A 125,852-nucleotide genomic window follows, 5' to 3' on the forward strand; every position below is an offset into this window, starting at 1 on the left:
AAATAGGTATCATGTTGATAGTGCCCCGTAATAAAAATAGAAATTTTGACATTTGAAAATAATTTTTTTCTCAAATAAAGACAATCGTTAATTAAAATAAAATAGATATTTTACAGATAATGCCCCGTGAAAAAAATAAAAATTTTGACAATTGAAAATAAAAATTTTGTGTCTCAAATAAATAAAATTGTTAATTAAAATAAAAAAGAAATTCGCTGATAGTGGTCCGTTAGTAAAGTAGAAATTTTGACATTTGAAAATAATTTTTTTAATATTTATGAATATTTTTTAATAATCATAAAATAATTATATTTTCGGTTGAGTAAATTTTGACGTGTTCCTCTTCATTTTATTAAAAAAAATTCAACTTATTAATTTATTTATGCTAAAAAAAATAAAAAGGGAATAAAATTGAGGGAGAAAAAATTAAAATGAAAGTGAAAATATTAGAGAGAGAGAGAGAGAGAGAGAGAAAAATGCAAAAGTGAAACATGTGAAGTGAAGAGAGACAAAGAAAAATCCCATGGTCAATACACGCGGCGGTTGGACATTTGTTTGAAAGGCCTTCTGATAAGTATTTGCATGGAAGCTCTTGATTACATGAAAGGCTAGAAGGTAAAGAACACATTCATTTTATCCTGGTTCGTTTGCAACTCAAACTACTCCAGTCCACCCACCAAGGTGATTTCGCCTCTCTCAATCGAGAACTTAATCCACTATAATAAAAATGATCACACATGCACGACCAACTGTCGTTACTAACAATACAATGCACAATCAACTGTCATGGCTAACAATACAATGCACAACCAACTGTTGTGACTAACAATAGATAATAAACTGTTCAGGGATCGCCATGAGATATAACGTTTATTTACCTAGAAACCTCCAAGAGTCTAGCAGGAACTCTTATCCCTCTCAAGTATCCATATCAGAAGGATACTTAAGGACATCAATTCTAACATGAATTAAGTTTCTGGAGAATTATAGGAGTGCTTCTCATCAAGCAGATTTTCTCTTCCTCACTTTAGTTTTTCTTCACATAGGCACATAGTAGTGTATTTTTACACTCTTGTTAAATCATCACGTATTAGCATCTCATGTGTATTCTTCCTACTTGTTATATTGCTATCCTCACACCTTATCAAGTTCAAAGTTTGCTCCTTAAATAAGCTTGGTATAATACCGTTGGAGCATATCTGTTAAAACATATTTGTTAAATAGCATTTAATGCTTTGCCTCGATTGAATCATGAAATGCATATTTCCAAGGCAAATCTTATCTTTAGTGATAATTATTGTTGGTGGCGTGTTTTCTTCATTTTCATTCTTCCAAAATGTAGCCAAGATAGATATCATCATTTGTCTTTACTTCAAGCACTGTGATTGTATGCATGTGACTTGGTTGGAACATTTACTATGTTTTTAGATGTTTCTTGTATGTTGATTTTGTTTTTAGTCAGATGTTATTTCTGATTTTTCGTCTTTAACGCTTCTGATCGTTGGTTGATGTTTCTGTTCTTCTTGTTTCTTGTTGCTTTACTGATGGCCTTTGAGGATTCATGCAGCTGATGTTTCTAATTTATTACTTTGAGCTTGTCTGAACCTTTTCTGATCTTTTGCATTCTCCAGCCTTCAGAATTTCTGCTTATGATCAATCACGTCAGAACTTCTGACTCAACAACTTCTGAATATTAATAACTTCCAACATAAGATTTCTGATGTAATTATCATGCTTGTTTTTCTAGACGAATGTCAACATTGTTCTGAGCACGTGGTTTCGTATCCTAAATAGAATGACTCTGATGCATGTCGAATAAGACTTATAAGATAACCTCTGCACATTCAACGAAACCATTAGTAATAAGATTGTTGCTAACAAAATATGTGTTTGTTATCATCAAAACCAGATTCTGAACATAGATCTCAATCTTGTTCTAACAAATATAACTTTCCTACATTCCTGGAAACGAGCCTCCATCAATAATGGAATGTTAATAAGGCGTTGCAAGTATTTATGTTTAGCCTCCTTCGAGGGGGTACCTCCCCCAAAATAACTCAGGTAGCTGATGAAGCTTATCAACTATTTCTTTTGATACATATCTTTTGTAACAAGGTCCTCATCTTTATACACAAACACCTTGTTCTTCATGAGAAAGTGTTTCTCAATCTAGTATTTGTGAAACAACTGAGTGCATCTTCCATGCATTCTGTCCCTAATAACGCAAACCATAATGTGAGCCTCATATAGATAAGGGTGACAAAAAAGAACGGATCTTCGAAAGAAGGTAGCTCAAGAAGAGCTCAAAAGCCACTAACAGTCAACACCAAGGAAATTAATCTTTTACTTCGTGTCTGAGTTGCAGTACCATGTTGACATCGAAAGTAGTGAAGGACAAAGGAAGACCCAGAACTGAAAAAGGTGCATTAATAGAAGAGGATGGCGGAATCGCTATACTCGCTACATATTCTTTCATTCTCGTTCAGGGTTAAGACACCTCAATGAGAAGATGGAACTTCAAGAAAGGCTCCATCCAGGTTGTCTTCCATAGCAAAAACAGAAACGATAGAGGAGTAAATAGATTCCATCTGCGGAGATTGATTATTCTTCTGGGATTTGTGAACACTCTTCAGTGATTTCTTACCCATAATGCACTAACTTTTAGAGATGCAGGAAAACATAATATTAAAAAAGAGGATAACCGCTGAATTGGGAAAATTACTTAAGAAAAGATACACCGACTCTTCAAGAATTGCTCTCTAGCATGCAAAAGAGAGTGAAATATACCTAAGGTGTCAAATCACTCACACACAATACTCGAGCGTTTTAGTTCCCAAAGATCATAATGATGACACCTCCAAAAAGACATTTTAAGAATGGAGCAATAAAGACGCGAATCCCCAAAAAACTGAAATGTTTTCTTTTGCTCTTCCAAACATAAATGTAAAAGCAATCGGCAGTAGAGGCTAAAGCAGCAAAACCTTACCTTACTATGCATAGACACGGGCTTGAGGGGGCATTTGTTCTCGGTTTAAACTAAGGGCGGGATGTGAACCCAACGTTGGTGAGTCAACCATAACTCATAAGGAATAATATTGATGGTCATTATGGTTGTTACAACAGAAAAGAGGGCAAGGATGTTAATGTTCGTCATGCCATTACACTCAGACAAATCAACAACAATGTTAATGGTCATTATACTTAGACAAAGGGACGACAATGTTGATTGACATAAATGAAGTAACGATCATAATAGTTAATGAAAAAGGGAAGACTTAGAAATAAAGACCATGAAGAATGAAGGAAATAGGAGGATGATTTAACAAACCACTTATTATTGAGGCTTCACTTATTCTACACCACTAATGTTACATATGATTCAAATTACTTTTTGCGAGTTCAAACCTAAATCTTAATCTTCACTGACAGTAAAACAGTTCACTCATAAAATTTCTGGCTCCGCCACTGACAGTAAAACAGTTCACTGATAAAACTAACGAAGCACGTTTGCTCAATATGACTCAACTCCAACTATGAATGACACATCCTATTTGATGTTCTTCTTATTGCAAGACCATTTGCATAAAAGATCTAGACATTCATCCGATATAATTCACCACATCTCGACTTAGAGTTGAATAGGTTAAATTATAAGCCACCTCCGACTTTGTTTGATCCCATGTTCGCATATTTGCGTTTATGATGAGTATGATGGCTGAATTGATGACTTTGATTATACCAATGGCTTTTGTAGCATTCTCCTGACCTTGTGTGTTACCATCGTTCATCAACTTCAAAAGTGGACCCACTCCTCCTTCTTCAATGATCATCTTTCCCAAACTGTCGCTTTGATTTGCTAGTGAAGCAAGCGAAGCAGCCGCATCCGAGCGATCCTCCAGCGAGCCGGTACAGAGTCTGGCAATCTGTTTCCAAATGAAACAGAGCATGGGGTCATAAGCGACTAAGGGAGGAATGCCGAAATCATTGTCAACTTGATATTCATCGAGGGCGGAGATACATATTAACCATGAAATATCGTCGATAGAGTTTTGAAGTTGGGAGGACGTTTTACGAAAATCAGCGGCTGAGATTACGTTGAAGAAGAAGCACTTCTTTGTGTCGCACTTAATTACCAACAAAAGGGCTTTGTTGAGTACCTGTTCTGTTTGCTGGAACATCAGCCACAAGGGGCGCTCGTACAGCTCGGAGCTCATCATCATTGCTTGCTGGAGAAAATCAGATAGTTTCTCAGATTTGGATTTGATGTCCCAACATTCAAGTTTGAAAGATATTGAATCGTCAGCTGCTTTGATTACTTGGTCTGTCAGGTGGATGGACTTTGCAAGTATTTGCTTCACTAATTTGTCACCCATTGATTGATAATAATGGGATAGTTTTTTTTTTTTTTCTGAGGATAATGGGATAGTTAATTTAGGAAGAAAGGAAGGATATAGTAAATTGATTGCTGCCCTATGCATACAAAGCCCTAACCAACTTAAAGCGGCTCATATATGTACGACCAATTAAACTTTTCTTCTTAAACGTGTCGCTTACAACAAAAAAATATTAAAATATTTAAATAAGCGTGATAACCTTCTTTTGCTATGTTGTTAAAGTGACGTATAGGTCTCATGGTTTTTTTACTTCTAGTTAACAGAGTAGTAGTTGACAGAGGTTCTTCCACGTCAAAATTGTGTTGTGTTGTTTGATGTATTTTTTGTTGATTATCTCTAAATTGTATGTGATATTTAGAAAAATTGGTGTTGTTGATTATATTCTACTTATTGTGATTTCCTCCCGATAAGTAGAAGATGAAATTGAAACACTTTGTTGAAAATTTGAACCGACACTATTGAGAAGAAATATTTGTATGATTACGAACATAAATTCATATTTTTAAGAACAGCATTGAAATTTATTTAAAATTTAATTTCGTTTTTATTTGTGATAATAGGAGTAGTTGGTTTAATGGAGAAAAGAGATTATTATTAATAAAAAAATATAATTAATTATGTGTAATTCTTCATATACGTATTTTTTTTAATATTAAATCTTTCTTTCAATTGCCTTGGGAAAGGGAGAGAGAAAAAGAAATTTTAGATTTTTTAAAAGGTTTTTAGTGATTTATTTTGTTTAATCGATATTTTTGGGTTAATTGTTAAAAGAGAGAGAAATAATAAAGATAAGTGAACGCACACGGTAATAAATAGAATATTAAATATTTAATTCCTTGTGAATAAAGAAAGAGGGTTGGTTACGGAATTTAAGAAATTGATGATGGAAGGAAAGGAGTTTTGATTTCCCTGTGAAGGAATTATCTGATATATATTCCAGTTTAGAATCAAGTTCTGGGTCCCTTGCAAGTATCGTGAGAATTTAAAAAAACTTAATGTCGTTGATCTATAGTAGTATTTTAAACAATTTTATCACTTTGGGAGTTTTTTATTTTTACATCTTAAATTGAATGTTTTTCTTATTATATAATTTTTTATTTTAAGATTTTCGATCAGATTTTTATAAATTTTAAGGTGTGTTTGTTTGAAGATTTAAAAAAAATCAAATCTTAAATAACTATGATAAATAATTTGGCATCCATATTTTTTAGTGTAAATTATTTATAAATTTTAATTTATTTTAAAATAAATAAAAATAAGAAAATGATATGACATTAAATTAAAAGGTATTGGAGTGTTCATCTTTAAAAAATATTTACGATAATATATTTATGAGAATATAATATTTTTATATTTAATTTAAGTTTTAAAATAATAATATAAATTTTTTTATTTCCCATGATTCTTCTATTATTATTATTTCAATGCTAAGAATGGGAACATTATTATAAGAATGTTATTATAAATAATTAACTTAATTTTTAATTATCATTATTATATATTATTATCAGAATTTTTTTAATAACTAACTGTTAAAAAAAATACACATGTTTCGGTGAAAATTATTCAAATAACTATATGTTTCAAAAAATATTATAAGAGAGACCCCAAATGAGATGGAGACACCTCTTAAATTTTTAAGGAGGCGCCAAATGAGATGACTCCTATATATTTAAGAGGTGTCGCCATCTCATTTGGCGCCTCTTTAGAAATTTAAGTGTCGCTATCTCATTTGGTGCCTCCTTTAAAACATTTTCTAAAACATGATTATTTGTGTAATTTTCACCGAAACGTGGTTATTTATGTATTTTTTTAATAGTTGGTTATTAAAAAAAAAATCCTATTATCAAGTATACTACATTTTATATAAATTTAAAATTATTATTATTAGTTATATTTTTTAAAAAATTTATTATGTTTTTATTTTAAATTATTTAATGAACTATTAAATAATTTAAAATTTACAAAATTTTGTAGAGTTAAACTTCTATCATGAAATTCTCCTAGAGAAAAAAATAAAGAAAATATTTATTTAGTACTACAATTTCAAGATACCATGGAGTGTAGATATTCATTTAGAACTGAAATTTGACGGAGAGCTTTCGTATATTGTAGAGTTGTCATATATTGTAGGTTTGTAAAAATTGTAAATATAATATAATAAGAAAGATTTTACTAGAAGCTCTTATAAATTTTAGGTTTGAAAAAAATGGACTAATATTAAAAGTAATGTTATTACTTATTTGGATTGTAAAAATGATTTTATTCAAATCTCTAGTTTTAAAATCAACTCATCTGAAGTCAACTTAATTTTGTTAACTCATCTGAATTCATGGGTAGATGTAAACGTATCTATGAGATAGTAGTTGTAGATTGTTCATTTTAATGTTTATTTTTTAAAAAAAATTCTTGCTGCTATTTTATATAATTGAATTTAGAGAATCGACGATACGATTTATTATAATAACGAATCAATGCTTAAAAGTTGGTGTATATTATTAGCATATATTTTTAACTATGTCAATTGTAACCAAATGAAAAATGAATTCAAACTTTACCATTGATGGTTTAGTAGACCCGATATGTGAATTCAGACAGGAAATATGTCACAGTAGGAATTTCTTATTAGTAATAAAATAAGAATCCTAACAAAAACTAATAAAAATTCTAAAATTATATTAAGATAGTAAAAATTAACTAAAAAGATAAACTTCATTTCATTTAAAAAATCCACAAACTTTGCAATATTACTTCTTGTATCCATCATTCACAATTTTACAAATATTGTGACAAGAAACTAATATGGAAAAGGATCTTAATCTTCGCTGATTGATACAAAGAAAAAACATGTAACTACAAACTTATTATTAACATACTTACAACTAACAAATTTTCATAATACATTGACAAACTAATAGAAAGATACATAGTGGTTAAACTAGATCTAATTTTCAACTATAACACATCTCGCTTGATGTTCTTATTGCAAAACCATGTGGATACTAGATCTAAACAGTCATCAAATATAATTCACCGCATCTTGACTAAGAGTTGAATAGGTTAAATTATAAGACACCTCCGGCTTTGTTTGTTCCCATGTTCGCATGTTTGCGTTTGTGATGAGTATGATGGCTGAATTGATGACTTTGATTATACCAATGGCTTTTGCAGCATTCTCTTGGCCTTCTCTGTTCCCATCCTTCATCAACTTCAAAAGGGGACCTACTCCTCCTTCTTCAATTATCATTTTTCCGAAACGGTCGCTTTGATTTGCTAGTGAAGCAAGCGAAGCAGCCGCATCCGAACGATCCTCCAGCGAGCCGGTACAGAGTCTGGCAATCTGTTTCCAAATGAAACAGAGCATGGGGTCATAAGCGACTAAGGGAGGAATGCCGAAATCATTGTCAACTTGATATTCATCGAGGGCGGAGATACATATTAACCATGAAATATCGTCGATAGAGTTTTGAAGTTGGGAGGACGTTTTACGAAAATCAGCGGCTGAGATTATGTTGAAGAAGAAGCACTTCTTTGTGCCGCTTTTAATTACCAACAAAAGGGCTTTGTTGAGTACCTGTTCTGTTTGCTCAAAAATCCGCCACAAGGGGCGCTCGTACAGCTCGGAGCTCATCATCATTGCTTGCTGGAGAAAATCAGATAGTTTCTCAGAGTTGGATTTGAGGTCCCAGCATTCTAGTTTGTAACCTATTGATTCGTCAGCTGCTTTGATTACTTGGTCTGTCAGGTGGATCGACTTTGCAAGTATTTGCTTCACTAATTTGTCACCCATTGATTGATAATAATGGGATAGTTTTTTTTTTGCTGAGGATAATGGGATAGTTAATTTAGGAAGAAAGGAAGGATATAGTAAATTGATTGCTGCCCTTTGCATACAAAGCCCTAACCAACTTAAAGCGGCTCATATATGTACGACCAATTAAACTTTTCTTCTTAAACGTGTCGCTTATTTTAATACAGAAAAGTATTTAAAAATTTAAATAAGTGGGTATAAGTATAATCGTCGTTTGTTATGCTATCCTTCCTTTTATTTTATATTTTTTCATTGCATCAACAAAAAACTCGTAATTGTAATTAACAATTATGCAAACTTTATTTTGACGTGCTTATCAAAAGGTTTTCCGTTTGCCAAACAACTTTAATGCTGCTACACCTGACGCATGATAGAGTTAGTAGTTAATTGTTGTCAGTTTGTTTAATAAAGTCCTAGTATTTAGGAGGACCTATTATTTAGGAGTTTAGTTAGGTTTTTGATTCTTTCCACTGCATAATAGGGCTGTTAGATGCAGTTGCTATTTACTCTCAGTCACGTTGTATTGGATACTTATATAGCCTCAGTTTGCTATCATTCAATAATATCTCTTTTCAATTGCTATAACAGTTTCTGAGTTTAACAATTGGCATCAGAGCTCTGTAAAGGGCCTGGCTGTGTGAAAGAGTGTGAGTGAAACAGAAAGAGAGAGAGAGAGCAGAATGTCAACATCAGAGAGATTTCTGCAACCCTCCATCCCAAAATTCGACGGCCATTACGATTTTTGGGCGATGACGATGGAGAACTTTCTGAGAAGTAAGGAGATGTGGAGTCTGGTGGATGAAGGAATACCGGCACCGGCAATTGGGACGTCATCAGCAAATGAGGCACAGAGGAAGATGGTGGAGGAAGCCAAACTCAAAGATTTGAAGGTCAAAAACTATCTATTCCAGGCAATAGATAGACAAATTCTAGAGACAATTCTCGACAAAGGGACGTCGAAGGCAATCTGGAATTCAATGAAGCAGAAGTATCAAGGATCCACTAAGGTGAAAAGGGCTCAACTTCAGGCACTGAGAAGAGAGTTTGAACTTCTCGGCATGAAAGAAGGAGAAAAGGTAGACAGTTACCTGGGTCGAACCTTGTGTATAGTAAACAAAATGAAGTCGAATGGCGAGACAATAGAGCAGAGTACAGTGGTCAGTAAGGTACTTAGATCTTTGACTCCCAAATTCAATTATGTTGTTTGTTCAATAGAGGAGTCAAATGATTTAAGTACGCTAAGCATCGATGAATTGCACGGGAGTCTGTTGGTTCAAGAACAGAGGATGCAGGGCTACCATGAGGAGGAACATTTGTTGAAAGTGGCTTATGAAGACAGAGCAGGCAGGGGAAGAGGTCGAGGTGCATTCAGAGGAGGACGTGGTCGAGGTAGAGGAAGACAACCTTTAAGCAAAGCAACCATTGAGTGTTTCAAATGTCATAAGTTGGGACACTTTCAATATGAATGTCCCGATTGGGAAAAGAAAGCAAATTATGCTGAGTTAGAAGAAGAGGAAGAGCTTTTGTTGATGTCATATGTAGAGCATCATGAAACAAAGAGGGACAAGGTGTGGTTCCTCGACTCAGGATGCAGTAATCACATGACCGGGAATAAAGAATGGTTCTTTGATCTGGAAGAAGAGTTTAGTCGAACAGTAAAACTCGGAAATGACACAACAATGGCCGTGGTTGCAAAAGGAAGCATAAGAGTGGAAGTGAATGGCATAACCCAGGTGATTTCTGATGTTTACTATATTCCTGAGCTTAAAAACAATTTATTAAGCTTGGGACAACTTCAAGAGAAGGGATTATCAATCTTGATTCAAAATGGGACTTGCAAAGTGTTTCATCCTAAGAGAGGTTTGATTATGCAAAGTGATATGAGTGGGAACAGAATGTTCTTTGTGTTAGCCTCCATGGAAACAAAGAGCTCTATGTGCTTAAAGATTGAAGGAGTTGCTGAAAAAGAAGCTCACATGTGGCACTGCCGGTTCGGGCACTTGAATCACAAGGGACTGAGAATGTTGTCTATCAACAAGATGGTAATTGGTTTACCTTTGCTGAAAAATTCAGAGAAGATATGCACCACGTGTTTGTCTGGCAAGCAACATAGAGAACCCATACCCAAGAAAAGCTTATGGAGGGCATCGAAACCGCTTCAGCTAATCCATTCAGACATATGTGGTCCTATCACGCCAACTTCCAGCAGCAACAAGAGGTACATTTTAAGTTTTATCGATGACTTTACTCGTAAAACTTGGGTCTATTTCTTGCATGAAAAATCAGAAGCTTTTGTCACATTCAAAAACTTCAAGGCTGGTGTTGAAAAGGAGATAGGGGCATACATAAAATGTTTAAGGACAGACAGGGGTGGTGAGTTCAATTCAAATGAGTTCAAAGAATTTTGTCAATCACAAGGCATCAGTAGGCAATTGACAGCAGCCTATACCCCCCAGCAGAACGGTGTTGCCGAGAGGAAGAACAGGACAATTATGAATGCTGTCCGATCCATGCTAAGTGAGAAACAAGTTCCCAAAACTTTCTGGCCGGATGCTGTGCGGTGGTGTGTACATATTCAAAATCGATGTCCAACAGCAGCAGTTCAAAATACAACACCGGAGGAGGCATGGAGTGGTAAGAAACCAGCGGTGGAGTATTTTCGAATCTTCGGTTGTGTAGCACATGTCCATGTGCCGGATCAAAAAAGGAACAAGCTGGATGATAAGAGTAAGAAATGTATTTTTTTAGGAGTCAGTGAAGAATCGAAAGCTTGGAGATTATGTGATCCAGTTTCGAAGAAAATTATCATCAGTAGAGATGTAATTTTTGAAGAAGAAGAAAGCTGGGATTGGGGCAGAACACACAAGGAGATCAAGGGGGATATATTAGAATATGGTGATGGTATCATTGAAGATGAAAGTGATGATCATATTGAAGAAGAAAGTGGTGAAATAAGAAATTCAAACAGCAACTCAAATGAGGAAAGTCCAAGGGCACCTGAAGTGCTTGACGCAACTGGAGAATTAGTTGAAGGGAGGGGATCACGAGCAAGAAGAGTACCAGGTTGGATGGCAGCTTATGAAACAGGGGAAGGACTTTCAGAGGAAGAGAATCTCAATGTAATGTTGGCAGTCACTGACCCTGTTACATTTGGAGAAGCAAATAAAAGCAAGAAGTGGAGGGAAGCAATGTCAGCAGAAATTGAGGCCATAGAAAAGAATCATACCTGGGAGCTTACAATATTGCCTAAAGGAGTAAAGCCTATCGGAGTTAAGTGGGTGTTCAAGACTAAGCGTAATGAAGTTGGAGAAATAGAGAAATTCAAAGCAAGATTGGTTGCAAAAGGGTATGCACAACGCCATGGAATAGATTACACTGAAGTATTTGCTCCGGTGGCGAGGCTTGACACCATTCGTGTGATACTTTCCATGGCTGCTCAGTTCAGTTGGGAGGTCTTTCAACTCGATGTAAAGAGTGCTTTTCTTAATGGTGAACTCAAGGAAGAAGTGTTTGTGCAGCAGCCAGAGGGATTCATTAAAAAGGGAGAAGAAGAGAAAGTCTACAAGTTGAAGAGAGCACTTTACGGACTAAAACAGGCACCGCGAGCGTGGTATAGCAGAATTGAAGTCTACTTTGTGCATGAAGGGTTTGAAAGATGTCCCAATGAGCACACCTTGTTCACCAAGACAAAAGGAGGTAAAATTTTGATAGTTAGCCTTTACGTTGATGATTTGATTTTTACCGGGAATGATAGAAGTATGTGTGACGAGTTTAAAGCTTCAATGATGTCAGAATTTGATATGTCTGATTTGGGAAAAATGAAATATTTTTTGGGGATAGAAGTCAAACAGTGTTCGAATGGAATATTCATATGTCAGAGAAGGTATGCATGGGAAGTATTAGCAAGGTTTGGCATGGAAAATAGCAATGCAGTCAAGAACCCAATAGTGCCGGGTACAAAGGTGTACAAAGATGAGGATGGAGTTGTTGATGAAACTCTATACAAGCAGTTGGTTGGAAGTCTCATGTATTTGACTGCAACTAGGCCTGACTTAATGTATGGTGTTAGCTTAATAAGCAGGTTCATGACAAGTCCTACTATGTCACATTGGCTCGCGGCAAAGAGAATTCTGCGGTATTTAAAAGGTACAGCAGATCATGGAATTTTCTACAAAAAGGGGGATAACAGCTTGAAACTTTTGGCATTTACGGATAGTGATTATGCTGGTGACTTGGATGATCGAAAAAGTACATCTGGATTCGTATTTATGTTGGGAACTGGAGCTGTTTCGTGGTCATCAAAGAAACAACCGGTGGTTGCTCTGTCTACTACGGAGGCAGAATATATAGCTGCCACGATGTGCGGCTGTCAGTGTGTTTGGCTCAGGAGGATATTGGAAAAACTTGGAATTGAAGAGAAGACTAGTACGGTGATCATGTGTGATAACAGCTCTACCATACAGTTATCGAAGAATCCGGTGTTTCATGGCAAGAGTAAGCACATTGATGTAAGATTTCACTTCCTTAGAGACTTGGTGAATGATGGAGTCATTAAACTGAGCTACTGCAACACTCAAGAACAAATTGCCGACATTATGACAAAGCCACTAAAATTAGAGCAGTTTGAAAAGCTTCGCGGCATGCTTGGAGTAACTGAAGTTATAATGTCGGAAGCTTAGATGCATTAGTTTAAGGGAGGGAATGATAGAGTTAGTAGTTAATTGTTGTCAGTTTGTTTAATAAAGTCCTAGTATTTAGGAGGACCTATTATTTAGGAGTTTAGTTAGGTTTTTGATTCTTTCCACTGCATAATAGGGCTGTTAGATGCAGTTGCTATTTACTCTCAGTCACGTTGTATTGGATACTTATATAGCCTCAGTTTGCTATCATTCAATAATATCTCTTTTCAATTGCTATAACAGTTTCTGAGTTTAACAACGCATACAGAAACAAAGGAAAAATATTATTTTATTTTAATTCTTTTCTGATGACTGAGACAAATCGTGACTAAACCATCAGATTTGTTATAGAATCAATTATATATTCTGTCCCAAAAAATATTGCTGATTATTTATAATTTATCCATCATTGACAAAGAAATTAAAGTGGCATATAGCGGTAAGCAATAAATTTACATCAAGCAGGCAGCCTGTTATACAATTTTTGAAACATATTTTTACAATTTTTTAATATATTAATTCAAGCACATGACCGTTTCGATTTACCGTGATTTACCGGCTTGGCCGCTAAAAAACTTGCCGTTCGTACCAGTTTTCATAAGTTTATTTGTATTTCTAATTTAGTGAATGTGATAGAACCGGTTTTTTTTTTTAAATGAAGCTTATATTGAAAGAAACAAGATTGTTACAAAAACGATAGGGGAACATAAACCGAAACTCTATCAAGATGAAAGGAACCTAAAGAATGGCAAGCCAAGCCGATTCTTTACAAAATCTGCACGAATATTTGCAGGGATGGAAGGATAGTAAGTAGGATCAGTTAAGCTAAGACCTAAGTTAACAAAAGCATCAGCACAACTGTTGTCTTCCCTATATATATATATATATATATATATATATATATATATATATATATATATATATATATATATATATATATATATATATATGAGATACTATAAAATTCTAAGAGGAAACTAAATTTTTATACAATTAACCCAACAGTTCCGAATATGTGATAGAACCTATTACTCTAGCGGTTTCCAATTAAACTGACTGGTTCAGTTCGAATTTTAAAACACCACCACTAATATCACAGACGCAGGAACCAACACACGATTATAGACTATATTTAAGTTGTCATGCTATCCTTTCTTTTAAATATTTTTTTCACTGATCAACCTCAAAATTGTAATTAACAATTACGTATCTTTATTCTGCTTGGCTCATCAAAAGGGTTGGCACGAGTTGGTTTTAGATTGTCTCAATATTATAAGTCTCAACTCCTCAATGTCCATCATGGAATTTAACTTTCTTTATTTAAAAAATAATAACCTTTCTCTTTCGTTCTCACATTTTCTCCCCCATCATTTTCTGTTCTATTATCTTTCTACCCAATGAAACTTTTATTTTTTTATTCTTTCGCATTTTAATTTTATTTCTCATCCCTTTCAACAGTAAAGTGATAGAAAAAAATAATGTTGCTAATAACATTATTTCAAACATTTTTAAAATTATGTTTTTAATCATAAAAATAGAGTTTTTAATAATAATAATAATAATAATAATAATAATAATAATAATAATAATAATAAACTACTTATATTTCATATTTTTTATTTAGAATTTAATGGGAATACACCGACGGTGTAAAGTAGTTTTACATCGTCAGTGAATTGTAACCGTCAGATTTTAAGTTATGTTTGACTTTTATTTTAATTATATATAAAATAATGATTATGAATGATTGTGATGGAATGACAGTGTAACACTTTTAACACTGACAGTGCATAACAATTAATCCCTTTAATTTAATCACTTTACGATTTCGTATTTGAGGAACTGTCGACAATCATATCTTCTGACTTAATCACTTCGCTCTTGCAAATTTTGTGTTAGAGGGACTGAGAACCGTCATATCTTTTGACTTAATTACTTCGCCCTTGGAGACCTTGTTCTTGAGAGTTAGTGGACCATCATATCGCTTGACTTAATCACTTGCCCTTGCAAATCTCATGTTTAGGGGATCGTGGACCGTTATGTTTGTGGGACTAATATGGCTATAATGATCCAAACCCATTAGTTGACCTCAATCCATTAGTTTTAGGAGAAGCCAAATTCTTAGAGTACTTAAATTATCATATGTGAGGTGAAACCATCTTCGAGTCATATGTGTTAACTCGCCACGACATGTTATGTGGACGAGGTCATCGTATGATGAAGTTGACTTAACTTTGAATCAAGAAGTTGATTCAGCCTTAAGTCATACAACAAATTTGGATAGGAATTTCGTGTTGGAGTAAGTTTAGTTTTACTTCTCAATCCTTAATGTTTGATGAAAACGAAATATAAAGAACAATTTTGTACCCTAAGCATTTCTTTGAGTATGCAGAATCTGAGGCAAAATCTGAATTATATGGATTCTGATATATGTTCATTCTAAAGAATTTGTTCTGAAGAAATACAAGCTCTGAGGAAATTGAACTCTAAAGAATTGTCAACATCTGGAAAAAAAAGACTTTGATCAAAGAAAACTCCGGACTCTAGATAAAGATAGATTCTGAACGTCGTTCAAAGAAACTCTAAAACATTATCATATTCTGAGAAAGAGTTACAAATGAATAAGTGTTTATTTTATAGCCAAGACTCTGAACAAAGCACATTTGAAGTATGATCTTGACAAAAATTTGAAGATTAGCGGAATCTGAAGTTCTGAAGCAAACAGACTCTGACTCTACTCAAGCTTCAACAAACTTTCAATCGAAGCCTCTGACTAGAAGATAATGATAAGATGAAGAAAAGGTTCTGAAACTCTGATGAAACTTCAAATCCCTTTTTATAAGAAGCTAGTGATTAGAAGAATGAGTGAAAGAAATATTCTCGAATAATACAACATTAAAAGTGGCAAAACCAAACGTTCCAAAAGGAAAAACACGCTGATATCCTTTCCACTATCTTGAATTGTAGGAAAAGATTATACTATTGTATTATTGTTGTCGCCACTCACTTCATCCTCACCACCACTACATGCAATAAGCAAAAATCATAACAACTATATTTTGAGGATTTCCAACTTCACTCTCCAACGGACCTTTTCACCATCTATATAAAGAGGTTTTGGAAGTTTGGATAGATAATTTTTTGTAAGTGTGAAAAAAAAACTGAAGAAATAATAGAGAAAAAGGAAGAACCATCTTTGAGAGAAATATTTTCATATCTACACTTTGAACTTTTCATTGTATAATTTTTTTAAAGTGTAAAGTTTGTATTTTATAGTTTGTGTATTAGCTTATCGAAGCAACTTTATAAACACATTCTTGATTTTGTAAACTCTGATTTAGTTCCTTTAGAAACTAGGGTATAGTTAGGATTCTCAAGAAGACATTGACTATGAGTCTTTCTGGTTGTAATCAAAGTTTTGATCAGTGGATTAAGTCCTTATTAAGAAGACAAAATCACCTTGGCAGATGGACTAAAGGTAGCTTAGTTAACAACGAACCAGAATAAAATCCTTGTGTCTTTTATCATTGTTGCATATTTATTATTTGTGTTCCATGAGTGAGCAAAAAGTTTCAATCTTAAAACCCAATTCAAACCTCATTTTCTTGTGTTTTTTTCGCACTCTCATCTTGTACTAAATCCTAGACAAAAAAGAGGAGGACAGTGAAATAAATGAAAATAATAATTGTTTCAGACCAAACGAAGGCCCATAAAATTATCCCAAAGTATTGATCTAAACTGTCCTATAAATACTCGTTTTAGCGGCAAGACACGTATGATTTCTTCATTCAAATATTTCACTCCATTTTCCCTTATTCATGAACTAACTTAGGCGTTGGAGTAATAACATTACAATTTCTCCCTCACCATCGCATCAAAGTAATGTACATCAACATCTTTATGATCTGCACCTTCAATTCTAGTTCTGAGACAGAATAACGCCGTTTGTGGGATTCAACATCTGATTCTTATGAAATTCCATAAACGGGTCTTTCCATTCCAAATCTCCACTAGTTAGATAGTCACGATCAAATGGATATGATGTTGAAGGTTCATGAATCAATCCATACTCTAGTTCTTCTCATCGATATCTTCTAAAAAGATCCATCCATTCAAGCCGAATTTCTTCCGCCAGCCTCAAGTAGATACACATCGCCATGTGAAGAGCAAGGAGATAGAAGACCAATCCTAGGGTTTTAGGATAAAGAGAAGGTATGAGGAAGCTCTAAGGAAGACCTTCCTCTATTTGGAGTTCTGGTTGACCATTCCCTATTTGGAGTTCTGGTTGACGACAAAAGCTTATGTAATCTGATCTACCTTGAGATCCTGGTTAGGCTTGGTTTGAGACTACAAGATTTGAAATCCTACAAAGAGAAAAGCATGCTTTCTTTTAACGATTCTTTTACTCGTCCTTGCGCAAAACTCTATATGACAGTTACCTTAAGGGAAGGGAATGGAAGAAGGACGATGAACATCCGTTTTTTTATGATCCCATTCAAAATTATGTATAACAGCGTCTTAGGATGAGTGTTCCTAGCGGCGCTAGATATTGTACTGTCTCCAGTACATTGGAAGTTGATGTATCATGACAAGGATTCAAGAAGTGGTTATGAAGAAACTTACCGCCACCTCCATTTTCCAAGGAGAAGAGTATGGAGAAAATAATTAGACGACAAGCATAACTGACCTCGACATGCGCACCGAAGAGCATCCACTGAACTATAAATTGAAGCCGGTGAAGGGGACCAAAGCTAAAAGCATGTTGAACCGGTGAAGTATTAGTTTTTTGTTAATAAAGATTCAGAATCAGTTGTGTGGTGTTTCACGAGAAGAATGATGTTGAGCATAATGTCCCAAACATCCTGTCTAAACATGTCTTAGACTGTTGCCTTAGAGCGCAAGATGAATTGAATTATATATTTTCCTTTTAAAATTTGTTTCTTTTTCGGTTCTATCAAAGATATAAGTGTATTAGCATGTATTTAGATTTGGAAAATATATTTTTTTAGCAAGATTGCTTTTGGAGTTCTAATTTATTCAAGATATATATCAATTAAGGATCTCACTCTTTATAATAAAGATTTGATTGATATATTATGTGAGTTTTTGGGATATATGATCTGAATCAAAATTTATCAAGATTGAAGTTGTTATATTCAAGAGATTTGAATTTCCTCAAGGTGATCAATCAAGATTTTCCATCATCATTATTGAAGATTGATCTTATGTGCTTTTTAAAGATTTCATCTGAATTCATGACAACAACCCTACAAGGATTTAGAGTTGGACTTTTGTTATATATATTAGGAGGAAATCTCCTTTGTGAATACTTATGACTTTAGAGAAAATATCTACTCATTAGGAGAGGTTTATTTAAGTTTTATATTTGTTGTGAAACTTTATTTACTAGTGTCATTGAGGAATATAATTTGTTTTGAGTTGTAACTTTGTTTCATCATTCTCACACTTTTGTAATTTTCCAAACACTAGAGAGATTTTTTTAAGTGAAAGTGAGAGGTGTCTCAGATTTAGGAGGAGCCTGATCGAATCTTCAGATAAGACCAAATGTACTTATGACTATTAAGAATAGAGTTCTTTTTATATGAAGTTCGGAATAGAAATTCACTGTTAGTATTAGGAAAAGAGGCATTGAAATAGGACGATTCAACTGAGACCGATTTACACTTCTGACTATTAAGAGGGAATTTCCTTTCATTGGGTTAACGTCCTCTAGACATAGGTGATTTTGCACCGAACTGGGTTACCAATTCCAATGTTATTTATATTTTGCTTTTATTATATCTGCCATGTAATTATCTTGTCAAACACATTATGCCAAACATTGTGTCTGACATCTTTTTATCTGGTGAACAAAATTTCAATTCTTGTAGACGCTTTGTTCAACTTGAGATGAGGCTTGAGTTATATTTCCATTTAGATTCCATCATCAGAGAATCAAGTTTTTCAAACCATATTGATTTGGTTACTTCTTTAATTGCTATATACTTGACTTTAATTATCGTCATTAAGAACTAGTTTTCATCATCAAAAGCATGTTCATCTTCAATGGAGATTTCTTGATTAATAACCTGCAAACAAGGTTCCACTGGCGTTGGCACTCAAAAGTCTTATTAATTCTTCCCTTACGGTTGCAAGTAGGTTGGCTATTATCCTTATAGATCTCATCGGATTATCGTCCAGCTAGACAATCTCTAAGTCTCTGTCTAGAACCTGCCTCAGGATTTTCGCCTTGGTCCCGGTTAGGATTCCTAATTCATCTCCCAAGGGTTGTTCTTTCTCGCGAGCATCGAGGTCAACTACGTTCGTCGCCCAATTTTCCTCCCCGACACTCTTTCTGGGGACGATGGTTGTAACTACATACTTCTTAAGCAACACTTCTTGCCAGAGTCATCATGGTATTTCAAATTCAGGTGTACGGAAGAAGTTACGACATCTATGGCTTCTAGAAACAGACGGTTGAGGATGTCATTATAGACACTTTCACATGGAACCAAGAAGAAGCAGAAATTCACTGTCTTTCTCCTACTCCCCTCTCCCAAAGTGACAGGTATGAACATATATATGTAGGAACGAGTAGAAGTAGGATTTGGTCTTCTCATGGCATAAGATCTTGTTTCCTCAAATCGAGCTTAGTGAAAATTTTGAAGTAGATTAAACTACAAGAACTTTCATCGTCCAATAAGATCCCTGAGACAAAATGATTAACAATGGTGGTAGTGATGACCCGTGGAAGAACAACATTTGAAATTCCATCAACTTTCTCATGATCTCGAAACCCTATGATTGGTTTATCGCTTTCTTGCTCCTTGCTTGAGGGTGTATGTTTGTCAAATCCTAGTGGAAGAGATCCAGCTTGTATGAACAAGTATTCACATATCATATCTATGGAGAAAGTTGAAGAAGAACTTGATCTAGAAAATTTCGAGATTGTGTCCATATGAAAGTGACTGTCGAATTCATTGAGATCTAAATTAGGAAAATATGATTAAGCCAATGGAAATTTGGTCGAATTAGAGGACTGACTAGATCATATATCTAATTGTCGAAATTCGTAGGAATCAACATTCGATTCTCACAGAGTCACAGACAACACCATTGTTCCATACTAGTACTACTGGAATCAAAATTATTGGTGCAGGTCTTCGAAGTGATGACACATATTGCTTCAGTACAATTGCACAGGGTGAACATGCAAGACCGGTACTCCAACATATAAGACAGTCTTTAAAATTGAAAATAAAGTTAATTATTGATTATATCATATCTATTTTTTTGCGAGTGATAATTGATATTTTTAAAAGGAGGGGAATTAGATCTCCCTAACTTTGAGCTTAGACCGACACAAAACAATTATATTTCGTAAGGGTTTAGAACCTTAAAAGTTAAAACATGCCAAAACAAGTAATTGGTAATACGAATATTTTTTGTGAATGGTAGTAGATGAAGAATATTAATTTGATGTTTTAGATGAGCAGAATATAAAATTGATACGTAGCTATTGAAAGAAATTCCAAATGTTAAATAAAAGAAAAGAAAGAATGAAAATATTTATATTATCAAAAATGATGTTTTATTTTTTATAAAAAAATAGTACCACTGTAATGTGCGTTGGGAACTTACTGTATGATCCGTTGAATTTGAGATTAGTTTCGTCTACCAAATAACGAGCATAGTCTCAGTCGCCGAAGATGAGTGGGATAGGATTTAACTATAGTTATCCTTAAGCACGGTTAATTACTTAACACTAGTTAAATAGATGTTGTTGCTGAGTGGGATAGGATTTAACTATGGTTGTCCTTAACAATGGTTGATTATTTAACACTAGTTAAATAGAGGTTATTACTGCAACGTGCAACCTATATAAAATGACATCCTAAACAAGTCACAACATTGCAAATTTCCATCTCGTTCTTCCTAAGCTAGAATTAAAATATCCATCATCAATCAATGAACGACAAATTAGTGAAACAAATAATTGCAAAGTCGATCCAACTTGCAGACCAAGTAACCAAAGCAGCAGAAAAAGCAATATCTTTCAAACTAGAATGTTGGCACCTCAAATCCAAAACAGAGAAACTATCCGATTTTCTCCGGCAAGCAATGACAATGAGCTCCGAGCTGTACGAGCGTCCCTTGTGGCGGGTGTTCAAGCAAACCGAACAGGTACTCAACAAAGCGCTTTTGTTGGTAATTAAGTGTGGCACAAAAAAGTGCTTCTTCTTCAGCATAATCTCCGCCGCTGTTTTTCGCAAAACATCCTCCTGCCTTCAAAACTCCGTCGACGACATTTCATGGTTAATATGTATCTCCGCCCTTGATGAATATCAAGTTGGCGATGATTTCGGCATTCCTCCCATAGCTGCTAATGACCCCATACTCTGTTTTATTTGGGAACAAATCGCCAGACTCTGTACCGGCTCGCTGGAAGATCGTTCGGATGCTGCTGTTTCCCTTGCTTCACTAGCAAATCAAAGCGACCGTTTCGGAAAGATGATCATTGAAGAAGGAGGAGTGGGTCCCCTTTTGAAGTTGATGAAGGATGGGAACAGAGAAGGCCAAGAGAATGCTGCAAAAGCCATTGGTATAATCAAAGTAATCAATTCAGCCATCATACTCATCACAAACGCAAATATGAGAACATGGGAACGTACAAGGCCTGAGGTGTCTTATAACTTAACCTATTCAACTCTAAGTCGAGATGTGCTAAATATATATGATGTCTAGATCTATTATCCATATGGTCTTGCAATAAGAACATTAAGCGGGATGTGTTATAGTTGAGTTGAGTTTTATTGAACATTAACAGTTATGTCTCTTTCTAATAGTTTGTCAATGAATTATGTTAATTTGTTTGTTGTAAGTTTGTTAATAACAAGTTTATAGTTACATACTTTTTCTTTGTGTCCATTAGAGAAAACTAAAATTCATTTTCCATAGTAGTTTCAAGTCACAACATTTGTAAAATTGTGAATGATGGATAAAAGAAGTAATATTGTAAAGCTTGTGTTTTTATTTTTATTTTTTTATTTTAGAAATACTCTAACATATTGGACTAGGCCAGCCAAACCCGTATGACACTAATCACTAAGTTTTGAGGAGTAAAGTGGATCAAAATATGATTGCGTATCTAAAAGCACATTTGATCAATTCTAACAAATGCTTGAGGAATGCCATATCATAAGAATCACCAATATTGTTTGATATTCTATACTGGTATTTTTGGTAATCAATCATGAGTTTAGAAAGCAAGTGAGATTAACTCGAAAAATCTCCAAAGCAATTTGTTCAAATTATTCGTGTGAACACGCATGAATGTGAATTAAATACGGTTGTAGTTTGCACGATGACAACGTAGAAATAAACTCTAAACGAAGTTAAGATGTAATAAATGACAAGGTAAAATATAATAAATGACATTAAACAAAAGTGAAAGCAAAAAACAAAAGAAAGAAAATGTTGCATTTAAGGAAACAAGAAAATAATAAAAAATTGGACGCAAACACATAGTCCATGTTTCTCACCCACAATTTCGCTCTTTGACTCAGGTACTCCAGTGGTATGGATAGTATGTATGAAATTTTGGGACCCATGTTACAATGTATGAGTATGCTATTTATTCTTTTTACAAAATAGTGCTATTTATTCTTTTTACAAAATAACTGTCAAGGACGGTTCCACCCATAATGGAACTAGTGCATTTTACTCCACGTTTGATCTTCTGGTTCCCATTAGTGTGCCTACGTGTTACCTAAGATTCCTTTTGTTTACAACTCATGTTGAATTAGTGACGGATCCAAGATCCCGCTTAGGGGTGCAAAATATTTAATATTAATAAATTATATAATCACATATATAAAAGTACTTACTAAAAAAATAAAAAAAAATAGTGTACTCAAATTATAATGTGTTCAAAACAATTACATGCATGTTCTATAATTGTCCTTTACGGGATTTCATATTTTGAAATCGTTGAATAATCGACTCATTATCAATGTCCTTCAACATATCGCTTTCAATATAAGTCACCAGACAATCATTCATTCATTTGTCCTCCATTCGATTACGTAATCTAGTTTTCACAATCTTCGTAGCATAAAAGGATTGTTCCACGGTTGGCGTGGCAAATGGGAAAATCATTGCCAACTTTAAAAGTTGATAAACCAACGGATAAACAACATGCCTTCTAGTTTCAACCAACTTTTTTTCAAAGATCACTAATTCCTTTCAAAAATGCAAATTCAATACTGCAACGCATATCAATGATATAAGTCTCAAGTTGATTATCAAGGAACACCAAACTAGTTTGACAAAATTCTCGTGGATAAAACTTTGCAAATTCAACCAATTTTGTCTTGTCAAAAGAAGAGAACAAATTTGTTGGATTCAAACAAGCCATGCAAATGAGCAACTGACTATTTGTCTCATTAAAACGATTGTTAAGTTCTTGAAGTTGCATGTTCACGACAATATAAAATAATTCAATGCGATAATGTTTCTCAATTGTGATAGACTCAACATTACTTCTACTCCTTGATCTTCCTGAAAAGTTTATATCATCCATGTTTGGAATATGAGTGTCATTCATATTGCAAAATAAATTTACCTCATCCACTAAAGATTTCCACCTGTCATCTCTTAAAGCTTGTAACCACTGCTCTTTGATGTCAACCAATTTCATAGCATTGACGATATCTTGATATTTTCTTTGCAGTGCATGTGACAATTTATTTGAAATACCCAAGATATTTTTCATTAAATGCAATGTTAGGGCAAAATCAAAAGTATAAAACCACTTGCTTCAGCCTTTTTGTTCTCTTAGCAATGTTTAACCTTTTTTTCTTCAAAATGTCAAGAACATCCATTACAGACTCATACATCAGTATCAAATTGGTAAGAGTAGAAAAATGAGAACTCCATCGAGTATCGGCGGCTCGCTTGAGATTTGTTTCTTGATTCAAACCTTGCCCACTAGCAATTTCTCCCTTTCCCAATGCTTCTCTAATATTCTCTATTTGTCTTTCACGAAGCATATCTTGTCGTTTGCAAGACCCACCTACAACATTTATTAAACTAGACACTAAGATAAAAACACCATAAACTTGAAGATAATCTTTGGTAGTAGCAACTAATGTAAGTTGCAATTAATGAGCAAAACAATGTACATAAAATGCAGATGGATTTTCACTGATCAAACTTTTTAGACTATTGAATTCTCCTTGCATGTTACTAGCGCCATCATAACCTCGTCCACGAATTCTTGAAGTAGTAAGACCATGTTTGGAAAATAACTCTTCAACGACCACTTTCATAGCTATTGTTGTTGTACTTTTAACATGAACAATGCTAAAAAAACTCTCAATAATAATTCCATTTTTGTTGACGTAACGCAAAGCAACAACCATTTTTTCCTTATTAAATATGTCACGAGATTCATCAACAAGAATGACAAATAATTCATCTCCACTAAGATCAATCAAGATAGCTTTGGTGGTTTCTAAAGAGACTACCTTAACAATATCCTTTTAAATTGATTGAGAAATCATTTTTTAATTTTCAGGAGCATTTTTTAATACAACTTGTCTTACTTTTTTTCCTCTTAGCATACCATCTAAGCATTTCTAGGAAGTTACCTTGATTCTCTGACTCTATTGATTCATTATGACCACGAAAAGCCAATCTCTTCTTTAATAAACAACGAATACAACTATTGGAAGCTGTCTACCGCCTTCTATATAGGTCACGAACACTTTTAGATTGTTTACATATCGCAAATTCAATATGTTGATTTTGATTCATCAAATCTTGACACTTCTTCCAAGCGATATTATGAACACTACTTGGACCTCCAACATGTGATGGAAGTATACCTTTCTTATTCCAATTAGTGAATCCATCTGTTACAAATGTATCGCCACCAGATTATTTTCCAAAATCGGGTCTAAAAAGATAACAACATAAACCAAATGTGACATCCTTTTCTATACTATACTCTAACCAATTTCCAAATTCATGAAATCAAATGTGTAGGCTGACACGGTCTTTTTTGTATATATGTTTTGCAATTATCTCTTGATCATTTGGATGATATGCTGACATTTTAAGTCGCTTTCTTTCTAGGATCTAATTGTAAATCTTCCAAATTAAATTAAACATATTGTTGAGAACTATATTCTTGCTCATTTGATGACAACTTCCTCTTAAAAAACTTCTCCATATTCTCCTATAACAAAAAATATAAAATATAAAAATAATTAAGAATAATAAAAACATAAGCTTAATAACTAAAAATAAGATATTAAACTTTTAGATATTGTCGTGGTTAAAAAAATATAACTATAATAATTATAGAAAAAAGGATATACACTGACAGTATACTGTCAATCAATCACGACCATGTTAAGTGTCAAGTCACACTGTTATTTTTATAAAAATTATGTGACATGACTGATTGATGAATTCCAATTGGATGACAGTGTAAAATTATTTTACACTATCAATGCACTACCCTTAACCTTTAATAATTATTATAAAGACTTTAGTATATTTTAACTTAAGCTACTTATCTATTTATGAATAAATAACAACAATAAACTTTTAGACACTGTTTTAGTTAAAAAAAAGAGAAAAGGGGTGATGCACTGACAGTGTAAAATGTTTTTACACTGTCAATCAATCACCACCATGTATCCAATTAAACCACTCTTTTATTTAAAAAATAATTTAATGACATGGCTAATTGATAGCTTTCTATTGGATGACAGTGTAAAATTATTTTACACTGTCAGTGCACTACCTTTTAACTCTAAAAAAAATAACTATAATAATTTATAAAGACTGAGTATATTTTAAATTAAGCGAGTAAACTAACAATAATCTCTTGTAATATTTTCTATGCAAGTTTCTCATATAAATGCATCAATAAATTCAATAGAACAAAAGAGTCAAACTGATATATTAAAACAAGTATTATTTTTTAGAGAAAACAAGTACAAAATCAAAAAATGCACTCATCACTTAACAAAAAACAGGTCTCTTGATTCAAACATCTCAAGATTGTTGTCTAACATTACGGTTCTCAATTCATCGCTACTTTTTCACAACAACAACATAATTATCAAATCCAGAACACACATATTTACAGTGTCGCCAACCTTTGTAGCAACAACATCCTCCTCTATTTTTTTCCAAACACAAAATTCACAAACCATGAATCTCTTCCATCACATCATGAATCATACACTCAGTGTTTTAAAAATCAGACCGGACATCAAACCGGTGAGGGTACTGAGTCACTGGTCTATTGGTCGAACCACTGGGTCACTGGTCGAACCGCATGACTAAACCGGGTTAAACCGAATAACTCGGTTGAATAGACCGGTCGTTATAACAAAATTATATAAGTATAAAATCTGTCGAAACGGATGATTCAGTCTCTACAAAATATAACTAGCACTTAAATTTTTTGAAAATATCATATTATAAAAAAATTCACAAGTTCATAATTTAAATTCAAATTTTACACATAGGTAACACACACAATAAAATAATACATAATTATAAAATATAATTGCAAACAAAAGTTTAATCGCAACATAATCTAATTGAATAATTTAAAATAAAATAATTCTATTATCTACTAAATTTAATTTCAATAAAAGAAAAATTGTTTCAATGTTGGGGTCTCCTTCTTCAATATCAAAATCATCGATAACAAAATCAACCGCATCTGCAACAATTTTTTATTATTTTATTTTTTTTATTTTATTTTTTATTTTAATTTTCAATTAAAATAGTCAAAACGATGTTGTTTTAATTTTTTAAAATTAAAAAAATTAAAAATGCATTTAAACCGCCGGTTCACAAAAACCGTCGATTTTCCCGATTTTAGCGGTTTAAACCGGGTTTGACCGGTTCACACCGGTTCAATGATATTTCCGATTCAGTTATTGAACCAGAACGGTTACCTGGCCGGTTTCCGGTCCGACCGGCCGGTTCGATCCGGTTTTTAAAACACTGTATACACTGAATTCAACAAAGTTTACCCTCAATTTTCCAAGACTGAGAAAATTGACATTTTGAGAGTCAAATAATATTATCATCTCTCTTAAAACAATTAGAGAAATCTTTCATAAACCCACCTTTAACATAATTCTTTAATTGAAATCTAATTTCTAGTTTCTAAATTAAAAATTCTAACCTAGCAACAAAAATATCAAATCCTAATTTCCAATTTCAAAAAACCCTAAATTAATATTCCATCCATCCCATATTATTTGTCGTAATTTACTATTTCACACATATTAAGAAACAGTAATAAATGAAAGAGATAATAATAACTTTACCAAATTATTCTGATTAACTATTAACCAATCGTTAGTTGGTCCAGTGGTGATTGGCGCTGGACTTGGTAGGGAGAACCACGGTTCGATCCCCCGCAGCTGCGATCGGGAGGGGGCTTGACCCACTTGATGCCAGAGCTGATCCCCCGAACCGGACTATACCGGTGGTGATAAACCAAAAAAAAAAAAAAAAAAAAAATTAGCATTAATGTTAAGTGAGAAAACAATAAATTAAAAATATTTATTAAAGGGTATAATTGGAAGATTAAATATAACATTGCATTGGTAATTTAAAGTGACAAATAATGTAAAGATTCAGAGTAGTTTACATAGGAAATTAAGTCTACATATTACGTAATACGCTTAATTAAGTCTAATTTGTAATATCTGGATCCTTGCGATCGGTGCGTATGAACTGTTTTTGGATAATGAGAAATTATTGCTCGGACTCCAAAAAAAAGTGACAACTTTTTTGAGACAAATTTTTTTCTTAAATGTGACACTTGTTTTGGGACGGAGGGAGTATAACTTTAAAATCAAGATATTTCTACCTTGATGAATTCAATGTTGAAGATAAAGGCTTTTAAATCAACTTTGATTCAACAACAAATTGCAAAGTAATGCGCAAAATCACTCCCGAAATTGACACAAAACCGTAAGTGAGAGCGCGAGCAACAATCGTGCACTGTTACCGAAGGAGAATAACATTGGAGAATGAAATGAAAAAGACTAAGATTGACTCTGGTGTGGTAGTTCCACCGTCGGTTGTGGTTGTATCGGGAAGAACAAGGAAGCGTGAAAGAAAAAAAAGAAGAGAGAATATATGGTTAGTGAGAAAAGTAGAGAGAGTGAAAAATTAAATTAAGAGGATACTTTTAAGTTTTTAGAGAGTTGGGTCCAAAGGTGTAAAATAAAAAATTCAGGGTGGTCAAATTATAAAACTATAGTGATATTGGTGCAAATTTTTAAATTTCAGAGTGTGCATATGCACACCCTCATTCCACACTGGATCCGCCCCTGTGTTGAGTTATAACCGCTTCAAACTTCCCCACGAACTTCTAATAGTAAGTGCTCAATGTGCTGCCGGTGTTGCTTATAAAGACCTTTGAACTCGTAAAAATACCAAGTTTTTAACCTTTCGTGGTTCGGTCGACTGGTATATTTGTTGCATAAAGGGTTGTTGGAATATCTTATTTCCTTATTTATATTATTTTTGTTTATTCTCTTTTATTTTCCTTTATTCTCCACTAAGGATAGAATTAATATCTTTATTATATTACCAGTATATATACTAGCCTAGAGCTGAGGAATAAAATATAACAACTTTTTACCATTCCTTTCAATATGGTATAAAGAGCTCTGGGTTAGGGTTCACTGTAAAGCTTCCACAACTATGGCGAATCACAACATGAGTTTGTCTACTCTAGGTTTCACTTACACTAAATCCAATGATGGCGGCTGTCATACCCCAAAATTTGCCCATCATATTTCGAGATATTCTGATCCACCTGACTTTCAAATGCTGAGGAATAAGCACACTTACTTGTCTCCTAAGCAACAAGCTTTCCATTAGGGTTTTGCTTCTCTCAAGACCAAATCAAGTTCTGACACCTCAAGTGGACCTCATGGCCTCTCATATGCCTCAAAGAATCCTCACATCAAGTTTCAAGCTCTGACTCACAAGATTGCTCAGTCAAAAACTCAAAAAGTCAATAGTCGACTAGTTTGACCTAGAAGTCAACTGTGGTCAAAGTACAGTAAAAAATCCTGATTTTTGGTCAACATCCTTATTTTGAAGTATCATTCATAATTGGATCAAGGGTTGATAAGCTCAGAAATCAACAAAACTCAAAGTTTCTAAATTAGGTTTTTAGACCTAAAAGTCAACTAAACTTTGACCAGCCATAACTTTCACATGGAACATCATAAATTTTTCATCCAAAGCTCATTTTTAAGGAAATTGAATTCTCTACAACTTTGTCTCTCTAAGGACAAGGCCAGAAATGCTTCATTTAAGAGATATGGTCCAAAATATTATAGGTCCTTTGGAAAGTCAACAAAAAGTCATTTTCTCTCAAAGAATGGTACATGAACATGGTAAACTCAATTGAGATAAAACCAAAAGGAGGTTCAATAAGACATCTTGAGATTTCTAAAATGGTAAAGAACACCTTCATAGGGTTAAAATTGAGAAAGATACGCATGGTTGAAATTGAGAAATTTTCAAGAATTGCATGAAAACCTAATTAGCCAATTTTGAACTTTTAATCTAATGGGTCTAGGTTTTGGACTTCAAACATGTATGGGCTAAATAAAGACATTTAAATCATTTATTTTATTTTTATGACATTTGTTTATATTTATTTGAATTTTATTCATCTAAATATTAAAATAGGAAATAAATTGATTTAAGTCATAAAGTGCATTTTTTTGAATCATGGCAAGCAATCCAAATATCATATATTGGGTGGAAATTCGTGGGAAGAGATTGAACCGAAAGAAGTAAGATTTTATACAAATTCAATCAAATGCTTTTCAATCTTTCTCTCACTAATCACAAGATTTCTTTTCCAAGTTTTCAACCCTAATTCTACCTCTATATATCCTCTCAACCCTCAGCCTTGGCAGCCATGAAAAAATCCTTGCTCACAAACCCTAACCATATTCACAAAATATCAAAGAAAAAGAAGTTTTCGTTTTGCTCATCCCAGCCCTATTCAAATCAAAACAAGCCTTCTATTCATCTCCTGAGATATATTAGGGTAAGTATGGATCATCATCCATGGCCAGAACACATTTAATCAAGTCACGCATGAGCTTGCTTTTACATCTTTTTATGTCGATCTTATTCTATTTGTTTATCGTGTTTTGATTGAAACTAACCTTTCTAATGAGTCCCTGGAGGTTATTGGAACAACTTAGATGTATTACATGAAAGCTTGGAGCCGTAAATCATTACACACCATTGTTAGGGCACAAGCCTTCTCTTCTTCGTGTTTTAATTTGCAGGGCGTTTCAGGCTGAATGGATGGTGGATTCGTGCTCAGCAGGTTCTTTTAAGTCGATATGGGCACTTGCTTGGTCTGGTTAACGTCGTCATGGTGAGTTTTAAAGTTTGCAGAAAATCGAAGGAAATTCCGCAGGAAAAGCCATGGAAAAATCCGCAGCTAATTTTGCAGGTAAAGGGGAAAAAGATGATGAACAGTAGAGGTACCCCACACCAGACACGCGTGCATTTTCTTGTGGCTGGTCAAATCCCACTCTTCCCTCTCCACTCGTGTCAACTCCTGAATGGCCAGTCAACGAATCTCAAATTCTCTCTCTCTGTTTGATTGGTCTGCGTAGCACATATGGGACCCAGTCTGACCAGCTTTTGACTTGTTCCAATTGCCTGTTTGTTAAATACTCATTTATTCTTGTGTATTTCAATAACAAATGTTCAGTGCAGCACAGAGGGCAAGTATTGATGACTAAGGGCCACGAGGACGAGGGATCGTTCCCCATCCCAGACATATTATTTTTCATCATTTGTTTGATTGTACTTGCTTTCAGATCTTACGCAGTGCACCCAGAGACACTCACGGTACACCCTCAACAACAACCAATGGATCGGCGCTGGGATTAGATCAAGAGGAGCATAGCGTGTGTGCAACATGGACCTCCCAGAATCGCACCACACTCAATTATACGCCCCAGGTTTTCTTTTTTTTTTTTATTTATTATTATGTTTGTTTCTCTTTCATTTTTTCTTTAATTAATTTTTTAGTTTTTTATTATTTTTATAATTAGGATAGTTTAAATAGTTTAAATAGGATTTCAAGATTAGTAATTTAAAGTTAGTTTTTAGATTTAATAACTTGATTAGTCAATTTTAGGTAAAATAATTTCCATTAATTAGGACTACTTCAGGTTAAACAATTCAGGTTAATTATAATATTAATATTCATTAGTTAGTTAATTAAAATAATTAGGATTTAATTTTTAGGTTAAATAATTTTATTATAGTTGGATTCTTTTAGATTTAATCTTTAACTTCAAAAAATCATAGGAAGTGATTGTCGCATGTGCCTTTATTTTAATTCTGCCTTATTATTTATAAGTTTGGATTTTACTTTATTATTCGCATTATTATTGCTTGCTATTATTTATAAATTATGTATCTGCCCCAAAGCCTTGTAAAAAAGCCTTTATTTTCTGTTACCCTCAGGGTTTTATTGTAATAGCTGAGGTTTTCTTTTCCGCCTTTATTTTTCTACCCACAGGTGTTTATTGTAACAGCGCATGACTTTTAATTTCTGCCTTTAATTTTGTTTATATTAACTGCGTGGTTAGTAATCTAGGGAGTGACAAGTCTGCTAATAAATTTAGTTTGCCTAAATTATAAGATAAATATCTGAATTTAACCACATGATTGTGCCACACACACACCTTTAATGGTAACCCTTCTTATGTTGCGTGTGCCTTTTAATTACGATTCTAAAATAGTCAAGTCCCTCGATTCCGAGGATACCTAAGCACAACAAATGTTACTCTCAGCTCATCATCAAATGATATTGTCCCTCGAAGTTTCCTTGTAAATGATGATTGTCCCAATTGCTAAGGTATCCTCACCTGTTGCCTAAATGACTATTTTATCCTTCCCTAAAGACTACCTACCCTCTATATGGTAGGGACTGTTTTATGGCGAACAATAATCCTCGATGACCCTTCAAATCCAATGAAAAGACTACCTACCCTCTTTATGGTATGGATAGCCCTTTCAAACTGAAAAGCTAAAAGAACAATTTTTCTAACTTAGGGTAGGTGCTCCTGATTGCTTGCTCTATTCAAAATTCAAAATCTTTTCCCACTTCTTTTCAAAGAATCTTTTCAAAAAGGCTACGCTTATTTACAAGCTAAAGTTCTTATTCAAATTCTTTTACTATTCACACACTACAATTCAAATATTTTGAAAACAAAAAGTGAGCTAAGCAATTAAGATCCCATAGATAACCATGGATACAAAGGGTGCTTACATCTTCCCTTTGTATAACTTACCCCCCAAACTCAAAGTCTTTTAAAAAGTTTTTTTTCTGTTCTTTTAGCCTTTCCAATTGGATAAAATAAAAGTCGGTGGCGACTCTTGCTATCCGCACATTTCAAAAAGTCAGTTCTCCCACCGTATTACAGCAGCGACCGAGGAGACGGTGGTGACCGCGGTGATGGCGGTGGCCACGGTAACGGTGATCGCGGTAAGGGCGGTGGCCGCGGTGACGTCGGTGGTCGAGGAGATGGCGGCAGTAGAGGAAATGGCAATGGTGGCGAAAACGGCGACGAAAGGTCGGGTGTCACAAACAATGACAGTTATTTCAATATAGGCGGCAATGACCAAGAGGGTTCCTCATACTCCCTCAAGGTGAATATTCCTAAGATGAATGGGAATAACTATAATGAATGGGCCCAAACTGTTCGCTTGGTATTGGATATCAAAGGGAAGCTTAGTTTTTTAACAGAAGCAGTAGCCAAACTGGCAGAAGGAGACCCTCTTTATAAACAATGAAAATCTGAAAACTCCTTCATTATTACGTGGTTGGTAAGCTCTATGGAAACTAGAATAGGTAAGTCTTATATGTTTTTGCCTTCTGCAAAAGATGTATGGGAAGCTGTTAAGGAAACATACTCTGATATTCAAAACTCCTTACAAATTTTTGGTTTAAAATCAAAGTTATGGCATGCGAAACAAGGGGACAAGAATGTTACTGCTTATTACAATGAGTTGTTGACCTTGTGGCAAGAGTTGGATCTATGTTATGATGACAATTGGAGGTGTACAGAAGATAGTGTTCTGTTTCTCAAAAGACAAGAAAATGACCGTGTCTTCATGTTTCTCGCTGGGCTCAATAAAGACCTTAATGGGGTAAGAGGTAGAGTTTTAGGAAAAATACCATTGCCAAATCTTCGTGAAGCTTTTGCATAAATAACAAGGGAGGAGGCAATGACAAGGTATTATGATGGGCAAGACACCACAAAGCTCTGAATCTGAAGGCTCAGCTTTGACTACTAGGAACCTTGACGAGGGAAAAAGGTTAGACAAAGTTCCTTGGTGTTACCACTGCAAGCGTGAAACCTGTTGGAAGCTCAAAGGGAAACCTCCTAACCGGAAGAAGAAAGGTGGTGGTGCATTTCAGGCTAGTAGTTCTGATCAAGGGCAGCAAATCTCTTCATCTTAGCTTTCATTCACTACGGAACAACTGGATAGATTGTACAAACTATAACACCCTTCTAAACCCCGCGGAAATTAATAAAATAATTCAGAGTAAAACATGAAAACATGGGTGCCACAATTCCAATTAAAACAAATTTATCATAACTTCATTGTCATGCTTTCACTAAGGAACAATTCATCATAATACATAAACGTCTCATGTTAACACAGCGGAAGATTTATCATACGGATAAGCATAACATCATCTATGCAATATCCCACAGAATTAATACAATAACAACACGGTTCGATTCCTGCGGTACATCATGAATATGTACTTAATCCCTAGGTACATGGTTCGATTCCTGCGGGAGGCAAAAACAATATTTCCTGGGCAGCCGATAAGCGGACCTAGGGGGATTATTGATTAAGCCGGTAACATGCTCGATTGGCCTACACGGTTGATGCGTGCAGCCTTTTTAATGTAACACCCTGGATTTCCGCTTACCCCATAGGGCTTCCGTCCTACCAAGCATGTCACCAGCTTAATCGATAATCCCCCCTAGGTCCGCTTACCGGCTACCTAGGAAATATTGTTTTTGCCTCCCGCAGGAATCGAACCACGTACCTAGGGGTTAAGTACGTATTCATAGCAATTCCTGCTACCACTTGAGCTACTAGCTCAAGTGGTAGCAGGAATTGCTATGAATATGTACTTAACCCCTAGGTACATGGTTCGATTCCTGCGGGAGGCAAAAACAATATTTCCTGGGCAGCCGATAAGTGGACCTAGGGGGATTATTGATTAAGCCGGTAACATGCTCGGTTGGGCGACACAGTTGATGCGTGCAGCGGATATCGGGGGTTACATTCCCCCAGTGTTACAATATCAGAGCATGACACCTGACGCTACACTAATACACTGGTTTATGAGCTTATCCTCACCAAGTCGAAAGCAACTATCCTCAATCTGAAAATGTCAACAGTAAGGGTGAGTCTCATCACAGTTAACAAATGTTATTGCATCTTAAATAACAACACATCATAGTTATATCATTCACCCAATTTCATCATATTCAGATTATCAGGAACGTCCATCATTTACACAAATGCCAACATAACACATCTTTCAAACAGACAATCATACTCAACATTAATTCAACAAAACACGCAACCAACACATCATCAATATTTATAACACTGGAATACTTCCAATCATGTTATAAAAGTATGCATATGTATGAACTGACACTATGCATGTGGTACCAACCTCATCAAATGGGAATAACCCATGACCAATCCAACATCATCAAGATACGGCCCTGCCAGCACAGATTCCACACAATGGGAATCATGCCCTTCACTGATCCAACACACCCTTATGGATACAGTATCATCAATGAACATGAATGAATGCAAACATACATGAACATACTTATACCATCGTCAAGTCTAATGAGTAACATCGTCAAATACTCATTTTATCATCATCATCATCAACATCATCATCATCAAAGTATGTTTATATACATTAGCATCATTCAAATATAATCAATCAATCATCATCATCATCATTAAAGAACATACATGTGTCCACATCAATCATCATCATCAATAAGAAGAACACACATGTATCCACATCATTCCACAACAATCAATCATCATCATATAATTCTCAACAAATCATCACATCATAATGTTTTTCAAAATAACATCTTATATTGTCACATTTCATCATATATGTCAACAATACATCATCCAATTAAACAAATCGTCACATGATTAATATTTCAACATAGCATGTATTTAACACATCTCATCACATATATGTACAATACATCATTCACCAAGAAATAAAAATCATATTTAAAAATATTTGGATTCACACCTCATTCCATCATTTAAACACGTAGACCATCTCGTAAGATTCATCGTGCTCGAAACGACACTAAAAACAGACCTACGGTTCGAAAGTTACACATCATTTAACTTTTCCAAGAAAACAACCATCGCTACAGCACGCGGCGCAACCAAGGTTCGCGGCGCAACCTGAACCACACAAACGAGTTCACGGCGCAACATATGCACGCGGCGCGAAACGAGAAAATAAGTACGCCTTCGCGGCGCCAACACTGGGACACGGCGCGAACTGGCGATTTCACAGACTTTCGGGTCTGCGTCAGATCCTGCGATCTCGCCCAATTAGAGTCCAAAACTAACTCCAAACATCATATACAGGCAGTTAATCATCAATTGCATCATTATTCATCATCACACATCAAAACAACACATAAATCAATCAATAATCCATGAAATTTTCATCAATTGATAACCTCCCCAAACCTAACATATAATCCAATTGACTCAACAACATCCCTAATCAATATTATTATCTAAGAACACGATAATAGATGATAACCAGAGAGTCCCCCCTTACCTTAGCCAAAGATTCTTGATTGGTTCTTTTCCTCTTTGTTCCTCTTCACGTACCAGCTTTCCAATCTCTCATCTCCTCTGCTCTGTTTTTCACGTTCCTTTTTCCTTTCTCCCAATTTTCCTTATTATTTATGAAAAATAACATTTTAATTAGTAAAGGGCTTTACTAACATAGCACCCCCCTCTTTACTAACACCACACTTGGCCCAATAGCCCATCTCATAATTCTTTCCAAATAATTCCACAAAATATCGAATAATTCCAAATAATAATTTAATTTCCGATTAAATTAAAATTAGAAAATATGGGGTGTTACAACTCCCCCACTAAAAGAGTTTTCATCCTCGAAAACATACCTCAAGTAACCAGCTCGTATAAGAGTCCTTCACCTGACTCTCCAGCTCTCAATTATCATTACCATCAGTCAATCCTCAAAAATCCATCTGACATAACCAACAGGAAACATGTTTCATACATTCAAATCCCAGTTCTTACGTCGCATTTGACCATCCAAAAGGATACCACTCTCTATATCTCCAAAAGGTTAATAACAATAGAACATTGAGGTACAACCTATATAATACGCTTAACAACTGAGTAATACAATTACACAATCCATAGTGTGATCACACTGATTAACACTGTAGGGATGCATACCATCTATCGAACTTATCATCCTCAGACACACTTTTCCATATGAGTGATAAGGTAATACTTACACTTTTCACCAACCGCTTCCTTCAAGAAACTCAATACTCATATTCCTATACCATTGAATTCCAATTATCTGACTCCTCTTAAGTCACACCAGCAATTATCCAACACGTTACATTCCGCTTTTTCCGCACTACTCTGATTACTCATCACAATCATCTATACCAAATAGATTTCTGAGTTTCACCCGATTCCGACTCTCTTTACTCATTCGTCCAAGAATCATTCCTCATCATTCATGGTACTAATCTTCCACTTAGCAATCCTTACTCGCATCCAACGAAAACCAATTCCTGATTTACTTCCTCTATTTAAACATCCTAACCATCAGAACAAGTACACACAAGTAATTATAGTCACACTCATTAGCATCAATATACCATTGCTTACAAAATAGCCCAACCGAGTCCCACTCTCCTTTAAGAATTAAGTCCACTTCGTCCTTCATAGAGTGTAATTACTCATTATATCTGGAATCTACAATATCACCTTAATAACAACACAAAATTATTACAGCATCATATAGTATCAATTCTTCGTTTTAATTTTGCCGAATACATACTCGTTAACTACGTACAACCGTAATAACATATTCATCATCTCGACAATTATTCAAAAGAGTTATAATTCTTCGACACGACCTCCTTACATCCACTGGATTCTAAATCCAACATATAGATCAACACATATTCTCTATGTAAGCTCCTGACATATTAATTCCTCACTTCCCACGAGTAGTACTCATAACACTACTCCACATCACACTTTCGCTGTGCGACTCTGATTACCCGTCTTAAGTCATTTGTCCATCATGTTGCACTCTTTCATATTCACCTCTTCATAAATTCACACAACATAGTGAGTGATTATTCCCACGGCTTCGCATTCATCACATCTTATACCATTAAGGTAACAAAACAAGCTTATCTCATCTATATGATTCCATCTACTACCAACAAGAGATTTAGGGTGATCAAGTCCTAAATTTGTCAATAGATAGTTGAAAATCATATTTAAGCATAAACCGTCGTTACTACATAATAGTGTCCATTTCCGAGTTTGCACCCAAACTCATTAACATCTTCATAGTTCAATAATCCACTACGGTGTCCTTCTTCTAGAATATTCTTCCGAAGCTCAAAACATCAGAAACACAAATCCAATCACTCAACCTCATTATATTATTCCCGTCGATTCGGAATTTACCGCCTTTACCTTGGTAATTCAAAGTCAACCTATCGATCAACTCAACATCATCTTTCTGACCTTCTCTAATCTCGTCAAGAATACCACTAGTCAGCCTTAGCATACCCAAACTAACACTATTAGGATCACCTTCACATACCAACTCAAGTCTCTAAATTGTCCAATTAAATCCAACTCCTTCACCATTAGCACCAACATATTTAAAGACTTCCTACGCAACACAATAGCTCAACATTTTTCTTACCAGGATGGTAATTCAAACCAAAATCTTAATCCTAAAAAAATATACTCTAACCATCTCTGCTGCCTCATATTAAGCCCCTTTCTGACCAAAGAGGTACTTCAACTCTTATGATCACTAAACACTTCGAATCCTGAACCATACAACTAACCTGCAAGACCAAGACCACATTCATAACTCGTGGTTTTAATCCAAATTCCATGACATCCTTCATGTCCAAATATCATTCCACTCGGAATCTCAACGAAGTCTTCCTCACATCAATAGGTGTCAGAAATCCTCTAAAATTCTTCTTTTATACTTATCGTTACTTTGCCATCACAAATACGATTCCAAGAGTTCTAAAGTTTATCCCATCTTTACTACTAATTCACTTCTCACTAAAATCCATCGGCCCTCAAACCATCTTTATTACCGAACATCTCATTAACAACATGTTCCACTCAATTTTGTTTCAAACAATCACGGTAGTAGGCATTCCTATTCAACAAGTTCACGCTTCCTTAACCGACTTCACAACATCTCCTTATAGGATCAATCTACTGTATTTATAACTCTCCCATAAGGTAGAAAATAATATCTCCTCTTCGTAGGTTCAAACGACACGTCAATCTGACACTCGAAACCCAAGATATGAATTTTCCATTGTTATCCGAAATGCAACATCGACATCATGCAGCGACGCTCTATACGGTATTCCAAAAACTCTTCAAATGGTACATCCAATTCTTAAAATTACTTCTCAACAAACCTTCTAATTATTCCTTCAATCCGTTCAACACTGACACTGACATCCCGTGCAGTACCAATAAACAAGTCTAGTTATAAGAACAAGAGTAACCGTAACTCCACCTCTTTCCGACATCATTCTGTCGCAATTAAATACGTTACAGCTGCTGCAACTATTTTTATAACAAAGTTCATCTCGTTAGCTTTCCGACGCTTCAAACGGAACTCAATTCGGATGTCCGGAACTCCAGTTATGAATTTTCGAAGTTCTGCAGCTATTCAGCAATTTTCCTGCGATTTGCTTACGAAAATCTCACTCGAAAACTCATTCTCTTCAACTCGATCACATTCCAAACAGCCCCTCATCGTATCTCTTCACTTCCAAACATTCTTATAACTTAAGCGACACATTCCGCCGCCGAAGTCCGCTTTCTGAAACATCACGACAGCAATCCTCCTTGCAAACTCGTAACTGAACCTCTTCCGAGACGCAAGGCTACTCAACTGACAACTTCGCAGCACACCAGCAGAGCTGACACATCGCAACTTTCTAATTTTCCTCTCCTACAATTAATCACGAAATACTTCTAATCATCTTCTTTCAAGATGTTCCAACTCAATTACCAGTCAAATCTTAATTCCAAGTCACCTTCAATTCGGGAAACAATAAACTCCAACAACGCTTGCACTTTTGCCAACAATAGCCTACTGAATCAATCATCTTATAACTAAAACATAACCGAGAAGCAAAGCTTCTCCCCCACTTGTTTCAATCTAACACCTGCAACAAAACAAACAAGTATCGACAGTGATTCACTCACATGTCGTGTACCAAGGGATAAAACACCGACAGTATACAACTGTCGCACAACTCAACTGACTCGACAATTGGCCGGACGGACCGACCTGCTTTAATACCACTATTGTAACACCCTTCTAAACCCCGCGGAAATTAATAAAATAATTCAGAGTAAAACATGAAAACAAGGGTGCCACAATTCCAATTAAAACAAATTTATCATAACTTCATTGTCATGCTTTCACTAAGGAACAATTCATCATAATACATAAACGTCTCATGTTAACACAGCGGAAAATTTATCATACGGATAAGCATAACATCATCTATGCAATATCCCACAGAATTAATACAATAACAACATAATAGAGTATCATCATAAACTCTAAACTAGCGTTCTCCCAGTGTTACAATATCAGAGCATGACACCTGACACTACACTAATACACTGACTTATGAGCTAATCCTCACCAAGTCGAAAGCAGCTATCCTCAATCTGAAAATGTCAACAGTAAGGGTGAGTCTAATCACAGTTAACAAATGTTATTGCATCTTAAATAACAACACATCATAGTTATATCATTCACCCAATTTCATCATATTCAGATTATCAGGAACGTCCATCATTTACACAAATGCCAACAGAACACATCTTTCAAACAGACAATCATACTCAACATTAATTCAACAAAACACGCAACCAACACATCATCAATATTTATAACACTGGAATACTTCCAATCATGTTATAAAAGTATGCATATGTATGAACTGACACTATGCATGTGGTACCAACCTCATCAAATGGGAATAACCCATGACCGATCCAACATCATCAAGATACGGCCCTGCCAGCACAGATTCTACACAATGGGAATCATGCCCTTCACTGATCCAACACACCCTTATGGATACAGTATCATCAATGAACATGAATGAACGCAAACATACATGAACATACTTATACCATCGTCAAGTCTAATGAGTAACATCGTCAAATACTCATTTCATCATCATCATCAACATCATCATCATCATCAAAGTATGTTTATATACATTAGCATCATTCAAATACAATCAATCATCATCATCATCATTAAAGAACATATATGTGTCCACATCAATCATCATCATCAATAAGAAGAACACACATGTATCCACATCATTCCACAACAATCAATCATCATCATATAATTCTCAACAAATCATCACGTCATAATGTTTTTCAAAACAACATCTTATATTGTCGCATTTCATCATATATGTCAACAATACATCATCCAATTAAACAAATCGTCACATGATTAATATTTCAACATAGCATGTATTTAACACATCTCATCACATATATGTACAATACATCATTCACCAAGAAATAAAAATCATATTTAAAAATATTTAGATTCACACCTCATTCCATCATTTAAACACGTAGACCATCTCGTAAGATTCATCGTGCTCGAAACGACACTAAAAACAGACCTACGGTTCAAAAGTTACACATCATTTAACTTTTCCAAGAAAACAACCATCGCTACAGCACGCGGGGCAACCAAGGTTCGCGGCGCAACCTGAACCACACAAACGAGTTCACGACGCAACATATGCACGCGGCGCGAAACGAGAAAATAAGTACGCCTTCGCGGCGCCAACACTGGGACACGGCGCGAACTGGCGATTTCACAGACTTTCGGGTCTGCGTCAGATCCTGCGATCTCGCCCAATTAGAGTCCAAAACTAACTCCAAACCTCATATACAGGCATTTAATCATCAATTGCATCATTATTCATCATCACACATCAAAACAACACATAAATCAATCAATAATCCATGAAATTTTCATCAATTCAAAACCTCCCCAAACCTAACATATAATCCAATTGACTCAACAAAATCCCTAATCAATATTATTATCTAAGAACACGATAATAGATGATAACCAGAGAGTCCCCCCTTACCTTAGCCAAAGATTCTTGATTGGTTCTTTTCCTCTTTGTTCCTCTTCACGTACCAGCTTTCCAATCTCTCATCTCCTCTGCTCTGCTTTTCACGTTCCTTTTTCCTTTCTCCCAATTTTCCTTATTATTTATGAAAAATAACATTTTAATTAGTAAAGGGCTTTACTAACATAACACCCCCTCTTTACTAACACCACACTTGGCCCAACAGCCCATCTCATAATTCTTTCCAAATAATTCCACAAAATACCGAATAATTCCAAATAATAATTTAATTTCCGATTAAGTTAAAATTAGAAAATATGGGGTGTTACACAAACTCCTCGAGTCTCCAACTCCTTCTTGCTCTATTGCAACAAAAGGTAATTATGCATTTATTAGTGTCAGTCCCAATCATACTTGGATAGTAGATTCAGGTGCCTCTGATCACATGACAGGTGAATCTATTTTTTTCTCTTCATGACAGGTAATCAAAAAATAAAAATTGTTGATGACTCTTTTTCAGCCATTGCAGGTAAAGGGTCAGTTGTGTTGTCTCCGATGTTAACCCTGAAAAATGTCCTTCATGTTCCAAATTTATCATGTAATTTAATGTCCGTTAGTAAATTAGCCCAAGATATAAATTGTCAAACTAATTTTTTCCGATCTCACTGTGTCTTTCAGTATTTGAACTCGGGGAAGATGATTGGCAGTGCTAAGGAGAGTGGAGGACTCTACTACCTTGACATTGGATCTGCATCACAACTACCTTCAAAAACAATAAGTTCCTGTTTTGAGTCTTTTCTATTTTGAATAATTAAGGTGACAACATTATAACATGGCATTTAAGATTAGGTCATCCTAGTTTTCGTTACTTAAAACACTTGTTTCCTAAGTTATTTCATAATAAAGAACATTTATTCGTTTAAATGTGAAGCATGTGAGTTTGCAAAACATCATCGTTCCTAATTTTCAATACAACCTTATAAACCATCAAAACCTTTTTCTAATATTCACAGTGATGTTTGGGACCCTAACCATACAAATACGCTCTCTCTCAAAAAATTGTTTATCACATTTATAGATGATCATACAAGAGTATGTTGGGTGTACTTGTTAAAGGGGAAATCAGATGTCTGTCAGGCTGTAAATAATTTTTTTACAATGGTGCAGAATCAATTTCAAACAAACATCCAAGTCTTTAGAAGTGATAATGGCAAAGACTATTTTAACACTATCCCGGATGATTTTTTTCTAAAAAATAGGATTGTACATCAAAGTTCAAGTCCTAATACTCCTCAACAAAATGAGGTTGCCGAAAAGAAAAATAGACATTTATTGGAGGTTGCTACAGCTCTTGTTTTCTCAAATAAAGTACCAAAATATTTGTGGGGCGAAGCCGTTTTAACAGCTGCATATTTAATTAACAGAATGCCTTCCAAAATTCTCAATTATCAAACTTCAATTAATACTTTCAAAGAATGTTTTCCTAGTACTCGTGTTTTAACTGATCTGACATTAAACATCTTTGGTTGCACAACTTTTGTTCATGAACATAAAAATGTTGGAAAACTTGAACCACGTGTTATAAAGTGTGTTTTTGTTGGATACTTCCCAACCCAAAAAAGATAGAAATGTTTTAATCCAAAAACCAAAAAAATGTTTGTCACTATGGACATTACATTCTTTGAAAATAAACCTTTTTTTTATGACACTCAACAAGGGGGGATATAAAGGAATACTTGATTCAAATTTAGAACATGAATTTTTTAAATAATCTATCTTTGTTTGTATCACAAAGTTCTGAGACTTATACTTCTGCACCAACAGAAAATGACCATGATTCTTTATCTAATCCGACTCCTGTTAAGAGTAAGGATCCTTGTGAATCCGAACCTACATTTTCTCATGTAGAAAACAATGAAATTCCTGAAAATGATGATAGTGATGATCTAATTGAAATGCCACAGAATAATGAGTCACTTCAGAAAAACATATTTGGATTAGAAAACAAGATTTGGAAAGGCAAGGTTTTTGTGAAAAAGCACCACAAAGGAATGGATGAGTCCACATCTCCACACTGTTAGGAATCTGAACTAGGGAATGATCAACCTCCTAAGAATAGGAAAGGTAAGTCCATCTATCTTTCTGAAAATTGTATTTTATATCATGATATAGATGATCCTGTTGCCATTAGAAAACCTGTTAGATCTTGTACTAAACACCCCATGTCCAATTTTATATCATATTCAAATTTGTCTTCATCTCTGTCTTCCTTCACCTCAACATTGTCTAGTGTAGAAATTCCCAAAAATGTACAAGTTGCTCTAGAAATTCCAAAGTGGAGGGAAGCTGTACTTGAGGAGATGAAAGCTCTAGAAAAGAACAAAACTTGGAGTGTTACGACACTACCAGATGGCAAGAAGACAATTGGATGCAAATGGGTGTTTATTGTGAAGTATAATTCAAATGGGTCAATTGAGAGGTACAAGGCTCGTTTGGTGGCTAAAGGCTTTACTCAGACCTATGGTATATAGTATAGACTACTCAGAGACATTTGCTCCTGTTGCAAAACTGAACACTGTAAGAATTCTTTTATCTCTTGCTGCTAACCTGGATTGGCCCCTACATTAGTTAGATGTTAAAACATTATTACTCATGTAAGCCCACCAGCAATGTACGAAAACAATTACTCAAGGCATAATCTAGTCTTATCAATGCAATTCTGAACACATCATATTTCTCAAAGGTTTTACACTTTAAGCAAGATACAAGTTGAGTAGCTCCTAAGTATATAAGAATGAAGTCTTCATTCTTTCTCTTCTTCTTATGTATAAATTTTATCTGTTAATTATTTTTAGAAATATTTTGCTCACTTGAGAATATAAATTATTAATTAAAACCGTTGGATTAAAAGAAAATATAGGGTTAAGATTTGGAGCAAAATATTTAAACCTACTCTTAAAAACAATATAATTCATCTCATACATAATCGAGTTGACTCATAAACCTAACGAGTCGAACTATGTATGGTTCAAGTTCAACTCATTTAGTTAACGAACTTAATTTTTATCTCATATTCACCTCATTTGGTTCATGAACTAATTCGATTTAATTATCGAACTGAGTTCTGAACTATTTTTTGAGTTAATTCGATTTATTGTCAATCCTATTTATATTTAAAATATATAATAGTAACAATCATTTACGATATGTATTGTGTTACTCGTTAATTTAAAAATAACACGTATACATAACAAAATTTTCTTTAACATAATAGGAAATTTAATATTTAAAGTGTTTTCTTTTTAATTTGACATTGTTTTTAAGTATATTTTTTTTAAAACAATGAGAAGAATGTTTAGATGAATTAATCTTATTATTAATTAAAAATAAAATTTACGTGATTATAATTGATTATAATAATATAATAATTTAACATTCTAAAAAATCTAAATTATATTAATTAATTTTTTTTTTACTATATTAAAAATATAATTTTAAATTTTGTCTTAGACCGACCATTATCCTTTAAGCTGCTTACTAGTAACTAACCCGTGCGTGTGCACGGGTTCTGGTATGTGACGCGCATTTGTTTCAGATATACATTTTTTAATAGAAAAATGTCTGATACCCGTTAAAAAATAATAATTGAATGTATAGAAATATGTCTGGTACCCGTGAAAAAATAATAATTGAATGTATAGAAAAGTGTCTGGTACCCGTGAAAAATTAATAATTGAATGTATAGAAAAATGTCTGGTACCCGTAAAAAAAAATAATTAAATGTATAGAAAAATGTTGGTACCCGTAAAAACATTTAGATCGATAAAAAATTTTAATATAAAATATGTGAATAATAGAAGATAAAAAATTGTGTAATTGATCATATAACTGTAATGTCTATCGTATTTGACGTGCATTTGTTTTTATCTTAAATTAAAAATAATTTTAAAATAAAAATATTAGTAACATAAATAATTAAAATACAACACATGTTTATCGTATTTGAATTCATACATTATTTTAAATATATTTTATTTTATTTTTTTAATTGTACAAAAAATACAATAACACATGAGTTCCTATGAATGCTGGTCTGAATACTCCTGCGTTCCAACGGGTAAGGGTGTGTTACGACAGATGTTCATAAAATATAATAAAAATGGATAGAAACCCGTGCGTTCGCACGTGTTCTGGTACGGGACGCGCATTTGTTTCAGATATATATTTTTTAATAAAAAAATGTCTGGTTATCCGTGAAAAAATAATAATTGAAAGTATAATTAATAAATAAAAAATTTGATCAGTAACTTCATGTCCCGTTTCTAATCAATATTTTGATCAATAACTTCATGTCCCGTTTCAGATGTAAATTATTATTTTTTAATATTAGATGTACATTTTTTTAATATAAAATTAATAATAATTATTTGGTAAATAAATAATCAATATTAAGTACCTTCATGTTCCGTTAAAAAAATATTTTGATCAGTAACTTCATGTCTCGTTAATAATTAATATTTTGATCAATAACTTCATGTTCCGTTTCAGATGTACATTTTTATTTTATTTTTTTTTGAATATTAGATGTATAGTTTTTTAATATAATTTTTTTTAATTAAAATTAATAATCATTATTTGAAAAATAAATAATCAAAATTTTTGTTAGCCAATAAGGTCCCACACATTGTTTATAAAAATATTAATATGAGTAATAACTTTTTCCCAATTATAAGAATATTTATATTACCAATAAACTTTATTTCGTTTATAAAAATATTTGTTCCATATATCTATAGATTTTTTTTGATACAACAAAGAATCTCTTTTTATAACATATTATAATTTATAATTAAAATATTTATCTTTTAATTTATATTCACCTGTTGTACAAATGAGAACTTACATTAAGATCATTTAAATTGTCTGCAACTGAAGCAAGACTACCAGTGGTGAATAGAAAACACTTTTTAAGAACATATTTTCTTTTCTTTTTTGCTCAGACAAAATGAATTAATAAACATTAATTTAGGCACAATTTCATGAAAATTTACCATATAGAAAGATTAAGACAAAGGTTAAAAATGACATTGTTTAAATTCAACCATGATGCATCATAGTTTTTTAAAATCAATTATATACATGTCTCATATCACTGCTTCATTCTTCAAAACTGTATACTAACATTAACTTGGCATGACACACTGCAGACTCGACTGGGTGGCTGCAATCAAACATAATAGAGTAGTTTTCCATTTCAAAATAATACAGTTTATTTATGAAAATACTCACAAAGCTAAGTGGCTTCATTCCCTTTTTATTGAGTCACTTCAAATCATGCTACATCTTAAACAAAGCCACAGAGCCACAGTCTTTGCTCATAGCTCATCTTTCAACCTTTCATCTTTTCCATGTTCATCATAGGATGCATATGCCTTAATAATTGACTCATATATTTTGATTCCTTTCAAGTATTCATCTTTGTGGAGATACTGCATAGAGAAGAAGCAACACACGAGTCAAAGTTAAACTCTAAACTAAGGTGCATGACATTAGAATACAACTTCAAAAACGTAAGTGTATATAAGACATTTTCCTTTAATATAAGATGCTTTTCGAAATTACACATCCACTAATGATTTCTTTATAAAAATGTCATATTTAATTTACCATTGAAAACCATAAATTCTTTTTTGCGAACGTAACCGTATAGTGCCGAGTTATACCGATCCCGAATTTTAAGAGATAACAATCGACAAATATGGTGATGAGCTTTTACTGCAACATAACACAAACTAATGCTTCGAGACACAAGTATAAAAAGAAAACACTCATGGTTAACAAAAGCAGGAAGGTGCCGTTAAAGAAAATGCTACAACAAAATAATATGACAAACACCTGAGCTGTAGCAGGAGGAAATTTCATCAGTGACCAAATTGAAAAGTGCAGTTTTGAGTTCTTCGATAGTAATTTCAATAGATTCTTTTTCAACATCTCCTTTGGATTCTTCCAAAAGATCAGCAATGCCACGCATCTGTTTATTCTTTAGGAATAGCTTCACCTGAGGGTATCTTTCAAAGATGTCATCCATTACCGCCTGAAATTCTTTGAGCGTAATTGTTCCTGAGTTATGTATGAAGATGGAATAGTAGCAGTAGCCATAGAAATAGAATTTTGTATCTTTTGGAAAAATGATCTTAAAAAAATAGAAATATGATGTTAGTCTGGTGCTGCATTTAGAGGAATTTGAAATTTACTTTCTTTTTTCTTTAATCCCATCACCAAGTGTGTTTTCAAGTTTGCAGGAACTTCAGTTTCCTTCAAAGAAAGATACATCCAATCATTCATGAATCAACATGACAAAGAACATTGGATCATAAAAAACAAAAAATACCAGTTTCAGATAAACATCAACAAAGGCAACCCAACGTGACCCAGTCTACACACCCAAGTGACCCAACGATGTGAAACTTATTATGATAGCTTTCATCTCACAGCTGCTCTAGCACTCATTGAAGTGTGATAATTTGTGCTTCTCTGCTTCTTGTAAGATGTATATACATCATCATACTAACTCACTTCATTTGGATCAGCCGTGGCCCCAAGTCCCAATCTTCCCGAGCCACTTGATCCCGACTTTCTGTCGACACTCCCATCAGCATAGGTCCCTGTCTATGGATTAATTTGCTGCAAGTTTAGGGGTGGAGGTATGCAAGCACCTCCCTTAAACTATATTGACTTGTTGGAAACAGTAAGCAAAAATAAATAGATTAGTTCGAAACATAATGACTTCAGAATCAAATATTGTATGCCCTCCTTGCTAAACCTCAATGGCATACTTCTAATGACTTAAATTGCTTTCTTTGTTGCCCTTAGATCAAAATAAGAAATCATTACATTCACGATGCTTTCAAGCCACATAAATAGTTTTGAGATTTCTTTATTTCTGCAAGTTTTTGGGAAACATGAACAAACCTTTATGATAGCAAGTTTTTAAATGACTAAAACTCTAAAACATTAAACATAATTGAAAATTTCTCATAACCCATTGTTGAAAATTATAACTTATACCGTTGTAATTTTAGTTGATAAAACACTTCAACCATTTCGAATCCATCCACAGCCACTCTCGTCGTCAGAAACGTTTAGCCGCCACCATAGATATATCATCGCAAAACTGCACACGTCGTAAAAAAACATATCCATCAGAAACATATGATAGTAGTAATAACTAACCATATTTAACATATGGTCACCATTCAAACCTACACCACCATCTCCTTCATCAACCTGTAACCACACCAACAACAAATCAACAAACAGCAATCACCTTCAACACAAAAAATACAATAATATAACAAACCAACAAAGACAATACCTTCAATATCATTTGAGAGGAAATAATAATAATTTCAGATCTATAATAATAATAATTTTAGATAAATAATAATTAGTTCAGATCTTGCACTTTCTACATAAGTTGAAAATGTCATAGATAAACCTTTCTGATTTCGGCCACCACCACACTCGTCGTCGGAAACCCGTTTCTACCACCACCACCACACTAATCGCCGGTAACCTGTTGTTGCCACCATAGATCTGAATGTTAAAAGCAACTGGTGAAAACATTATTCATATTTTTGTTACAAAGATGAAAAGAACAACATACCTCCATTTGGCCAATAGTAGCATCAAAACCCTAACCACAAAATCATGATATCAACCACAATCACAAAAACCCTAACCACAAAATCATCATATAAACCACAAAATCATCATATAAACCACAAAAACACTAACCACAATATCTAAACAGTATCTTTAAACAGAAATCCAAAAAAACATGATAACCGTGTCGGTTTCGTTTTGGGAAATGAAGAAGATGATGAAGAAAAGGGGAAATGAAGAGGAAGAAAGCAGAAAATATATTAGAGGGAGACGGAGGGAGGAAGGTGGAAGACGAACATGTGTTAGAGGGAGGAGGAGGGAGGAAGGTGGAAGAAGAAGAAATCAGAGAAAGAGAGATTTTTCAGATTTTAGGTAGCAAAATGATTTGACATGTTGAGTATAGTAGTAAGCATAGTTGTGTTTTCAATGACAATAGCTTTTGTTTTTTTCCAAGAAGCTCACACGGATACGTTTTGAAGAGAGTAACATTATTAAGCAGCAAAGAAATGAAAAGAAGCTATCCACGTGGAGGCATAAAAAAGCAAAGGGGCATTCTGGTCCTTTCCAGAACATCTAACTTTCTTATATTGTAGATTATTTGTTACGTAGTTATTTTTTATTGTTTGCTTTTGAGTTGTAACTTTGAATTTTTTATGAAATTATATATTTTTTATTTGACCTTTTAAAAAAAATCTCATTTATTAAATATTAATATAAAGTACCAAATATATATAATACAAATAGTTTTATAAATATTTAACTAAAAAAGTTTTTTTTTTCTATTGAAAAAAATCCAAAAAAGAAAACTGAGAAAACAAGATATACATTAACGTTCAATAATAAGTTTTCATTACTTATGTTTATTTTTAAATTACAGTTACATTACATGTATCATATTCATATCAAATTATCAATATGATAAATTTCCAATAAATTGCAGAAAACGACGGCGTATCTACTCACATGGATATCACCCATAGTTTTTCCGTCGATTTATTACACTTGTCAAAAATAAACAATATTGTTAATTACGCTTCTGGATTCAACTTTTTAGGTTTTCATTAAATTGGATTTATCATTGTTCTCAAATAAATTCGCTGTTTTGATTATTAAATTTCATTTCATCATGGCTTCGAGTTTTGATCGATGGGAAAAAGATCCTTTCTTTAACGCCGCTGAAGAAGTTCAAGAATCTGCTGATAGGTATTATTATTATTATTATGATTCTTCCAATTATGTTTTGTTTTTCCAAATTCAAACCCTTTTAATCATTTTGAATTAAATATTTGATTTTTTATGATTGTTTATTTGAAGGGTAGAATCTACGTATAGGATATGGATTCATGCAATGAAGGATGCATCCAGTCCTTGGAACTCTGATGAACTTCGAAGAGATCTTCATACTGCCATGGGCACTGCTAAGTGGCAGGTAATTCATCAATTCATTATTATGATACCTATTTGTAAATTTGATAATTGTCACAACCCTCTCTGGTTATGTCTCGCGTGCGCTGTCGTGACAACAGAGAGGGTTGTGACAATAATAACGAGTGTGTTGTTGAAGTTGAATTTGGGTGTGTAATGCAGTTAGATGAATTTCAACGGGCGGTGAAGTCGAGTTATAGGAAAAGTTCGAGTGATGATGCGAGAAATAGGCACCAAGATTTTGTTGTTGCGATTGAAGGCAAGATTTCGAAAGTGGAGAATTTGTTACGTCTGCATGAACCTGTTCCTTTAGGTAGCAAAGCGTCTCTGCCTTGGGTGTCGAATCTGTCGATGGATGAAGGAGAGCGAAATGAGCTTGCATCGTTTCTTTCAGGGATGCCGATGTCGCCTTCTGGTGGTAAACCGCCGGTTAGATTTACTGGGAGAGACAGTGTGAAACCACAATCAGGTGATACGGATTCGTTTAGAGCAGCGGTTGAGGTGGAGGAGAAACCATGTGGACATCGCAGGTTTGCTAGCGCCGATGCTGATATTAGTTCGTGGAAAATTGCTGTTTTGGATGATGTGCAAGTGCAACAATCGACTTCCTCTTATGATTCTTCTGGTCCTACTCCCATGCATAAGGTAGCCAGTGTCTCTGGGTTTTTTGGATCCGTGGAATCAATTTCTAAGTTTAAGTGGCCGAAGAATGGTTATAGAAAGCTGAAAGCAATGGATAGTAATCAAGAAACTGATAATGCACTACTACCGTCAACTCAATACAATGGGGTGTGTTCCTAATCTTCATTTTTTACTCAGTTAACAGATATTTGCTCGAGTTATTTTTAATGCATTTGCCAAATTGATTAATACTTATTTTTTCACTCAAAAAAGGACATCAATGATTGCAATGAAAAAAGTAGCATTTGCCTTCATAGTTGTGATGGATGTTATAGTAAGCCAATCCACGGGTGGTATGGAGCTTTCCAAAGACAGCTTCAAAGATCTCAATACCAAATGCAGTACAACCGGCCTGTTCAAATAGCTGTCTGGATAGTTATCATCCTTTGCTTAATTGGTAAGCTCTGATCTTTCATCATTTTGTATGTTCAATTAACTGTTTGGATTGTCCTATGGTATTTGTACAGTTGAATGCTTTGGTCTATTTTGGTACTCTTCTAATGTTTTTGGCCATACGCATCGTTTATCAACAAAAGGTGTAGAAGCTATTTCATTCTAAATACTTTGTTCAACTGTTGCTGATATGGATGCTTGTGTTCAGTTATCTTATCCTTTTCTCCTCTCTTTCTTGCAGTAGTATGTATATGTTGTCTAACAGTTTTGATTTTTGTGCAGTTTTAATTGCATTTTGTGCAATGTAGAAAGGAGGATGTAGAGACATCATATATCAATTATTGTTTGACGCAAAATGGGGACATACAAACAGTAAAAAAATATCAGTAGAAGTTTGTATAATCTATATTGTCCCTCAAGCAAGCGAGAGGTTTTTTTTATGATTCTCGCTAGCATTCTGAGATGTCAATATAACGCATAAATGCTTGGAGATAATTATATAGAGCCTTCTTTGACCCACAAAGTGTTTATTCTATGTGAGAATTGTATAATGTAACAAAGCTTTGTGATTTGTAGATACAAATTGAAGATGAATGTACTATGTTCATTCATGTGTGCGTTCACAAGAAAAGACTATGTAAATTATTTTGACAGTAAGAACATACCAAGGGTATGAAATATGAACAATGCAAATAATTTCTCATAACAACACAAATGGTCATTACACGTTGATTATAAAAACAGTTGGATATTTTAAAATATGATTAAATTCCTGTTGAGAATGTTGTTGCAGCGACCTGAATTTTGATTGAGTGGGACTTGAAATTAAATATTGAAAAAACCGTAATGTTAAGATTGTTCATTATATTTAGTAAATTGAATATTAGGATTATGAAATTGAGAGTTGATGAAAATACTAGAAAAAGTGTGGGAATTACATTTTAAGTAAATTGAATATTAGGATTATGAAATTTTGAGATTTGATGAAAATACTAGAAAAGTGTGCGAAATTGTTTGATGTGGTTTTTAATGCAGTCAGATGTGTGATCTTAAATCACATCACAATTGTAGTTCGATGCGGTTGCAGAAGCTATTGTATTGGTAATATTGCATCTTCAATTATAACTTAACGATGGAATCTACAAAACATCAACCACATGTCTCCTCAATATTTTATTAACTAAATATTACAATTATAGTTTGACTTAGCATATTTTAACAAAACTGATTTGTAAAATTAGTGAGATTACTCTATAAACTTTGTTCCTGCTCTATTTGTAACTAGAACTTTAATTTTTTCCAATATATGCTTCATGCTCAATACTACTGGGCTTGATATGTTGATATAAATGGTTGATGACTCGTGATTCAATTGCTAAACTCTATATCATATTACTTTTATGAATAAAAAAAGATTGATCAATGTTAAATGAAAATGAGGAATGAATTCATCATATTGAATTATGTTAAAAATATGATATTACATTATTGAAGAGATCAAATATGGTTATATGAGATGCTATATAGAAAGAGTTTGTAAGACATGAACAAATTAACCAACTTATAATAAATTTTAATTAATTGACCGATCTTGCTCAGACTAAAATATTTTGATAGGGGGTTTCGTTCCGATAAAATGATGATCATCCAATATAGTTCTTTTTTAAAGATTCCCTTTGGGCCGAATTGAAAAGAAATTGCATGCAAACACTTAACACTCTTCACTTAATCTTGTCAATTTATTGAATGTTTTTCTAAGTAGGGGTGATCAAAACCAAACCAACCCAATAGAAAACCGCAAACCAAACCAAACCAAACCGAAACCGCAAAAAACCGCATTTGGTTCGGATTAGTTTGGGGCATCTTTTAACAAAACCGCACGGTTTGGTTCGGTTTGCGGTTTGTATTTTGTAAACCGAACCAAACCGAATCAAACCGCATTATGTTACAACCTAAATTTTACTTAAGTCACATCCAACCAAAAATTAAACCTATTATACCTTAGCCTTATGATTACTAACAATTTTCTCATCCTTACACATATAATTTTAGTCCCGATCTTCTCAAATCTCTAATAACATTATCGCACCTTCTTTGCCACATACATCTTCCTTCTTCTTCTATAATCTCTACTCTCTTATATTCTTTCTTTTTCACCTTCTATTTTTATGTAAATGTTCCATATTTCAGTTTCGTTTTTATCGCACATTTTCTTCTCTAATCTCTCAACACTTTTTTTTTCTTTTTCACCTTCACTAATCTCTTGTCTCTTATATTATTTTATTTCATTATAATATTTTTTATATTGTTTTATGTTATTATTTTATATTTAATATTCCACTTTTTTCTAATTTAATTTTTACATATTAAATGGAAAATTGTTGTCAAAATATGACGAATTTTGTTGTTATTTGATAGTGTATGAATGTCTAAATACAAAATTATGTTGTCATCTATATGTGTATTATGGCTCAATAAAATATTTGTAAAAAACCAAACCAACCGAACCGAACCAAACCGCATTAGTTTGGTTTGGTTTGGTTCGGATTTTTTTAAAAGCCAACCGAACCAAACCAAACCGCACGATTTTTTCTCTTGCGGTTCGGATGATTTTTTTCGTCAAAACCACCCAAACCGCACCGCGAACACCCCTATTTCTAAGGCATAATTTAGTATGTTTTCAAGATCTTATGTCTTTGCTTCCTTATATCACTTTTCTTTGTTGCCCTTGATCTTATTGCTCATTTGTTGGTATTGGGTCGTTCTTACTACAACCCAACATCTATAGGCAGATATCTTCATGGTCTCAGCCTAGGTAAGAACACTAATCATCTAAGATGCCATTGATGATGGAACCAACATGTTGAAGAATGATGCTCATTACTAAATCATTGCATGATATTACAAATAGAATCTAATAGTTTCATGATATAAGTAAAGACGAATGAAGGAAATTGAATTTAGATCAAAAATGTTTTCTATGTATTCGAAAATGAACGTATCTAAAATCATATTCAAATATGTATTTCTAAATTTTAGAGATGTAGGGCCTGTTTGAAAGGCTTTTTAAAAACTCTATTTTAGTTTTTGAAAATTTAAAAACTAAAAACTTGTTTGAATATAATATTTTACAAACGTGTTTTTAAAAACTCTTCACAATTTTTCAGTTTTTAAAAGCAAAAAACTAAAATGGCTAAATTGTGTTTTGATTTTTACTTTTTAGTTTTTAAAAACTAAAAACAAAAACTATTTCAAACAGACCCGTAATCTCCGAATGGGTATCTCCGAAAAGTGTTGTAGATAATATTTGCAAAGCTTCTCATTGCATCTTACTGCTGCAACATCATACTAGTCACCAAAACAAACAAAAATGGTCACTGAAAGCATCTATTCTATGAGCCTATTGTTCTCATTTGCCATTTGCAATCATCATCAATTATTTATGTTACATAAGTAAATAATCAATTAAAATAATGTTTCAATAGATTAACTAACACGGTGAATTATTTTAACTTACCTATTAGCATAAGTTCTGTGAGACTATTTGTTTAAGAGAACTTATGAAAACAATGTCCATAAGATATTTTCATCTTATTTTCACAAGTTATTCAAGATAATCAAATTTTATTTATGTATTTTAATTCAAAGTACATATCATAACATAATAATAATAATAAAAATATTCATTTTTTTAAAATAGGTCGGCCTAATAGGCTTAAAAGATTTTTTTTAGGCATGAGGCCCAGCCTTTTTAACTAAATAGGCTTCTAAAAAGACCTTTTCTATTTAAAAAAATGTATGGCCTGTCCTGTATAGACTAGCCTGTAGGACGCTGTTATTGGCCTGACCTATTTTCATCCCTACCTGCGTCTCACACTGTTATAATTTTTCAAAAATTCAATTATTATTCTATCATATTTGACCTTTTTCTAATTTTGATAATAAATTGAAAAAAATTTATGTTAAGAGTCCCACATCGGACAATGTATGGCCTGAACATGTGCTTATAAGTAGTGGAAATCCTCACCCTACTAACCGTTTCTGTAGGGTTGAGTTAGGTCAATCACATTTCTTAACATGGTATCAAGAGCCTGGTTTAAGATCCGGTGGGCCACCTATTATGGTTTTCGCTATCGGGTCACCCACCATTTATTTCCACGCTCCGGTTATCTAGTCCTAGGCGTGAGGGGGTGTGTTAAGAGTCCCACATCGGACAATATATGGCCTGAACGTGTACTTATAAGTGAGGACAATCCTCACCCTACTAGGGGGTGTGTTAAGAGTCCCACATCGGACAATATATAGCCTGAACGTGTGCTTATAAGTGAGGGCTGTAACACCCATATATAAATACATACATCAAAGCATATAGGTATACATGAATCCAAGTATTTGGTACTGAAAATACTTATAAGTTCCTAGTCAACACATTATTCATATTAATGTCCTAACACAAAAGTTCTACCAAATGGCATAATACATACAAGATGTCCAAAAGAAAATACTAAGAACTAGATCAAACAATGATCACAAAAGAAATCCACAATGGAAGCTTCGCATATCCAAAAAGAAACATAAGGAATAAGGAATCAAATCGCTTTCTCCTTACCCTCCGCGGGACCTGTAGTACCTGAAATCAATATATAATGGGGTGAGATACAAAATCTCAGTGAGTTCCCTATCTTATGGATCCTCTCGGCTTTACAAGGTTCTAGCCTATCAATCTCAAGTCACAACAAGGAACTAGACCTTGAGTTCACACACTAACATTATATGGAATCATACATAGAGTTCAACAACTCAAACAAAAATACTACTAATCGGAAAACCGTGACCAAGGTATCCCTCTATTCCCGTCCCCTTCTACGTCTAGGAGGTGGCACGAGTCATGGATCCTTTGGGAAATCTTGACATACGAAATGGATTCGGACTCATGAGCCTTCCCTCATGAATCGTCACTTCACATGGCCCGTACACCATCACAAGTCCCTACCCTGTTAGGTTCCATTCGTACACAAAAGCGGGAATCAAACCTGCCAAGATTATTAGTGCATCTCTGCACAGTGCCTCTCTACACATAGAATGCCTGTTAGCATTCAAAAGAAAAAGAAATAAAGAAAAACAATGGTTCCGATTAGTACATCATACAATGGTGATTGCTCACGCAAATCACTAGGCCTGTTAACCCTTCTCTAGGCCTGTTAGCCTTTTCTCATAAAATTCTGAATACACGTATGTTCCATATAATGTCTCATCCTAGGTTTTCTTTGTTAAGTTACACATACCTAACAAATCCTAGTTTTCCTCACTTATTTTTTTATTCACATAACAATGAAGTTATCCAAACCTCTTTGATATAAACATATATAACAAAGGTATACCAATCCACCTGCAATAGAACTCAACCAAACAATTATCATCATTTTCTGTAAAAATGGCAATTTATCACAATTATAGAGTACATATTTCTCATACCAAAAGCATACCGTTCACATGGTTCCGAACGATAAATAACCCAAGAAATCAAGCAACTACCGACTCTCGATTAAATAATTCTCCTTTTGATCCCAAAACCTACACTACTAGAAAGTACACGCTTCTAGCTTCCTACCACTTCGAACGGTGATTAAAACAGAGTTTTGGCTCAAAAGTTATGATCGAAACGGTTTATCTCATTAAACTAAAGAATTGGCTAAGAAAGCTTCAGGTCGCGCCGCGCAACAGCTAGGTCGCGCCGCGAACCCTCTGGCAGTAGCAAACCTCACCTAAATCTCATGGTATTCGCGCCGCGAACCCTTGTACGCGCCGCGTACTGATGGCAGAACCAGAACCCGAAAATTCTTCTGCATGGTTCGCGCCGCTACCTATAGTTCGCGCCGTGAAGCGCGCAAAAACAGAATTTCCAGCTCTATTTTCTTGCTTCCTCCCATGGTTCAATCCAACCATTCCCACATCCAAACCTGTTCCAGACCACGCTAAAGCCTAGAAACAACATACACATGGTACACTTATGATTTACTACACTCAATCATGAACATTCAAGATTTAATTCAAAACCTAGGTTTTCTATAGAAAACCCCAAATGCAAAACTTATGATTTTCATCCATAAATCAAAAGCTATAAGTTTCTAACTAGAACTCACCTCGATTACGAGTCGTTGATGTCGAAGATGAGTCGATTCGGCGGAGAAATGATGATGATCCAAGCTTTTCCTCTTCACAAGTTTCTCTTCCTCTACTCCTCCTTCTCTCTACTTTATCTCTCTATCTTTCTTGTGTTGTTTTTCAAAATGAGAAGAAAATAGAAGGAAGGAATATAAGCAACATATCCTTAAGTTAGCACTTATAACTTAAGTGTCTAAAAATATCTCCAATGTACCAATTAACAAAACCTCAGTGTCAGCTGATAATATTAGAGCATTTCATTAAATACGGGGTATTACAAGGACAATCCTCACCCTACTAACTGGTTATGTAGGGTTGAGTTAGGTCCAACCACATTTCTTAACAATATATTCCATAAACGGGAATTCCCAAAAAAACTGATAATTATGCCATATATTTGGTAGAATTTTTTTCATATTTACTGATAGAAAATGCTGCATTTGTATCTGAAATTTTAGGTAATTTCTAAAATGCGATAACTTTTTATCGATTTTCATATATATCGAATTTATAGAAAATTTGGTATAACGGATCTTTTCAACACCGTTATAAATATAATAGGCATAATTTGAATTTTGGACAAAGGTATTTTTATTTTAATAAGAATATAAGTGACACGCCCATTTTATAAACAAAAAAAAGGAAAATAGCAAGTGTTGGGATTTGAAGTATGTCACTCCAGGTACTTTTCACTACGGTTGTTAGGTTTGACCGTGGTGAAATGTCTTTTAACGAATAAAAAGCGCCTAAAAATGAGTTATTATTACGATTGACTAAATGGTCGTAGTAAGATGATGTTATGAAGTTTTTATTTGGTAGTAGTGAACATAATACTCTTATTTATGCAAGATTGCATCGTGTCATGAAAATATAAACATCACATTGCAAAAGAGTTTGAAAGAGATAAGTGAGTAGGTGTCGAGAAGGTTGCATGCAGATGCTTTATTAGGATAACTTATGGTCTCCCTTGTGTATGTGAACTCACATCTCTTGAATGTATTTTTTTGTGTGCGTTTATATCTTAGAATTAGAACTGAAATAACTAATAAGGAAATTTTTGCTTAGAATTATATCTTAAATGGTTTTGGGAGTTTTTTGTCCCAATTCCATCTATTCTATTTGCCCGGTGAGTTGGCTTAGTGCGGATGCAAAATTTTTGCTTATATGTATTTCATTTTCAGCCATTTTTAGGTTATGGTTTTGGGAGTTTTTTGTCCCAATTCCATCTATTCTATTCTCAGGTTAGATTATGCTTAGGAAATCAACAGTGGATGATGCATCTTGATGATTGGGAGTGGGATGTCCACTTTTGTTGGAGAAATCAACATTTATGTTTGTTTCTCTTCTTTCTTATCTTTGTATTTTTTATTTGTTGAGGATTGTATGTAGTTTATTTGTCTTGTATGTATATGTACTGATCATGGCCTTGAATAAAATCTTTGTATGAAATCTCTTTTATAAATCTTTATCGGTGTTTATCCTTGTTTTTGCTTTATTGCTGGGATTTGAGTTGTTATAGACGTATACTTCTCTGATCTTGGTCTTGGATGAATATTTGTTAGGTTCTAAACTTTAAACATAAATTTAGGCTTAATATTCACTGTGGGTGTCGACTCTTAATGATCTGTGTTGTTTAGTTGTGCGAGACATCCACAAGGAAACAATATGGTTGATCTCAACTCTGAGTTAGACATAACCTCTGTTGTGAGTGATACGTGATGATATTGATGAGTAATTTATGTTGAGTACAACTTATCAATAGGTTTAAGCATTTGACAAGTAGATGAAATTCAATCCCATGAGTTCTCTTCTTTCTTAAGAATGTATTTATTTTCCTGTTTATAATTTTCTTTTAATTCATTTTGGCCTCCTCTTATTGTGGTCCATTTTCTCCTCTACCCTAAAATTGTATCTATTACAGTCAAATCTTGTAATCACATGTGTGCTAGTTTTAATGGTTTTCTCTTTCATCACTTTCATGCAGCTTTCACTTAACAATTTCCCCGATTGTAACACTAAACTTCATGTTTCGCCTCTGATTGTGAATTGTGATCATTTGGTTTAGGTGGTCCACTCGCGGGATGAATTACAACAAATGTCCTAGATATTGCATCACTTAATAATGAAATCTCTAGGATCACCTAACATCAAACAATGTATTGTCACTAAACTAATAATTTCACAATATTTTGTTTTTAATATTAACCATTTTCTAACCTAATCTATTTTTCCTCTATAATTTATTTAGAGGTCATATATGGGTCTGGAACTTCATCATGAAAGGAACAAAGAAGATGCGGTCGTTTAGACTACAACAACATCGATCATTAGATTTACCACTATGGAGATCCACCATAGTGACCGTGTGAAACTGCAGTTCGGCATGCATCAAGAAATCTAGATCCTACGAGGTGCCTCAAACTTGGCATCAATGTAAAGTCTCAGAACAATGAAACTTTGACGATTGGAAAGACTTCACTAAATCTAAGTATCATCAATGGAGGAATCATCATCAACGAGTCTTAACTGATGCTATCATGTCAACCAAACTAAACCAACTCATAATTATATGAATTGGTATAGATCAGTTACAAATGGGTTTTTTCTCCGAATATATATATATATATATATATATATATATATATATATATATATATATATATATATATATATATATATATATATATATATATATATATATATATATATATGACCCACGCCAAACCACTTACACACAACAAGCTTTAACATCTAACCCAAGGCCGGCCCAACCAATTCGGAGGCCCGGTTCTAATTTTATAAATGGGCATAAATTTAAAAAATATATATTATTTTAATAATTAAAAATAATGCACAGAAAATATAATTATATATTAACTAAATCACTAAAAAGTTTAAAATATTATTTAAATTATAAATATCATTTTATACAACTTATCATTTTCACATTTATACTTTCTATTCTTAGAAGCATACGATAAAAATCTGAAATATCTCACTATGTTTATTGGGTTAGCTGATGATTAATTTCATAGTATTTATCACCAAACAATCTATTAATAATAGTCCTGGGGTGAAATTGTGTTCCTACATATTAGCAAGAAAAATAAATTACATTAAATAAAGAAAATTAAGAATTAATAATCAAAATAACATCGAGAATCTATAATATAAGAAAGAAAACTGTGCTGGATTATACAATTTAACCCTTGCTTTATTTGGTGACAAATCTCACTTATGGGGGCAAATTAGGTCCAAAGTAACCATTTGTCAGACAATTAGATGGTATTAGTTACATAATTGGTACCTTTTGTGCCATTCATTGGCTGTCTCCATTATTTTATATTATTCAACCCATAAACCGGTTGCATATGGACGAGAAAAAGTAGAAAAGTTTCCTCTGCAAAACAGCAATAGCAGTCATGGTCTTCCCAATGAATACACTGTTTGCAGGTATCATTCTTTCTTTCCTTCTCTTTCTTTCTCGTCCTTTCCTTCACTTTCTCTCTTCTTCCTCCTTCTCCCTCTTCTTCTTCCTTCTTCCTTCTTCCTACAGATGCAATTTGTATTCTTTCCTGACACGGTTTGTTCTGTTGAGTGCTGAGGACGATGATGAACACGATGATGGTGATGTTGATGTTGTTGGGTTCGTGATGAACGATGTTGAACGATTTTAGATGAATGAGTTGAGTTGGTTGAAGATCTATGAAGATGATGACGAAAGCTACGAATCTGAATCTCGGGTGAGGTATTTCTGGTTTTTCTTCTTGATCTCTCTTCCTCTCTCACGATTCTGAAGGGTTTTGATTTTAAGGGAAATGATTAACAAATTGTTTAGGTTTTTTTATGAATATTGGGATTTATCTGTGTTTGAGGTTTTGATGTTTGATGAACAATGTTCTTCTGATAATTTCTGAAGGGTTTGTAAAATTGGGAAAATGATGAACTAGGGTTTTGGTTATTTTTGCCCTGCAGCTGTTTTCTTGATGATTTTTGACCTTATCCATTGTCAATTCTCATTAACATGACTTTTTTTCCAGATCCGACCCTTCCACGGGATTAGGGTTTCAGGAGATCTTGGTCGCAAGTTCTTTTCCAATATGGTATGTTTCAAGTTCCAACCAATGTTTTGTTGTTCTATAATCTTCATTGTTAGATTGTTGTGTCATGAATCTTGGTACAAAGACTATTTACTTTGGCTGAACCGACTTTTGGTTTTTGTTTAGTTTTGTTTTCTGCAAGAACTTTTTGTGGTGGTTATGCAGATTGGTTAGCAGAATTTTGTGGGAAGTGGCGGTTTGAGTCGGTGATGCAGCCTGTTTCTTCGGGAACCAGTTTGTTATTCGTTTCGGTTGAGCTTTATGCAGGCTGCAGTTCTCATAAGACCATTACTTGAACATTATAGTAAAATAAATTCTTACTTCTTGCAGAGATTTAAGCTTCAATATGTTTTCTGGTTCAATCCCAAATTCAATCCAGGGATTGAAAAGGCTAAATTACATGTAAGTGAACATTCATTTACCGGCCGACCATAAGATTAACCAAAATAATACATCTATATGTTGATATCTAAAGAATTAGCTGTTTTTCCTTTGTTGATTTAACTTTGCTGTTTGGATGTAGGTTTATGACAAATAATTCTTTGAGTGGACCGATTCAAGACTGGATACTTAACTTCAAATTCAATAATTTTTCAATCTGTGAAATAACTTCACTCATTTTTCTTTTTTGAATACCTTTCTTTATATTCATTTGAAGCATCAAACATGTCTCTTTGATTATAGCGGAAAAGTGGATGATTCCATAGGCAATTTCTATTCTCTTAGTGTAGTCATTTCTTTTCATCTTCCCATCACCTCCCTGTTTGATTAATTCACTACTATATTGCAGAAGAAGAATAAGATGAAAGTGGATTGTAAGGTGAAGTGGATAGCTGTAGCAGTGAAAATCCGTTTTGACTGTAGCGACCTCAACGAAACAGAAGGCTGCAGTTCCGGAACAGTTTCAACTGAACGATGCACTTGATCTACACACTTTGCTGATTTTGATGGTGAGTTTTTGTAATTTCTGGATTTGAGATCCATTTCGTGAAGTTCACTCCTTTTAAATTGTTTAATACTTCGTCTTAGCATGCTGATAACACTGTTTTATATTCTTCTTGAAAGTTATTTGATCTCTCTGAAAGTCCTTGAACCTTCTTACTGAACCTATATTATTAGATCTTGTGAGATTAATAAACATTGAATTCATGCAGAAAGAGATAGAGAATAAGATAGATGATCACCATCTAGAACAATAACTGAAGCATCTTGGGTTTGTGAGAATTGCTGCTATTCATGCTTTTGTTTGCATGTCCAGTCTTTATGATTATGCAAAACAGAATTCGGGATCTTTGAGATCTGCTGTTGGAACCGTCGAAGGTACTGTTACTATGTTTTGCCATCTTTTTTTATTTTGTTTAAATTGTATTGTTTGGATCTAGATTTTTTTCGTGTTTGTTTAAGGAGAAGGAAGCACATGCATTGTTAAATGCTAAGGCCAAAATCTGCTCATTAATGATGTATGTGATGTAGTTTTGGAACAGAGTCTCAATGGTACCCTATTTAAACAATGACAAATTGACAATGCTGTTGTACAAGTGCATTCACATGACCTCAACATATCAAACAGTGTTCCTCTTAGTTTTCTCCTCAATCTTTATCTTTTCATTAATTTACTCTCCCATTCCCTTCCTTTAGGTTGTCCAACTGCATCTGCCGCTGCTCCATCAAAGCGGTAATACTAACTGGCTCTGGAAATCGGCGGAGGAAAAAAGACAGAAGCTTGCCGGTATCGCTAACAAGAAGCGATTGATATGCATGTTCTATTCATTTTAAAAATTATACTAAGCTTGACATTGTTGCTTCTGAATATTATTATTGTAGATTTGGGAGTGCCATGAGTTTTTCTCTATTGGTTGATAACTATTTACTTTTCATGCAGAAACAATATGACAACAAGATTGTTGATGAATTTTTAGAGTGACAACAAGATTTTTACTTTCCAGCAAGAGTTGCTTTATTCTTTTATCACTACTACTCAATTGTGGCTTACGGTTGCTGTTGGAGTGTTTGAAGCACGTCGCATATCAGAGGCAATTTGAACTCGGGTATTGTTATTTAAACGCAGTTCTTTACAAATGCAATTTGTTTGTATTTGGTGTAGAGCAGTATGAGCAGGCTATCAAGTATGAGAAAGGTTCATTTGTTACTTCTGATGGAGCGTTGGCAACACTTTCTGGTGTTAACAGGTCTTTCTCCTAGCGACAAAGGCGTCTTTATGGATGACGTTACTAAAAGTGAACTTTGGTGGGGGAAATTACGTACTATATATCCCAGGTTGGGTTTGAAACTATGACCTATGATTAACTGAAAGAGATCTCTTGTCATCTCATTCAATTGTTATTGTGTAGTAATCATATGATTTTTGTGGTTTTGATTTTAATTCAAGTGCAGGTTCCAGTTGCACAAACTCACGATCCCAAGGGTAAGCCTGATTGCTATGGTGTCTTCTGCCTTACCTATGATTTCAAGGCTATGAGTATTCTTCTTCACTACCTTTATCTATTTATTACATGTATATATGGTGTTTGTCAATAAGTGCATGCTGATGCATAATTTCCTTTATGTAATGTGTATAGGCAAAGTTTATCCACAGTTTAATTGTAAAAATCTTTTGGATCCTGTGTGGTAGCCCATATTTGGTGAAGCACACACGATCTATTGTCTTTAATGGCCATGCAATTTATCTCCACAGAGTTGATTTCTTATCTCAGCTTGCATTCGGTAATGGCAAATTTTTGAAGAACTACAAGTAAGCGTTCAATCTTAATTTTCGTTTCTATCGTTGTGGGGGTATGCCATGACAGATCCTTGCCATCAATCTTCTATTCTGATACTGTCAGGATTACAAACCTATCCTATAATAAATGTATTTAAGTCGTCATGATTTCCTCATCACAAAACTCACATTGTAGAATCTATTTGGATCAACATCTGTGTATGCCTACATTGAAGGCATTTTCAGTTCTGTTGTTGGAACTACAACATCTGTGTATGCTTACATTTTAGGTACAATATTCGACTTTATTTCTTGCATGGAGAAATACCTTGAACTTTTATGCTTCTTATCTAATAAATTTTTTTTGGCATCTCACTTTCACGCAAATTCGGTGCCTTTTTTGCATCGATCCCCTACCGATAATTGGTGCTATATACTGTGTTTTATTTGGCATTGTTGGTAAGTGTAGGCCAAACACATATAATTTTTAGTTTTAATATTTATGTCGAGAGAGAGTACTTGCATATATGAAAATATAATCCAATGATTTTATCTTTATAGGTTACTAACAGGATCAATCATGGCTCATGAAATGATGCATAACCTGGTTTTATGTTTGGTCTGTAGGTATCCTATATGCAGAATCCCAATGGTCAAACATTAAGATAGTAGGATTGGTTATGTAACTTTGATGGGGTGACTGATAATTGTAACTTGCTGGGCTGGTCTTGATTTTATTGTATTGAGTTGGTTCTGCATTAGTTTGGGTACAGATTTATATATATATATATATATATATATATATATATATATATATATATATATATATATATATATATATATATATATATATATATATATATATATATATATATATATATACAAGCTCCATTGTTTAGCAAAAAAAACAAAACTTCAATTTCAATCTTATTTGCTCACTCTTTTACTACTCTTTATCACAAACAATGCAGACACATGTGCACACTATTGTATCTAATGTTGGAGTTGAAGGTGTTGTTGTTGCTGGAAAACTTTAGGAACAGAATAATTCTAATCTTGGTTATGATGCCAACAAAGGTCAGTGTTCCCCATTTTCTTTTTCGTTGTTGTCGTGTTTAAATAGTTTCTTTTGTTTGTGTTATTATTATTGATTATGTTGTCAACTATTTTTCTTGCAGCTTTGTAATTAGGTGAATATGTAGATATGGTTAAGTCTAAAATTATTGATCCATTGAAGGTGGTTAGGACCTTCTTGGTTGACATAACCAGGTAGGATATTTACAAATTAGCAGTGGATACTAAAGTATTTGGTATGTTATATAACCACTTTGCTTACCATCATTTTTCTGCAGTGTATCGTCTTTGATGATAACAACCGAAGTTATTGTTTCTGAACTCCCAAAAGAAGATAAAGACAGTCCTACAATGCCTGACAACATGGGTGGTATGGATTATTAGCTGCTATGAAGACTTGAATTAAAGTGGTGTTTCGCCACTATTATAGCCTCTCTTTTTATATTTGACATAAGGCATTCATGTAATCATAATGAGAGATGAAAGTTGTAGGTGGGAAGATTTGTGATTGTTATTGTATATGATATGATTGAGATATTCAGAATAATTTGCATTCCAAAATAGTTAGGAATTATTCCCTTCATAAGTTGTCAAATGAAACCAAGGTCTCAATTAAATTCTTTCCCAAAAAGGTTGTTTTATTAATACTTTTAAATTGTTGATTTTTTCCGACTAAGTATTAAAGTTGTTGATTTTTAGTTTATATCTTTTAATATTTATTTATTTAATATTTTTTAAATATTTATTTTTATTTATGTTCTATTAAGAGTCATAAATATTCTTTAATATTTTTATGTTATATTAAGAGTCATAAATATTAATTTTTTTAAATCTCCTCCACATTTTTTAGACGTAACACCAACTTTCCACAGCCACATAATTTCTTTGCAACGAAAATCAAAATTTAAAATAGTCTCTAAAAATAGTCTCTAATATTAATAATAATTAATACAAATATTTCTAACCAAAAGAAAAGATTTTTATTGAGTTTTCTTGATAACTGCATTTTTATAATACGTTTTAATATTCTCTATTACAAATTATAATTAATACCAATAATATTCTCTATTGAAAAAATAATATTTGTGTACGGGGTAAAATATATTTAATCCATGTATTTTTATAAATGGTGTTATTTTTATAAATAGAAAAAAAAATCTATTATTTATCTAAATATTTTTATATTCAAAAATTTAGTATTGATCCAGATATTTTTGTAAATGATACCTAAGCATAAATAATATTTGTATACGGGAAAAAATCTATTATTGATCTAAATATTTTTATATACGAAAGATGGTATTTATGATCCAAATATTTACGATCCAAAAATGGTATACAAGAAATAGTCTATTATTGAAAAATTTATTTCAATTAAAATAAATTTAAAAATATACTTGAAAATGTGTGTTATTGAATAAAATAAAATACAAAAATGTGTGTCACTTATCATTAACTTTAATTTAATGATTTAAAATATAATTATATTATATTAATATATGTCATTAATAAAGTTTATACAATTAAAATAATATTTGCACAATTAAATATTAGAAAAATTATTTGTTATTGATGTCATTTCACAATTAAATATTTTATATACAAAAAATGGTAGTTACGATCCAAAAAATTTGATTCAAAATTTGATTTTGATTTAAAATAAATATATTATGTAAACAAATTCACGTACCAAACCAGTACCCGTGCGTACGCACGGGTATCCCGCTAGTTAGTAATTAAAAATAAAAATTAAGAATAAGCTAAAAAACATAACTAATATGATAATATATTATATAATATCCACGTATTCAATCACTTTCTTTTTTCTTTTAGTAAAAAATAACTTATCCATCTAAATTTTTATATAGATTCATGATGTTTCTTATCCATAAAATATATTATTGAACTTTTCCAACTAAAACAATTAAATAATCACAAAAATATTAATCATGATGCTTGCTTATCCTTATCCATGAAACAGTATGAACTACAGACCTTTTTCCTACCTTTAAAATTATATACTAAACTACAGACAACTTTATCTAACTATTCAACGTTTTCCAACTATTACTACTCTCTTTTTTTACCTTCAAATGAATCACAGCAAAAAGTAAGGATACAACTTTTCATATGGGAAGACCGAAGAGTTCAATGTCGATCGCAAGCCCGCAAGCGGCAGCAAGCCCTCTAATACTTATGAAAACAGTGATTGGAGAAATAAAGAAAAGAGCAAACAGTGATTGAAAGAACCAAAGAAAAGAAAAACAACACACTTACGCTATTTTTGTTTTGTCATATCTCCGCCGACATTGTCGTAACGTAAACTGGTGGTAGACGGTGGTGCGGTGTTTCGTTATGGCGGTGTAATGTTACTTAGTAACAAAATAGTGCTGAGAGAAATAGGAATAGGGCATGTTTTGTTTTCCGCTTTTGCTTGTTTAACGATACTGCGAAGAGAAAAGAATTAAAGAGGAAGAAGAAAAACTTTGATGTTTCATATTTTAATTTTTTTGTTCACTAATAATGATAAGTTTGGGGCCCTCAGGATTTTGAGGCCCAGTGCTAAAGCACTGGCTGCACCTGCTGTGGGCCGGGCCTGATCTAACCCCTAACAAAATTATCAAACCACTTATACACAACACCCTACCCAACAAAATTATCAACCCATAAACACCTAAATTCACAACCAATACATGCACACTCAACCATAAAACCAAGAGCGAACCACATACCATCACCAAAAACATAATTATTATTAAAACACCCAACAAACATATGTCGTCAACACATCCTCGTGCCATAGCTAAAACACCCAAGAAATATATGACACAAACACTTCCTACCATAGCCAAAACACTCTAACTTCACAACACCAAAACATCCAACAAATATATGGCTATCAAACACCACAACAACCATTTCTTCCTTTCCTGAACGATGCATTCACACCAATGTCTCCATTCAATTGACCAAGCCGCTCACCAATAACCCCATCAACCCAACAACTTAACCTAACTACAATGGCATGGGAACGAGCTCAATTATGGCAGCGCGTCAAGGTAGACACAAGACTACATAGAATTATAAGAACATCTTAGAGAATTTGGTGATGGTGATGGTGATGTTTCAAGGACATTGTGTCAAACACCTCAAGTGAATCAACAAATACATGTGCGAGAAAAGGCACCTAAGGAGTGTGGAATCGGTGGCATGTGTGATCAAGCGAGTCGTTATTGTTACTGTAAAAAAATATTATCGTATGTAATCCGATTTAAATTAAATATTCTTAGTTTTTATTCAAATTTTTTTAATTAATTAATTTTTTTAATTAAAAAACTTGAAGCACATTGAAGCCAAATGAATTGGCGCCTCCTCCTATGTGTCAATTGGATTGGCTTGGCCTACAGGAGGTGCTAATTCAATTGGCTTGGCCTCTAATTTGACCAATGCAAGCGCCAATTTAATTGGCTTGTGCACCGTGTTGCAATTTTTTTTGTTTGAAACATGTGTAGTTTGAAAATTAATGGAATAACATGGTTATTTGAAAAAAAAATTGAAAAACACGATTATTTTTTTTTTTTAAAATTGTTGATATATATTAAAATTATATAAATATAACTATTTTTTATTTAATAAATATTCAAACTACTTTATAATTAATAGAAAAATTTGCTTTGTTATTAAAAAAGAGCAATAAGTTTTTAAAAGATCAAAAGAATTGAAAAACTCTTAGTTTTAATAATAATAAAAAGAACAATTCTATTTAGACCCATAGGATTTGAACACAAAACCCTCAATTATTATTCTAAGCATTTAGTTATGTTAAAATATATATATATATATATATATATATATATATATATATATATATATATATATATATAAATATATGCATTTAGTTTGACAATTCAATACTATCAATTTCATTATGCTCAATAAATATTAAGAATTTGTTTATTTGAAGATTTAAAAATTTACTATTAAAAATATTTTATTTTAAAGTCTAAAGTAATGGCCTAACTCGTCTTATCTTTGAGCCAGTCCTGAATGGAGGTAGTAGACTAGTAGCGATTGGGACATAGTTTCCTTGTTTAGGAGGAGATGTTGATTTTACATTGTTGATCTTTGCCATTTCAACGAGTGTTAAAGGATCCTTTGAATTCCAAGAACATAGAGTGGAGTAAATCGGTACATGTCAAGGTATTATTATAAAAAATTCCTCAATATCTATTTTTTGAGTTTAATTTTTCAGTACGCATGTGATTTGAGGTTTTGGGACCTCAAATGTACCTACCATCTAATAACTCTCCATTTCATTCAATTCAATTTTGTGGTCTTCAATCTCTTAATACAAAGCTCATGTTAGACATTACTACTAAATGTAATACATAGCAGTTATTTAATGATACCACAACCAATATTATTTTTTTAATGAATATTCTCTATAACATAACAAAAATTAAACTTAAAAACTATTATTTAATTTTTTATTTTATTTTAAAGTACAGGCATCGCCATCTGTTTACTAGACAACAGTGTCTCCTGAGGTGATAACCCTGTAACCAAAATAGACACAAGCAAAAATGACAGGAACAAAGAACTGCAAAAATGTAGCAGTTTTTGAACTAGTATCATCTTTGACTACAAAAGCACTCATTTCTTCCCTCTTAAATTCCTTTTCCACAACAACAGCGTTATCATCATAAACCTTTTCAACCTTGGCACCTTCAAGGACACCGACTTGGTGTTTCAGGACTAATTTTTGAGCTGCTTTACTATGTCCAATAGCATCAAACTCCTTTGTTGCATCTTTCCCTGCAACCTCTAGAATTACCTCTTCTCCTCCCGGATGTTCCTCCAAAAACTTCGTCACGTCCAACACCTATAAAATCGAATTTCAAATATTTTTTACGACACTTTTAAAATGTTAGTATCTGATATATCTACACAACTATTAACTGAGCTGACTTAACAGAAGTATAAAGAGTTAGGATGAAATTAGTGACATGGTTAAATATGTTACTACTTACTCTGCCGTTGATGACAAGCCAACAGTTTTTGTTGGATTTGTGTTGAGAGATTTGTGAGAGGGTGAAAACTCTTTGATTCGCCATGAATATAAATGAGGAGAAATAATAATAATGTTATTGTAGTTTGAAAATTGAAAGAATGTGATTGGTAATGTATTGGACTTTATAGCATGGTGGTAGATATGATAATTGATGCATTATCACGTTGTTGTCGGTTTTTTTGTAGGTTATCAACTACCATTCTACCACGTGGGATAGGAAGATCAAACCGTCGTTTATAGGATTTTCAAAGGGGACTTTTAGTATGCACAAGTTATGTTATGTGGTACTTTTCTCTCCTCATAAAAACATTAGTCTTTTCATGCCTAAATCTATTTTAGTAAGGTTTATCCTACCTTCCAACCACTTCTTTTTTTTTTTTCATTTACTTTTTTAGCAAGTTGAATGCAATTCAATTCAACCTACTTTTTTTAATACACTTCTAGAACCATTTTTGTGTCTTTGAAAATTATTCTTTGAATTCAAAGCAATTTGAATACTCTTCTAGAATCACTTTTACATTTTCTTGTTAAAATTGAAAACAAACCTACACCAAAATAAAGGTGATTTTAACATGTGCATTAAAGACCTACACCTACTAAACACTTGTAAATATTTTAATACTCTTTAGAGTCTAAATAATAAATATTTATAAAAAATTTAAATATTTTAATCTTTAATATATTGTAAAAAAAAATTATTCATTTAAGTCTTTAAAGAATATCCATCATTATTAATCGTTACAAAAATATTCAACACTTTAATAATTTGAGATAGGGTGAGTCCATGAAAAATTAGTGTTCACCATAAAAATAGTATGGTATTTCTTCTAATGAAAAATATAATTTTAAGATGTAACGTTTCATTTTATTTTATAGATTTATATGGAATTTTTTCTAGTGATAGCCATACTAATATAATATTACTATTAATATAAAAAAATTATTTCATCAACATATATTCAAATAAACAGATAAATTAATGAAACTACTAAACTATTCGTTAATTGATCCAACCAGAGTATTAAATTTTGGTGGAAGGTTTGATCTGAAATCCTCCCTTTATTTGAGTAAAAAGGAGGAATGACATTTGAAAACACTTTGACATCCAAGTCAATGAATCAACAAAGTAAGAAAGAATGTTTTTTAGGTTTTAGAAAATGTGTATCCGAACTATTATATTATTCTCTAACTATGACATTCTTCTCTTTTATAAGTAGTATTCTAGAGTTTCTAAAATCCAGAATCTTCATTTCTATGGTATATCATTCATCACACTATTCATTATGTCATCTAACGGTGTCTATTCATTCACACTATTTTGTCGAATGTATTTTTAGGGCAGGACTTGGTATGTTTTAAGACCTTAGAGCATAAATATCGGTGGTCAAGAGCATTTGGATGTTTGACGTTTTTAAACGTTCTCTAATTTGCAACTTTCCCAAACAATCACACATTCCTACAAATTAAAGTGGTTAATATTTTATTATTAAAATCATTTTATCAATGAAAGAAAAACACAAGAGTGATAGTATTTGAAAGAAAAACTATAACGGTAATTAATGTGATTTCAAGATACTTTAATATTAATTAATGTGATTTTATTCTAGAATAAGAATTGCAACGATAATAAAATTTAATGGTAATATTTTTTATTAGTATAAAAACAGATGATTTATTTTATCACACTTTTCATTCACATCTAATTTAAATTTGATCAATTTATTTTATTCCATTTTAAATTTTTGTCTACACGTATCATTTGAAAATGAACTTCAATCAACATAACACATGGTCCAATTTTATGCAAAATGATGGAAGTCCTCCTTGTATCCCAAATTAACAAAACAACCTATATTTTGGAAAGCCACCACTTATTCCAAATCTCCACCATAATCTAAATTTTCAGAACTCTCTTTTTATCCCAAATCCACAAAATAATCCACCCTTTAAAAACATATCAATATCAATAATTTTCATCTCAATCAACTAACCCCAAAATGCTTAATGGGGTTCAAATAGGTAGTAATGGTGTGCAATCAATGATAAGAACACGAAACACCATAATTTTTTACTCAAGGTAGCTTAGAAAATGCTAACCTTGGTGAAGAAGTTGCATCTCCACCGATTGTGAATACGCCTAAACAAAGATTCTAACCTAGATGAAATTTTCATTTAATCATGACTCAATGTTTCAAAGGATTCAATTGTTAGGGTTGATAAAAATGTGATAGTTTCTAGAAGAGAATTGGTGAAACTTTTAACAAGCATCGTGACATAAATTACAAAGAGAGGAAACAAACGGCACTAAAAGGTAAATGGCACAAAATTAATCCATATGTTCACAAATTTGTTGGATGCTACAAACAAAGCATTATCTACACAAAAAAGTGAGATTTCTGAGAACTGAGAACAGTAACATACAAGCTGCATATAGAATATATGGCAACGTTTTAGGAAAATAACAAGAATTAAAAATTGTTTTAAATTTATCATTTTCTTATATTTTGTGTTAGTGATGTATTAGTGGGACCCATTTTAGATTTTGTTTATGTGTTAGTTCTTATATTTTGTTAGTGATATATTAGTGAGACCCATTTTAGATTTTTTTAGGTTAGATGGATATTTGAGAATTGTAGATGAGTTGTCTAAATAATTAAAAAATGTTAAATAATATAAAAAATTAAGCGGATCTCGCTTAAAGAACCATTTGAATCTCATTTAAAGAACCCAAATGAGTATGATAGATGTGGGTGCTCTTATGACCTTAAAACCTATGCCCATATAGAAACATTAATCAATCACAGCTCATTTTATTTATTTCATAATATAAAAAATATTACACAAATTAATGATACAAATTAAATCCAATTCTAGATATAATATGGCTAGAGCTGTCAAAATGGGCTCGGCCCATCGGGCCGGTCCATAAGCCCTACAATTTAGCACGGGCCGGACCGCAAAATACCTTAAAAAAACACAACCCTATCTTTTTGGGCCAGCCCACCGGGCCTATGTTTTTTATGGGCTGGGCCGGGTCGGGCCAAGCGGGCTTCGAGCTGGCCCATTAGAAAAAGATTTTGGTAAATTTTGGGGAAAAAAGATTGATATGAGATATGATTTCATAAATGTGTTTTCAAGTCATAAAGAAAAGTTAAAGAGGATCAAGATATATTTTCAAGATGATGTGATCAAAGAAATGATTGTGAGATGGAGAGAAAATTTGATAACTATTGGTGATAATATTAAGTTACTTTATACTTTTACATGAATAATTTTGTGGTATTCATATATATATATATTTATGGATAAATATTTTAAACATCACTTATATACGTTTATGATGACTCTCTACTTAAATTGTACTGCATTTATCCATTACATCCTTTTTATAAAATTAAAATTATAATATTGAAGTACAAACCGGGTTGGCCCATCGGGCCGCACAGGCCTTTGAAATATAGGCCGGGCTCATTTTATGTGGCCCATTAAACAATTGGGCTGGACTGGGCCGGGCCAGTCCAGTAAAACATGTTGGCCCACCGGGCCGAAGCGGGCTGGGCCGGGCCGGCCCATTTGACAGCTCTAAATATGGCCAATGGTAACATTAATTGAATGAATAATATTCTGCAAATAATAGCAATAGAAACCGTTAAGCTAATTAAGAAGTTGTTCAAGTATTAAAGCAAATCTGGATAATTTTTAGCAAGTATAGTTATTGTATTTAAGCCCACAAAATAGCAGTGACATAAACTAGATTTGACAATAACTTCCTAAGATATACGTACTTCGCATAGCACATATCATAAATTGCTACCAACTGATACAATTATCCAATAAATCATAGATAATGGAACTGCAAAGTTATGGACACAATTTGTATATCTTCACAGGCCTCATGACATGTTATTAGAAATGTTATTTGTGTCCATAGGGTTAAGCAACAACCCTGAAGCTCACATGCCTGGCCAGTAACAGGTAGCAATTTACATTTACATTGAAGGTCCAACATCAAAGATGCTATCTTGAACTTCTTATTTCTGGACTGGGTTTTGATAACTCCGTGCTACCACTTTTCTCCTTACGATCAAATTCGATTCCTTGAAATGTTACCCTTGACAACCTATACCTGCTACCATAAGCAGTACCAAAACCCCAACCAAGTCCTACTCCAACGCCACAGCCTCCACCTTCAAAATAAAATTGAATACAATAAACTTTATGGGTTAGGGTTAAATGCAAAATACTTAATTTATGTAAAAGGTTACAATAAACTTTGAACTTAACAAATTATAATCATTTTGTGATTAGGGTGGGGGAGGCTATGGAATTGGGTCAACCCTATCTCATAAATTAATTGATTCTGTCCAATGGATATATCAATATCAGAAGAAGGATAGGGGGCTATGAGACATATCCCATAAATTATTAATCATCTGTACAATGGATATATCAATATCAATTTATCTGTGAGCTCATTAATCCTAAAGTCTATAAATATGCTCTTTTGTGGTCCACCTTTGATGTGGAGGGCTACGAAGTAACCCTCATAATGATATAATGGTTTTGGAGGAAAATCGCTACTGATATCATACAGCAGTAAAAATCAAGTAAATAAAAAAAGAAGTAAGATTAATGAGTATCATACCTGCACCAAGACCCAAGAAGTTCAATGGCATACCTGTACCAGATGAAGATAAAAGATCAGACAAGTTATCTCTTAAGCTATAAGAAATTTGAAGAGAGGGGGCAGGAACAGAATAGGTCTTGAGCATTTGCAGAGATAAAATTAATAAAAATTATAAACAGAAGTACTCCTCAAGTTGGAAAAGAATACAGTAGCTAAAACTGAATCATGTCACTCAGCGTTTCATTTAGATGATTCAACTTTGTAACCTTTGTTACAGAAAATAAAGCAAAAGAATGGAGAATTTGACCATGAATTTGCTGCATTTGTAAATTCAGCAAGCCAAAGAATAATAGAGATATGGTATATTGCATTCTTTTCTTGGATTTTGATGCTCAGAAAGGAAATAACACAAGGAATTACAACAACACGTAGTAAATCTTTTCAATTTTCTCCTTCATTAAATGTGTCACTTTATTGGTTAGAACTTGACTTTGTAACTACAATGGAGTGGGCCTAAGAGGCTGAACCCAAATATGGTTTGAATCTAGCACTAAAGAAGTCATCTTTAAAAGGAGCAAATAGATACAATTGCATAGTCTAACATGGAGAAGAACCAATGTGACCATTGCATTCTTTTCTTAGATTTTGATATGCAAAAAGAAAATAACACAGGGAAGAAGAACAACATGTAGTAAATCTTCTCACAACTGCTGTAAAAAGAAAAAAGCTCTAAACATAAATCAATTCAAATGAAAGAAGTGAAAGAAGACTGCTACGCAATCACTTCACTCAAAATAAGAATTAATAGCATATATCTTTATTGATCTATCTCTTGACTCCTAAGTAATGACTTTCATACATCAGATTCAAAATTCGAAAGCCGTGAAAAAAAAAACAATTTTTTTAGTCATAATACTATTAATGATAATTTACACAAAATCAATTAGAGCATTAGATTAGATAATTTGAACCAAATAAACCAACCAAGTTTTCTGTCACCTCTATTCTATAGATTATGTAAGACAATTTTGATCGTAACTCGGTTTCTTGTGAGAAGCCAGATAAATGGAAGGCACCTAAAAAGTTGGAGTAGGGTACCTACCAAATACTATCATGCATTCCAATTCTCAGCTCTCATAAATTAACTCCAAAATAAGCTAAAATATAAAAATAAAAAAATCAATACATAAGTTCCAAATAATCTATCAATATGGCAAACATACAAACCTATATGCAAAGCTCTTTTTATTCACATGACAAATTTGTATGAGTGCAACAGTTCTAGATATGCTTTAGAGCCCACAAGCTTTTGTTTTCACTATATTATGAAGATCCACGGGAGCTATTTTCTACATTGGCTATTTGATGCAAGGGTTGGAAAGTCTACATGGCTGGAAAAAACCTCTGAATATGAGGCCTCCAAAGATGCTTGTATTGACTATAAAAAGATTTCTTCTTTTGATATTGTGAAACACACATTGATGCATCCTTGGTCGGTCATAAGGAAGCTAGTCATTATGTTGACGGATCACATACATGCAAGAGGAACGACTATGGGATTGGAAAGGAAGCCAAATGGGGATTCAACGCTGGGAATTATAGAAGATGCGGCATTAGATATAGATTGGAAGCATCAAATAGGCTTGTTATTTACTTTGATCGAGTTGTGATCAATGTAGTCAAGCACAAGATCTTAAGTAGGATCGGTCGGCTTGTGAAAGATTGCAAAACTCTGTTCATTACCATGGCACATAAGATCCTATCGAAGGGAAAAATGGTAATTTCATATATATTTATACACACACATATACAAAAACATGAAAATTATAATTCAGGCCCAAAAAAAAGGCCCAGTTTTTACGATCTTGCTTCAAAAAGCTCGATCTTGACCACACCGGCGGAAAAAAACAATCTTTCTCTCTAATCGTAACACTCTCAGGCATCCTTGGCGCGTAAGATCATCCAACACTCAATCTTGACTACACTGGTTGTGATGGATGAGGGTTTAGTTCCTCTACAGGTCGAAAAAAGTAACAGGATGCCACACAAATTTAGATAGGTTGAAATTGTGTGGAGTGGTCAATTGTTTGAAGCTAGCTTGTAAAACTAGACACGGTGGGATCCTGGAGGAAGGAACCTGGTTTTCAGTGACTATTGCAATAGGAGAGTTTTTGGAAGAAATAATACAACTCGCTAGTTTTTAGTTCAATGCAACAGAGAAGTTGTGTAAAAAGTCACATTGGAGGAAGAAGTCAATGTTAGGAGTCAAGCTCCTAAACTCAGACTTGAGCACTAGTCTCTTTTCAAGAGGGTGGCAATGTTAGGACCCATTATGAGAAGGTGGACCCAAATAGGCAATTAACTAATCAATTGCCCAGTCCCATTATGTGGGGAGTGCTCAATACGGTTATAAGGGATTGTCAGGAGAAAGAGAGGGTATGTTTGATCATTTTGATCAATGAGAACCTTAGGTTTGGTAGATGAAGAATTATATCTTCTGTGAGGAGCTTTGCTTAATGATTACAGTGGATTTCCATAATATTCCTTGTTTTTTCCATTACTACCGCAATTTCTATATTTCGTGTAATTCTGGTTCCTAACAAAATGGGCAGGTAATTATGCGATCCCTAATTTTATGAAAATCCTTCAATTTAGCCCCTTAACCATATGAAAATTATCAATTTAATCCGTAAATCATACAAAAATCCAATATGAAATTGGGGACTAAGAGCAGTTGAAAACGGTTGCAAAATGTGAAAACGAATAGATAAAAAGAATTTAGAAATGAAATTGAAGCATATAGAAGAAGAGTGGAGAAACAGACCTCCGAAACCCCATCCTACACCGAAACCGCAACCAACACCGAAACCTGCAAAGAGAAATATATGAGTGTGAGTGATTTAGGGTTTGGAGAGGGTGATGGTGATAACAAAATTGACATACCAAATCCGACGCCGGCTCCGTTGAAGTTTGTGATTACCATTTCTTTCTGTCTATGCAGAGGAAATGAACGTACAGCTATGATAGTGTCAGTGTTGATGATCTAATTTAATCTAACAGAGTAGATAGTGTTTTTCAGTGTTGTGCGCGAGTTACCAAAGTCACTGAGGTAAGTTACTGGATCATTTTTCGTGCAGAGAGAATTTTAGCTACACTGATATCTGACACACCAATATTTTTGAAATACCGAAAATATCTCTTTTATTTTTTTAATTATTTTTTTAAGATGGAAAAAATTGAGTAGGTCATTTAAAAATTCGATATATAAAATTAATGGTCGTGGAAAAGTCCAAAATACCCTTATTTGATTTTTTGTCACTAGATTAAAATTGCTGTTTTTTGGTCTTTGTATCATAAAGTTCTCAATTTTATTATAAAAATAATACAACTCTTATATTTTATCAAATCTCTTTCTATTCTCTATTTTTTTCTCTTTCATCACTTTCTCACTTCTTTCTTCTAAAAAAATCTATCAATCTATAATATAAAAAAATTAATAGTTGTGGAAAATTCTAAAATACCCTTATTTTTATAAATGATAACTAAACAAAAATGAAGTCTGTATACGGGAAAAAATCTATTATTGACCTAAATATTTTTATATACGGGAAATTATATTTATGATCAAATATTTTTGATCAAAAAATGGTATACGGGAAAAAATATATTATTGATCTAAATATTTTAATATACGAAAATTTAATATTGATCCAAATATTTTTGTAAATGATACCTAAACAAAATTAATATTTGTATACGGAAAAAAATCTATTATTTATGAAAAATGGTATTTGATCGTACCTGATCAGAAGAATCGTCGTAGGCTGCTCGGACTGGATCTTCTAGGAAGGAGGAGGGGGGGTGTACCTGCAAGGTACTCCAATGCCAAAGTAAGTTGACGAGCAAAGGAGCGCAAGTACTAGCTAAGAGTGAGTAAGAATTGAATACCTGACCCTCTAGTCAAAGAGGGTATTTATAGCCCCCAGCGCTGGGCCATGATCTCGCTATTGGGTTGGATTCCCAAGCCCAACTAGGAGACTGCCAGGTTTCCTAAGCGGAAATATCGGAGGTGCGTGCATGCCCTCTGTCCTGGTTAACCGCTCCGAAGTTCAAGGGAGACGCGGTCTTTTAGGAGCCACGTGGGATCCGTGCTGTTCGGAGGGTTGGATATGAAGGAACCCTGCGCGGAGCAGGGTCCTCGGCAGTGAGCGACGCTCGGGACTAACGCCGTATCCGAGCGTCTACTTGTACGGGGAACGTGTGATCTTGCTGGGTGCCCTGTGACCTAACCGAGGATGACATCTTGCCGAGCGTGCCTCAAACGGGCATCTCGGGCATGAGACTAGGCCATGGATGGTTATTGGACTCTTGGGGTTTCGCTGGGCCGAAACCATGTTGGGCCCAACCTTTGGGCCAGTCCAGAACAGGAGCCCCCCAAGTCGGAGCTTTCTGGTCAAGAAGCTGTGACTTTGATGGTGTTCGGATTTCGCGACCTAGGTGGTGCTCGGTTGCTCAATGTTCCCCGAGGGTCGTTCCCTAGCTTGAGGCGTCGCGCGTGGGATACACGCGCTGACGTGGCATAGGCAATGATGGCCTAGGGTATAGGAGACGGCGCTTGTCAGAAGGTGCGACGTTTCGCCTTCCGAGCTCCTTTCCTATAAAAGGGGGTGAAAACGTTCATTTGGGAATTTCCCTCTGTCTGTTTATTTGCTCGGCTTTAGGTGGACGATCAAGGGAACAATTTCTCGGTTGCCTAGCATTCTTGTTCGTCGCTCCGACCGTCACTCCGCCGAAGGGATCTTCCCAGTTGCTGTCACCATGTCTGCAAGTAAGTTCACGTTTCCCTCCTAGCTTATTATCTTCTTGTAGTGTTCGATGGGATTACTCTTGCGGTTCCCGTCACTGATAGCTATCCGTGTCGGTTGGGCCAGGCGCGCGGTCGGCGCTTCCCTCGGGTTATCTAGGCGATGCCCGGGGGACGCGACGGCCGGCGGGTTAGCTATCGTCTGTGTTGGATCATTGCGTTCGTCTGAAATTTATACATCGTGCTTTTTACTGCTGTCGAGAGTCCTCGGCTGACGAACGTATTTCCTCAATGGGGGTTTAGCCGGGGGCTCTGCTGCTCCTGCTCTACCCTTTCGCTTGCCTTGCGGTGGAAGGGTGGATTTGATGGACTATCGAATTCACTTCTCCCTTCTGCGTGCAGGTGAATCAGATTCGAGTGCTACCTCGAGATCCGGCTCGGACACCGACTCGACGACCAGTGACTCCGACAGCTCGACGGCAACTAGTTCCGACGTCGAAATTATTGAGGGAGATGGCACTCCCTCGGCCGAAGGTGCTCATACGGGATCCCCTGGTTCGGATGCCGAGGGAGGGGTTCCCCCTATGCCGTTATTCAGTTATGAACATATCGTTGCGCCTGATTGGATAGCCGAGGAGGCTCTATCTGTTGTTTCCCGGTACACCGCGTCTCTGGATGGGGCGTTTACAGAAATTGAGGTTCTGGGGGAAGGAGATCCGCCCAATTATCAAATAGGTTGCCCGTCTCCGGACGAACGCATATGCTCTCGGTTTGCCGGGGACGGATTTGCGATGTACGATTACGTGTTTAGGGAGCTCGGCTTCCGGTTACCTTTCTCTGATTTTCAGGTTTCAGTTATGGCGTTTCTATCTCTGGCGCCGTCCCAAATTCATCCGAATGCTTTTGCTTTTATGCGGGCATTCGAGATTGTTTGTGATTATTTGGGTATAGGCGCAACGTCTGCGTTGTTCGGAAGATGTTTTCGTGTTCAACGGCAGGCGTCAAACGGGCGGTACAGCTGGGTTTCGTTCAGGAACGCCGAGCGTAAACTCTTCGGAATGTATACTGATTCCGTGAAGGGTTTTAAGGATCGATACTTCGTTGTCCGCCCCCTAAGTCCAACGGCCTACTCTTCGGTGTCGGATATGGTGGCCGAGCGGGATGCCGAGGGGGAGATAGTGAGGGATGAATATGGGCAGGAAGTAAGGGAGTTCTGCACGACGTTTTCGTTTTTCTGGTGGAAGGGTCATTTTGCGTCTCCTCCGAAATACTACGCTTGGGAGGACGATGATTTGGATGATCAAGACCGGGAGTCATACTCGGTCCTCTGCAAATACGTAGATAGCTTTACCCTGTCTCGTTGGGTGACGAGGAATGGAGATCCCATACTGCACGAGGACGGGGTGCCGATCACGGAGCAGCGGCCTATTAATACCAAGGCTTTGCTAGCTTGTCGGACTCCCGAGGAGACCTGGACGTTGTTAGGTTGTGTCCATTCCCCTTGCTTTGTGATCTCTGTCCGGTATTTTGCTAACTCGTTTATTTTTTCTTTGCAGAGGCTATGCCGGAGAAGGAGGATAATATCCTGAAACAGGCATTGGATGCGAGGAAGAATCAGAAGAAGAAGAAGAACCAGGGTACCGGAGCTGGAGAGAACTCAGGCTCGGCAGGCTCTCCTCACAAGATTCATGTCGACGAGAGGTTATCCAAGAGATCTCGTCCTTCCGAGGGGGGACGTCCAGATCAGTCGAACCTAGGTCCCGGGCGCGCCTTCGTGTTGCCTTCTTGCTACAAGGATGGAGGCTATTTCGAGAAGTTCCCCTTGGCTACCTCACCGGATGAAGCTCGTCGGATCAGTGATATGGACCCCCCGTCCCTTCAGAAACAGTTGGCGTGCGACAGTGCCGCCGTGGTGAGGGTCTTGGAGATGGCCCAAGTGTTGGCCAGTGGAGGTTCGGGCTCGACCGAGGCCCTGAAGGAGGCCGAGGCGGCTAAGAAGGTGGCCGAGGACAAGGTGAAGGCCATGGAGGCCGAGCGCAAGGAGTTGAGGAAGAAGGTCGACGCGGCCCTGAAGCAGAAAGACGCGGAGGTTGCTGCTGAGAAGAAGAAGCTGGCTGACCTTCGACTTGAATGGGCTCCCTCGGCTGACGAGTCGCCGGATGTGGCAGCTCTAAAGTCTAGGGCTGAGTTTGCGGAGAAGATAGAAAGCCTGAAGATAAGCCTGGCCGACATGGCCGACGTCGGTTTCGAGCGTGCTCTTAACCAGCTAAGGCTTCTGAACCCTGGTTTGAAGGAGGATAATGTCGGGCTCTCTTCGAGGATCGTGGATGGCGTGTTGGTGCCTGAGTCCCCGGGGAGCGAAGAGTAGAAAGTGTAGTTCCGGGCCTGCGTGTCCGTCTTTCTCGGCCTGCGTGCCATTCTTTTTGTTGGGCTATGCCCGGATAATTTTTGGGGCCTGCGTGCCCGGCAATGATTGTAACTTTTGACATCGCCGGCCAAGTTGGTCGGCAATTTTAATGTTTTACAATTCTGCTTGCTTATATCTGTTTGTTTTCACTTTCGGCGTTATCATTGTATGCTTGTTCTTTTTGATAACTTTCCTGATGTGCTCGTATGACGAGGTATTTCCTCTATACTTAGAGTATTTTGCGATTGTTCTAGGTAACTGATGACTTATGCTCGGACATGCCGGAGAGTCACCTGTATACTTGTGATATTATTGGTTTTGTGGACTATGCTCGGCCTAGATTGATTGCCCGGGCGTGTTGAGTACGGGCCGGGTGCGCAGAGCAGGTATGCGCTTTTAGCGAGCGCGAGACCGCGGTTGCGGCCAAGCGTTCGCGGCGTGAACGATCCCATCGCGAGCTGGGGTTCTGCCATGCAGGTACTTCCACGGGGGGTCTAGGTGTAGAATCCGCCGAGGGGTCGGTCCATCTATCCGACGAGAGGAATCGACCGTTGCTGTCGTGGAATACTCACGTCCGTACCGACGACGTGGGTCCGTGCCCGTCCGCTACCTGAGTTTGGGCCAGAGGCCGGGCGTTTTAGCTTATGTTTAACTGTAATAACGTCTGAGTTTTTCAGCATTCCAGGGTCGAGCAAGTTTTTCACCGAGAAGATTCTCGAGGTAGTAGGCGCCGTTCTCGGTTTTGTCATAAACTCGGTACGGGCCTTCCCAGTTTGGGGCTAGCTTTCCCTCGCGCGAGTCTTTCATGTTTCTGCGAAGTACTAGGGCGCCGATTTCAAATTCGCGCTTTATAACTTTGGCGTTATGGCGAAGAGCTATTTGCTGTTTTAGTTTAGCTTCTCGGAGGGCTGACCCTGCTCGGATCTCTTCTACCATATCGAGTTCTTCCCTCATGGCCTCGTCGTTAAGTTCTTCCTCGAGGGGGAATTCGGTGCGCCGAGAAGGCTCTCGGATTTCTACGGGAATTACGGCTTCGGTGCCGTAGGTTAGTCGGAAAGGAGTCTCGCCTGTGCTCGAATGGGGCGTCGTCCTATACGCCCAGAGTACACTATGTAGTTCTTCGACCCAAGCTTTTTTGGCTTCGCCGAGTCTTCTCTTTAATCCTCGGAGGATGACTCGGTTGGCTGCCTCGGCCTGCCCGTTCGTCTGAGGGTGCTCGACTGAGGTGAAGTGTTGCTTCGTGCCAAGCTTGGCCACAAACTCTTGGAATTTTTTGTCAGTGAACTGGGTGCCATTGTCGGTGATTATGGCCTGAGGGACCCCGAACCGGGCAAGTATGTTTCGTTTGTAGAAACGGAGCACGTTTTGAGATGTGATCTTGGCAAGCGCCTCGGCTTCTATCCATTTCGTGAAGTAATCGACGGCGACCACGAGATATTTATTTTGGTACGAGCCGACCGGGAACGGTCCGAGGAGGTCCATTCCCCATGTGGAAAAAGGCCAAGGGGAGGAGAGGGATTTTAGCTCGTTGGGGGGAGCTAGGTGCATGTCGGCATGCCGCTGACATCTGTCGCATTTCTGAACATGCTCCTTGGCGTCCTGCTGCATAGTCGGCCAATAATAGCCGGCTCTGAGGGCTTTCCTCGCCAGAGATCGGCCGCCGAGATGCTGGCCGTTAATCCCTTCGTGAAGCTCTTGCAGTACTTCCATTGCCTGCGAGCCGTCGATGCATTTGAGAAGGGGAATGGAGAAGCCGCGCCGATAGAGTTTATTTTCGATGACCGTGTACGAGCAGGCTCTCCTCTTAATGGCTGAAGCTTCCTTCGGATCATCGGGGAGCTCGTCGTTCATGAGGTATTTGTATACCGGAGTCATCCAGCAATGAGCGTCTCCGATGGCAAATACTTGTATGGTCTGCGCGTTTTTGCCTACGCTTGGATCGGACAAGATTTCTTGTATCACCGACTTGTTCCCTCCCTTCTTTCTTGTGCTTGCGAGCTTGGATAAGAGGTCGGCCCTCGAGTTGTGTTCCCGAGGGATGTGTGCGACGTCTGCCTTTGTGAATCCTTTCATCTTTTCTTTGACGAGCGATAGATATTCGGCTAGCGTGTCGTTTTTGGCTTGGTAATCGCCGCTAACTTGGGACGCGACCAGTTGAGAGTCGGTATAAATCATGACTTCCCGAGCGCCCACGTCCTCGGCGAGGCGTAGGCCCGCTAGGAGGGCTTCGTACTCGGCCTGGTTGTTCGATGTGGTGAAGGATAGGACTAAGGATACTTCGATGACGAGTCCATCGTCGTTTTCCAAGATGATACCGGCCCCGCTGCCCGCGTGGCTTGAGGCGCCATCAACGTAGATGGTCCACTTTTTCTCGGTGGGTGTTGGGGAGTTGGAGATCGTCGTCATTTCGGCCACGAAGTCGGCGAGCGCTTGGGCTTTTAACGCTTTCCTGCCCTCGTATTGTATGTCAAATTCGGACAGTTCGAGAGACCATTTCAGCATTCTCCCGGCCATGTCTGGTCGGCTGAGGAGTTGCTTGATCGGTTGGTCTGTCCGGACGATGATAGTGTGGGCGAGGAAGTAGTACCTCAGTCTTCTGGCGGCCGTTATTAGGGCCAGCGCGATTTTTTCTATCTGTTGATATCGGACCTCGGGCCCTTGTAGGGCTTTGCTAGTGAAATACACTGGCTTCTGCCCGTCTTCCGTTTCTCGGATCAGGGCTGCGCTGGCCGCCTCGCCTGAAACGGCCAAGTAGAGATAGAGAACCTCGTTGCTGTCTGGTCGGGATAGCACCAGGGGTTTGGAGAGCACTTGTTTGAGGTGGGATAACGCTCGTTCGCATTCCTCGGACCACTCGAAAGCTGCTTCTTTCCGAAGAAGCTTAAAGAATGGAAGTGCATGCTGGGCGGATTTCGCGACGAAGCGGGATAATGCCGCGAGCATTCCGTTTAGTACTTGGATGGATTTTTTATTGGTGGGGGTAGGGAGGTCTGAGAATGCTCGGCACTTATCAGGGTTGGCTTCTATTCCTCGTTCTGTTAAGTAGAAACCGAGGAATTTGCCTGCCCGTACTCCGAAGGTACACTTCTCCGGATTGAAGCGCATCCTGCAGGACCTGGCCTGCTTGAAGACCCGCTCGAGATGTAGTGTGTGGTCGGAGTCTTCCCGAGATTTGACGATCATGTCGTCCATATACACCTCGAGTGTGTCGCCGATTTCCCCTCGGAAGACCTTGTTCATCATCCGCTGGTAGGTTGCCCCGGCGTTTTTGAGTCCGAAGGGCATTACGTTGTAGTAATAATTGCCCGATTCGGTCATGAAAGCCGTGCATTGCTTGTCGCATTTCGCCATGGGAATCTGGTTGTAACCAGAATAAGCGTCCATGAAGGACAACAGTTTATAGCCGGCCGAGTTGTCGACCAGTCTATCAATATTAGGTAAAGGGTAGGCGTCCTTTGGACATGCCCGGTTAACATCAGTATAATCAACACACATTCTCCATTTTCCATTAGATTTTTTAACAAGTACAACATTTGAGAGCCAAGTTGAATACTTGGCCTCGGAAATAAAATTTGCCTCTAGGAGGTCTTTTACAGCTTTCTCGGCAGCCTCCGCTTTCTCGGGAGACTGCCGACGCCTACGTTGTACTACGGCTTTGGCGGTTGGATTGATGGAGAGGTGGTGACAGGCGACCTCAGGGTCGAGTCCGGGCATCTCTGCGGCGCTCCAGGCGAACAGGTCGGCATTGGCTCGAAGGCAGGCTATGAGTTGCTTCCTCGGCAGGTCAGGGATGCCTTTTCCGATCTTCACTGCTCTGTTGGGGTTGTTCCCCAGGGGGATCAGCTCGAAGTCTCCGTCGGGGACAGGCCGGACGGGATGAGGGGCCTTTGAGTGTGTCTCTTCCCCGGTCTTTAGTTCTTCCTGCGTAAACCTCGCATCGAGGTCGACTGAGCTGACGTTGGCCGTTGGAACCTGATCTTCCCGAGGATGCTTGTCTTCGGCTCTTGGTTTTTTGTTGGAGCTGGTCGGAGGAGCGATCAGCTCTAGTCCTTTGACGGACGCATCGAAGATCCTTCTCGCAGCTTCAATGTCGGTGTTGATGGTGGCCACTTTCCCTGTCCTCGTGTAGAACTTCATCTTCAGATGGACCGTGGAGGGTACGGCGGTTAGCTCGGCCAGTGTGGGGCGCCCGATGATGCAGTTGTACAATGTCTTGCAGTCGATTACCAAAAACCTGGTTTTGACTTGCCTGGACGCTTCCCCTTCCCCGAAGGTGACAATCAGCTCGACGTAGCCCCATGGTTTGGTGGTGGCTCCGTTAAAACCTTGGAGGTCGGAACCCACATAGGGAGTGAGGTGCGAGTCGTACAGCTGAAGTGTTTGGAAGAGGTGGGAGTACATAATGTCGACTGAACTGCCTTCATCTACCAGGACCCGTCGCACATCGAAGTTTGCCATTCTGGCTCGGACGAGAAGGGGAATGGTGGCGTTTGGAGCTCCGCCGGGCAGTTCTTCGAGGTAGAAAGTGATTGGCTCTGACTTTCCTCGGAATTTCCGAAGAGTAGGGCCGAGATCGGCATTGGCGCTGAGTAGCTCGTCGAACTTTCTCTTGACTGAACTGACAGTGAGAGAGCCGGGGTCCCCGCCGTTGGAGATGACCATAACGGTGGGGAAATGTTCCCAGGTGCTGAGGGCGGTCATCACGCCGAGCGAAGGGATGAAGTCTTCCGGTCGGGTTACGGACAGTGCGACTTGAAGTGGTCTGCTGTCTGGTGAGTTCCCCTCGTCAGAGTTTCGAGGGATGCCTCTTCTGGGGGGTTCTCCCTTCTTGGTGTATCTCGCCAGGTGGCCCTCTTTGATCAGGGTCTCTATGGCATCTTTGAGATTTATGCATTCGTCAGTCATATGCCCGTGGCTTTTGTGGTACTTGCAGTACTTGGACTTGTCCGTCCCCGCTCTTGTAGGATTTGACTTCGGGGGCCTGATGTTGGATTTCTTGAACTCGGCGTTCTGGCAGTCGGCTAGGATTTTCTCCCGGGAGGTGTTCAAAGGAGTGTAGTCGTTGAAACGCCCTGCTGGTCCCCGCCGTTCTTTGACATCTCGGGACCGGTCGTCCCTTCGTTTGTCTTGTCCTCGGCGTGACCCCGGGTCTTCAAGGTTTGAGCTGCGAGCGGCACCACTGCCCCTCGGGGCTCTGATTGCGGCTGCCTCGCCTTCCTCGAAATCGATGAATGCCTTTGCTTTGTTGAGGAGGTCATTCATCGAGTGCACCTTCTCAATCTTAATAGCTTTCTTGAAGTCACTGCCGGGGAGAAGTCCTCGCTCCAAGATGTACCTCTTCATGTAGTCTTCTGTCTGCACTTGGACGGCCTCCTTGTTGAATCTTTCAAGGTAATCTCGAAGAGGTTCGTTGGGTCCTTGTACTACGGCCTCGAGATTGGCTTCCGATTTCGGTTGCCGTCGGGAGGCTGTGAAGTGGCTCAAGAAGAGTTCTTTGAGCTCGGTCCAAGAATGGATGGAGTTCGAAGGGAGGTTCCTGTACCAATTCATCGCTCCCTTCCTGAGGGTGGTCGGGAAAATGCGGCACTTGATCGAGCCTCTGACGACGTGATAGTCCATGACCGCTTCGATGCTCCGGATATGGTCGTCGGGGTCAGTGGTTCCGTCGTATTGGTCCAATACTGGCGGTTTTTCCATCCCCCGAGGGAGGCGGGCTCTCCGGATACTGGCGGACAAGGGGCTGCGGAAGTCCTCCTCGTCGCTCGGCCCTGGTGAATTGTAGTGCCTGTTTCGTCGGGGATCCTCTTGGTTGTTGCCCGTCGCAGCTTTGGAGGGGCCCCGACGGCCCTGTTCGGGGGAGGGGCTTCTTTGTTCAGCGGTTTCAGGTTTCTGGTTCTTCCTGTTCTTTCTGTGTGGAGAACGGGAATGAGTCCTCCGGCGGCGATGTCTTCTCGGGGGAGACCTTGAAGAGGACGGGGAACGCCGGCGGTGTCTTCTCGGCGGTGAGCGCGAGGAGGAATAGGAGCGTGACCTGTAGCGCCTCCGTGGAGAGGGGCGACGTCGCCGCTGTCTTTCCAGTTCGTGAATTCGGTCATCCTGAATTCTGAGGAGGCTGTTCGTTAATTGTATTTCTTTGAGTAAGCGGACGGTGATGGGGTCAGCATCCTCGGGAATGTTGAGCGGTTCCTCTTCCTCCCCGTGACGGGCTCTCCGCCTCTCGGAGGTGTGGGTGAATGAGGAAGCATGTTGCCCGTCTCGGAGGTCGGTCTCATTCACATTCTGGGCATGTTCCGGCACGTTGGTCGTTCTGATCTGCTCGCCGTTCTGAACGTGCCCTTCTGGAGGAACATGGTCAACATTCTGGACCTGTTGTAGGACCTGCAACAGCTGGGTGTCCTGGGTTTCATGCCCGGACCTTTGTCGCCGACGATCCCCCCGACGATGATTAGCTAGCTCGCGGGAGGATTCCTCGATCAGCTCGTGAAGGAGGAAAGGGTCAGCGCTTGGGATGTTGTTGTTGTCAGCCATGACGATTGGAGATGATTAGCTTTGATCTTTGTTCTTTAAAGATGGGGAAGCAAGATTCCCACAGACGGCGCCACTGATCGTACCTGATCAGAAGAATCGTCGTAGGCTGCTCGGACTGGATCTTCTAGGAAGGAGGAGGGGGGGTGTACCTGCAAGGTACTCCAATGCCAAAGTAAGTTGACGAGCAAAGGAGCGCAAGTACTAGCTAAGAGTGAGTAAGAATTGAATACCTGACCCTCTAGTCAAAGAGGGTATTTATAGCCCCCAGCGCTGGGCCATGATCTCGCTATTGGGTTGGATTCCCAAGCCCAACTAGGAGACTGCCAGGTTTCCTAAGCGGAAATATCGGAGGTGCGTGCATGCCCTCTGTCCTGGTTAACCGCTCCGAAGTTCAAGGGAGACGCGGTCTTTTAGGAGCCACGTGGGATCCGTGCTGTTCGGAGGGTTGGATATGAAGGAGCCCTGCGCGGAGCAGGGTCCTCGGCAGTGAGCGACGCTCGGGACTAACGCCGTATCCGAGCGTCTACTTGTACGGGGAACGTGTGATCTTGCTGGGTGCCCTGTGACCTAACCGAGGATGACATCTTGCCGAGCGTGCCTCAAACGGGCATCTCGGGCATGAGACTGGGCCATGGATGGTTATTGGACTCTTGGGGTTTCGCTGGGCCGAAACCATGTTGGGCCCAACCTTTGGGCCAGTCCAGAACAGTATTTATGACCCAAATATTTTTTATTTAAAAATGGTATACGGGAAAAAATTTATTATTGATCTAAATATTTTTATATACGAAATTTACTATTGATCCAAATATTTTTGTAAATGATACCTAAACAAAAATGAAGTCTGTATACGGGAAAAAATCTAATATTGATTTAAATATTTTTATATACGAGAAATGGTATTTATAATTAAATATTTTTAATCCAAAAATGGTATACGGAAAAAAAATCTCTTATTGATCTAAATATTTTTATATATGAAATAATCAATTCGCGTTACCGAACAGAACCCGGGCGTATGCACGGGTTTGTTACTAGTTTTGAAAAAAACTGGTGCACATGATCAATTTTATTGATTTTTTAAAAATATTCAGAATATCGGATTTTTTTCACACCTCTGCAAAAATTCGATAGTGTTTATTTTTAACAGTTGAAATTTCAACGATATTTTTGCAGGGTTGTGATTGCACCGACAGTTTTATGTGGTTTATGATGATTTAAAGCTTGAATAAATATGTATCATATGTTGTTAACAAAAACATCTCACAATATATCAATTTTGGTATCTCGCACGCATTTGTGTATTTCAATGGTGTAAAATCTCATGTTGATTTTAAGCTCATAGAAGATACCCATGTTGTTGTTCTGAAATCCAAACTAGATAATCTCTTGCAACACACAGACAATAAAAAAGTGGTTAAGATCGAGTACCAACACCGAAACCTGCAAAGAGAAATATATGAGTGTGAGTGATTTAGGGTTTTGGAGAGGGTGATGGTGATAACGAAATTGACATACCAAATCCGACGCCGGCTCCGTTGAAGTTCGTGATTACCATTTCTTTCTGTCTATGTAGAGGAAATGAACGTACAGCTATGATAGTGTTGTTGATCTAATTTAATCTAACAGAGTAGATAGTGTTTTTCAGTGTTGTGCGCGAGTTACCAAAGTCACTGAGGCAAGTAACTGAATCATTTTCCGTGCAGAGAATTTCACCTAGACTGATATCTAACACTCCAATATAAGTGGATATCTCAATGCACCAGATCGTTCTCTTACGCACCGCGCGAAATTCTAATTCTTTCGGTTTTCGTAGATGCAATTTCGGAAGCATCCTGATTTTGAAAAAAAAATGTATTTCCTTCCGTATGTACATCTAAGAAACGTGTTAAAAAGGAGTATTTCGTAGTTGTATCTACGGAGTAATTGCTGATATATTTTAAAAACTTTTTATAGAATCGAGTTCGTGGTGAAATTCCGTTTCTAATAATGTATTCATTTGCTTGAAAAAGTTAAGAATCATGATTTTTTTTATAGTATATCATAATAGTGTAATGTAAATGTAATAGTATATATAGTACACGAAAAGAAAACATCTTATAAATCTTACAAATAGTGTCAAATATAATAAAAATAAAATTACATCAATCTAATAAAAATACAGACATCAAAAGTGTCTCAAATTGAGATCGATGAGATTAGTAGTTCTAATCCATATTTAAATAAAATATGGTCCCCAAAAAAGCCTAGCCAACATCAACACTAAAACATAACTTCGTTGACGTTATATAAGATAACTGAACTCTCCCGGAGCATAGTCGACCAACACATTACCATGTGTTGTATGATGAAAATAAATTCAGTGAAGAACATCTACAAAGTTTTAGTTGTTTTAAATTACGTTTAGCATAAGTTATTAGTAAAACTTTGTAGCTGATCTGCACTGGATCTAATTTTATCATACAACACATGGTAATGTTGGTCGACTATACTCCGGGAGAATTCAGTTATCTTGGATAACGTCAAAGAAGTTATGTTTTACTGTTGATGTTGGCTAGGCTTTTTTTTTTGGACCTTATTTTGTTTGAATATGGAACTTATGTTTTGCTGTTGATGTTGATGCATGCTGTGCAATCCTCCTGGTCGGCCATAATGTCTGCGTAATACAAATAAAGTCGAATTAGATACAATTAAAGGCCCCTCCATTGGAATTAGATATAATTAAAGGCCCCTCAATTAAAGGTCTATATCCGGACCGTGAGTCATAATGTCTGCATTGTGATAACATCTAATTAGCTACTATGTATCTATACATAAACAATGATTTATATATAAACAAGAAATTAAAAAAATAGTCTTTCCGTAAATGCACCTACGGAAGCACCTTAGTTTCAAAATGTATGGTGCTTCCGTAGATGCGGAATGCTCTAACTTTCATCTCTTCCGAAGGTGCATCTACGGAATCCCCTGAAGCTCAGAAACACAACAATGGCGTAACTGCGCTGTTCAGTAACCCAAAAACCCCATTTTTTGCTTGATCATCCAAAATAAACCACACACAGCACTTACATTGTCTCTAAACAATATCTCTAAACCTATCCAATCATTTCTACACCTAAATATCATATTCTAATTTGATTTCAAAATATTCTAAAATAAGTCAAATTGTCGAAAACTTACCGATTAAATATCGATTTGAACTTGATGGAATGTCTTGATACTTGATGTTGACAATGTTGGCCGAACTCGGGAGAAAGAAATTTGAAGTTTTGATATTTGGGGTTTAGAGAGTTTGAGAGATAAAAGTTTGAAATGAAGAGAATGAGGGAGGGGAAAGGTTTGACGCGAGTTATAACGTCAAATCTTTCCGTAGATGCACCTACGGAATGCCCTAACTTTTATCTCTTCCACAAGTGCATCTACGGAATAAAATAATGTTAAACAAAAAAAAGGTGTTTCCGGAAATGCATCTAGGGAAGCACGAGGGCAATTTGGTCAATTCGGTGATGCGTAAGAAGGGCATGGAGTGAGATGAGAAATTGTTTTTGAAATACCAAAAATATCTCTTTATTTTTTTATTTATTGATATTAACCTTAATTGAGTAGGTCATTTAAAAATCCGATATATATATATATATATATATATAGGGGTGGTAAACGGGCCGGGGCCCGCCAGGCCGCCCGCGCACCCGCCAAAAATTGGCGGGTTGGTTGGGATTTTAGGTTCGCCGCTCGCCAAAGCCCGCCCCGCCAAAATCCGCCGCCCCCCATACCCGCCCCGCCAAAGCCCGCCGCTCGCCAAAACCCGCTCCTCCCCCAAAACTCACTCTTTTTTTAGTTAATTCTAGTAATTGCAATTCTTGATGGTTTATTTTATACATTTATTTATAAATATATGTAATATTTTTTAAAGTAAATTTGTTAAAAAATTACTTTTATAAAAAATTGTTTTAAAAAATAAGTGAAAAGTTTAATTAAAAGGTAAAAAAAGCATATTAATATATTAAAAAAATAGACGGGTAAGCCCGCCGCCCGCCAACCCGCCATCTTGGCGGGGCGGGCATGATTTTGATGCCCATTTTACTTGGCGGGCATGCCCGCCCCGCTCGTTTTTTGGCGGGCATAAGGCGGGGCGGGCGGGCCGTTTTGCCACCCATATATATATATATATATATATATATATATATATATATATATATATATATGGCATATCATATGAGAATGCCATATTTATATGAGAATGTGAGAATGAATCTTAACCATTGGATTTTAAAATAAATTGTGGAGATTATGTGTGAATCTTTTTTTTCTCTTTCCTACATCATTTATTTTAATAACGGAGGAGAGAGAAAAAAAGATTCACACATAATCTCCACCATTTATTTTAAAATCCAATGGTTCAGATTCATTCTCACATTCTCATATAAAAAAGGCATTCTCATATGATATATATATATATATATATATATATATATATATATATATATATATATATATATATATATATATATATATATATATATATTCTTATTGATATTTTAAAAAAATCTGGTACACATGATAAATTTTATTGATATTTTGAAAATATTCAGAATATTGAATTTTTTTTCACACCTCTGAAAAATTTGATAGTGTTTATTTTTAACAGTTGAAATTTGAACGATATTTTTGTAGGATTGTGATTGCACCGACAATTTTGTGTGATTTGTGATGATTTAAAGCTTGAATAAATATGTATCATATGTTGTTAACAAAAACACCTTACAATATCTCAATTTTGGTATCTCACATGCATTTGTGTATTTCAATGGTGTAAAACCTTATGTTGATTTTAAGCTCATAGAAGACACCCATGTTGTTGTTCTAAAATCCAAAGTAGATAATCTCTTGCAACACACAACCAATAAAAAGGTGGTTAAGATCGAGTACCATTCACCATCGATGGATGACAAAGGAAAGGTGAAGTTCAACAACTTTGAGTTGAAAATCGATGAAGATTTGAAAGTTATATGGAGCACATATCATCGATACGAAATAAATAGTTTGATCGAGATGTATGCGACAGTTGCGTGATTTGTTGACAATATTATCAAAATGTTGAAACATCCTGAATTATCTAGTACTTGTTAAGTTACGTTAAGCAATGTTCGTGTTAAGTAATGTAATGCAACTTTTCATCTAAGGAAATATTAAGTTAAAGTCTCAATAATATACAAATAATTTGTCGCAAAACCAAAATAATATCAACAACAACAAAAATAAACAAACTAATAAAATCTACTTAAAAATAAACAAACTAATCGAATCTACTGAGGTCCACCGTGAGAAATGTATGTTATCTTAGACAACCTGATATATAACTCACCATCTGGGTTTATCAATCCCATGAGGTTAACTAAAAAAGTGTTATCCTCTACGGTTGATGTTGTTCAGTCATACCAAGTGGAGTAGATGAAGGTTGTGGCACGTCATCTGAAGGTCCTCCATCGTGGGAAGGTCCAACATCACCTGTAGGCTATACATGTTGGATGATGCAAGGTTTAGATACTCTAAAGCACCACTCTAAATAACCATCTAGACAATATTACCCAAGAAAAGACACCTGATGAAATTCTAGTAATTGTAATAAAACTTGTCACAAGTATTAAAATATTTTATCTCCAAATAAATTAATATATTCTAACAAAGCAATTTTAAGTATATTTAAATACAAAACTAGGATTTCACAATGATTTTTAGGGAAAATTAATAAAGTGTTGGAAATTTATTAGATTAAAAGTGTTAAGGTCTTGTTTCGAATTCCTTGTATGTTGTCGCAGCGTGAAATACAACAGATTCGCCACCGAACTTTATTTATTCTAAAAAGAAAGGGAAAATATCGATAAAACATGCGAAAGAAAGGATAAGATGGTCATTGCAACCAAATGAGGGTTTGGGAGTCGGTTATACAAGGGGAATGTATTACAACCCCTCACATCCGTTGTACTCAACGAGACCCATTTAGTTAGTTTCATGAAAGAGAGTTAGCTTATGTTTACATTCTTCTACTTAGTATGCGAGAAAGAGAACAGTAATGTTTTTGGTTTTTTTATTATTGGGCCTGACGAGACTTTGGATCTCGCTCTTACGTATCTCTAGGTGCGATGGAGAACTCAAGGCTACGTAGTTCTTAGGCGAAATATTTTTCTTGGATGGTTTATTTATTTATGAATAGGGGTCTAATCGCACTTAGGCAAAAAAAGACTTTTTGTTTGAAAGGGGTTCGCACTTGTGCGAGATTCGCGCTAGGGCGATGAAAGGCTTCGCGCTTGAGCGAAAAAATGAGGTGATGAGTTTGAATTGTTTTTAGAGGATATAAGTGTCAAATGACCAAGATATTCATCTCATATTCAAACACTTAGTGAAATATTGGAACTACTTACATCCTACTCGTTTAATCCTTTTTATTGAAAAAGAGATTTGAATGTGACTTGACGTTGGATCAAGTATTTAAGTGATTTTGAATTTTCTTGGAAAGTACATTGATGAGGCATGCACTTGCTTCCCTTTTACTTGTTTACTTTGATCGTCTTCGACGAGTTTGTTCTTTTTACATTTGAAAAGTGGTAGGATGGACATATGCTCGACATAATTTGCTTCTTCAGTCGACTCGCCCTATGTAGTATGTTCTTGTGGGCCCAAAGAACCCAGGGTGTATTGGACTGTTAGGACCGCCATCGTCGCCTTTAACCACTGTTTCGTTGATGTTGTATCGAGGGTTTCATTGATCTTCTTGTGGAATCAAGACCCAATTTCCTTCCTTATTGTGTTTCCACATATCAACGAGAGTTTTATTGTAGAAGCTTCCTTTTGCGTGGCAATTCCTCCCAGCGTCATCAACATCGAGAATTGGGAGAGGCGTGGAAGTTAAAGACACAGAGGAAATCCATGCATATGTCATCTCTCTCATCCTTGCACTACATCCATGTCACAATAAATTGGCTTTTGCGTCAAATAGAGCTTAATTGTCGAGAATCAAGTGTCGATTCCCATAGATTGTGCCATTGTTCTGGATTAGAACCAGAGTTATAATCGAGCTAAGAGGTTGGACTCCTAATTTGGCGTTGCAAGTCTCTAGTGTGGTGGGTCACGGGGGTGGGCCTAAGGTTAGTACTCCAACGCCTAAGTCAGTGATAGTGATAAAAAATGGGGTAGAGTGAAACGGGGAAAGTATGAACGTGTCTAGATTTTTTTGCGTGTAGGAGTAATTATCCTTGAGTGAATGGGTTGTTGGACCTTCTTTATTGCGCACTCGGTTGACCCAGAATAGAAAGCATAGATGTAACTTAGCAATGTTAGTTGTTGTTGTTGTGTCATGTAAATGTTTAATGTTGTTGTTGTTGAGATTTAATGTTTAACGATTCAATTGATTTTATTTATTTTGTTGTTGTTGAAATCTAATGTTTAATGATTCTATTGGTTTTGTTGTTGTTATTGAGATTTAGGGCCTCTTTGTTTTAACTTTTAAAAAATGGATTTTTTTCTTTATATTTTTTAAAATAGATTTTCCAAAACCGTTTTTCAAAATGTTACAAGTTTTTTTCTATTTGTTTTTTCTAAAATGAAACACTAATTTTGACGTCCTATAACATAAACATACATTATTGAAAACCAAAATTTACTCAAAATCGCAATTTTTTTTAAAAAGTTGTATTTCAAAAATGATTTTTATGAAAATCTATTTTAAATAGCTTCAAAATTAAGTGATTTTTTGAAATTTTGATATCCAATTTTTTTTCATAAATTGATGAAATATCTAAAATCACATTTTGAGAATAACTATTCAAACCAAATTTTCATTTGAAGCTTTTATAAAAAGTTTCTTTGAAAAATCTTTTTACACAAAATTATGTAACACTATAAAAATCATTTTTAAAAAAAACCAAAACAAACAAACCCTTAATATTTAACAATTTTATTAATTTTTTTTATTGTTGCTGTTGATGTTGATGACAACGATTCAATTTATCAACAAATTTAATGTTTTAATGATTGAAAAAGAATACACGTTAAAACGAAAAAATATATAAAATTAAAAAAAAATTATATTTTAAATAAACAAAAGATTTCTCTTCGATTATAACTTCCAACCAAAGTAAAAACATTTTTCACCGGAAAAAAATAAAACACTTTTTATAACACTCTTGATTATTTCACCCACTTAAGTGAAGTAAAAGCTTTTTTTCAACCAAACTAAAAATTCTTATTCATAGAAGTGAAAATGCATAGCATTCCTGTAATATTGCATCAGTTTGATATCATAAGATGGAGAATACGTATACATGTACTATTGTTTGGTGGAAAATATTTGAACACAAATACAAAAAAGGTACAGTAACAAACATTAAACCTTAGAGAATCTGGAAGGCATAAAAGTAACATAGTCAGCAGCACTGTAATCAATCAGAAACAGCTCTCCACGATTTAACTGTCATGAATACTGCAATTCAGAAAGAGTTTGTCTCATATATAAACTTTTTTCTCAGTAAAATAGTCAGAAAGATAATAATTTTGCTAGAAACTACCGTAGACTAAACACATGTTAGTAGATGGAATGTCATAGTCTGCAATTATCATGTGATTCAGATTCAGCCACAAGTTCAATAATGCCAACAAATATACATATTCTAAAATACAGTACTGAATGAGCCTTTCTCAACGTACCATTATTTTCATCTCTGCTGTCCTTTGCATCTCTTCACATTCATTTGATCTTTCAATCTGAGACATGAGCTGGTGGTGGTCCGGAGCTATCGGTGCTGCCAAGGTAACCTCCTCCACTATCCTATCTCCATGTCAATCTCCATTTATTCTTCTTTTTTTCATTCTTAATAATTACTCTATGCAGAAAACATTGGAGGAAGTTGAAGCACAGCAAAGCTTTCAGAACGTAGCGTTGGTGATCGGCGTGACTGGCATAGTTGGCAACAGCCTCGCCGAAATTCTACCTCTGCCAGACACACCAGGTGGAAGATGGAAAGTCTACGGGGTTGCAAGAAGGCCACGGCCTTCCTGGAATGCCGATCACCCCATAGAATACATTCAATGCGACATCACCGATCAAAACGACACCCAGGCCAAACTCTCCATTCTCACGGACGTCACTCACATCTTCTACGTCTGTTGGACTAGCCGTCCCACCGAGGAAGAAAACTGTGAAGTTAACGGGGCTATGTTAAAGAACGTCCTCCAGTCCGTTATCCCAAGCGCTCCGAATCTCCGTCATGTAACCCTCCAGACTGGCGGAAAGCATTATTTAGGACCGTTCGATCTGATCGGGAAGATTAATAGCCACGAGGCCCCGTACACCGAGGATCTACCGCGTTTGGATATACAGAATTTCTATTACACTCAGGAAGATATCTTGTTTGAAGAAACACAAAAGAAAGAGGGTTTGAGTTGGTCTGTTCATAGACCTCTTCTCATCTTTGGTTTCTCACCTTACAGTTTGATGAATATTGTTGGCACTCTTTGCGTTTACGCTGCAATGTGCAAGCATGAAGGTGTTCCGTTGAGATTTCCCGGAACAAAGGAAGCTTGGGAGAGTTACTATATGGCCTCTGATGCGGATTTGATTGCAGAGCAACACATTTGGGCAGCGGTGGATCCATATGCTAAGAACGAAGCATTCAACTGCAGCAACGGTGATGTGTTCAGGTGGAAGCAGTTATGGAAGGTTTTGGCGGAAGAGTTTGAGATTGAGGAGTACGGATATGAGGAGGGTCCTCGTTTGAAGTTGTCGGAAATGATGAAGGATAAGGGTCCTGTTTGGGATGAGATTGTGAAGGAGAATGAGCTTGAAGCTACGAAGGTGGAAGAAGTTGGTGAATGGTGGATTGCAGATGCTAGTTTTGGAATGGAAAATGTTGTGGATAGCATGAACAAGGCGAAAGAGCATGGGTTTTTGGGATTCAGAAATAGCAAGAATTCTCTTATTAATTGGATAGATAAAACTAGAGCTTATAAGATTGTTCCGTAAATCATGTATATTGTGGCTCTGCTTTCTCTTACTGTGTGTCCTGTTTCATTGATGTACTAAGCGTATGTTTGGTGGAGCGTTGGATTTGCCGCAGATTTGATTTTAGAGAAGCTACTATGTGTAGCTTTTGCATCAAAGGTCCCAAATAACTACCAAAATGCCACTGCAGATGTGATTTTGCTAAAGAAAACGCGTTACCAAACATATACTAATATTTTTAAATAATTGGCGTTTTGAAGAAATAGTTGATAAAACAATTGCTTTTTGTTAAATAACATTCAAGACTTTTTTGAGAAATTGTGGGAGAATAGGAATGATAAAGAGTCCAAGGAATTTTATTGATGGTTACATATATGATGAATTACACATGCACTAGTGTATTTGTACACGTATCAACTTCTTTAACTAACACTACAATGATACTGTTTTTTCAACTAATTGGCTTTTCACACACTTAACTAACTTGAAACTACATACTAGTACACTTTCTAGTTCAAGATAGTTAATGTCTTCATTCAGAATCTATTTCTAAACTCTACAAATGTGTCTGATCTTCAATGGTTTAGTCAATAAAAATGTTAGTCATTTCTCTAATTTACAATACTCCAACTCAAATTTCATGGTCCCGAAGGAAATAGAACATAATTTCAATGTGTGTAATCTTTGAGCATTTCCTTTTTCCTTTTGTAAATTTGTTGTCAACTAACTGTCTCGCATTTCCTTCTTCCTTTAAATTCAATTTTTGCAGTAGCTTGTACAACCATTGTGCTTGACAAGTACTATCCCTTATAATATGTTTTGTACGGGTGGACAACCGGTCGGCCAGTTCGGTTTTGGATCCAAAATCTCAAACTGGCCCAATCCTCAGTTTAGAAATATAGGTCCAATTTCAACCAGTTTAATAATTGGTTTTTTCGGATTCAATTTTTCCCAGATTCGATTTACTATGGTTTAATATTTCGGTTTTTTCGGATTTTAAGAATACTGAGTATTAAAAATCAATCCAGTTTTTTTTACACATTGGACTAAGGATGGTTCAGTTTTTTGTTTCTTCCATTCCAAATATTAAAATTCGGTAATATTTATGGACCAAATAAATAATCATTAATTTATTTATTCATTTTAATTTATAAAATTTTGCGATTCAGAGTTTTATTCATTAAAAATCACAGAGTCAAAATTTATGAATGTATCAAATTGTCTTGCTGTCTTATGTTTTCAAATAGGGCCAGATCTACACATTTTGATATTGAGTAAAATTACTTAAATACATCCAAACAACAAATCAATATTACACCAGGGCAACCAGGGCCTATAAATTTTAATATTGTGTAAAATTACTTAAATACACCTAAACAACAAATCAATATTACATTAGGGCCAAATCTACTTACATCAGGGCCAGATCTACAAATTTTATTACACTGGGGCCAGATCTATAAATTTTAATATTGAATAAAATTACTTAAATACATCCAAACAACAAATTAATATTACACCAGAGCCCTGCATAAAATCAAACAACAACAACTTAATAGTGAGCCTAAACATAAGTAATCCAAACATTCTTCAAAACAATCCTAATACAAAGTAATCCAAACAAAACAATGCATAAAATAAAACCAAATCTTACAAAATTCTCCCCTCAAACTCAACCCTTTTTACTAGGCATGGCAACGGGGCGGGTTGGGGACGGTTTTTACCTTCCCCAAACCCAAACCCGAATCCCCAATCAATCCCCGTTACCCGCCCCAAACCCAAACGGGGATGGGGAATTAAAACCCAAACCCGTCCTTAACGGGTTCGGGTATCCCCGCCCCGCCACCATGTATTTCGTAAAATCAATTTTTCTAATAAAAATATTTACTTTTTCAAAAATCAAATTACATTATAAATAACAAAATAAAACAATCTCAAAAAATTTCATACATATATTTCAAATATTTAAAATAATAAATACAAATCAAATTATTAAAACATTAACCACATATTTAATAATATAAATTATGAAATATAAATAATAATGTACATATTGAAATAAACGGGGCGGGTTCGGGGTGGGTACTAGTGTCCCCATTACCCGACCCATCCCCATGTTTTCTAATCGGGGAAAACTTAAACCCGAACCCAAACCCAGTCAAAGCGGGTTTTCCCCGTCAACTTCGGGGCGGGTTCGGGTGGGTACCCGTGGGTCTGGGTTTTATTGCCATGTCTACTTTTTACTCTGAAAACTAACCTCAAACTCAACGGTCTTTACAACAAAAGTAAGCCCTAAACAACAAATAAACTTTACTCATATTTAAGAAAAAAGAAACCTAAAAAGCAGAATATGAAACTCTACCTCAAAACATATACTCAAGGAGACAAAAATGAAAAAATATAAAGAACTTTGTGAATGATTGAGTTTGAATATCGAATGGTTGAGATATATCTTGGGCCACTCCTTCGATATTGTGAGTTAGAATTATGTTAATGGTTGAGTTTGAGAAGTTGTAATTGTGAGAGGAAGCAGAGAAGAAACAAAGAGAAATAAGATTCACTGTGTTTTTTTTTTTTTGAAATCTTGGTTTCCGGCCTTGCGACCGACTAATCCAAAAAGGACCAATCCCACCATCCATTAGCGGGGGTCCCGTTTAAAGCCAGAACAAAGTTCTTTATGGATTCTTCACAGCTTTTACATTCATCCATTTATTTTTACTATTTTTCTTTTTCAAATTTAAATCTATAAAATATATGTTCTATATTAAACACTGTGGAGTATTATATTAACCGTTAGCACATATTTGTTTATTTGTTTCATGTGTAATTAAAATTGATGACAGTCTTTCAAAAAATATTTATGCTTCTTAATATTACTTCTCCAATTATAAACAAACAGTGGAAAATATAGAATGGACCTTTTATTTTTGCAACAAATACTCTTATAACTAAAACCACTGATTATTTTAATTATCTTCCTATTAAAATATCCTGTAACACTTTTAATTTTTTTTATAGGCAATGGATTGTATCATTAAAAAGAGTACAAGGGGTACCGACCCGAGTACAAAGCAATTACGAAATATTCAGGAAATTTGTTGGATTTTGACACCAAAGATATAAATTTCTACAACCGTTGGATTTCAACCCCATAACGTGCCAGAACCAAGAAATTGTTTTCGCGCTAACTGTAATGTCGTCCACATTGTGCTGTTCGTTTTTGAAAACAAGAGCATTTTGTGTGTTCCACAGAACCCAACACTTTGACAGCCATATAAGAAGTATTTTATTTGGGCCAACTTTGTCCTGCATCGCATTATCGACACAACTATATTTGGGGCAACGTAGCAGATGTTCCACAACCGTATTAGCTCTGTAACACTTTAATTTAAATTGACACAACAATACAAATAAAAAAAATTAAATAGATAGAAATTTCTACAACCGTTGGATTTCATCCCCATAACGTTCCAGAACTAAGAAATTGTTTTCGCGCTAATCGTAATGGCGTCCACATTGTGCTGTTCGTTTTTTAAAAAGAGAGCATTTCGTGCGTTCCACAAAACACAACACGTTGACAGCCATATAAGAAGTCTTTTGTTTGGGGCAACTTTGTCCTGCATCGCATTGTCGACACAACCGTATTTGGGGCAACGTAGCAGATGTCCCATAACCTTATCAGCTCTGTAACACTTTAATTTAAATTGACACAACAATACAAATAAAAAAAATAAGAGAGAGAGAGAGAGAGAGAGAGAGAGAGAGAGAGAGAGTGTCCCGCAATAACGACATGTTTTGTTCAAAAGAGCAAATTATTTTTTCGGAGGACGTATATCGAAAAACTTCATAAAACTTCATAAAATACATATACATTTAGCCCAATAAAAAAGACGGTGTGACATATGTGGAGGGAAGCAAAAAGTAAAATGTTAAAAGCATATTGAAAATGTTATAGATCATCTTAATTTTTATTATACTAATCATGTTTAATTAATATTATTTTTAGTAAGATGTATAACACAAACTTTAAAAAAAAAAAAGTGCTCTCTTAATAAAACTCTATTAGTTTAAGAAAATAATAAAATTATTATATTTAGGTAAATTCACTAAAACTATTTTAACTAATATATATTTAGCATTTTGATTTTAATTCTAATGATTGTGTCTAATTAATATTATTTTAGCAAATGAATCGTACAATAAAAAATTCATTAAAAAATATACACATGTTTATTTCTCTGCTGTGCACATTAAAAAAAGCAGATAGACGGGCTTTCTAAACAAGTCAGTCCAGCCCAGTAAAATATCAAATAAAATAATATAAGTAACACTACTAATCCGGTCGGATTCGGTTTTGATTGGATTCAATTTAATCAACCGAACTGTCATTATCCACTCTAGACCGGATGCTTCATCCGTTTGATCCAAAAACCCGATTTTGACCCGACTGAAATGCTTCAGATTGAATGGGTCGGTCGGATAGTAACGATTGGTGGATTTTTGTCCACCCCTAATGTTCTGGACATTCACGAGAATTAAGAAACACAATTATTACTTTATGGAAAAGCCAAAAGATGTACGACTTTACAAAAATGTTCATCAATAATTATATTGGAAAGCGAAATTAAAAGAATTGAAAAAAGAAAGAGAAATAAATAAAATAGGGTATATTAGGCAAAAAAAAATCATTAAGGATGTATTGTGATTGTAAAGTGACTTATAATTTGGGATAAGTGTAGTCCGCTTAGCGAAGGTAGCCCGCTTAACGAACCTGCGCAGAATTGTGTTTATATTTCTTCCATTTGAACCATTTAGGTTATGATTTTGGGAGAAGTTTTGGTCCCAACTCCATCAAATTCATTCTTAGAGTAGGATTAGCTTAAAAAACAACATCAGGACATGCACTTGGATGATCGGAGGTGGATTTCTCATCAATCGGAGCTGACAACCCGTGAGATGTTTGGTTTATCTCTTCTATTCTCTGTGTATTTCTTTGTGTTGGGTTTGTTTGTATAGTTACTCGAATCTTATGTATATTTACCGATTATAATGTTGTATTTAACTTGCTTTACATATCTGTGTTGATATTATCCTGGATTTTTGCTCTGTGCTGGGGATTTAGGTTGCTTTAGAGATAAACTGCTTGAATCTTTATCTAGGATGACAATCTGTTGGTTATGAACTCTAGAGATAGATTTAGAGCTAGCATTCACTATTTGCATTTGTACGTAATGCTTTTGTGTTTGAGCGGCGCGCGAGAGATTGTCGACGCGAGAATATGGATGTTCTCGCAGCTTTGCGTTAGAGATAACTTTAGTTGTGAGATGATCTCGTATTCACTGTTTGTATCTGTACGTAATGCTTTTGTGTTTGAGCGGAGCGCGAGAGATTGCCGACGCGAGAATATGGATGTTCTCACAACTTTGCGTTAGAGATAACCTTAGTTGTGAGATGATCTCGTATTCACTTTTTGTATCTGTACGTAATGCTTTTGTGTTTGAGCGGCGCGCGAGAGATTGCCGACGCGAGAATACGTATTTTCTCGCAGCTTTGCGTTAGAGATAACCTTAGTTGCGAGATGATCTCGTATTCACTGTTTGTATCTGTACGTAATGCTTTTGTGTTTGAGCAGCGCACGAAAGATTGTCGACACGAGAATACGGATGTTCTCGCAGCTTTGCATTAGAGGTAACCTTATTTGTGAGATGATCTCGTTTGTGCTCCAGAGATGGACGCTTATGTGAGAGATACGTGATAACACATATGAGTATCGTAGGTTGAGTATAATGGGTCGGTAAGTTTATGTTTGTGAAGAGTGAGTATATTTGCATGCCTGATAACTTATTTCTCTTCTAAGAATGTGTTTATTTTTCCTGTCTATATCTTTGTTTACTTTTCGTTCATTCAAACCCAAGCTCGAAATAATATAAACTATTGAATGGCATCTCTCCATCTCTGTGGACGATAATTCCCGGACGAATATTTCCAAATCTTTTGTTGCTTGCCGCTATGCTTGCTTCAACAATAACACATATTGTTGTATTTTTCTTGTCACTTCTATCTCTAATCTGGTCTAAGTTAGACCATTTTACAATAGGATAGTTGAAAAAATTATTAAGTAGTTGAATGGTTGTAATGAGATTTTGAATGAAGTGTTAAAAGCGAGGTGGATTATTTGGTATCGAAAAGATTCTACAGGTTGAAAGAGGAGAGAGTGGGGGTTGTGTAAAACACTAGGCAAAATCTTATTGGCTATTGTGATTTTTCAGATTTTTATCTCATCCTAATTATCTACGGTCAATTATTTCATAGTAAATCAACTTATTTTTTTAGTTTTTATTTCACCAAAATTTATTTATTTTGTCTATTAATAGAGACTTGGTTCATTTGATTTGGGCACAGAAAAAAATCGATTGTTTTCCCTCTAAATTTTTTATTTAGCCTATAATAAACTCATGTTTATAGCTCTAAACATCTTTTTAGTGAAATGGATCCCAACAATAACCCTTTTAATACCTAAAATTCTACTAATAACCATTTTTGTATAACCATTTTATATTGCATTTTAAGAATATAAAATTAGGGGGGAATTCAAATAAGTTATTAGATTAGAAAAAAAATTAAAATAAATTATTTAACTTGTAATTATTTTAATTTAATTTCAATCGATAATTGTTATTAATATATAATCACAAAAACAAAAACATAAAAGAAAATAAGAATATGAAATAAAAGTGGTGGAGTAGAGTGTTGAATTTTATTAATCAAAATCATTATAGTGAATAAAAGATGAATGAGTGTTGAATTATTAAGTGGAAGAGAAAGAAGATAATGTGGAGAGTAAAAAGTAAAAATGAGTGTGTTGAATATGTAAACAATTGTACATAGTCTTAGATAACCACACACCTTCTTCACTTCTTCATTTTGACATGCAATGAACAAAGCCTCCATATCAATAGTTCATTTGACATATATCATAATTATTTTTTATTGTGAAATCGATGGCAAGAACAAAGTATAATATATTTACTTTTTTGTAAATAAACCCATAAGGGTAAGAAAAAGGGAGGCAATAAGAACACAATAAAATTGGTTATAAACTGTTATTCTTTACTTTCTCTTTGAAACAAGATTACAAGTGTTACAGAATAACAAATAACCTCTCTCACACTAATTAGAATTTGCAGTGTGCATTAATGAGAGACTAGTATGCTATTTATAATAAACCTAACATACTAAACTAATAGGTTTTTTTAAGATCAAGAATCAGCTTGTTGAGCAAATCCAACTGCTCACCCGACACTATGTCTTCAATCATCTCGAATAAATACAAATCTTGCTTCAAGTAGATTCGATTTACCAACGGTTTGGTCATGTACAAACTTTCCAGTTTCACCCATAACCCTGATGTCATCGTCTCCTTTGATACCTATCGAAGAACCTTATCACCAAGGCTCAATAAGATTCCGTTGTGGGCTTTCTCTATCATGGTCGTCTTTTCTTTTTACATTAATGCAACGTCCATAGTTGTCGCTCCCTTCAACGCTTCCAAGCAACCCTGTTGGATCAGTAGGGCTTTCATCTTCAAGTGCCACAGACTGGAATCGTTCACTTCGGTGAATTTTTCAATCTCATACTTTGTTTACGATATCTTCTCCATGCTCACCGCACCAATTTGTTGTGAAATTGATGCCAAAAACAAAGTATAATAAGTTTAATTTCTTGTAAAGAAAACCACAAGGGTAAGAAAAAGGGAGGCAATAAGAACACAATGAAATTTATTATAAATTGTTATGCTTTATTTTCTCTTTGAAACAAGATTACAAGTGTTTCAGAATAACAAATAACTTCTCTCACCCTAGTTAGGATTTGCAGTGTGCAATGATGAGAAACTAGTATGCTATTTATAATAAACCTAAACTAATGGGTTTTTTTCACAAGTAATCATTACAAGCTAACTTAGGGTACAAGCTAACTTAAACAATTGGACATAACAAACAGGCCCAATTTAAAATACTAACAACCCTAGCATTTCAACACTCACATACTAGAGCATACTTCGACTATAGCATGTAGGTCTTCGACATCAGCATGTGAACATACTTCGACGGCATATCCAATAGAGTTCGATCCAATTTCTCCCATTTTTTTATATAAAAATATATTTATGATGTCATTGATTTATTCATAAATCTAATAATAAATCCAACACCATAAGATATACTTTGACTTGTATGACACATAAACCTCTAATTTCCAACTATATACTTGTATAGAGAGGCATTTACAAGCGACATGTCATTGTTATTTACACATTTTAAACTTGTTTCAATTGGTGTTGCAACAGAATTGCAGTTGAGTATATTGAACTTTTTAATAACAACTTCAATATATTTCTTCTAATGCATAATACTCAATCCTATGTAGGTGCACGTAGATGATAGGATTGTGAAGTAAATCTAAAAAAGTACAAGAGACCACCTCAAATTTGCCCAAAATCCATCACCATCTACTTCTTAAAATTCTTCATTTCTAGCTCATCGATTCCTCTTACTTACATATCATCATTATACAAAGTTAAAACTCCACATCTCTGGGACCAATATGAAAATGTGAAGATCCACTATGAACTTGAGTGTTACACCTTACATATTACAAACTTTCTGCATCTTATTCTTCCCTTAATGATCTCTTAATTATCTCTATTTCTCTCACGTTAATGAATGAATCAACAAACCATTTATATTAGATAAACTTGTTACTATTATTGCATCACACAAAGAATACAAATTTGAATCATGTGTCGTTAGAATTGAGTGTAGTCAGGTGCAATCAACGCCTTAGAATTATCTGATGAAGATCAGAAGATTCATATCTAAAATGAATGTTTTATTTTAAATAAAATATAAAATTTAGAGGTTGAAGTTTGGACCTTTCGATCCTCATCATTAGATAATGTTAACTGCATGACCGCACTTAAGCCTATCCCAAATATAACATCGTAAAAAAACTTTTAAAAAACTAGAAAAATTAGATCCTACATAACATAAAAGAGACAAAGAAAAACTACAAAGTTCCCAAGATAAAACTAACTTCATTGCCACGGGCTAGTATAATCGATCATGAAGATAACGGGAGACTAAACTTCATTTTGATAATAGATTGAGATAAGTTTATTAAGCCATGATAAATCAAGCAGAACCATGTACATTAATCGCATAAAATGCAAGCCAATTCGTCCAATTGGGCTTGAGCCTAATCTCCCAATCCAAACCCATGTTCCCTTGACTTAGTTGGAAAAACAAGTGGCATACACAATATCCCAGGAAAAACTAGTCAAATGAAGGTGGCAAAATTTTCCTCCATTGAATGGGAAAAAACTATTCTCCCATTAGGCAAACTTAGAGGAAAGGTGGACTTAACTTTTTATGTTCAACTCATAGAGGTGTCAATAAATACCTCAATCTCAAAATAAAAGATAAATCTCCAATTCTCTATAAAATCAATAAGCAAAGCCTCTCACAACCACCACGTGAGGAGACCTTCAGCAAAATCCACAAACTCTAAAACTAAATAGCCCTACACAAATATGGTTTTCACGTCATTGTACTTTTTAGGAGTATGATTGGTGCCATTTGTGGGACTTGGTAAAATTGACCTGAGCCACATTCACCATTAATTCACAACTGCCTTAGTAGCCTTTCTCAACATGGCCAACTTTTTAAGCTATAGATGCAACTTATTGATAGCTTGAGGATAGGCCAAATTTTTCCGGAAGGGATGGATGTTGCGACTAAAGCTCTCAAGAACACGTAACATTTACTTTGTTATTTACTTTTAGTTCTTTATTTGTTGAACATGAACATGTTCAACTTCTAATGCATGAAGTATGTTTTTGGATAATTTGAAATTTTGTATGTTTTCTTGTTTTTTCTTATGAATATAGTGGGATTGAAACAAATTTCAAATGGTTTAATGATTGAATAGTCAGATGCATATGAGTTGGTGTTTACTACCTCAGGTGCAAAAGAGATTCAAGCTCGCACATGTCGAAGCCATCATTGATCTCGTTGTACTTCTCATCGATCTTGAAAAATAAGAGACCAATATAACGTCATTATCCTTAAAGGTGTTACTATCTGAGCTATTTCTAAAGCACCTACAATCGTCACTCCCAAACATTTCCCTCTTAAATTAATTCCAATTAATTTTCCAATTTCCACCCCTCGAACTTTTGATAAAGCAGTTCCATAGTTTGCATCTCTCTTCACGAATGCCATGCTACATTACCAATTCACGTCACACTCGCTAAAAAAACTATCCTTTAAAGACTAATAGAAAAGGAATAGGAGAAGGAAATACTTGCTATAGGGCTTCGTGATATGTTTGACAACTTGGTTGAAGAAGGAAACAAAATTATAAGAAAAATCAATATTACATTAGGGCCAAATCTACTTACATCAGGGCCAGATCTACAAATTTTATTACACTAGGGCCAGATCTATAAATTTTAATATTGAATAAAATTACTTAAATACATCCAAACAACAAATTAATATTACACCAGAGCCCTGCATAAAATCAAACAACAACAACTTAATAGTGAGCCTAAACATAAGTAATCCAAACATTCTTCAAAACAATCCTAATACAAAGTAATCCAAACAAAACAATGCATAAAATAAAACCAAATCTTACAAAATTCTCCCCTCAAACTCAACCCTTTTTACTAGGCATGGCAACGGGGCGGGTTGGGGACGGTTTTTACCTTCCCCAAACCCAAACCCGAATCCCCAATCAATCCCCGTTACCCGCCCCAAACCCAAACGGGGATGGGGAATTAAAACCCAAACCCGTCCTTAACGGGTTCGGGTTGGGTTCGGGTATCCCCGCCCCGCCACCATGTATTTCGTAAAATCAATTTTTCTAATAAAAATATTTACTTTTTCAAAAATCAAATTACATTATAAATAACAAAATAAAACAATCTCAAAAAATTTCATACATATATTTCAAATATTTAAAATAATAAATACAAATCAAATTATTAAAACATTAACCACATATTTAATAATATAAATTATGAAATATAAATAATAATGTACATATTGAAATAAACGGGGCGGGTTCGGGGTGGGTACTAGTGTCCCCATTACCCGACCCATCCCCATGTTTTCTAATCGGGGAAAACTTAAACCCGAACCCAAACCCAGTCAAAGCGGGTTTTCCCCGTCAACTTCGGGGCGGGTTCGGGTGGGTACCCGTGGGTCTGGGTTTTATTGCCATGTCTACTTTTTACTCTGAAAACTAACCTCAAACTCAACGGTCTTTACAACAAAAGTAAGCCCTAAACAACAAATAAACTTTACTCATATTTAAGAAAAAAGAAACCTAAAAAGCAGAATATGAAACTCTACCTCAAAACATATACTCAAGGAGACAAAAATGAAAAAATATAAAGAACTTTGTGAATGATTGAGTTTGAATATCGAATGGTTGAGATATATCTTGGGCCACTCCTTCGATATTGTGAGTTAGAATTATGTTAATGGTTGAGTTTGAGAAGTTGTAATTGTGAGAGGAAGCAGAGAAGAAACAAAGAGAAATAAGATTCACTGTGTTTTTTTTTTTTGAAATCTTGGTTTCCGGCCTTGCGACCGACTAATCCAAAAAGGACCAATCCCACCATCCATTAGCGGGGGTCCCGTTTAAAGCCAGAACAAAGTTCTTTATGGATTCTTCACAACTTTTACATTCATCCATTTATTTTTACTATTTTTCTTTTTCAAATTTAAATCTATAAAATATATGTTCTATATTAAACACTGTGGAGTATTATATTAACCGTTAGCACATATTTGTTTATTTGTTTCATGTGTAATTAAAATTGATGACAGTCTTTCAAAAAATATTTATGCTTCTTAATATTACTTCTCCAATTATAAACAAACAGTGGAAAATATAGAATGGACCTTTTATTTTTGCAACAAATACTCTTATAACTAAAACCACTGATTATTTTAATTATCTTCCTATTAAAATATCTTGTAACACTTTTAATTTTTTTTATAGGCAATGGATTGTATCATTAAAAAGAGTACAAGGGGTACCGACCCGAGTACAAAGCAATTACGAAATATTCAGGAAATTTGTTGGATTTTGACACCAAAGATATAAATTTCTACAACCGTTGGATTTCAACCCCATAACGTGCCAGAACCAAGAAATTGTTTTCGCGCTAACTGTAATGTCGTCCACATTGTGCTGTTCGTTTTTGAAAACAAGAGCATTTTGTGTGTTCCACAGAACCCAACACTTTGACAGCCATATAAGAAGTATTTTATTTGGGCCAACTTTGTCCTGCATCGCATTGTCGACACAACTGTATTTGGGGCAACGTAGCAGATGTTCCACAACCGTATTAGCTCTGTAACACTTTAATTTAAATTGACACAACAATACAAATAAAAAAAATTAAATAGATAGAAATTTCTACAACCGTTGGATTTCATCCCCATAACGTTCCAGAACTAAGAAATTGTTTTCGCGCTAACCGTAATGGCGTCCACATTGTGCTGTTCGTTTTTTAAAAAGAGAGCATTTCGTGCGTTCCACAAAACACAACACGTTGACAGCCATATAAGAAGTCTTTTGTTTGGGGCAACTTTGTCCTGCATCGCATTGTCGACACAACCGTATTTGGGGCAACGTAGCAGATGTCCCATAACCTTATCAGCTCTGTAACACTTTAATTTAAATTGACACAACAATACAAATAAAAAAAATAAGAGAGAGAGAGAGAGAGAGAGAGTGTGTGTCCCGCAATAACGACATGTTTTGTTCAAAAGAGCAAATTATTTTTTCGGAGGACGTATATCGAAAAACTTCATAAAACTTCATAAAATACATATACATTTAGCCCAATAAAAAAGACGGTGTGACATATGTGGAGGGAAGCAAAAAGTAAAATGTTAAAAGCATATTGAAAATGTTATAGATCATCTTAATTTTTATTATACTAATCATGTTTAATTAATATTATTTTTAGTAAGATGTATAACACAAACTTTAAAAAAAAAAAGTGCTCTCTTAATAAAACTCTATTAGTTTAAGAAAATAATAAAATTATTATATTTAGGTAAATTCACTAAAACTATTTTAACTAATATATATTTAGCATTTTGATTTTAATTCTAATGATTGTGTCTAATTAATATTATTTTAGCAAATGAATCGTACAATAAAAAATTCATTAAAAAATATACACATGTTTATTTCTCTGCTGTGCACATTAAAAAAAGCAGATAGACGGGCTTTCTAAACAAGTCAGTCCAGCCCAGTAAAATATCAAATAAAATAATATAAGTAACACTACTAATCCGGTCGGATTCGGTTTTGATTGGATTCAATTTAATCAACCGAACTGTCATTATCCACTCTAGACCGGATGCTTCATCCGTTTGATCCAAAAACCCGATTTTGACCCGACTGAAATGCTTCAGATTGAATGGGTCGGTCGGATAGTAACGATTGGTGGATTTTTGTCCACCCCTAATGTTCTGGACATTCACGAGAATTAAGAAACACAATTATTACTTTATGGAAAAGCCAAAAGATGTACGACTTTACAAAAATGTTCATCAATAATTATATTGGAAAGCGAAATTAAAAGAATTGAAAAAAAGAAAGAGAAATAAATAAAATAGGGTATATTAGGCAAAAAAAAATCATTAAGGATGTATTGTGATTGTAAAGTGACTTATAATTTGGGATAAGTGTAGTCCGCTTAGCGAAGGTAGCCCGCTTAACGAACCTGCGCAGAATTGTGTTTATATTTCTTCCATTTGAACCATTTAGGTTATGATTTTGGGAGAAGTTTTGGTCCCAACTCCATCAAATTCATTCTTAGAGTAGGATTAGCTTAAAAAACAACATCAGGACATGCACTTGGATGATCGGAGGTGGATTTCTCATCAATCGGAGCTGACAACCCGTGAGATGTTTGGTTTATCTCTTCTATTCTCTGTGTATTTCTTTGTGTTGGGTTTGTTTGTATAGTTACTCGAATCTTATGTATATTTACCGATTATAATGTTGTATTTAACTTGCTTTACATATCTGTGTTGATATTATCCTGGATTTTTGCTCTGTGCTGGGGATTTAGGTTGCTTTAGAGATAAACTGCTTGAATCTTTATCTAGGATGACAATCTGTTGGTTATGAACTCTAGAGATAGATTTAGAGCTAGCATTCACTATTTGCATTTGTACGTAATGCTTTTGTGTTTGAGCGGCGCGCGAGAGATTGTCGACGCGAGAATATGGATGTTCTCGCAGCTTTGCGTTAGAGATAACTTTAGTTGTGAGATGATCTCGTATTCACTGTTTGTATCTGTACGTAATGCTTTTGTGTTTGAGCGGAGCGCGAGAGATTGCCGACGCGAGAATATGGATGTTCTCACAACTTTGCGTTAGAGATAACCTTAGTTGTGAGATGATCTCGTATTCACTTTTTGTATCTGTACGTAATGCTTTTGTGTTTGAGCGGCGCGCGAGAGATTGCCGACGCGAGAATACGTATTTTCTCGCAGCTTTGCGTTAGAGATAACCTTAGTTGCGAGATGATCTCGTATTCACTGTTTGTATCTGTACGTAATGCTTTTGTGTTTGAGCAGCGCACGAAAGATTGTCGACACGAGAATACGGATGTTCTCGCAGCTTTGCATTAGAGGTAACCTTATTTGTGAGATGATCTCGTTTGTGCTCCAGAGATGGACGCTTATGTGAGAGATACGTGATAACACATATGAGTATCGTAGGTTGAGTATAATGGGTCGGTAAGTTTATGTTTGTGAAGAGTGAGTATATTTGCATGCCTGATAACTTATTTCTCTTCTAAGAATGTGTTTATTTTTCCTGTCTATATCTTTGTTTACTTTTCGTTCATTCAAACCCAAGCTCGAAATAATATAAACTATTGAATGGCATCTCTCCATCTCTGTGGACGATAATTCCCGGACGAATATTTCCAAATCTTTTGTTGCTTGCCGCTATGCTTGCTTCAACAATAACACATATTGTTGTATTTTTCTTGTCACTTCTATCTCTAATCTGGTCTAAGTTAGACCATTTTACAATAGGATAGTTGAAAAAATTATTAAGTAGTTGAATGGTTGTAATGAGATTTTGAATGAAGTGTTAAAAGCGAGGTGGATTATTTGGTATCGAAAAGATTCTACAGGTTGAAAGAGGAGAGAGTGGGGGTTGTGTAAAACACTAGGCAAAATCTTATTGGCTATTGTGATTTTTCAGATTTTTATCTCATCCTAATTATCTACGGTCAATTATTTCATAGTAAATCAACTTATTTTTTTAGTTTTTATTTCACCAAAATTTATTTATTTTGTCTATTAATAGAGACTTGGTTCATTTGATTTGGGCACAGAAAAAAATCGATTGTTTTCCCTCTAAATTTTTTATTTAGCCTATAATAAACTCATGTTTATAGCTCTAAACATCTTTTTAGTGAAATGGATCCCAACAATAACCCTTTTAATACCTAAAATTCTACTAATAACCATTTTTGTATAACCATTTTATATTGCATTTTAAGAATATAAAATTAGGGGGGAATTCAAATAAGTTATTAGATTAGAAAAAAAATTAAAATAAATTATTTAACTTGTAATTATTTTAATTTAATTTCAATCGATAATTGTTATTAATATATAATCACAAAAACAAAAACATAAAAGAAAATAAGAATATGAAATAAAAGTGGTGGAGTAGAGTGTTGAATTTTATTAATCAAAATCATTATAGTGAATAAAAGATGAATGAGTGTTGAATTATTAAGTGGAAGAGAAAGAAGATAATGTGGAGAGTAAAAAGTAAAAATGAGTGTGTTGAATATGTAAACAATTGTACATAGTCTTAGATAACCACACACCTTCTTCACTTCTTCATTTTGACATGCAATGAACAAAGCCTCCATATCAATAGTTCATTTGACATATATCATAATTATTTTTTATTGTGAAATCGATGGCAAGAACAAAGTATAATATATTTACTTTTTTGTAAATAAACCCATAAGGGTAAGAAAAAGGGAGGCAATAAGAACACAATAAAATTGGTTATAAACTGTTATTCTTTACTTTCTCTTTGAAACAAGATTACAAGTGTTACAGAATAACAAATAACCTCTCTCACACTAATTAGAATTTGCAGTGTGCATTAATGAGAGACTAGTATGCTATTTATAATAAACCTAACATACTAAACTAATAGGTTTTTTTAAGATCAAGAATCAGCTTGTTGAGCAAATCCAACTGCTCACCCGACACTATGTCTTCAATCATCTCGAATAAATACAAATCTTGCTTCAAGTAGATTCGATTTACCAACGGTTTGGTCATGTACAAACTTTCCAGTTTCACCCATAACCCTGATGTCATCGTCTCCTTTGATACCTATCGAAGAACCTTATCACCAAGGCTCAATAAGATTCCGTTGTGGGCTTTCTCTATCATGGTCGTCTTTTCTTTTTACATTAATGCAACGTCCATAGTTGTCGCTCCCTTCAACGCTTCCAAGCAACCCTGTTGGATCAGTAGGGCTTTCATCTTCAAGTGCCACAGACTGGAATCGTTCACTTCGGTGAATTTTTCAATCTCATACTTTGTTTACGATATCTTCTCCATGCTCACCGCACTAATTTGTTGTGAAATTGATGCCAAAAACAAAGTATAATAAGTTTAATTTCTTGTAAAGAAAACCACAAGGGTAAGAAAAAGGGAGGCAATAAGAACACAATGAAATTTATTATAAATTGTTATGCTTTATTTTCTCTTTGAAACAAGATTACAAGTGTTTCAGAATAACAAATAACTTCTCTCACCCTAGTTAGGATTTGCAGTGTGCAATGATGAGAAACTAGTATGCTATTTATAATAAACCTAAACTAATGGGTTTTTTTCACAAGTAATCATTACAAGCTAACTTAGGGTACAAGCTAACTTAAACAATTGGACATAACAAACAGGCCCAATTTAAAATACTAACAACCCTAGCATTTCAACACTCACATACTAGAGCATACTTCGACTATAGCATGTAGGTCTTCGACATCAGCATGTGAACATACTTCGACGGCATATCCAATAGAGTTCGATCCAATTTCTCCCATTTTTTTATATAAAAATATATTTATGATGTCATTGATTTATTCATAAATCTAATAATAAATCCAACACCATAAGATATACTTTGACTTGTATGACACATAAACCTCTAATTTCCAACTATATACTTGTATAGAGAGGCATTTACAAGCGACATGTCATTGTTATTTACACATTTTAAACTTGTTTCAATTGGTGTTGCAACAGAATTGCAGTTGAGTATATTGAACTTTTTAATAACAACTTCAATATATTTCTTCTAATGCATAATACTCAATCCTATGTAGGTGCACGTAGATGATAGGATTGTGAAGTAAATCTAAAAAAGTACAAGAGACCACCTCAAATTTGCCCAAAATCCATCACCATCTACTTCTTAAAATTCTTCATTTCTAGCTCATCGATTCCTCTTACTTACATATCATCATTATACAAAGTTAAAACTCCACATCTCTGGGACCAATATGAAAATGTGAAGATCCACTATGAACTTGAGTGTTACACCTTACATATTACAAACTTTCTGCATCTTATTCTTCCCTTAATGATCTCTTAATTATCTCTATTTCTCTCACGTTAATGAATGAATCAACAAACCATTTATATTAGATAAACTTGTTACTATTATTGCATCACACAAAGAATACAAATTTGAATCATGTGTCGTTAGAATTGAGTGTAGTCAGGTGCAATCAACGCCTTAGAATTATCTGATGAAGATCAGAAGATTCATATCTAAAATGAATGTTTTATTTTAAATAAAATATAAAATTTAGAGGTTGAAGTTTGGACCTTTCGATCCTCATCATTAGATAATGTTAACTGCATGACCGCACTTAAGCCTATCCCAAATATAACATCGTAAAAAAACTTTTAAAAAACTAGAAAAATTAGATCCTACATAACATAAAAGAGACAAAGAAAAACTACAAAGTTCCCAAGATAAAACTAACTTCATTGCCACGGGCTAGTATAATCGATCATGAAGATAACGGGAGACTAAACTTCATTTTGATAATAGATTGAGATAAGTTTATTAAGCCATGATAAATCAAGCAGAACCATGTACATTAATCGCATAAAATGCAAGCCAATTCGTCCAATTGGGCTTGAGCCTAATCTCCCAATCCAAACCCATGTTCCCTTGACTTAGTTGGAAAAACAAGTGGCATACACAATATCCCAGGAAAAACTAGTCAAATGAAGGTGGCAAAATTTTCCTCCATTGAATGGGAAAAAACTATTCTCCCATTAGGCAAACTTAGAGGAAAGGTGGACTTAACTTTTTATGTTCAACTCATAGAGGTGTCAATAAATACCTCAATCTCAAAATAAAACATAAATCTCCAATTCTCTATAAAATCAATAAGCAAAGCCTCTCACAACCACCACGTGAGGAGACCTTCAGCAAAATCCACAAACTCTAAAACTAAATAGCCCTACACAAATATGGTTTTCACGTCATTGTACTTTTTAGGAGTATGATTGGTGCCATTTGTGGGACTTGGTAAAATTGACCTGAGCCACATTCACCATTAATTCACAACTGCCTTAGTAGCCTTTCTCAACATGGCCAACTTTTTAAGCTATAGATGCAACTTATTGATAGCTTGAGGATAGGCCAAATTTTTCCGGAAGGGATGGATGTTGCGACTAAAGCTCTCAAGAACACGTAACATTTACTTTGTTATTTACTTTTAGTTCTTTATTTGTTGAACATGAACATGTTCAACTTCTAATGCATGAAGTATGTTTTTGGATAATTTGAAATTTTGTATGTTTTCTTGTTTTTTCTTATGAATATAGTGGGATTGAAACAAATTTCAAATGGTTTAATGATTGAATAGTCAGATGCATATGAGTTGGTGTTTACTACCTCAGGTGCAAAAGAGATTCAAGCTCGCACATGTCGAAGCCATCATTGATCTCGTTGTACTTCTCATCGATCTTGAAAAATAAGAGACCAATATAACGTCATTATCCTTAAAGGTGTTACTATCTGAGCTATTTCTAAAGCACCTACAATCGTCACTCCCAAACATTTCCCTCTTAAATTAATTCCAATTAATTTTCCAATTTCCACCCCTCGAACTTTTGATAAAGCAGTTCCATAGTTTGCATCTCTCTTCACGAATGCCATGCTACATTACCAATTCACGTCACACTCGCTAAAAAAACTATCCTTTAAAGACTAATAGAAAAGGAATAGGAGAAGGAAATACTTGCTATAGGGCTTCGTGAGATGTTTGACAACTTGGTTGAAGAAGGAAACAAAATTATAAGAAAAAGCGCTCACAAATGTGATAAGTATAGACATAAAGTGAAAGAAATGGGTGTGATGGTCCTAGAATGTATAAGGGACCCAGAATCTCTTAAGTCCGTCATTCATCATGACTGTGTTAGGCCATCAATGGTCCGACTTCCAGGAAGGTAGTAAATGATGAGTTCATATCAAAAACCTCTTCCCAAAAAACTTAATCATAATCCATTCAGAGAAGAAATCCAAAGGTTTACACAAACATATGTTCATCAGAAAAATGAAACGCGCCCAACAATCGGACGACCATGATCGACCAATTATAACCATATAATAGCCCATTTTGAGAATTGTGTCCTTTTAACTCATTCCACCCTTACATGCCTCGTATCTGAGAGGTTGAGAATTGTTACGAATATCAAGGTTCACACCATGTCTTAAAAACTTTATCGTTACATGCCTCATGCTTAGGGGAAATGGGGATAACCCATGCCCAAATAATGTCAATAATCTCAGCCAATTTGCGCAGGATCACATGAGATGCATGTAATGATGTAAAGGACTTAAATATGGTTAGGTGATATAGACCAAACATCTAACATTAAGGAGAACTCGCTACATCCTTCAACATCTTCACTAAATGCATCATCCATCACATTATCTAATATAGTGAGATTATTTCACTCATAATTGAGAATGAGAATGCAACTCTAAGATCTTACGCAATTTACCGCCACACCTTGTTACACCTTTACCAATAAGTCATCCATCACAATCTTTAGTAAAGTGGGGGTCGTGCGAGTTTTTTTCGAAATTATAAACTCGAGACTCAACACGTTTCATTAAGTCGTGGAGGCTATATATATATATATATATATATATATATATATATATATATATATATATATATATATATATATATATATATATATATATATATATATATATATATATATATATATATATATCGACCTTATAAGTTAAGTCAGATCATCACTTTTTTACATATCACAATCTCGAACACATCGCAGATAAGATCATTACTATTATAGTCCTTGCAAATACATGACTTATTTCTTAAGTCAAGTCCAAATTTATACAATTGGTATTCCCTCAGTTTCAAAATGATTGTCGTTTAAAGTTTTGTACACAGATTAAAGAATGTAATAATATTTTCTTAAGACATTACTCCTTCCGTCCTAAAATAATTGTCACATTTAGAAGAAAAAAATCCCAAAATACTTATCACTTTAGATTACCAATGCACTTTTATATTTAATCTTCCAATTGTAACCTCTAATAAATACTCTTAATTTATTGTTTTTTCACTTACATTAATGCTAATTTGAATACAACAATAGTTAATAGTTATTCAGGATAATTTAGTAAAGTCAGTATTCTCTCTTTTTTATTTATTATTGTTTTTTACTATTTGTGAAATGTACAATTGCGACAAATAATATAGGACCTTATAAATAAATTAGGAATTATAAATAAATTAGAAATAATATATAGGATAATAATTGAATGACATAATTAAAAAAATAGCAATAATTTCAATATTAAATAATGAAAATGAAATTCATTTTAAAACAAACTTTATTTATTAAAATGACATTATTTTAGGAAACGGAGTCCCTAACTTGTCATTTCTACACCAGATCTATAATTTAAAATAAAGCTATACTTTATAGATCGGATGCAAACCATATTTGCCTAATCTAAGACTGGATGCAAACCATACTTGCCCAACCGAAATGCAATCTTTAAAACAATAGTCTCTGCTCTCAATCGAACTGTTGCATATTAGACACAGTATATAATAAAATTCATCCCTCTTTTTCTCAAACACTGGTTAAGAGGAAGGATGTTGTGATGAGATACATTGTTTTTCTTTATTGATATCTTTATGTTTCGTATAACATAAATACATATATGCCATGATTACAAACTATGCCAAACAAATAATAACTCGTATCACACTAGTATGCATTCAACGATTTTCTCCGTGATTTATTTGATTTGTAGAGATACTCCAACTATAAGACATTATTTCAGAAATATTTTACTTAAACACATACAGATAACATATCCAAGATACAGATATCAATTCTCAGGAACAATCTTGAAAGCTCTGGTCTTATCTATCCAATTTATCAGAGAATTCTTAGTGTTCCTGAACCCTACAAACCCATGTTCTTTAGCCTTGTTCATGCTATCCACAACCCCTCCTCCAAGCATAATATCCACAAACCACCACTCACCAACTTCCTCCAACTTCGTCTTATGCAACTGCTTCTCCCTCACAATCTCATCCCAAACAGGACCTTTATCCTTCATCAACTCCGACAACCTCACACGAGGACCCACCTTGTACCCATACTCCTCAATCCCAAACTGTTCTGCCAAAACCTTCCATAAATGCTTCCACCTGAAAACATCACCGTTGCTACAATTAAAAGCTTCATTCTTAGCATAAGGATCCACCGCAGCCCAAATATGCTGCTCAGCAATCAAATCCGCATCAGAAGCCACAGAATAAGACTCCCAAGCTTCCTTAGTACCAGGAAACCTCAAAGGAAGACCTTCATGCTTGCAAATTGTAGCATAAACACAAAGAGAACCAACAAGGTTCATCAAACTATAAGGCGAAAATCCGAATATAACTTGAGGTCTATGAACAGACCAACTCAAACCCTCTTTCTTACGAGTTTCTTCAAACAAGATATCTTCTTGAACATAATAAAAATTCGGCACATCCAAACGCGGTAGATCCTCCGTAAACGGCGGCTCGTGACTTTTAACCTTGCCTAACAGCTCGAACGGTCCTACATAGTGCTTAGCGCCAGTCTGAAGGGAGACATGGCGGAGATTGACGGCGTTAGGGATAACCGCACGGAGGACGTTGCGTAACATGTCGCCGTTAACTTTGCAGTTTTCAGCTTCCGTGGGGCGGCTTGTCCAACAGACGTAGAAAACGTGTGTGACGTCGGTGAGAACGGAGAGTTTGGTTTGGGTGTCGTTTGGATCGGTGACGTCGCATTGGATGTATTCGATTCGGTGATCTTCGCTCCAGGAAGGACGAGGACGCCGCCCGACGCCGTAGACTTTCCATCGGCCGCCTGGTGTGTCGGGTAGGGGGAGAATCTCGGCGAGGCTGTTGCCGACGATGCCGGTGACGCCGATTATCAGAGCCACGCTCTCGGAGGTTCGCGGCGGTTCGTCATCATCGAATTTTTTCTGCAAAAAAAAGGAAATTGAGTTATGATGAATTAATAATTAGGAATAGAAATGAAATAATTGATGGAAATGATTGAGAGATTGTTGGTTACCTTGGCAGCGCCAATAGCTCCGGACCACCACCAGCTCATAGTTCAGATTCAGGAAATGTAAGATATTGGTAAAGATGATGAAGAGTTCCTAAGGAATTTGGTTCTTTTATAACTTGTAGATTTGTTATTTGTACACGTTAAGATGATTGTGTTTGGGAGGGATTTGTTATTTGTTCACCTCAAGACGTAGATGGGATTTTTGGATCTGTTTTCGTTTAGGTGGGATTTGTTATATCTGAATTCTTATCTACCTATTAAAAAGAAAAATTGGATAGAGCTGCTCTTTCTTAATGTAAAATGCTTTAAAAATAATTAAAAAATATATTATTTAATAAATAATCAAATAACATAAAATAAATAATACAATATAATTTATATTGATGCAAGATTTACTATTCAATTTTTTTTGACGGATAGAAAAAAGTTGTTTCATTAAAAAAAGAAAAAATAAAAAAAAAATACTTAAAATATCAACAAATAAACAAATTCAATGTTTTCTAAATTTATATTAAATCTTATTATTCTAGAAAAATCATACTAATATTATATTTATATATAAAAGAATAATTTTGTACGAAAAAAAAAACTAATGGAATAGATAATATCAATGACATGAACCTACCTAAATTATTTAATTTTATCCTATTTAATTAATTATTTATTGGGTTGTATCCTATTTAATTAATTATTTATTGGGTCATATTAACATGTGTCCTAAAGGGCACATGTTAAGTATATTATAATTAGAAAAAGTTAAATGTAATTAAGTGCAATAAAGATACATTGAATACACGCGTTCCAAAAAAATATTTTTATAAATAGCTCATTAACTTGTGTCTTTGAGGCAGATGTTAGTTTTTCCCTTATTTATTAAGTAGTATATTTTTTTAGTTGTTTTTAAAACATTTTATACTATTGTTAAAAAAAACACTTTATACTAAGGGTAATTTTATCCATTTTTTTGTATTGAGTAGATAAGAATTCATCTTTTTTTTTTTTAAATTTATTAAATAATCAAATTATAAATGATGTATGAGCATAGATCAACTAACTAATTTGAACTTAGTCGTAGTATTTCAAATTTGGTTGCGGCTGGAGGTTTAAAGCTTATAAAATCGTCCAATAATAATACGGTTCCTTCGCATATTTTTTATGCAGATGACATTCTTATCTTTCGCACCGACAAGAAATCTAACATTACCTCCTTGCAAAAGATTTTCAAGGATTATTCCAAGGCTTCTGGTCAAAATTCCAACCTCTAGAAATCCTTCATATACTTCGGTTCCATCTCTGATCATCATTTAAATGTTATTCTCAACAACGCGGGTTTTAGCAAAGGTTCTCTGCCTTTTACTTATCTTGGCATCCCGATTTTTTAGGGAGGGGTTAAATCCTCTTTCTTGTTTCCAATTTCTGATAAAATCCTTAACAAGTTAGCTGCTTTGAAAGGGTCGCTTTTGTCCATGGCTGGTAGGCTAACGCTAGTAAAGTCCACGATTCAAAACACGTTGTCCTACACCTTTAACATATATTCTTGGCTTGTTTCCTTGTTAAGAAGCATTGAGAAGGCTTGTAGGAATTTTACTTGGTCCGACAATATTCATAACATGAAGTTGTTGATGGTGGCTTGGAAAAAACTTGTCAACCTACTTTGAACGGGGGCCTCGGTTTAAGGTCATTGGTAAGGCTTAATGAAGCTTCTAATCTTAAGCTTGGTTGGGATATGATGAACAGTAGCGAGAGTTGGGCGATTCTTTTGAGAAACAGAATCTTCAAAGGCTCTAGCATTATTAGATATCATATCTTCTTCACCCTTTGGACCGGGATAAAGTCGAAGTTCTTGGTTATGTGCAACAATTCTTCTTGGTTGATTGGTTCTGGTCGTCGGATTAAGTTTTAGACTGACTCGTGGTGTGGTCCCCCCTGATCAATCACACATCTCTAGCGTTTCTTCTCTCTAAAGATATCAGTTCGTATTCGGTTCTGGCTGAGTTTGTTCATGATGGCCGCTGGGTTTTTCCGCCTTCATGGCAGGTTTGGTTCCCTTCTCTTCTTTCCCGGCTTCCATATCTTCTTCATACCTCTGCTGACAGCTTGGACATTAGTTTGGAATCATAATGTTTCTGGATCCCTATCGCTTAAAGATGCGTATAGTTTCAAGGATAAGCTCTTGCCCGATCATTTTTGACCCAAGCTCGTATAGTGCAATGGCATTCCTCCTAATAAGGCTATGCTTGTATGGAAACTGCTGCATGAAAAAGTTCCTACTAAAGATTTGATTAAAAATAGTGGCATCTCTTTGGCCTCCATGCGTTGCCATTGCAATTCAAATGAAGAAACTACTAACTATATTTTATTCCAGTGCAGTTTTGCTACTGCTATTTGGGATTGGTTTAAAAGTAAGGCTAACATCAGCTCAAACCCTTGTTCGTTGGAACAATGGTTAAGATATTGTAATGGGGCTAAGAGTAATCAAGCTGCCTTTGTACTCAAAGTTGGGGTTATCCTAATTATCAATCATATTTGGTCTTCTAGAAATAGTTGGAGGCATAATAACATTAGGCCAAGTAAGAGCAAGTCTATTAACTGAATCAGGTCGAATATTAAGTGGTTCGGTAACAACTCTGCTAATACCTCGACAATCTCCTTATCGGATTTCGTCATCATCAAAGCGTTTGATATCATTATCCGTCCTCCTCGTGCTCCTAACATTCGGGAGGTGTTATGGTGCCCGCCCTGCTTGGGTTGCATCAAATGCAATTCTGACGGTTTGTTTAATCCGATAACTAAGGCAGCTGGGTGCGGTGGGATTTTTAGGAACCAATTGGGTAACTTCATCCTCGCTTTGCAGAGAATTTAAACTCGGGGTTGTCGGTATTTGCTGAATTTTATGCGGTTCTCAACGCTATTAACATAGCAATTTCTCGTGGTTGGAGTAAGATTTTGATTGAAACTGATTGTAGTATGGTGGTTAACGCTTTCTCTAACTCGGCATTGGTTTCTTTAAAATTATTGTATAAGTGGAACATAAATTTGAAGCAGTCGAATACCACTCATTTCATCATCACTCACATATACATGGAGGGAAATTCTTGTGCTGATTTTTTGGCTAATTTAGTGCTCAACACAAGCTCCAACGTTATTTTTAACTCCATTCCTATTGAGATTATAAGAGATTTTGTAAAGAATAGGTTAGAATTACCTCTCTTTAGATTTGATAGTTTTTGATGGAGCTAATCTTTCTCCCTTTTTTTGGCTCTATTTATAATTCTTTCTCCTTTTGAAATATATGAGCCTCATTAAAATAAAAAACTAACTAATTTAATTTAAAATAGTATATAAAGATTTATAATCATGTAATATTCACTAATAAAATATAGTCATAAAAAAAATACATAGATGAATTGTATATTTTCTTGGAATTAATTAAATTGTTATGTTATGAAAAAAAGTAAAAAATAAATTGTGAAGAAAGTGGGAGTCACACTTGAAAATGCATAGTCATAATTTAAAAGAAAAAAAAAATTTCATATAAGTAACTCAAAAAAATGTCAAAATAGTTGTTAAAAAATACAATTTATGAAAAGTTACATTCAATATAAGTTGTTAATAATTATAAAGAAAAATCATATTTATAGAAAATAAAATAATTAAAAAAGAATTCCTCCAGAGTTTGGTTCTTTAAATTTGTAGACTTGTTATTTATACACATCAAGAGGAATGAGTTTAGATGGTATGTGTCATGTCATTAATATTAAGAAAAAACATATATACAATTTAACTTGCTTTATATTAATTTCTCATATATATATATATATATATATATATATATATATATATATATATATATATATATATATATATATATATATATATATATATATATATAATTTTTTCTTATTTTTACTCTTTAAAAAATATTTAAATA

General features: G+C 35.2%; 7 protein-coding genes, 1 long non-coding RNA gene and 1 pseudogene across 28 annotated transcripts; 3 read left to right on the forward strand and 6 right to left on the reverse strand.

The window, feature by feature from the left end:
* Positions 1–3,599: 3,599 nt before the first annotated feature.
* LOC131657783 (uncharacterized) lies at positions 3,600–4,373 on the reverse strand. The gene has a single exon (XM_058927144.1). The coding sequence runs from the start codon at positions 4,371–4,373 to the stop codon at positions 3,600–3,602; it is 774 nt and encodes a 257-aa protein (XP_058783127.1).
* Positions 4,374–7,413: 3,040 nt separating this feature from the next.
* On the reverse strand, positions 7,414–8,184 carry LOC131657784 (uncharacterized). Its single transcript, XM_058927145.1, has one exon. The coding sequence runs from the start codon at positions 8,182–8,184 to the stop codon at positions 7,414–7,416; it is 771 nt and encodes a 256-aa protein (XP_058783128.1).
* Positions 8,185–22,835: 14,651 nt separating this feature from the next.
* On the reverse strand, positions 22,836–25,119 carry LOC131655282 (uncharacterized; annotated as a pseudogene).
* Positions 25,120–46,401: 21,282 nt separating this feature from the next.
* Positions 46,402–49,633, reverse strand: LOC131660824 (external alternative NAD(P)H-ubiquinone oxidoreductase B2, mitochondrial-like). 20 transcript variants are annotated; one of them, XR_009301040.1, is made up of 5 exons: positions 49,164–49,633; positions 48,996–49,073; positions 48,760–48,784; positions 47,393–48,671; positions 46,404–46,986 (listed from the first exon to the last, which is right to left on the reverse strand). XR_009301040.1 is itself a non-coding variant. In XM_058930169.1 (3 exons), the coding sequence occupies exons 1-3, from the start codon at positions 47,840–47,842 to the stop codon at positions 46,970–46,972; spliced, it is 333 nt and encodes a 110-aa protein (XP_058786152.1). In that variant the 5' UTR covers positions 47,843–49,633; the 3' UTR covers positions 46,403–46,969. The 20 variants fall into 20 exon arrangements, 1 of the variants encoding a protein (XP_058786152.1); XR_009301039.1 differs by having other exon boundaries at positions 48,751–48,784; XR_009301037.1 differs by having other exon boundaries at positions 47,393–47,599; positions 47,752–47,812; positions 47,889–49,073.
* A 440-nt stretch (positions 49,634–50,073) lies between these two features.
* LOC131655283 (uncharacterized) lies at positions 50,074–52,601 on the forward strand. 2 transcript variants are annotated; one of them, XM_058925175.1, is made up of 5 exons: positions 50,074–50,365; positions 50,477–50,591; positions 50,750–51,376; positions 51,482–51,665; positions 51,944–52,601. In XM_058925175.1, the coding sequence occupies exons 1-5, from the start codon at positions 50,289–50,291 to the stop codon at positions 51,967–51,969; spliced, it is 1,029 nt and encodes a 342-aa protein (XP_058781158.1). In that variant the 5' UTR covers positions 50,074–50,288; the 3' UTR covers positions 51,970–52,601. The 2 variants fall into 2 exon arrangements, with proteins under 2 accessions (XP_058781158.1, XP_058781159.1); XM_058925176.1 differs by having other exon boundaries at positions 50,075–50,365; positions 50,482–50,591; positions 51,944–52,600.
* Positions 52,602–63,378: 10,777 nt separating this feature from the next.
* LOC131655284 (uncharacterized) lies at positions 63,379–66,306 on the forward strand. Its single transcript, XR_009299697.1, has 7 exons — positions 63,379–63,655; positions 63,809–63,974; positions 64,116–64,203; positions 64,321–65,412; positions 65,617–65,722; positions 65,824–65,914; positions 65,998–66,306. It is a non-coding gene; the product is annotated as an uncharacterized LOC131655284 (long non-coding RNA).
* A 3,808-nt stretch (positions 66,307–70,114) lies between these two features.
* LOC131660826 (cytochrome b5-like) lies at positions 70,115–78,561 on the reverse strand. The gene is made up of 6 exons (XM_058930170.1): positions 78,361–78,561; positions 78,242–78,286; positions 75,436–75,468; positions 74,819–74,977; positions 70,750–70,817; positions 70,115–70,601 (listed from the first exon to the last, which is right to left on the reverse strand). Exons 1-6 carry the CDS (start codon positions 78,398–78,400, stop codon positions 70,245–70,247), a joined length of 702 nt encoding a protein of 233 aa, XP_058786153.1. The 5' UTR covers positions 78,401–78,561; the 3' UTR covers positions 70,115–70,244.
* Positions 78,562–97,803: 19,242 nt separating this feature from the next.
* Positions 97,804–99,399, forward strand: LOC131655285 (3-oxo-Delta(4,5)-steroid 5-beta-reductase-like). The gene is made up of 2 exons (XM_058925177.1): positions 97,804–97,962; positions 98,044–99,399. Exons 1-2 carry the CDS (start codon positions 97,924–97,926, stop codon positions 99,172–99,174), a joined length of 1,170 nt encoding a protein of 389 aa, XP_058781160.1. The 5' UTR covers positions 97,804–97,923; the 3' UTR covers positions 99,175–99,399.
* Positions 99,400–120,412: 21,013 nt separating this feature from the next.
* LOC131660827 (3-oxo-Delta(4,5)-steroid 5-beta-reductase-like) lies at positions 120,413–122,121 on the reverse strand. Its single transcript, XM_058930172.1, has 2 exons — positions 121,925–122,121; positions 120,413–121,832 (listed from the first exon to the last, which is right to left on the reverse strand). Exons 1-2 carry the CDS (start codon positions 121,961–121,963, stop codon positions 120,699–120,701), a joined length of 1,173 nt encoding a protein of 390 aa, XP_058786155.1. The 5' UTR covers positions 121,964–122,121; the 3' UTR covers positions 120,413–120,698.
* Between the last annotated feature and the right edge of the window lie 3,731 nt (positions 122,122–125,852).

Source organism: Vicia villosa, linkage group LG3 (genome assembly GCF_029867415.1).
Source record: "Vicia villosa cultivar HV-30 ecotype Madison, WI linkage group LG3, Vvil1.0, whole genome shotgun sequence".
NCBI lineage: Eukaryota > Viridiplantae > Streptophyta > Magnoliopsida > Fabales > Fabaceae > Vicia > Vicia villosa.

What these genes read in the sequence shown, in the direction of transcription:
- LOC131657783 (XM_058927144.1), bottom strand. Translation starts at nt 4,373, where the DNA reads ATGGGTGACAAATTAGTGAAGCAAATACTTGCAAAGTCCATCCACCTG.
- LOC131657784 (XM_058927145.1), bottom strand. Translation starts at nt 8,184, where the DNA reads ATGGGTGACAAATTAGTGAAGCAAATACTTGCAAAGTCGATCCACCTG.
- LOC131660824 (XM_058930169.1), bottom strand. Translation starts at nt 47,842, where the DNA reads ATGAATGATTGGATGTATCTTTCTTTGAAGGAAACTGAAGTTCCTGCA. An exon ending in GGGATTAAAGAAAAAAGAAA is followed by an intron (nt 47,618 to 47,751) that starts GTAAATTTCAAA and finishes TACATAACTCAG; the next exon opens with GAACAATTACGCTCAAAGAA.
- LOC131655283 (XM_058925175.1), top strand. Translation starts at nt 50,289, where the DNA reads ATGGCTTCGAGTTTTGATCGATGGGAAAAAGATCCTTTCTTTAACGCC. An exon ending in GTTCAAGAATCTGCTGATAG is followed by an intron (nt 50,366 to 50,476) that starts GTATTATTATTA and finishes GTTTATTTGAAG; the next exon opens with GGTAGAATCTACGTATAGGA. An exon ending in CGTCAACTCAATACAATGGG is followed by an intron (nt 51,377 to 51,481) that starts GTGTGTTCCTAA and finishes CACTCAAAAAAG; the next exon opens with GACATCAATGATTGCAATGA.
- LOC131660826 (XM_058930170.1), bottom strand. Translation starts at nt 78,400, where the DNA reads ATGGTAATCACAAACTTCAACGGAGCCGGCGTCGGATTTG. An exon ending in CGGAGCCGGCGTCGGATTTG is followed by an intron (nt 78,287 to 78,360) that starts GTATGTCAATTT and finishes TTCTCTTTGCAG; the next exon opens with GTTTCGGTGTTGGTTGCGGT. An exon ending in TGTAGGATGGGGTTTCGGAG is followed by an intron (nt 75,469 to 78,241) that starts GTCTGTTTCTCC and finishes CATCTGGTACAG; the next exon opens with GTATGCCATTGAACTTCTTG.
- LOC131655285 (XM_058925177.1), top strand. Translation starts at nt 97,924, where the DNA reads ATGAGCTGGTGGTGGTCCGGAGCTATCGGTGCTGCCAAG. An exon ending in GAGCTATCGGTGCTGCCAAG is followed by an intron (nt 97,963 to 98,043) that starts GTAACCTCCTCC and finishes TACTCTATGCAG; the next exon opens with AAAACATTGGAGGAAGTTGA.
- LOC131660827 (XM_058930172.1), bottom strand. Translation starts at nt 121,963, where the DNA reads ATGAGCTGGTGGTGGTCCGGAGCTATTGGCGCTGCCAAG. An exon ending in GAGCTATTGGCGCTGCCAAG is followed by an intron (nt 121,833 to 121,924) that starts GTAACCAACAAT and finishes TTTTTTTTGCAG; the next exon opens with AAAAAATTCGATGATGACGA.